This window comes from Pagrus pagrus (genome assembly GCF_965226575.1).
Source record: "Pagrus pagrus genome assembly, chromosome: 12".
Taxonomy (NCBI): domain Eukaryota; kingdom Metazoa; phylum Chordata; class Actinopteri; order Spariformes; family Sparidae; genus Pagrus; species Pagrus pagrus.
In genome coordinates, this window is record NC_140196.1 from 23,591,206 (window position 1) to 23,716,014 (window position 124,809).

Sequence of the window (124,809 nt, forward strand, 5' to 3'; positions counted from 1 at the left end):
TTTCACCTTCACACAGCCGACCAATCATGACATGAGGTGTATATATAGAAATAACTAGATGCAACCATCCAAATTAGACATCAGGAAGGTGAGTGTGTGTGTTAGAGAGAGAGAGAGAGACAGAGAGAGAGAGAGAGAGAGAGAGAGAGAGAGAGAGAGACAGAGAGAGAGAGAGAGAGAGAGTGAGAGAGAGAGAGAGAGAGAGAGAGAGAGGCTTCTAAACTCCTTAGGTGGTTTCATTTAAATACACGTTTGAGGCCAACGGAAGTAAAATTGTCCCAAAAAAGATAAGATTAGAGAAAGAAAATACAATTTTATGCAGCAGAACTCTATTCTTCTCTCTTCCCTGCCTCAATAACCATCTTACAACCCCTCAGATTTATCTTGCGACTCAGCTTAAGGGGTCTGATCAGTGTTTGCAGATTGGGATTTGGGCGGCCTGTAATCATTTTACTGCTTTTTGTACCATTCGACTGGTTTCCCCACTGAAACAATTTGGCTGTTCCCCTCAGTATATACCTATCATTGAAACTGACAACACAGACAGTTTAACAGGCTTGATACATGGTGATAGACAAAACCTAATGACAGTTCAGTTCTTTTCAACTGGGCTGAAAAACCTTATTTCATTTCATATAGTATGCCTTGTAACAGCTTTTAAAAAAGCTAATTATAAGCCAACCATCCATATAACAGAAGACCAAAGGCACATCTTGGGTTTTGTTTTCAGCCATAGAATATATATTTGCACATGTGTAGAAAAAAAAACTGGGCCACTTTGTTTTTGTATTTATTTGTTTGTATGGGACAGTGTACATAAATCAACACTGACGTGAATAACATCATGAACGTGCTTGGCTCAGCTTGACAGCTAATTTGCACCCGCAGTCCCAGACACAACTAAAAATGACAAATGATAAAAAGCATTTTCTACATAATTACATTACAATGAGGAGAAGAAAGATAATAAACTGGATGAGATGTTACAGAACACTTTGTGAGAACAGTTTCAAACTAACAACACAACCAGACAAGTATGAAATACTACAAATAAGTTCATCAATAAGAAGCAGCAGATCATTAAAATATGTATCTGAGTAAATTCAAACAATGTGACCATCAAAATGCTGAATGTTGTGCAGTTCTTTACTTTCATAGGCATTTATATTGCTGGTCTCATGGATCATAATTAACATTTTATGATAATTGAGTATATTTGAGTCAACAGACCTGGGCTACCAGGTGGAAGACAAAACTGGCAACACTGGGCTGCTGGGCCTTATCATTAAATTGGGAACCACTGGACTAAACTATCTCAAGGTTCAAGGTTCATGTAATTGTAAATCAACAGCACAGGATTGCACAAAGAAATGCAAGTTGTAGTCCTTTTATGCTACACAAGAAAATGGTGGAATGGTGGATGATGAATTGAGGGGTCTCACAGCCTGAGGGAAGAAGCTGCTTAGTAGTCCAGTGCTGTGGCATTGTTGAGTCTGAGTTCAGGAGTCTTAACCTGATGAAAGAAGCTGCTCTGTAGTCCGTTTGTGTGGCAGCAGATACTTCTGTATCTCTTGCCAGACAGCAGCAGGGTGAACAGACTGTGGCGGAGGTAGAAAAACTATTTTTTATGATGGAGTGTTAAGGATGAGTTCACAAGTCTCAACCTGATGAAAGAAGTTGTTCTGTAGTCCCTTTGTGCAGCAGCAGATACTTCTGTATATCTTGCCGGACGGCAGCAGGGTGAACAGATTGTGGCTGGGGTAGAAAATCTCGTTGTTATGATGGAGTGTTGAGGATGAGTTTAAGAGTATCACAGCCTGAGGAAAGAAGCTGCTTAGTAGTCCTGTTGTATGGCAGTGGATACTTCTGTACCTTTTGCCAGAGGGCAGCAGTGTGAACAGACTGTGGCTAGGGTGGGTGTTGTCTTTTAGTATCCTTTGGGCTCTATGTAGACAGCAAACAACAGTAAACTACTACACAATGATTTATCAGCAAAAACGTTTTTGCAGAACACAATTGACTTTTTATGCTTTACAAATATATTTTGCTGATACATCTTAGGATAAATAGGATTTTGATTGCAGGAGTTTTGCTTTCAATTGAATATTTTTACACTGCTGTCGTAGTGCATTGACCTAAATAAGGTATCTGGAAACATTTTGGTCAGAAGTGTTAAACAGTTAACGGATTGATCCATCCTAACTTGCATTTCAGAATGTACCTTCTTCTTGCATGAAATAAACTTGTCAGTGGGAGAGATGTTGACTGTATTCAACCAGATGAGGGCAGTGTATCACAGCTCTGCCACTCAGCCTCAAAGTAACTCTAGCACATTCTATCCACTGAGGAGAACCCAGCCTGCGGTGAATATTGGGGACTGATCGAAAGCCTGCTTTGAAGCATTATCTTGAGTTATTACTGACATCAGGAAGAACAGTGATACGGCGGCTGCTAACACTTTTATATCCGCTGGCTGTTACAAACTGGATGTGGTTGCCAGTGTGTTATACAATGTTATCCCTCCTCTTCTGTTGCCTCTCTCTCTCCCTCACTGCCTCCCTAAGTGTCTCTGTGATATGTGGATTGTCTCTCATCGTCTATGGGCAGATGTTGCGTTGTCTTGTGTGGTTATTGCCTGCCAAATGACTACCAAATGTCTGCTGAAGTAGGAGCACAGAACGCATTTCCAACAAATGAGTGTTTTCATTGTAAAACATTGTGCTGCCTGAACAGAAGCGCCTTTGTAAAACCCTTTCATTCCAGCATTGTTTTATGCAAGCAGATTCATGCACATACCTAGACAGACAAGTAATTGAGGGCATATTGAGCATCTCGACTCCTGTCTACGAGATGCTGCATTGATGAATAAATAATGGAGCGTCTTTTCAAGAGCTTCTTTGAACAGTGCTGAAGTTTTTAACCCGATCAAACCTGGAGACAGCTACAGTCCCCCAGACTATAAACCTCTTATTCAAGCTGTCTTGGCCCCCCGCCCTTCTCCTTCAGCGTCCCCACCCCCTCTTTCGCTGGCATGATGCCCCCCACTGGGTCTTCTTTCATCAGAGTGAAGTAACAGTGAGACGCAGACACAAAGGTCTCACACACACACATGCGCAAATATAGAAGCATACATGCATATAATGTAGCAGACGCTACACTTCTGTTGTATGGCTTTGAGGGGCCAATTTTTGGAAATGACACCCAACACAGCTGCACCCTCCACAGCCCATTCATTTATGTCTTCATGAGCACATTTGTCATATTAGGAAGTGATGTATGGGGTCAAAGGGTTAAAAATACCGAGCTAATTTTGGCTGCATCAATGAAAGACAGCTGAACTGTGTTGCATAAGCAATGACATTGACAAGTAGCAGCCATTCAGATGAGTGGATGAATCATATATCATTGTTACCTACAGCTTGAGCTTCAACCTGGCCTCCCAATTCTCCATCCCAAATCCTATCAGAGCCATGATTGGTGATCTCACAACTCCGAGCAGAAAGGCACTGAATGAAGCCGTTTGATAAATGACTCTATTCCCTCAGTGTCCTCACATCATTACAGAAATATTGCCACAAAAACACATCTATCAACAGCATCGAATCAACTTTCTGCTCTGACATAATAAAACATTACTTTTGAGGAGCCATAGTTTAAACCCTTTCAGATAATATGATTACGTATTTTCTGTCCAAAGAGAAGCAGACACAGGAAGGATCTAGATGTGTGCTTTGGTACATGAAAGTCTTTCTAATGATCTAATCCTAGATTTTTTAAAATCATTTTGAAGATTAACTGTTTTTGATCTTCCCATTCAGTCAATACATGTGTGCCTTTCTATTCATGTGGCAAAAGAATTTGAGGCCACCGTGGTCAGACTGTCATCAGTATTCCAGAGGGAAATGAAAACATCAGAATAACTCTGACCTCCATTTGGTTATCAGACTTATAGCTTTAAATGTATGCTGCTCCCTCTGCCTGGAATTTTCACAGTTGGATCTAAACTAGCAAAATGTTGCGCTTTTCAGAAAATGTGCTCCTCTGGCTGCTGATGTTTGGGGAATTTCAGAATCTTTATATGTATAACCTGACTGAGTTTCATTAAGTTTTTGACTGGGCTTTGATTTTACAGGTCTAGCCAGCTTTTCATTAAGGTGTAATTTAGATTGCCTCTAGGATGAAAATCTTGTGTATCAAATTGTATTCATTATTTTGTAATCACATCTACGATCAATTATTTTTTTTAAAGCACATTTTTATTTATTGAGTTTGAACAATTGGCAATGGCCCCTGGTAACAGGAGGGAACAAATAGCCATGCATACATACATTGGTAGGAGATCTATCAGAAGTAGGCTAGTTAATTTCTGATTTTGTTGAACATATATTGTGCCTTTTAGCAGTACCTGGTCTGTTTTGGTCAGGATATTTTTTATAGTCTCAGTCAGGATTTCCAGGATAAACATTGAAAAAACATTATTACACCCTGAACTATTCAATATTGCCTAAAAAAGTAAACCATTCTGAAATAAATTATCATATGACTGAATGTAAAATATCTTAGGAAACCAAACAATTCTGAAATACTTAAATCAAATGTAAAAATGGATTGTGAGTGTTTGTCTGTTTAAAATCTCACTTTTCATGACAGTGGAGTTGTCATCAGTGACCGCCCCCCCTTACCTTTCAGCCAATCACATGCCCTCAGTCTCCCAGTGGACTAATAAACCGCCACCGTCACTCGATCAAGTTTGGCTGCAACAATGGAGGAGACAGACTACATACATAATTCCCAGTAAGTGAGTAAATGAGGCCATGTATACATACAACACGTTTGTTTATGCTCTTCACGGAGTTGTGTCTTTCTCTGAGAACATCTTTAAAATCACGGCACTGCTAAGGTAACTCTACATTACCTAACTTTAGCTAGCTAGCTAAATGTCGCTAACACTGGCTCTTTATTGTATTGCTGAATAATATTTCGAATTAACTAGCTGACAGTCAGTTAGCTGGCTGGTTGGGTAGCTTTTTGTAGCATTTTTAAGCAATTAAGGGAGAAGTTTCTTCGCGCTGCGTTTAGGCTGTAGTTCACAAATACTTGGCAGTCAACTCCAGGAGCTAGCTTAGCAGGCTACATTTTGGTAACAATTGGCCTGTTCAGTGATTGGATGAAAGGTGAGGGGGGCGGGCACAGGGCGGGAAAATGTTTTTGAGAGGTTATGAAAACAAAACGAAAATTATAATAATAATTAAAAAAAAAATGAATTTGCAGTCATTCATTAAAATGCTTTGAAGCTAATAGGCTTTTTTTTTTTTTTTTTAAATGTTCATCATAATGTATTTAATAATTTAGGCTATTATGTATTTAATGCTAGATATTTAATGTTGAACTATTTGCTGCTTTATAGAAACATCCATTAAAAATAAGAAAATGATTGCTTAGAACTATCAAAATATCAGTGGATGGTTCAGATAGATTTACTCACCTCTACTATATGTTGTCAGTGATGGATTGGTCAGTCAGGGATTACAAGAAATCCCCTGGGGTAATACTTCTTGCAGCTGAACCCCCCTCATGTCTGATTATTTATTGATTGATTACTTTCAATCGGAGACATCTTTCTTGTAGAACTACTAAGTTACAGGATCTTCCCAAGTTTAATTGCTACCAGGGGGAATCAATGTGTGTTATTTTATTGATTTTAAATCTCAGATCCCCTTCAGCTGTTTCCAGTGATTTAAACTCACTTAAACACTGACCAGTACCACATATCCCATTGTGTTACATCCATGCTGAGCAAAACCGAATGACAAGTAAATCACGACCCCTTGTCCCTTTGCATTCGATTCGGTTTTGTATGATCTTAACATTAAAGGAGCACTGTAGTTTTGGGGAATACATTTTAAATCTGAGGAGAAAGACTGATTTTTTAATGCCTAAACTAACTAAATAAACAAACTTTCTTGTTTTTGCTCCAAACAGTGTTCTGGGGACCTCATTTTCTTCAGAGAACGGCTTATTTATGCGGTTATGGAAACGATAAATAATTCTGATTTTTTTTGTTATCACCTCATTAATATTATAAATATTAAAATTCTGAGTTTCAATTTCTTCTCCAAAACTACATAGTGCCCCTCTTAGGGACCCCTCTCTGTTTGGGGCCCCTCTGAATGTCATTCCCTGTCATTAAAACATACACTGAGATGAAAGTGGCAGATTTTTACAAAAATATATAGAATTTTAAACATAGTGATGCAAGCACAATGGCACAGCCTGTAACCCCTCCACCTCTCATAACCCCCCTCCTCTCTCTCTCTCTCTCTCTCTCTCTCTCATGTGCTTCCTTGAGTGAGCTGAAGTCCTCGCACTCCTCGGCTTTTTTTTCGCCAGTGCGCACCACGGCATCATCGCTCCACACCACACTGTGTAGGACTGTTGCTGCGTCCGGAGCACCTGCAGGTGAAAGAGAAGGGGGGTAAAAGGAAGAAGAAGGAGAAGGAGAAGAAGAAGAAGGAGAAGAAGAAGAAGCGCGCTCAGGGGACATTAGATAGCGGAGGAAGGAGAAGGGGCCGGACCGGCGGCAGGAGCGCACCATGGCCTCAAAGGAGTCCACAGCGGCGGGCTTCGCCAACGTCAGCAGAGAAATCACAGGTGAGCGCGAGTTTTTCGGGGGTGGGGGGGAGGGGAAGTGTGTTTTAACCTCTCTTTGAGAAGATGAGACTGGAAGTAGGAGCTTTCTCGGGACGCGCGGGGTTAGTTTGCCGTCGCTCGGCTGCTCTTTAAATCTTTCCCAGCGCGTTTCATCTGTAAGGAGTTATCACCGCAGGCAAAGCGCAGGAAATGTCTCCCAAGGTAAAAGCAGAGTTAATGGCTGTTGAAGCTCGTGAAGATCGTAATCCCATCGATCTCGGAGCGGGGGAGCTACGGGATTGATTTGACATAAAGATCTGCTGTGAAATTTATCGCGCACAAGAGTCCTGTAGAGTTATTTTTAAGTGTTATGCCCGTGCGTGTGTGTGCGTGTCGTCGCTTTAATGTGCGTTCGCTCGTTAGTTTTCGTCTTTTTCTTTCTCCTCTGCGTGCGCGCGCGTAGGAGTTACTGTGCGACTGCGAGCGCTTTGCGTGCAGCAGCAGCAGCAGGCAGCATGGGTTCAGCTGCACGAGGGGAGATTGGACAGTTGTACAGCGCGCGCGCACACACACATCAACACACACACCAACATGTTTGGATGATCAGGTGTTAGAGAAGGTGTGTCTTTCACTGCTAATTATCCTGACGGGGCGAGTTAAATCCCGATGTTTACCAGCTCAACCTGGTCAAAGCCCCTTCTGTCTGGCCTGGTGATCAGAGCCAGGCGGCATTAGGCCATGATCACACCTGTCAGGACAAGATGGGGAGGGGGGAGTTGGGAACGGGGGAGGTGAGTGAGGATCTGTCAAAGTGTCAAAAAGGCAAAAAGCAGAGAGAATTGAGGAGGAAAAGGTGACTGACCCTTCCTGGTTCTTTTTCTTCACCCCCCGATCTCTTTTGGGAGCAGATGCTGAGGTCACACTAACCAGCAGGCCTTTGGGAGGCGGGGGGAGACCACAGAGTGTGTTAAAAGGTTTAAGCGATTGGGTCTTACCCAGCTTAATGTCAATAACTCTCTGTTTGTCTTCGGCTGATCCTCCCTTCGATCCCCGCACACCCCACCCCTGCCCTGTCCCTGCCTCGTCCTCCTGTCTGCTGCTGCTGCTGCTCGCTCGAGTGTGAGAGCCAACTTCATGGCTGTTGCTGGATGTGCAAAGTGAGAATTATGAGTGTGCAGTAGTGAAAGAGAGAGAGAGAGACTGGGAAAGAGAGTTGGGAGATTGTGACACAGTGGAGCATCGTGACACAGCATGACGCACTGTATCTCCATCTGGTGGGCTCACATTTAGAATGGGTTGCCCCCCGTGCCCGCAATGTGAACATCGCGCAGCCTGCAGGCATATGTGCGTGTTTGCCGTACAAGTTTATAGGTTGACATTGTGTTTGTGAAGAGCAGGTCGTATTGTGAAGGGGATGTAAATGGTGGAGGCCTCTGGTGCGGTTCAGTGAGCCTCAGCAGGGTCGTGTCGTGTGGTGGAGTAGAGGCCCCTAAAGACTGCAGCTCTGGGTCTTGTGGTCGGTTCCATTGAGATGAGCCGGGCTGCTTCTTTCTTTTATTTCTTTCTTTCTCTGAGGCTAAAAATAGCCCAGTCCTCTTCAGCTAGAGGATATATGTGTGTATGCGTGTGTGTCTCCCCGGCCTCATGTTTGTGTCTTTGTAGCTGTCTACTTGTCTCTGTGACTGTTCACCCCTGTGCGTCTGTCTTTAAAGGAATAATCTAGCAGTCTATCCCAAAGCTGGAAATCAAAGACAAAACACGATGACAGCATCAGCAGCTCCAACACAGTGAATTTATCGGGAGACGGGAACACTTTCTAATACTCGGCTATATTTCAGACACTGTAGGACTAATTTGGATGGAAGATTTCAAGCAAAGGCTCACAGATAAGAGTCGCTGGTGTCCTAGTACTCTGATATGCAGCTTACTTTACTATCGTGAGCCACTGTACTAATGGCACAATGTACAGGTGGGTGAAAAAAGGAAACCCAACATGAAGTGCTTTAGCGAGGGCTTCGGCCACCATTGTCCTTCAGATCAGCATCGTTGCTTCTTGGCATAGCTTATTGAGAGCACTGCACTGATTTAACATTTCCCGCCTATAACATTGTCAGACTCATGACATACAGAAAAAAGGAATCAATGCAGCAACTCTACAGTTTTTTATTCTGTGCGTTCTTCCTCCTTGTCAAAACCTGGTGCCTACATTACACAGAATGCAATTCAACTGCCGTCTGTTCACAAAGGGGGTTCGTGCAATGTGTAATGAATGTTCTGGTGTTAATATGTTAGCGGCTAATGTAGCCTCGAGCCACTTGCCTCAAGCAGAGATAAGGAGCGTGCTGCAGAGGTCTAATAGTCTCGCTTCTTTCTGACTCCACACCCCTAAATTCTTTTATATTTTTAAACTTGTAGACTCCAACTGACACTGACTCAAATGACATCACCTGAGGGAATTCATCAGACTTCACACAGCTCCCTCTGGACCCACAAAAGGCTTTGAATAACTTTTATTTTCATGTGCCGTGGTGTCCCCCCAAGATCTGTGGACAGACTTCGGTGTCTGTTCCCCTTAAAGTGTCTGGTGGTCTAGTGGAGGGATAAACATTATTCTTGGCTGACAAAACAATCTCAGCACGAGAGCCACTTACTTTTCTTTTGACGAGGTCTGCAAGTGAAGATTATTTTCATGAATCTCTTGATTTTTTTTTCTCTCGATTTAATCGTTTGGTTTATAAATGTGAAATGGAAACTGTTTAAGATCCGGAAAAGATGCCTTTCATTTTAACTCTCAAAAATCAAAGCGTTTCAGTTGAGTTTCACGTAAGGTTAAAAAAAAATGGCAAATATTTTTTTTAATTTAAAATTTTTGGCATTTTTGCTTAAAAAGTGACTTAAATGCTTAATCAGTTTAGAGCTACAACTATTTTGACGATCGATAGAATAATTTTCGTACAAAAATATGAAACGTTTGCTTGTTTGTGGCTTGTTAAATGTGAGGATATGCTTCTTTTCTTTGTCATTTATGATGATAAAAGACAAGTCTTGATTTTTGGACTGTTTGTTGGGCAAAATTAGCAATTTGAAGATGTCAGTTTGGGCTCCGGGAAATTATGATGAGCATTTTTCACAATTTATTGACATACAAACTTAATGATTAATACAATTACAAATTATAATTATCGATAACTTGTGAAAATAATCGTAAGATTAATGTATAATGAAAATAATTTTTAGTTGCAGCCCTGAATCAATTATCTTTTTAAAAAAAAATTTTTATTAGGTAAGCGAATGGCATATTTAGATACGTTTCCAGGTACGAAAGTTCCATAAAATAATAAAATGTATAATGGCGTCTGTTTTACCTCATGTATAGCTTTCCCTTCTTTATTTCCTTTATATGTGTAAGGAGGCTGCACTGCTGAGGTGCGAGTGTGTGTACACTTTACCAAAGAGACATCGTTTTGTTGCGGTTAGCCAAGTTCTTTGTTCATTGTTGGCGTTTTGCACCTGGAATGCTTGGAGGTCGAGGTTTTAACTAGTTTAATTTCAACAAGGAAATTCCGACCTCCATCGCTCACTGGAAGAAGCTTTTTCACACATTGTGTTCATCAGCAACAGATTTTCGCTTGTTTGTCGTGAAGCACTTATGTTAAAACTTTTCATTATTTTGAGCCCTTATTAAACTTGTCGTCCGTTTTGGCTTAAATCTCGAGCTTGTCAGTTCATTCTTGACCTCGAGCAAATTTGATCTGCTAATGAAATGATGATGGTGGAAAGCACAGTCTGACTCACTCCAAAACTCTCCTATAGATGTATGTGCATAGGTTTTATGTACACATCCAGTATGATCAGTATCGGCACCAGTACTGACCTTGTTAAGCGGATCGTGTATTGGCCTGATCTGCTTTCAGATTTGCTTATTAGTCACTGCTGTTATAAAATGCAGCAATCTAACATGATCTCATTGGGTTGTCAACAGCATTTTGAGCACCACAGCATCCCCTTGTGTACAATATTGTCTTGTATATCAATATTTCCGAGGAGTTGTTATTCCCTCTCACCGCTTAAACAGCATTGTCACAGCAGGAGCGCCATTTTTTCTGTTTCGCTCCCTCCATTTGCTGTAGTGAGCTAATTTCACATAGTTAATAAGTCATGTGTAGTTATATCCTCATATTTATATCCTCAATCAGACGCTTCCAGTGAGGCACAAAGGGGTAAAAAAGGCCCTGTTATTGGAGCTCTACTCTAACATCCTGAGTTATGTTATGAGAACTGGTATTGGCAGACACAATCTGTGTATCTCTAATGTTTCTCCACTCATTTATTACGGTTTTTCCTTTCATTCATCACCCAGCTGCATTTTTGAATTTATCGATTCCCCCCCATAAAAGCTTTTCACAGTGTTTCAGAGTGCATCTCAGGGCAGCGCTTTTCACTCTGTTATGTGTTTACATTATGTAATTAGCTCTCCTCGTTTTCCCCTCTTTTCTCTCCGCTCTTCTCTGCAGAGAGCATCAGGAAGGTGCTGGACAAGCAGGCCATTAAGTTTGTGCGAGCCATCAAGCAGGACACGAGGAGCGGCAAAACGGAGGACAGGATTCTGGTGAGAGACGCCAACACCCTCACACCCACCGACACCCCCCTCCTCTGTCTGCCGTCACACCAGGTCACCTGAAGGGGTTTTTATTGTTAAAGTGAAAGCCTCTTCACATGCGAGTTACTGAATATGGAATGGAATGGCGCTTGCAGAGCAAATGGAAATCAATGGAAGTTAATTACAGCAAGTTGAAAGAGCCATAAGAAGTGGCAGATTGCATCCTGAGACACCCAACAGACGTGCTGAAAATCAGGCTTAAGACAGATGCTGCCAAAGCAGAGCAAAGTGGACACCATGCCATGGCCTACTGAGTCTATCCTCAGAGTTTATTAGATGTGGCAGGATGGCCTTAATGCCACAGGCAAGAGTTCGGCGTGTGTGTGTGTATGTGCAAGCCCGACACAGTGTACATACAGGGGCATCAGTTATTGTTTTCTCTCTGTCTGAAGAAGCTCACGTGAGTGTATGCCAGAGGGTGTGTGGGCAGCCTGTGACGTGTTGAAGGAGCTTGTGCGAAGCAAGGCCACCGCTGTTATTGTGAAATTGTCAACTAGTCGTCCACATTAGTGACTGATCAGTTACTCACACGCTTCGTCGCCACAGCATGTGAGAAAGCGAGCTCGTTTCCTCCCCTGAGGACGACAGAAAAGACAAGCTGATAAGCCAATCAAAACTATTAATCAGTACTTCTCTCGGTTTCCCGTATCTGCTATTATTTCTCCTCCTCTCCCTCGCCTTCATCTATCTCCATCATTACCACCACCCCCTTTTTTTTTGTCGTCTCCTCTCTTTGTTTCCTCTCTCCCTCCCTCCTTATCTGTCCATCTCAATTATTCTCTACCCCGTCATCACCCCCCTCCTCCCACCTTCCACCACCACCCCAGTCGCCTCTCACTTTCTCTCCGTCTCTCCCCTTTCTGCCCTTCCCTCCATCTTTACTCAAACCTGTTAAAGGGTATTGAGCTCCTCCTTCCATCAGAAGCAATTCAATTAGGTCTCTCTGCCTTATGAGAGTTTTTTTTTACTATCCAAATGGGCCTTGGCTGCTGCTACTGCCACTGCTCCAAATTCTTTCAAGGGAAAGCAGGCGAGGGGGGAGGTGGCTTGATATAAGCATTCATTCTAGCTCGTTGTCAAGGTCTCCCCCTCTAAAAGGCAATCTTTTCACTCTAATGGATAAATTTGTTTGGATGTATGAAAGGTGAACAGATGAGGGAGTTTGTAAATAGACTGTTTGTTTCAGTCTCGCTGGGTATTGTGTACAAAATGTTCACTCATGCTTGAAAATGTCATACATGGTTGTTAGAGAAAGTGGAGTAATTTAGGATTGCCTTCTAATACGGTGACGAGACTTGGTCTTGCAAACAGTTTTTCTAAGCCTGAAGGCTTAAGCGAAGCCTTCTCCTACCTTCATCTTCCCTTTCATGTTGATCCCACCTTCACGGCTGAAGTAGATTTGGCAGGACAGGATCGTAGCTTTCATCTCAATTCTTCTGTTTGTTTAGTTTTAGTTTGTGGAAAGTTTTTTTCATTATGTTATCTATTGGGTTTATACTGACTGCATCAAAGTCTTTGTTCTACATCTCGCTCTTTCTTTTTGGCCCCCTTCTCCCTCCGGAGACTGCTGGTATCCAGCTGTCTGTGTGTGTTGACTGTACCAGCCATCATGGTGCGACACACACACACACACACACACACACACACACACACACACATACAAAAACACACCCAGGGTCGACTCCCCCCCCCCCCCCCCCCCATGGCAGACAGACACATGGAGTGCTCGGCATGACATCCGAACGGCACCCAGGGCAATGCGAAGGGGAGCATCAACATTCATGTTTCCATCACGGGGCGTGCATGCACAAAAACACATACATACGCACACACACATGCACACACACACGCACACACACACTCGTGGGTACAGTTTGACATGTGCAGAAGGCATCTACGCAGACACACATGGTTCAGCGCATCAAAACTTGCCCGCATACACACACTTAGGGCCATTATTAGATCACCCTATTTGAAGATTAGACGCAAGTCAGAAAACAAAGCATCTTCAAAGGCAGAGAGAGGGAGAGACACAGGGAGGCTGGGGGGGAGGAGTGGGTGGGTGTGTTGGAGGAGGAGGGGAGGGCACCCCATATTAGGAAAAGGAATGGAGGAGGGAGACAGGGGGAAGGAGATTTCTGATGTGTTGTGATGCCCCAGTTGCCGATTTGGTTCTTCCGCCACTTATTTATCCTGATTGGTCGCTCTGTGTTATCCTCCGTTGACTCTGTGGTTCTCTCGCTCCTACCTAATAATGGGCCTATTACTAGCTGAGATTGCCACTGTTTGACAGTCCTGAGCACACTCGGGTGCTTCGGACGCTTATTTCCACTTAGGTTGTGCGGTTACGCAAAGGCCCCGCTCATGAGACTGTCGTAGGACTGAGGTTTGAGGTCTAGTCAGTGGTGCAGCATTTAAAGATTTGGTTGTGGTTACGTGTTCAGAGTCTGTCCGAGGAAGTTTACAGCAGGCCTGTTATTTAGAAAGTTGTTGGTTGTTATATAATAATGATTTATGGTCAGCAATCATTGTTAAAGATGATTTATTCTGCACAAAAATCATTACGCATTACCTAACCCTTTTATCATCCAAGCCAGTTCCCTTGGCACTTACAACCAAAATAATTTATGTTTATATATATTTACATTTATAAACTACCAAATGATAGAAATGGCCATTTGCAGTTAAAGTACACTTTCAGCAATCTGCACGAATTTTTCTACATTTAAGTAAAACAAGACATTTTTATTGATCTATTTTTATGGAGAAGCAATTTATGGACACAAGAAATGCAATGTAGTATTTTCTGTGATGGATCGTCTTTTTGTGGTTTGCTACAAACTTTAGCCGACTTTGCTGATTTTTTTTTTTTTTTTTCTGAGGGAGTGTCTCGCTCTCATGTCCACAACTGTTACTGTGAATAAATGGGGCTTTGTTGTATTAGTTTAATTGAATTGGTACCAATAATATCAGAATCACCTGTATTTACATTAAAAATATAAAAAAATGAAAAATATAAAAAATCATATTGAACACTTACTACTACAGACACTGGAATAAAAATACTTATTAAATACTAATTTAAAATAAGTTTCGTCCTCGCTCTATTATATTGTTTCAACCTATTAGTCTACCTAGTCACGTTCATGCACGTCGCATCATCCATGATTAATTACAAGCTAATCTCAAACTGTGAAGGGAAGGTAGTAAACGGAGGTAAAATGAAAGGCTCAAAAACACTACAGATGTGGCTACACATGAACTATCAGGAAGAGAAGTGCTCGGCAGGAGGAGAATACTTCAAACAGCCCTGTTTGAATAGAATTTGACGGCAGTGTTCCAAGCATCATTGCCAGTGGCTACTTTAAGCAGCACTGCTGAAGCATTCATGCCACCTGCTAATGTTAGCAGCATGATATGACTTGACGACAGTCGTCACAGTGGTACTTCAAGAGCTTAATATCTTCTGAGGTGGTACACTGGGTAAAAAGTTTGAAAAAGGTTTTAGACATTTTGGGGTATTCATTTACACAACTTTTGCACAGTAAACCCTCTGTACCTAAACTAAATACAAACAATATAACTGCTTATGAAAACTTCCCCACAAGCAGGATACATGCTGAGTGATTTCTCCTTGACGGCAGCCCCCTGAAAACATCTGAGCTGCATTCCAGATCACATACTTTTTATTTTTGCTTTTAGTATGTACTGCAGCTGCCCTGACACTGTTGCATGCAGTATGCATACAACTAGGACATACTACTTTGTCAGAACATTGTGCACTGAACTTTGACCTTCTTGCTCTAGCATCTGTTGAAATTTTGAAGTATAAAATCTGGGATTTGGAACACAGCCAATGAGCTGTCATCAGTCTGTGGCTCAATAGATGTGGCATATTTTTTGCTGCACAGATGATTGTGGGTCAGAATAGTCAAAAAAAGCATCCTGGCTTAACTGCAAAATTTGACCGGATGCAATCTGACATTAGAGTTGGGCGATATGTTAAAAATTTCCAATCGGCCACCGTCAGCCCATCAACCGGCAGTTGCTGATGTGTATATATATATAGTGGGGATGTTGCAATCATGTGATGAAAAAAAACAACCTAAAAATGATTTTGCAGAATGGGATAATTCACATGAACGCCACCTCATGTCAGGAAAACAACTTGGAAACTCGGATCTTCCTATGCCACATGAATGCAGCAAAAAAGTTTAGCGTGCTTTGCGGGTGCAGGGGACGAGGCTGCAGAAGGATGCATTCGCTCACAGCCTCTAAATGAGCAAACGGGTGGGAGATCAGGATATCAAACCTGTCCTATTATAACGATCGGGGTGCACAACTGCACATCTTTTTTTGATGTAGTTCTCAAATATGGTTTATGAATTAACGTTTCTTTCACCACCGCCATTTTGTGAATGACTCGTCGGAAATCATGTGTGAAGCTGCCAGTTCCAATACGCCCACACTTTGAATTGTGCCCTACATAGTAATTATGAACTATATGTACCATGTTGAATTCTGTGGAGGCAGACCATTAATTAAGCAAAATAAAATGACAAAAATCGCCCAAAAAAAACGCCAAAAATGAAACCAACCGTGATGGACTCGCGATTGGCGATATATTCGTACAATCGCCCAAGCCTATCTGACATCCATGTATTTTCGGAATAATGCATTTTATATACTAAATCCTTTTTCTAGCATGCTAAAGAGTATAACAGAATTGGTATTAAAAACTGTTTTTGAAAACTGCAGTGCACCCTGGGAATATTTTTGGGCATAATACGTAAAAAATCTTTTTTCTACATATAACAGGTGAAAATATCCTCTATCAGATGTTTGAGAGGATTATTCAAGGGTTAATGAACTTTCTTTACTTTTAAGAACACTTTATATTATTATTTTGTAAGTTTCTTCTGATACTCTTTCACCATATACTAATTCAATGACTGCTACCTCTATCTACCCTGCACGTTGCATTGAAGAGGTCCCTCCTATGCTTCTTTTTTTATGGGCTTCTTCGTTATCTGAGTCGATGGTCTAAACAGTTAACAGACTGTGAAGACTCTAACCCTAACCCTGAGAGAAACTTGTTTGTGTGCTAAATGCTGTAAAATCAGTTTGACTTTAAATTTATTGCAGCTGGCAGTCATTAACATTGCCAAATCTGGATCTTTGGCTAAGAGTGTTTTGGGATTAAATAAATAAGATAAAAGTAGTGAAAAGCTGGTTGTTTCAAGATCTGCCTCCAGTTTGTAGTGAATCAACATCATCAACATTTTTCTTTGAGCTTTCTCTCGTTTGCCTTTGCTCTTTAGTGTAATGTTGTTACTGTTGTTTTATTTTTTCTTCCTTTTATTGTTTCGAAGCGTCTATGTTTCTTTATACTCCTTGGGGTCTTGTAACCTCATCTGCATGAATTAGCGTTTTCAATCTCCTCGCTCTGCATCTTTTTAATTATTGAATTTTATCGCTCTTTGGAATTGTTAAATTGCTTCTGTTCCTCAGTGGTCTGTCCTGTGTAAACCACATCATTGACTTGTGCTTAACTGATTTGTCCAGACCCTGAGGTAATTCTCTGCTGCAGAATTCAAGCCTGCGTAGTTAGGAGTTCTCATATTAGACAACTGACATTAAATTATGTGTATTAATTTACACATCAAGTTCAGTTACTCATCATGAGGAGTGCAGCTCAGCCTGCCCAGCCTTGTTATTATTGTTGTCATTATTATTATAATATAGTGTCTACTGCGGCCTTGGAAGGAGCTCTCCAAAGTTAGAAAAAATACAGCTGATGATGTTGTCTTGGTTATCTTGGCCAGGAGACTACAGATTTTTAATGACAAGCTGCCTTTCAAAACAGAGACGCAGAGTTTGAAAGACATTGGCATTTACCAGGCAGAGATGGTCTAATAAAGACATACTATCGGTTGCTTTATTGGACAATGTAGGATCTAGCATTTTTGGGATCTTAACAAGTATTTGGGACTAATATGTCAAGCAAAGTCACAGTCAAATGATTTATACATGTTTCAAGTTTAGATTTGTTTCAATGTACAATTAGGGATGTATCAAATGATCAAACTGGAGGGGCACTCAGTAGAGTACATACCTCCCCTAAGGCCCAACAGTCCCCTTTAAATCAACCAAACCTAATCCAATATTGAATAAGATATATTTACAGCCACTACATCTGGATTTTTATTTGGAGCCACATGAAATTGTACTCACTCAGAGATACCAGCCCCCTAAATACGCCTGATTTTTTTATTTATTTATTTTTTTCCATCAAGATCCATGCATTATTGAAAAACTCCCTATTTCACAATGTTAAAGAAAGTGAGAAAAAAACATCCTGGATCCATCCCTTTACCCCCATCCACACCAATAGTTAGTGGGGTCTTTTCTGGGCATTCTATCCTCAGTCCAAGTTTGGTGAAATCCACTCAGTACATTTTGTGCAATTCTGCTGACAGACAAACCAACCAAAAGTACAAAAACAGGGTCTGGACACTAGATAATGCTCCCATGGACCTTTATTACCTCCACTGGTGATGGCCCCAAGTCCTTCTTCTGTCATAAAACAAGTGCAGAGACGCACCATACAAGTACACAGGACAGGTCACTGACCAACCAACCAATAAGCCGACACAGGCATGGTATTATCACAGTAACCTTGAATCTTTCCTGAAATACTCTTGTTAGAGCTAAAATGAAATTCACACCATGTTTGCCTTAGATATTATCAAATCTAACAAACTGATCAACACCACATACACTTTACACACCATTAACAAACACAGGCTGGTTGTTAGAGGTTGTTTTCATAGATGGACTGATATGTTTTGCTTTAATAGTCACAGAAACAAATAACCCTAATTTGTTCATTTTGCCTAACCTACCTACTCGTCGAAAATAAAGTGTGTACAAGAAATGGATGACGTGCAGGATTTCTTGGTTCTTTACAGTATATGATTTGACACGCCTGTCTGAGATGCAAGATTCAGCCACCAGGCATTAGCTGCTTAGCGTTTACGGCTAGAATAATTTTTTAAAGACAAAGCACACCGAATATCATAGCAATGCATCCTGGCACAGTTTGAGTTCTTACAAGCCTCTGCACACTCGGCACTTCTCCTTAAACACCACGGGCAGAGCAGAGATGTTAGCATAGCAATCCACGGCCAGAGTAGCTCAAGATAGATGAGCAGGAGCCTTATTCGTTGGCGCCTTCTGAAAACCTTGATCTCAATCATAATCAATTTGTGATAATTATGTTGTAACTGTAGTGATAGGTGTTGTAATTTACTCTGTCAGTGAACCCACTTTCCAGGATCTTGCCTCACGTTCTTCAATTACCGATTTGCTACATTTCCCAGAATCCCTTTTGACAACTCCTAGAAAATGTGACTGAACTTGCAGGTGCAGTGAGAAATGTAGCAAGGCCAAGCAACAAATATGCTCCAAGTGGCGTGGAAGATTTACGAAGCCTCTTTCCTTTTCTGACATTTATGACTTTCACACTGTACAACCAGACAGAGGCGATCTGGGGAGGGAGAATGTATTTGACTCTCATGGTCTCAGTCCGGATTCAATTTTGTACTCTACATTGTTTATACGCCTGCGGGACAGTGAATACACGATCACTGGGGCTTAACAGAGCCAGCTTCTTAGCATCTTTTCAACTACCTGTTTTGTAAGCTCAGAAAATTGTGGTTGATGGTAAACAAAGTCAAACGTATTACACGCTCACTGTATTACATTATCATCTTGTACATTTTAAATGGTGAATTTGGGCCTTGCTTTCAAGATGACACCTTGTTGCAGAGGGACTCCGACGGTGCGCTGGGCTGTGAAAGAAAGCCGAGTACAAAGCAGTAAAGCAGAGACAGCCCGTGCTCGCAGCAGAATCTTCTCTTTCTTTTCAGTCTCTCGACAACAACACTTCCATCTGTTAATGTAATATGCTTGCGTAATGTTGTGAACGTTACCACTGCATCATCCACGGCTTTCTCTTCATGGCTTTTCGCTGCAAGATGCTCAGCATGGAGTCGTTTTCTCTGTGAGCGTTCGGGATTTAGCATCTGACGGTGCGTGGCGAGCGCTCTGTGCTGTAATTAGGACTGTGCTTTCCTTTGATTATCATAACACATGTTGGTAGCCTATGGTGGAGGGGCTATGAAGTGTGACTGCTGACCTTCTCTTTTCCCCCATGAGAAGGCGAGAAAGTGTGAAGGAGTGTGTGTGTGTCTGTGTGTGTGTGTGTGTGTGTGTGTGTGTGTGTGTGTACTGAGGCAGCTCAAAGTATCTCTGCCTCTCCTTTTCTCTCTCCTTTGCTCTTTTGCTCTCATTGTCCTGATGCTCCTGTATCCTACCCCTCTTTTCTCTTTTTTCCTCCATCTGTTTGGCCTCTCCCACACTCGCTGCTCACTTACTTGTCTCCATCTCATCCCACATTCCCCCCTTTTATTTGTATTTTCCCCTACCCCTTTCTTTCCTCTGAGCCCATTCACCCAATCGTGGCAGGTCTTCAGCTCCTGTTTCTCCTCGTATGCACTCTATCCCATCTCTAGTACAACCCTGCAACCTCTTCCCATTATCTGTCTCTTACCCTATCTTTTTTCTCTTTTTTTAAGAGGTCCTTTGGGTTTCAGAGCTCTCTCTTTGCCATCTCTTTGATTTCGACGCATTGGACTTTTTTTTTTTATAAGAGAATCTGGAACAAGATGTGTTTTTGAGCTTTGCATTTCTTTCCTCTCATTTGGCTCCATCTCTCCCTCTCTCTCTCTCTTCCAACCACTCTAAAGTCCACTTATAAAGCCAGACCTGGGGCATCTGTGCTTTCAAACCCCCGTCACTAACAGACACACACACACGCACGCGTGTAAGCTGACAGATTGACTGATGGCAGGGTTGTGTTTTTGTGATGCCGAGTTCACTTGAGTGATGGGAGCTGACTGACTCTGTGTGTGTGTGTGTGTGTGTGTGTGTGTGTGTGTGTGTGTGTGTGTGTGTGTGTGTGTGTGTGTGACAGTGAGAGAGAGAGGAGGAAAGATGGGCAAGTGTAGTCCAAAGCCAGCTTAGCAAGCTATTGTGCATCATTATACGTGCATGAGAGTCAAAACGAGTGTGCGCTGTTCTAGCATGTCGGACTTATGCAAATGTTTGTATCGGAATGTTTCTGATTTCGTAGTGTGTGTGTGTGTGTGATGTGCGTGTGTTTTAAAATGCCCTTGTGGACGAGCCAGAAATACCGCAGGCGGCAAAATCTGGCACTGATCCTTAGCTTGTTCCCTCAGAGGCAGCCCTGCAACACACACACACACACGACCCAGAGACACACTTTGATTTGCACCATCTCGTTTGAAGTGCAAGACCCAGAGCCTGACAGCTTATGATTAATATAAGCCCCCGCCCTCTGCCCTCTCGGCTGCGAGTGCACGCAAACGCACACATCCAGAATGAGATACATTTGTTGTTTTTCATGCACGTACTTTACACGTGCTCTCTCTGTGTGACACACACTCCCAGCCTGCCCTCGCAGGCTGTTTCAGGGGTTGGCCGGCTCGCTGGCTCTTTGAACTGGTGCTTCTGACACTGTGCTGTCACAGCAAGGGCACCTCTGTAGCCCCCCATCCCAGCATCTTCGCCTACCGGTCCTTCTCTCTGCCACTTCCTCATCACTTCCTGAGATTGTCACCTGCTGTGTCCTTTGCTGACCACAGGTCAAAAAGTCGAACCGTCTCATCTCTGAGGATTTCTTTGGCAGGAAACGAATCTTTCTGCAGCTTTTAGGATTTTTGATTGATCCGTGGTGGAGGAGATTGCCAAAAAGCTACACAAGGGGATAAAAGTCCTGGTTATGGTTTCTGGCTCATGGGGCTTGAATTTGGCTCTGGCTATTTGTGGCAGTTAATATTCATAGCTGGATAATTTATCCTTATGGCCTGATACTTCAGAGAGAAACAATTTTATGTTACATTAGAATTACCTTCATTGTCTCGCCTGTTTCCGGCAGTTCATTTATCTGCAGAGTATGAGTCAGGCTTGTCTAGTGGGCCCGTTGATACTTTTCTAGGGGGTTACAACTCCATCTAGAAAACTGTGAAAATATACACACAGTGAGTGCTTTAAAAATGTTAAAATAGTATGAGATGAAAATAGCAGTTATTCGCAATTAGTTGGAATGATCATTTTTGCATCACAATTTTCATTTTCAATGAAAGAAAGTGTTGAAATCATAATGACGTGACATTTGTTGGGGTCTATACCAAACAAACATGTTTTCTTTCATCTGGAGAACAAGATTTGTCGGCCAGGGCGTCGCTGCAGCTGATTGATTGTGCAGCCTTAGTATTTCACTTGTAGTCAACTACAAAGTTCATCTATACCTGGAAAAGTGGACCAATTTACCATATTGTACATTTAGTGTTAACAACTGCTTGACTGTGATAGGTGAAATTACTTTTTCATTTGTGATTTCTAAATAAGTCACATCTGCCAATTAAAGTGGAAAAATTGGATATCTTCTGAACTCCTCCTACTGACAGCTCAGTCTACTCTTTAGCTGCTGAGCTAATGTTTAGCTAATACTACATTAGTTAACACTATAATTTCACAGGCTGACGGGACAAGCTGCTGCTCAGCTCTGAATCCTGTATAAGGTGATTAAATACTGATGTGATGTAAGATTGCATGATGTTGACTAATGTTGCATGATGTTGACTAATGTTAACTGTAGCTGTGCTAACATTAGCTCTCAATTAGAGCTATGCAATTGTTACAGTATCTTGCTACCACGTACGGGCTGGAAAATGGCATGCATAGCTATCACTACTAGATCATTTATCAACTGACAGACTTCTCTCTCTGTTGGTCTTCGAGAACAGCAAAAAGACTCTTGCTAACGTTTCAAATATAAAAATCATAAAAAAAAAAGGTATTTGCAGATATTTCAGTCCCTAGAAAACACTTTTGGCTGAGTGTACAGACACTGGCTTGCAATGCAGGTTTATCAGATAAAAGCCAACAGTTCATTTTCGCTAACTTTGGAAACGCATGTTGGTACTGCTGAAAAAAAATCTAACACTGTGTCTAGCCCACATAGTGAAAGCAGCAACAAGTTCAGTTCTCCGTCTGTGTCTACACATGATGCGTTCAGGCACTGTAGTAAATGTAGGCCGCCAGTGTTTTTGACAGCGCTCAGAACTCAACACTTGATTAAAATAGAAGCATAACCGTTCAGTCAGACGTGCGTGAGATGGACCACACCGACATGCACTGTGTAGATATGCTGTAAAAATGATAAGCCTGCCAACAGCATAGATCCTGTCCTCGATATTATGCGAGACAACTGGGCGCAGGGAGGTTGTAGTGAAGGGACTTTATATTAAGTATGTGGGGAGACAATGGTGTGCTCCGGTTTAAACCCTGTATCTGGTATAGATATTGAATGAATATCCTGTAGATTTTTTCCATTACCACTGCACATACCCCATCCAAGCAGGCAAAAATAACAGTCCTGAGTATTGATTGTCTCTAATGATACTTCAATGGGCTGTAAATGATATATCAAGAGAGGAGAAACCGTACGCAAGAGGCCTTGTTGAGCATCGGAGGATCAAATCGGCACCCGTCAGAGACTTTGCATTATTGATGCCTCTGTTTACACGATGAGACCTTCTGTCAGCTCACAAGGCTTCTGAAGGGAGAAGATGCTTCTGTCTTTCATTTTCCCTCTCCATAGATCTCTCTCACCTCTTTTTTTCCTTTTTTTTTGTGTGCCTCAAGGTCCCATCACGCTTCCCCCGCTCCTCTCTGGATTTATATAACAGAGTTTTCAAACTTGTCAAGAAGCTGTGATTGGACTAACAATCTTCTGAGAAGGCCCCTCCACTGGCTTAGTGTGCGAGGGATTTTTTTTTTTTTTTTTTTTCGGTGGGGCTATCATTCTGTCTCCTTCGTTTTAGTCTCTCGTTCTCATTTGTCTCCTTCTCCTCTGTCTCTTCTCTGTGGGAGTCTGTTATGGATGTCTATATAGTTAAGACACACGGCTGATCTGTGAGGCCTGCTTTGCTGGGACTGTAGTATCCGAGGACTTCATTATCATGAGGGAAATCTGGTGTCTCTGTCCTTCTCTCCCCTCCTCTATCTCTCCCTCTTCCTCACTCTCTCTTTGTATGTTTGATTTTCTTTCTTCCTCTCACCGCCACTCAGCGGGGCGCCATTAGCCATTCAGCACAGAGAGGCCTTGAGGAATTGAAAGCGACAGAGCAGAAAAAGAATAGAAAAACTGAAACGGGAAAGGAGACAGGGGAGTTGAGCGAAGGGAGGCGGTGAGGGCAGGCGGAGGGGATGGAGTGAGGTGTTAAGGCGGGAGCAATCCAGACAGGGCACTGTGGCACACAGAGAGATGGAGGGATTAGGGATTAAGGAAGAGGATGGGGGGGGAAATGAACAGATTTCCATGGAGATGAAGAGAGAAATGACAGGAATGACAGGATGCAAAGGAGAGAATTATGGACAAGACAAGAGTGGAGTTTGAGCCAGCTGAAAAAGAGCAAAAGGAAAGTGTGGCCAAGGATTGGAGAAAGAGCTGGAGAGGGCTAGAGATGCACAGTGCATGGATGGGGTATGCTAATTATAGATTTTTGAATTATGAATGAGATTAATTACATAGGCAGATGTGAATTTATTCACATTTTCCTTCTCTTTCTTTACTCCAGACACTTTTAAATGGTAATGTCTTTCTTTTGGCAAAAGCACACCTCTCTTTGTGCTTACTCCTCCTGTCTTCTTCCTCCTCTTCCTCCCTCTCATCCCACCATCAGCTTCCTCCATGACGCAGTGAAGCATCTGTTGAATATGTGCTACTTAGTTCCATCAACACAATTTAGCGCGATGAATCGGACTGTCATATGACTCTCAATCTCGCCACAATATTTCTTTCACACACGCGCTCTCACGCGCTATCATCATTAGCTTGCTAATGTCTTGAGTGCTTAGCATGACTTACGAGCCATTCGGATGAGCTGCAGAGATGATTTGCTCTCTTTATGGGGTGTTTGTGCTGTGCTATTTTTTGCTGCGATTAGCATTTTGCATTTCCTGCTCTGTGACAGAAAAATGAATGTGTTTCTCCCCTCAGGTCCTGGCAACATGGAGGCTGTATCTCTTTGCTGTCAAAGTGCCCACCAAGGTAAATGTTCCCCCGCTCTCAGTGGAATTTTATGGCTTTCACTTGCCAGCCTTGATCTCATGGTAATTCGCAAGAGATGTGACAAAAAAAGTCACAGACTTTCAGAGCAGGAGAGAAGAGATAACGATGATGACTGTGGTGATGATGTTTCAGAATGATAGGAGTCATGACAACGCTCACAATGAAGATGATAAGGTGGTAGGTGGCTGAAGTCAGTGGTTTAAAGCAATAGTTTGACATTGTGGGAAATAAGCTTATTGGCTTTCTTGCTGAGAATTGGATGAAGAGATCAATACTGCTCACATATTTTGAAATGAAGCTGCAGACAGCAATATGTTAGCTTAGCTTTTTTTGTGATTTTACACTTTTTTTTGTACGGATTAAATAATGAGGCAACATGTTAATTAGTGAGCTTAAGAGGTGCTGGTAGGTGGATTTTGTCGCCTTTGGACAGAGCCTGGCAAGCTGTTTCTCCCTGCTTACTGTATTTGTGCTAAGCTAAGCTAACCAGCTGCTGACTGTAGATTCATATTTACTGCACAGACATGAGAGCAGTATTGATTTTGTCATCCATCTCCTCGGCAAGAAATCGAATACGCACACTTACCAAACTGTTGAATGACTCCTTAAAGAATAATTCAGGTTTATTTAAACGTGGGTCTTATTTATGTAGGTTTTTGTGCCATCATTTAAATCAGTCCTGATAACACTGTACACACCAGAATAATTTCTGAGATGTGGGTCAGTGACATCACTGCAATCAAGTACAACAGGCCAAGAAACACAAGAGATAAAACGGGCCAACTGTAAATAAATCAGCAATAGAAAGTGCTTAATATTCTTTCATAGACGGGCACAAGTGGATTGCAGTTGATCTATCATGGCATGGCTGGCAGAAATGACTTTCTCTTCCAGGCTAGGCAATAGTTTCTCTGTATTTGTCAGATTTATGCAGATCTGTCAGTCTCTGGAGGCATGTGCAGCATTAACCTGGCTAGCATTAGGCTGTTGCACATCCTCATTTTCACTAATGTTTTTCCTCTACACAAGCTTTTGGTAGGAAGTAAACTGATGCACAAGTTTCGATAGATGTATCAGGTTTTCTCAAACGTAGTCTAAGATTTAACAGAGCTCTCCACCTACCCCATCATTAGCCAGACTATAAGTCATTAAGCCAAGTTTTGAAACCGAAACTGAACAGACCCAAAATGGTAATAGTCTCTTTGCACAGTTTTGTGCACATTACAGTAAGAACGGTAGGTCGGTAGGTCAACGAGCAGGGCAGTAAGAGTCATCTTCTTTAAGGTTTCAGCAAACTTCTCTGTTTGCTTATAACATGACTGTCAGACACTAACCGTTGCTAGTGAAACTGCATCTACATGGCTCAGGCACAAATACTCAGGGTTAAGTTAATATGTTCAAGTTGTATTTTCACATTATGTTTACTCACATTAGCTGTTTTCCCTCCTTGTTCTCTGACAAATAATCTGATGTTTCCCTGAAATTATAGCAAAGAGCGACAAAATGAAATGCTCCGTTACCTTGCGTAAACTTCCTGATTTCTCTGCGTTTCATAATTATTGGAGGGATTTATGATCAAGTACACAGCTCAACAAAATATATAAGAAAGGTGTAGTTGTTTTTAGATGTTTTAATGCAGGAATGTTACATACTTTACCTTTTAAGTTATGTTGCTGCGTTCCCGAATCTGAGCACTTTTGCATACAATATTATTGTGTTTACAACTTGGGTCCTATTTTCTGACATGATTAACCTATAAAGATGATGTAGACAATGAATTCTGACAACATGTCAGTGTGAATCACAGTGATGCTTTTCTGCTGTTTTCAGATGGAGGTCACCTTCAACTTCTTGGAAATCCGAGCAATGAACACCTATCCAGAGCACCAGGTGACACACTGACGTTCGATTGTTTTTCCTGCTGTTAGGATCTTCACAGCAGTATGAAGTATCATTTTCGATAAACTGCCATGTCCATGTACAGGTTGTCATCGACACAGACAAGACCACCTACTCACTGAGACTACAGACCCAGGACCAGCTGGATCACATGGTCAACCACATCAACTACGCCCTCTCCCGAGTATTCAACAACTCCATTTACGCGTAAGCATCTCCGAGCATCTCCGAGCATCCTCGCCTCCAGCAAAGAAACTAGGCTCTCTGTTGTTGTGTTGTGTGTGTGCTCTGAGGAGCGAAGACAAGTTGGCCGACGTTAACAGCACTCGACAGTGCGTTGGCAAGTTGGCAGCCTCACTTTCGTCCAGCTTTACTCTTCAGCAGCCAAACGCATTCTTGTATTGCTGTAGTTTGCATCCGACCCATTTCTGTGTCATGGTAGACTATAACACCCAGCAATCACTGGGATTAAATCAGCCAGCTGACACTGAGTAGGCTGTTACCTGAAGGCATTGTGTTGCCTCTTTTTTCTTTTTAAAGCAGCTTATTTAGTAAAAGCAGTGAGTCGCAGAACACAGAGTCACTGACGAGGCAATAAACTCGGGCTCTACGTCCCTGCACTGCCTTCTGAAGAGGGAAGCTCAGAGGACACACACTGAAGAAAAGCCTGGACAGGGTTCAGTTCAAGTGGTAAAACTTCTTGTCCCGTTGGTCATGTGAGTGTTTAAGGGTGAGCAGGCCAGCAAGGCAGAGCGCATTCCTCTTTCTCGTGGGTCTCATCTCCACTTTCTAAAAGCAGTTGGATTGACTCAGTGCTCTGACTATTGACCTGCACAAGGCTATCTCCGCACTCTATCATCTTTCCGAATGGCTCTTTTCCATTAGGGCCACGCCAGATGATTGCTTCCAGTGAGAACATTTAAAGAGAATAAAGGGAGAGGGGAGGACGGAGAGTAGGGAGGTTGTTGTGGGTTTGATTGTGCAGCCTTGTAACTGATTGGTACCGCTGCGTTGAAGTACATAATGCAGATAGCATCAAGATAACAGGCACATACACAAACACGCACACATCCAGGGGCGGATGATGATTGTGGAGATAAGGTAGGGATTAAGGTCACGGATGTGGCGAGGTGTTGTGCGTGATTTTGTTGACAAATGGGATTAAGGGTGATGTGTGTTGAATGCAACAGTATAGTGGTGTAATCCTATCAAAAAGCCAAAGCAGGTACAGCACAGCATTATGTGCAAGCAAAGTATTTACTTTGTGATCCCAGTCCTTACTCTTTTCTGCTTGCTGGATGCTTTTCCGTGAAAGAGAATGCTTAAAAGAAAACAACCAGTAAGCCGAGGAATATGTTTCTTTTTATATAACTGCAACGGTAGCCTCAAACAGCATCCCAGGGATCCAATTTGACAGTTTACGTGTGATTTATTCACTACCAAAGCAATGTCATAAGCAGTTTCGACACTGGAGACGTTCACTTTCCATCTTAACTCTGACTGGAGCAGCTATAATCAATGAAAACCAAGTCTGCTGCAAATTAGCATCTTGCCAATGCAAATAAGACGGTATTACCATTTTGAAAACATTATGCAGCTGTGTTTCGTTTAGTAGGCATAAGATAAATTTGGTTCTGAATCTTTGTAAGTCAAATACCCTTTCGTTAGTCTTATTTGCTAAGTTGTCTGAGAATTTATTACATTTAATGTCTTGTAGGAAGAGTGCCAGCAGGGAGTGGGAGGGTTATACTCAGCCTTGTACCAGTGTACTGGCTCTTGGGCAGTGAAGTGCTCTACTTATTCAGCTGGGAGTTCAGTGTCTTGCTTAAGGGCACTTCAGCAGTAGCAGCTAAGGGAGGTGAAAGCATAATAATTACCATCCATGTCCACCCCAACCTGTTGGGAGCAGAGGGTTTCTAATCATAACTTTGCCGCCGTCTAAAGTAAAAGAAATCGGCTCTCCCGAAAATATAGATAATGAAGATGATGCACTTTCAGCCCCACTTGTGGCAGTTCAGTGTGTGCCAATGTCAGACTGTAGGTTGGTGCACCACTTTGGCCCAGACTGAAATATCATCATAGTTATGTGTCGGATCACCCTGATTGCTTTTTGTACAGAAAGACAAAGTGCCCACAGGATAATTTCTGTTGACTGTGGTTGTGATCCACCGTTGTATTTAAGTCTGATGCTGTGGCCACCCCCTGAGACAAAATCCAGACACCTGTGCTGCCCAGGGTGCCTGCTGGTCCTGAGAGAGTCTTACCCCCAGATTCCATTTGGTACAACTGATTGAGACGCTGGAAGCAGACAGTATTTCCGTCAAGTTGCATACAGCAAATCAAGCCAGGCAGGTAGTCATACACAGAAACGCCATAGAGCGTCCGATCAATTTTCAGAATAACCCTGTGCAGACTTCTACAGCAATCTACAGCACAACAGAGATGGAAATAATAACAAAAACAGACAAAAAAGAATCAATTTAACTATGTAGCCTACTCACCCATGGTAGAAGCACAAAAATCAAGGAAAAATGCTGAAATAAAAACAATCTGAGCAGGATGCACAACATCAGGCAGGCATGACACTCTGCTTCTGAAATGCTCCCAGTGGGATATGAAGCTGTATGGAGGACACAATAAGACTAAGTTGCACCTGTGAGGTCACAGAGACGTGTCCAGTGAAATCAAGGCATTAAAATGTCTTGTAGTGATTAAGATGAGGATAAACATTTGGCCTTATAAGTTATGAAAAGGTCTGAAATGAATTTGAAGGGTCTTTATTGCTACAGACATTTTATCTAATTTCATTCTCTGCTCTTCTTTATGGAAATCCACATATCTGATGTTACACATACTAAAACCTACGACTGAACCCAACGCTGTCTTTTTACTTTATACTTGCACTTATGTGTTGGCTCATATGCACTCTAATAACCACATTTCTTCATAAAACCTACCTCTGCACAGGACCACGTATACTGTATACCACATACCTTTACACTCTTCAGTGCTTGAATAAGAAAAACATGATTTATCCAGAAATGTGTATGTGTCGGATCCCTGTAGAAACCTTGCTGCTGCTTTTGCAGTCGTGCTCGTTGTGTGACCTCGGTTACCTTCAGTTCATATTGTTAAACTCCTTCATTACTCTCCTATCTCCTTGGAAAAAAACTCCAATTTTGATTTGTGGCAAGGTTTCCTTCCATCATTAGCTAGCTCTCTTTTACAAAGTAAAGTTTCCAAAGTAAGCTTAGCTCGAGGTACTGTACATCATGCTTTTGATGTTTTAGTTTGGCTCCTGCAATTCAGCCTGCAATGCCCTTGCTATTAAAACTCCCATTTATTTCCTGCCTCACGTACCTTAATCATTCTATGAGCTGTGTCTCACAGCCTGTGCTGCAACTGCTGATTGTGTTTATAAGTGGTCAAACTCAGCGGGCCAGACTATAAAAACTTCCAGCCTCACGTCTCTCACCCTGTGTCCACCTTCAAATCTCCCCATGGTACACAGATTCATGTTCCCTTTAAGGTATAATGTAATCACTTGGGTAACCCCTTAGCTTTCATCTTCTACCATCATCAAGCCAACATTTAAATTTGTTCAGTGCTTTGTTTTATGATCAAATGCCTGCAAATCTACCTTTTTAGGCTATATCTGGATACACAAAATGAATCTTGGTATTTTGAAATCTCAGAAATGCTGCTACGGGGCGACAAATCAAAATCATATTTTTGACCAAATAACTTGATATCAACATTCTGACAATATCGTAGGGATGACTATTTACTTTATTGCATCCTTTAGAAACAGGAAAAGACAACAGTTATGCCATATCACGATATGATACACAAAATCCAAGGTAATATATATCATCAGCGTTAGCAATGTCAGTGTGAGCATGTTAGCATGCTGAAATTAGTATTTAGCTCACAGCACTTTAGGGAGTAACTCTTATCGTGTTTGAACCTCTTCTCCCGCTCTTTGTCTTTCAGTCCTCCTATTTGTCGAGCAGAGGGAGACCTCACTGATGAAGGTCACAAGTTTTCACCGGACTCTGAATCGTCGTTGGACCCCCAGAAAACCTGCGGTGAGCTACGCTTCTGTCTGCATCGCACCAAACACAATGCATACAGACGTACACGGTTGCTTTTCAGTCCATCCACTCGCTGACTCACTGACTCGCACCAAATCATGTCGGAGACTCATCCTTAAGTGGGTCAGAAGACCAAAGTTGCTGGATGCACTCCTCTTTTGCTGGTAATCCTATTAATCTACAAGAAGAGCTCTTTCATGGTGCAATACTTTCATCTCACCTCAATTTTTACAGCCAATCTCTCTCGCTCTCTGCTGACTATCTGTGTCGCGCTCTTCCTCACTTCCTCTTTCATCTCTGGCCTGTACTCTCTCTCCTTCTCACTCCTTCATACGTCCTCTGCCCGTCTTTATCCTGTCCTTGTCATTTCTTATCTTTTACGGTCTTTGTTGGATTGATTTGTTGTCTCTCCATCTTTCAGGAGGTTTTTCTGAGACGTATGCAGCTCTTTGTGACTACAATGGAATCGGCTGTAAAGAAGAAGTGCAGTGGGTGAGGACGCTTAACAAGCTGTACAAAAGCGCTTTCGTCTTGTTTTTAGTATACAACTGTCTTTCGTACAAATGGCAAAAAGTGGGATGTCTTTGTATGTAATCTTTCTTTCTTTTGCTCTCCCTCTCTGTTGCTGTTTGTTTACTTTTCTCTCATTATCCTTCTCTTTTGCTCTCCTTCTCTGTTCCAGGATGTTGACACCATCTACCACTCACAGGACAACAGGGAGTTCAACTTACTGGATTTCAGCCATCTTGACAGCAGGTGACACAATTAACTGGCATCTTAACCACACCCAGGCTGATTGCAGCACGCTAGCACACACTGATTGGAGGAAAACAATTAACTTGTGTCAAACTAAGACAGCAGCAGTGTACAGCACAGTCACTGTGTGTGTTTTGGCTCTGTACTTATTGTTGCGCATTGGATTTGAAACGAAGTAATGAAGATGAAGGTAAAGTGAGTTTGAGTTTGAGCATGAGTTTTAGGGTGTTAACATCTACATCAGGGGACATTTAGGTGACATAAAGTAATTGGACAAATTAACACAGCCTCATTATGTTTGATATTTGTTCTGTTGCAGTCAATGTCTGGCTGTAAACCTCAGAGGACATTTGGCATACTCGTTGATGATGCTTTGCCAGAACCGTGCTGCAGCTGTCCTTATTTTTCCTGTTTTCATCAGCCCTTTCTTTCCTCAGTCTTGTCTTCGGAAAGTTAAGACACCTTCTTTAACTGCAATGTTCAAGTGGATGGCTCAGTGTAGATATCATTTCCTAAAAAGTTTGACTGGAATTAATTTTTTCTAACATTTTTGTAAAGGTCCTTTCATTCATGCTGGAGGTTTTTCCACATCACACTTTTTTAAATTGCATATTGGACCATGAATGGCCTCGAAACTTGTCGTGATGTCACAAAATCCCGCTGGTGTATATGCATCTCCAGCTCACATTTAAGTTCTTACGCTTCACAGATGAATTTGAAAGAGCCTTTCACCCTGTCAAACTGCAAATATCAATCATTCTGCACGGTGAAGCTCAAACGTCTAATTGCGGTATCGGGTGGACAGATTTTGGAGCTGTTTATGGCCTGCCTTTTGGAGCAACAGATGTCCAATTAGTGAGTTAGGTTCTTTTTTAGAAACAGAAGTTGGCCACTGTGCTTCATCTAATATGTCCCCAGCAGTGGAAAATAAACTGTACCCTCTTGCTGCAAGGCTGGTACCAGGGAGACCTATTGTTATCCCCTACACTGCACAGACACAGGTCGTTTGAACCGAAACAGGCTGTGGACTGAGTTATTTCTTCACCCAGTCAGAGTTGGCTGAAAGTTTGTTAAGACACTTGCTATTGCTGGAGTTCAGTGCTTACTGCTACAGTTTGCTGGCGGTGGTCTCTGGGTGATGATGTACGTGACCCGTCGAGTTTGCAACATTCCCAAAACACTTCACCTTGCAAGGCTTACGTATTGCACGAGTCACACTGTATCGCACCAATTCTTCCTGGGGATTTATTAAATTTGAATATGCCCAAAGGCTTCACTACAGTGTTTAAATGCAATCATCTTTCCTGGGGCTACACTTTGCCCTCGTAGCACAGTTACAACTTTCCCAGTCCGTCAACATGGTGAGGAGAAACCATAACATTACAAATGTACAAAATACATTTTTTGCCATTTGTAAATTGATTTTAGGATTATTGGAGAGAAGAAATTAGATTTTTGTGTGAATAGATTTTCTCCCCACTCCTTGGCTTAAGGCATTGACAGGATCAGTGCACGTGGACACGAAGCAGAAGACACAAACCAAATTATCGACTGGCCTCTCTTGCCTTATTTCATAAAGCGATGTGATGGGCTTCATCCTCCACAGTTTTCTGGATGTGTTGCAAACAGATACACGAGTTGCTCTTCTGTTCTATTTCTGACAGAGTACAGTAGCTGCTTAAGGTTTGCTTGTTGCCAGTGGTCGATGCAGTCGTCATGGGACCTGTAACCAACATTTCGAATGTTGTTTCATTTCAGATCCACTGTGCTGGAGTACAGAACATACCATTGTCCTTACACTTTCTGACTACACTGTACTTTAGAAAGGCTTTTGCTTCCTTTTCATCCATCATGATGTTTTCCAAAAAAATTTTTCCTATACCATCATCTGTCAGCCCCTGTCTTATCTGACATTACAGATGCTGTTTGTCTAACAAGACCTTCCCTGGGTAAAATGTTGAGTGCATTAATCTTGGCTGTGTTTCCTCTGTTCAGATTTGTTCGAAGTTTGGTAAGATCATAGAGAGGGGTAAAAATATGCTTGTCAGAGGCAGAATACAGGGCTTGGAAACAGCTGTAAGATGCCACATGTCTTCTCTACCTCCCGACTGCTATCTTACGTCCCTAGACATATTGTGGAAGAATGCATGTGTCGCTCGAGTGCTGCCAATCATAAAAGATTTGACAGCTGACGGCACATGGAGAATTCAACCTAGCTTGCTTGTCTTCTGTTTGAAGAATACTTTGTCCTCAGAACACCCCGAGGCTTATAGAACTCTTTCTGGTTCCCATGTAGAAACAACAATCCCGACTGGAGAGGATACACTCACACTTAAAAATGCATATCTCATCATACTGTAGGAGCAAAGCCTTGCTATGCTGCTAAATCAAAAAGCCATTCATAGGAGCATGATTGCAGCAGCAACTCATGAATATATTAATGCCTTTCATATTGAGAGCCAAAATCACTGCACCGCTGTTGTTTTTGCACCTATATTTTATATAGTGTGTGATAAAAGAGAGAGGCTTCGCAGGGGGAGCTGCCTGCTTGTGCTGTTTTTTTTTTTAACATATTGTTCCCTTGAGCCCACAGTCCGACACTAAAGACTCTCCTTGCTCTTCAAGAGAGGTTGTATTAAATTGAAACTGATAGAGGAAGCAAAGATTTGACAAAAGACCACTAGGAGTCTCAAAAAATGCAAAGAAGAAATTAAAAAGGAATGCAAATGCCAAAGAAAGGATCTAAGAATCGGTCTTTCCATGACCAGAGGCTTGGAGCTATTTGTGGTGTGTTACTCCATTCTTCCCCTCCCCGTCCTTCCACACTTCCAGCCCCTCGATCTACCCCGATTGAGCCCATCTACTGTTACCGCGAGCGACAGGGCCATGCTTTTTCTGCTGACTGCTGTCCGTTCCAACATCGTCTCCGCTCATTCGTCCCGACTGAAAGCAGACACCTTCTTTCTCTGGCCCCGTTATCCACTTCCTGTGTTTTCAACCCTTTCGTTTTCCTCAGCTCTCTTGTTCCGTCTCTCTTTCTCTGAACCCCCACCAAATACACAAACACACAATCTGTCTCTGTTGGCCGCTGCAGGTTGACACCATGTTTGTGTGTGTGGGTGGAGTGATTCTGTGCTTGCATACATCTCTGTTTATGTTTGTTTTGAGTGTGTGAGAGCGAAATTGTGATGTCTAATTAATGCCTCAAGAACTTCTTTGGGCACCTCTTGGCTTGACAGTCACTCCTCTCTGTGCATACGCACGCACACACACACACACATACTCACAAATAAACAATAGTCTGGATGCACTGTCCAACTTTTCTTCAACTTTCTGTCTTATTAGTTGCGTTTGCTACGGAAGCAGGATAGCTGCTCAACAGCTCACTGCTACCATCTGCCACCCCTGTCACTGTTACCGGACCCGAGGCTGAGACTGTAGCTTTGATTTATTACAATACAGCAACAAATCCCCAAAGGATGATTCCTAGTGTCCTCTGATCTTTCACTCTAATGCCACGAATCAGGTCAGAATATCCCTACTCCATGTGTTGAAGGGTATTCTCACTTGTGCTTTAAATATTCATAGTCCCCACAGAGTGAATATTGTTTTTGATAACCCTGCTGACCTATTGTCTATCACTACAATGAGAATAATAATCCACTTGTACACAAGAAATATGAAATTCTAATGGACAGATAGCTGGAAAATTTACTGAGCATATTCATGCTCCCCAGTGGACACTTGGTGACCTTCCCTCAGCTTAACCCACAAACTGTTTAATAGTCTAATAGGCTTATTGCCATGAAATGTACTGAGATCACTCATGCTCCCGGGGAGACTTTGATTCGAATGACCCGATGACCTTTTCTCCAGCACCACCTCAGGACAAACTCCATCTCAGAGCTGGGATTTTGATATACTTAGACCTTAGCAGAGAGAGGTCTTATTTGTGCAGATTGTGGGCTGTAGAACATTTCGAAGCCTTAAGGGTTTGCTAGAAGGTCGTATTGAGAAAGCCTAAATAAAAAAAGTTACGTTTTACTGCAAAATGTTGAACAGTCAGTCAAGACCTGATATACACTCAAACGGACATGATGTGACCAGTGAATGCTTGTGCTACTTCTTTTTGTAGCGCATTGGGTGCCTGCGTGGTCATAACATTTAGGCTAAATGCAGATGTCTACATGGGCAGCTGACTAAATCTGGGCAAATAATGAACCTTACTGCTAGGCAGAAATTTCAATTTAAGAGTAAACTACTGATGCCGATGGAATGTCGGGTGAAGTTTTGTAGTGCACAAAATATTTCTGAAGCCTCAGAACAGAATTGTAGCATTCTTCTAAACAACTGAAGTGGATGGGGACTTGTTTTAAAATGTAATAAAAAAAAACATAAAATGGCTCCATATAGCTCAAATATCAAACTACTGCCGTTGCTGGGAATGATGTCATACTCAAGTTGACCAGGTTCTAATACAACAAGTCTGAAAACAAGTTCTAGTCAGGTTAGCAGTTGTAAGTAATACTAGTTGATAAGCATCCATTAAACGGTGTCTTGCACATACAAACACAGAAGTGAGACAAAAGTGCGCATAAACAGAATAACCTACAGTTTTCACAGCTGTTGTTACCCGAAGCAGCCATCTTGGATTTTGAGATTGGGGTTGATGGGGTGCGTCCAACTTTGCGAGTCGGAAATCCAACTTCAGGGATCGTTCCAGTTGAAGTTTTTGACTGGGAAGTTGGAATTTCTGAGTTGAAATGGAACACACCACGAGCACCCTCCTACTCATCCTCCCCTTCCTTCCTTCATAACCTGCGGTGGCTGTGAAAGATGCGCACGCTGTGTGTGTGTGTGCTGTGGGCTACTGTAGAAACATCCCGCTGCAACAAGGCGGACTGTGTGTAAGAAGACTCTGTAGATGCAGTGTAAGAGGCTCATTCTGATGCAAAAAAACACAACTGATCTTACTTTCAGGTGATCATACACTAATGAGAACACCATTTTTAATATTATATTCCATTTCTACCAATAGATTCTACACACTGGAAAATCAGAATTTAGAAAATATTTGACACTTTGGATATAAGTGTAGTAAATACACTTTCTTGCCAAGAGTTGGATGGGAACTCATTTATCTGTATGCTAAATATGACGCTACAGCCAGCAGCCAATTAGCCTAGCTTAAAGCATAAACACTGGAAACAGGCAGAACGCTGGACAATCACTCCCTGGAGTCATGTCGTCACCGAAACCTAAATTGAACTGAGTGTAGAAGAAAACAGCGACAGATTGACCTGCTGTGCCAACAAGTCGTCGTGTACAAGTACAAGACGACCCATCAACACCGACACGCTGCATGACTGAGTGACGCATCATAGAGGTCAATTACATGTCCTGCTGTCAAAACATGAATCAACAGCCAGCGTTGATGATGAATCGTGACATGTGCATCATCTGCTCGCACACACTCACAGACTCAGCTGTGGTAGTGAGAATGGACTGGTCTGATGGCTGGCACGGTAATGAAAAAGGAACACAGCCTGTAGCCATTTTACTCCTGTGAGATATACTGTAATGTCCTGGCTACTGCAGTTACTGGCAACAGGACCCTCCCTGGCTAGATTACACTCTTTCTTCCTCTCCCCGCTCTGTATTTTCCCTTCTGTCTCACTCTCCTCCTTTCTTCCTCTCTCTGGGCTTATTCTCTTTCCCTGTGCCTCCCTGCTCTCCGTGTTGCTGCCTGTTTGTCAGATGATGTATAGCAGGTGTAGCAGCAGCATGGCTTTAGTTGGACCTTGGAGGATTCTAAAACCCTCTCTCTCCTCCCTGTTTCTGTCTCCGTCACAAACCCACAAAGGCTGGTCTGTGGGCTCCGGGTCTGTTTGTGTAGCAGTGGATGTAGCAGTGTTTGAGGTCTGTAGCTAGGATCAAACTGTGGCTTTATTGAATAATCCACTGACCCTGCCATCGATCTTTACATCACTCTCTCTTTTTTTTTTTCCTGTTTCCCAGCCTCTCCTCAGCGGGGCTGCAGTATCAGTCATCTTTTAGAAAGCAGCCCTGCCCACCGTGTTCTCCTTGTCACAATGATAAACTGCTTTTTACCAAACGGGGAGCAAAGAAAAAGTTTGGCCCAAGATAATGTGGATTTATGGATCAATGACATCAAATGGTTCTGAGCAGATGGAGTTTGCTAATTTAAAGTTTTTTTGAATTTTGTCTCTAATATGTGTGTCTCTCTCCATCCCAGGGACTTGGCAGTGATCGTGGCATCCATTGCGTACAACACCTGGTTCACCAAGCTGTACTGCAAAGACATGCGCATAGTAACTATCTTTTTATTAATCTTCCTCACTTATAAACCTTCTTGCCAGATGTAGACTACTAATCAGTTCTCTTTTATAGTTTTCTTCCCTCATGTTTCCTCTGCTCGCCTTTGTGTTTGATCAGATTACATCCTTTTTATTGAATCAGCTGTTATATCTGCTCATTTGGCCGACTGCTGTCCAAATGCATAAAAAAGCCTCTGTCAAATGATGGTTCTGGGATTGGTTGGCATTTTCTAAATCAACTTGAATCAATTTGCGGGTGATTTGGACCAATGCATCATGTACATAAAACCTTACTGGACTGTCATTTAATATGTTGAGATAAAACATTAAATGGAAATCAAGTTAGGGAAGCGAGACAGGACACTGAGTCAAGTTACCCTCAGCATAGTTTTATGTATCAATGTCAATCTTTATTAAATATTCATATTATGCATTAGAGTAAGTGCTATCCATCTGAGGTGAACCACATGAAAATCGTCTGTTGAAAAAATTAAACAAATAAATATTTGAAAGGTATTGAATTGAATGTATTAATATGTAAAGCCCCTCAAAACTTGGCTTTTGAATTTTTAAAGGTGCCCTGTGGAAGATTTTGTAAACAAACAAAAGTTGTTTTGACAGTCAGTGTTTTTTAACCAAAACACACCGTGTGCATCCCCGAGGGCAAACTAACTTGTCGGATGCATTTTGTCCTTCATGAAACATTTGCAGAGCTGAAGAATACTTTAAGTCCTGAATTGTTTTCATCCGTGTTTACTTGCAGGCAGTCTTCTTGATATTTTTAAGAGTTTAGCTCTCAAAAAACCTCAACAACTGAGGTCTGATTTTTTTTCTTCAGAGAAAACACAGGAACACTGAGAAAAAAGAATTTGGTTATTCCATAAGGCAATTTCTGGTAGAAAATGTCATGTTATATAGGGATACATTGTAGGCTGTGTCTCTTATTTTGATCTCTAACTTGAATACTACTTGCTACTGACCTTTAAATATAATATATGTTACATTTCTGCATTAAATGTATAAAAACAAATAGACCTTTGACCTTTTGATTTATATTTTTTCAACAATGTTCAAACCCAAAGAAAACCATAATTTTACTCAAGGTTACGGTGTGTTTCATTTAGTCGCCCGTCCTACAACTTCTGAGCAGAGAGTGAGGAAGGAAGCAGGGTAAGGGGGAATGTCCACCAAAATCGGCATATGACGATGTCAACAGTTGCATTGTGATTGACAATATCATTGTTATTGGTTACTATGTGTTTCTGAATTTTAGGAAGTGTTGTTGGAAGAGTTGTCGTAAGGCAGGCATAGCTCATTAGCACACAACTATACTCACTGCTGTCACTATTTCCCGATACACTGATCTCACCCATCAGAAAATTGTCGCCCGTCACCACCGACATACATCCCAGTGCTGGACTTTAAATGGCTTTTCGTCTCTGCACTACATGTTTCCTTAGTGTAGCTGTGTTCAGCCCCACAAGCTTGAAACAAAGTTAGCCGGCTAGCTATACTGAGGAAGCTAAGATAACGCAATAACAATGTTTTTTTGTTTTGTTTTGATTGAGAGACACCCAGTGGCAAAAATTACATACTCATTCAGAATCCACCAATCAAACATAATCTGATTACTATTGCTTCAGATCTTTGCCTGCTTTTCACTTCCCCTGCCTAGATTTCTGCTCCATTTTAGATGATTGTTGTGTTTGTCTCCAGGGGTCGGAGGTGGTGGACCAGGTCCTGCACACAGTCAGCAAGTCCAACAGTCTGGAGGAGCTCACTCTGGAGAATGCAGGACTCAAATCGTAAGTTCCCTCTGCCCCGCCATCATCCTCAGCCCTGCCTGTCACCTCTCCTTGTTTAATCTAATTTCCTCTGCCTTTTCTTCTCCTCACACCTTCACTTCTCCTCTTTTGTGCTTTCCACTCGCTCCAGTCTTTTCTCTCCTTTCCTCTTTCGCTTGTGTCCTCTCATCTCACTTCCATTTCTTCCGTCTCACCCCTTCACCTCACCTCAGCTCATCTCACCTCTCCACTCCTCCCCACCTTCCCTTTCCCCCGCTGTCTTGACCTTTCCAATTCTGCCTCTCCTCCCTTTCCTCTCCTTCTCACCTCTCTTAACCTCTGCTCATTCATCCAATCATACTCCAATAAAACTGCCTCCTGTTTGCCTCTGGCAGAGTGTATTATTTCTCCACTGAAACATTAGTCAAATTTTGGGCTTCACCTGGCAAGACGTTTCACCTTCTATGCATGGATAGCGTCATTTAGCAAAGCAGTTTCCTTATTAGGATTAATTGTGATGAATTGGCTGCCTCGGGGCGCGATGATTTACTGCAGCATAATGATGAAGTTACCAAGTTTTTATACTTCCCCCGTGTTAAATCACTTCCAATCGAGAGAGACGTTTTTTATTGGAGGCTCTCCGCAAGCACTGCACCAAAAGCTGGCAGTGACGTGAAAATAATACCCAAAGACTTTATAATAAGTGAGTAAGTAAGATACTCAAAGAGCATGGTGTACGTCTGACCCCCACAGAAATACAATTTCTGATGTGTCTGATTTGAAAAATGTGGTTTTAAAAGAAAATGACTGTGCCGGCACAAATATATTAATACAGCACAGAAAGAAGAAATGTGAGTCTGGAGTTTAAAAGCCTTACTGCTTGGAGGAGATTTTTCTGGAATAAATCTGTGAATTGTTTTAATATGAGTTGGCTGGCTCACTTAAAGCAGCATTAATTGATTCTTTTGTCTTGTCCACTTTGAAAAGAATAAACATAACAATGATGTATTATAATCTCATAACGTTGTTGTGGCTAACATGCAATCAATCACCCAGTGCACATCCAGCAGACACACGGCCACAACAGCATTGTGTTTCTATCCACCTAATAATGTAAACCTAATATTCCCGCTCCTTTTAGCTGTTTCAGGTCTCCACTTACTCCTGAGGGAAATATCTTGCTCAATAGCTGCTAAATGCTCTGCTGTGTTTACCAGCTAGTCACTTACTTTGTCTTTCTGCCATTTAGTGCTGTGTAGGTAATGGTCAGTCGGTGTGTCAGAGGTTTTACACTGAAAACAGCTGCCTGCTGTAGCTGGAACAAGGTTGATGGGAGCTGTGAGAGAAAATGGTGTATTTACAGACCACAAGACCAAAACAATGCACTGAAAGATGCTAAAAAGCCCCATAGAGCTGAGACCCAATTCTATCCCTCTACTGCCATCAGAGATCACAAATAATTGAGAGGCAAATTTAATGTAACCTCCATTGAAAGGCTGTGTATCTTGTTTTGATACTGGTGCCAATACCATACTTGAGTTTTATACCAGTATGCAGTAAAACCTCACATGAATTAGTATGCAAGAACTTTCTGCCTATAAAGAGTTACAAAGCAAAGCTAAAGACCGTCTTGTGATGGGATCACGCCACACACGTTCCAAACCACTGGGTATTCAGTAATAATTACTACATTAGTACATGACTGCTCAGTACTCATGGGTCATGGGGTCAGACGTCATCCATCTTTGAACTCGGCCTATATTTTAATCTCCACTACACACCCGTGAAGTTTCATGACTGCATCTTGCACGCTCGTGGTGCTATTGTGTTTACAAAATCTGTCTGCAGACAGACAGACACACAGATGCATCGTCTAGAGATGGATGCTAGGTTATGATAAGTGTCCATCTGTCTATCCACAGGTGTCTATACGCCTGGAGACACCGATTTATATATCGGTGTGGGCCAGGTGACTGTATCCTGCACATGATGCTGTCGTGTTGACAAAATCTGTCAAAATCACATCTGCAGTAGTTCCAGCTCCACATGTTGTTGATGAGACACACATACACAGACTCTCAAACTGAAAACGTTACCAGCCGACGCTGTCACAGCTGGTAATTAGCAACTTAGCAAAGTTATTATTTAAATCAGGAAATTGGTTGTCATAGATAAAATATACATGATTTAGAATATCACCAATCTTTTAATACTTTCGTTAATTTTTTAGCACGTTTTTAATTTCCGTTGCTTAAAATTCATTCAGTACCCAAAAAGTTTACATCTCAGCTCTATTCCATCTTCCATTCCCCCGTCATACAGAGACTGACATTATTGTGCATTTTAATAGTTGAGTCAACTTTTACTGTATGCATGTACGTACATTTTAAATCAACTTCCTTTATATTCTACCATAACAGAACAAATTAAGTCCAAAAGTACTTAAATTCCATTAACATATCTGCAAAGGGACGGTACTGCAGCTGGTGTCCGATGTCATTGTCAAGAGGTGTAATGGTGAAACTTTATCAGTTTCATTCAATTGAATTAGAGAAATCTCTTTTAAGACCAGTATTGAATCAGCAATTTCTACAGAGAAGTTAATTTTGCTTTTTAACGTTCTGTCTCCAGGGATTTTCCACAGAAGATGGCGTCGGCGCTGTCAGAGAACCCCGCCTCTGTGATTCACTCTCTCAACCTGGCTCATAACACGCTAGACAACCAAGGTAGCGTCCTGGAATCTGTGAACTCTTTCTCCCTCCCACTGCCGTCTCTCTCAGGACACCACTGATTGTTCTTCTGCTCTGGCTTTTGTTTGCGCTCAAAGAATTCAAAATCAATCCCTGTCCTCACCGAACCCTCATTCTTCTGTTTCGCTTTGTATTTCTCTTTTTCTTTCTCTCTTTCCCTTCTCATCTATCTTTCATACTGTGTGTCTACGAGCGCTCCTTCTCTTTGGAGCCTTTATTCTCAGTCTCGCCCACAGTTCACCACACAAACTCTCGCCTTTCTCTATACATGAACGCACATAAAGAAGCGTGCATTTGAATTGGGTTTGCATCGCCTCTGTAATATAACAAATACTATTAACCTTCCTGCTCTGTTGTATGTGTGTGAAGGAGGCGGAGGGGATGTGTGTGTATACCAGTAGCACTCATTAGCTAATTTTTGTCCTCCTGTCTCGCACTTGTCACTTCCACTCGCTTCAGTAAGTTCTTCGTGCTCAAACTAACTGCCCCCTCTGTGTGTGTGTGTGTGTGTGTGTGTGTGCGCCAGCCACAAATGTGTTGCATCCTTCCACCAACCACCATCACCATAATGCACATAAACCCATGACCTTCCTCGTGTGCCTGTTTGAAAAGGCATAAAATACACTTTGTAACAGCAAAGTACGAGTTGTGCACATTCAGTACACATTAATACAAGCTGAGACAGCCAGGAAAATAGGGGAACCAGGAGACGAGGTTTGGCACGTCAGTGAATTCCATTTTTAATAAAGCAGAGCGTTTCATATTATCATCATCAGGGCTGTTATGTGTTTAATCAAATCGCCGAGCTGAAACTAGTTGCTATGTAATTCAGCTTGGCATATTGTGTTCATATGAGTTTGTCTCTGCACAGAGTGTGTGGGAGAAAGTGAGATTGTAAAGTATGTTGGTGTGATGGTTTTTTTTTTAGCTGTAGTATACTTGTGTGTATGTATGTGTATGTTTTGGAGGGGGTGTAGTGAGAGAGGCTGCATTTTAGCCTGATGTTATGTGGCAAAGCTCTGCGTGGGTTGCTAACTCTTGAAGAGTGGACAAGTGTAGGGCTGTAAGTATGGTCGTTATCCATTAATCTGTCAGTTATTATAAGTGTTTGGGCTGCTTGGAAACCCAGCAAATGTTCACATTCAACAGGTTGGAAGCAGTGAAGTTTTTGTCATTTTTTATTATATAAAAAGACTTGAGCAATTAATCGGCAATCAGAAGAGTTGGGACTCTTTTATTGCCAATCAACTAATCAGTTGTTTTGCTTCTAGATGGGTGAATATGTTCTTGTGATTTATGAACTCTCTTCGTCTCCTCGCCTTATTTCAGGAGTCTCCAACCTGATTCAACAAGTGTGTCGCCTCAACAAGGGACTGCGCCTCCTCAATCTCTCCAAGACCTCCCTCTCCTCCAAGGGTAAGAGTGCTCCTCTGAGATACAGCAGCCTCTAGTGGCTGACCCTGCGCACAAACACACATTTTTACCGTCTTTAAAAGTAAATTAATGTCCTCTCAATTTTAGGGCTGCGGCTGGCTCGAACACACTTTAGCCGATAGGAAGCTTTCCATTAAATCTGGGTTTGAATACGGTTTCTACTGTTCATGCAACAGTTTCTCAGAACACAAGGCTGCCCTGCTGCCGCACACGCAGATAAAAAGAGAGCTGTACAGTATGATCCATCAACCAAATGATAATCAGGCCAGAATCATAAGTAGTTGATCTGTTTTTTTCCCCCCCTAAAATCCCACAGAGGAATTAGTGTGCTGTCCCAGTTCTGTTGCTTTTATCCCACACAATACAACCCTCCACTAGTATTACAGCAGATCCAACAGGATCATATTGATACAGATGTGACTCTATAAATTAATAGCCTGGTCTTGATAGCATTTAGCTCAGAATAGCTTACAGTATTTTCTTGCATTTTTCATCTTTTATCGCATTATGGGTAATAATGTTTATCTGATTGAGCTTATACAATGACTTCTTACCGAGTTACAAAACAGTATTATGCTGCCCTACATAGGCAGACACAGTAACTACATTTTTGATCATAAGTGTGTCTGACTTTTTAATATTTGTTTTTCCATATAAACAATGGTTTTATATGATGAAACAGAGAGGTGGGGTTAGCAGAGGTAAGCCTGCCTCAGGCGAGATTTCTGCCTCCACCATGTAAGAGATTATCTCTTCACCTCTAGTGTTGTGCACGAATTCTGGAAAGAGATGTTAAGTTTACCAAACAAAAAAAAACCAAGCTGCCTGCTGCAGAGAGACAGTTAGCTAAAGAGGTAAAGAAAGAACTATGTCAAGAGAAACCTGGCGGGTATGATAGCTATGGCTAGCCTATGCTGAAGCTAAAACAACTTTACATGATTCATTTTCCCTAGCTGTTATATGTAATTGAAATATCCTTTCTGATAAACTGTCATCTGGTTTTGTTAACCAACATATTTAGATGAGAGTGTGCAGCTGAAACCACTCTTTTTGGACAAAGAAAGCGGCTAAACTCCAGCCAAAGCTAACTAGCGTAGCAGAGTATGACACAACCTGGTCTGACTCATTGAATGTATAACTGGGTATAAGTCTGCCATTGGCTGACGATTTCAGTAGGCATTCTCCTCCTTCCTCTGTCTGCATGTTAGCGTTTTCCAAATCCCAATCTTTAAGGACTCCAAGCTAGCAACCGACATGTTACCCAAAGCTAGCAACACTTACCTTTTCTTCTGCCGGGGTTTAGCCATTTTAATGCCAGAGTTTGCCTCCCCACATGCAAAATAAGTTCCCCCTGACACTAGAGGGCACCGTTGCTGCATCCAGGGCTTTTTGCTACCAAAGTAGATTGTGATTGATTTAAAGGAATACAACCAAGGCAGAGTGTCTTTTCTCGCCTTCGCCAGAATCATAATGGGTTCAGCCAGACCTTTCTCCAGAGCTGACACAGCACCGTGGAGATAGGTCTGCCTAGGCGAGACTAAAAAAGACATAAAATGGAGGCATTACAACCTTTTTGTCTGTTACGCAGTTTGATGGCCAGCTTGAAAATTACATTCTTTTATCTGACTTCTCTGCCTCTGTAGTTACTGCTGCCTGCCTTTGTAGGGCAGTATAGCAGAGGTGGTGTTGAATGTAATTATAAAGCTGAAAGCTGAGTGTTATCTATAGACGCCACAAACAACAACCTCGATACGCTGTTAGTGTACATTATGAATGGGGAGCCCACAATAGGTGCGATTTGAAACGGCATTGTGTTGACACAGTGATTCAAGGGAATGCAGTGATGATGCTGACCTTGAGTGGTGGGTGGTGGTATGACTTTGCAGGGGCTGAGTATTTTTTGTTGAATATTTATAGATCTCTCTCCGTCTCCCCTCCTTCTGTCTGTCTCTAAAACACCTACACATATGCCGACACAAGCATGCGCACACACGCTTGGTCTTCACACACACGCTTGCATAGATTTGATCAGACATGCAAATAGGCAGATATATCGCGGCCGCGCTCACACCCGTGCTCCCACACACACACTTGACATTGTCACACGGAGCGGATGGTTTCTAAAAGTCTCCACCTCGAGCAGAATCAAGCAGCTGATAGATGGATGGATGGATGGAGGGGGGGATTAGACACCATGTCCCCTCTTCCCCTCATTTCCCTCCTAATCGCTACAAATTAGGGATGAAGAGCTTAGCGCCTTTCCAGTTTCAGAGCGGCACATGTAGTAGCTGTCTTCCTCCACACAAACTCCCCAATGCTGTAGAACAGGAGAAAAACACTTCCTCTAACTGCTGGCTATACTCTGACACATCATATAGTGAGTGACACACAAAGTAACTATGTTTGTCAACTTTTTTATTTGTTGCTGCTCTTAGATATTCCTCCTGTGTTGTTGTTGTGTCTATATTTAATCCTCAACTTGCCGTGTCGTGCTGTGCTGTGCTTTGCTTGAGTTTTGCAGGGTGAGGATTTTAATGAGGGGTTCCATCGGGCCTGTGGGTGTAATTGTGTAGTGATCTGATTTGAGAGAATGATCGTCTTTTGTTTTGGCTTTCAGGGTACACTTGGATACTGGGATAGGGAAAAAAAAATATGGCTGGCTTCCTCCAAAAGCTCCTTTCATAACTCGCCTGCCATACGAGTCCGTGCTCAATTATTTCTTTTGCCACCGAGATTGCTCACCCTCTTCCATTATGTAGTTTTGTATTCATTAGTTGCTAATAAGTCACGTCCAGAGCATTAAATTGGCTCATTTGAAAAAAAGGGGATCATTATAAGATGATTAAGTTGTTTATCCTTACTCCCTATCCCTTCTCCCCTATTTCTTCCCCTCTATCCCATCTCCTCTCCCCCCTTTAGGTGTGGTTTCTCTGTCGCAGGCGTTGTGTTCAAGTGACGACTACTCCAATTCTCTGCTGCATCTTGATCTCAGCAAAAACCCCGGGGTTCTGTCTGGAGAGGACGCCACAGTGAGGAACACACACATACAGACACATATACAGTGCTTATAAAACGTTTTCAACCCTCTGTGAATTTTTATTTGGTGACACTAAGTGCATTTCCATCCACCTGTTTTTATGCACACCTTTTGATTTGCATATAACAGAACCTGAGAGAATTGTACCAAGTTTGAAACAAAAGGAAAAGAAAGTTGAATCGCCCAAAAAAAAGTTTTTTGTTGCCTTGTAAAACCAAATTGCAACAAAATCCTAGTTTTCTGCGTGAAGACAGTTTTTATCCAGTGCTGGATTGCCGCTACCAATGAAAACTAAATTTATAAAATGTGTATATATATATTGGAATGGCTATTTTTGGAGAATGCAGACCATAAATATTACAAAACACGGGGTTTCATTTCATTAAAAATTCAAGGACTAGAACTGTTGAAACTCCTTGACCAGAAACATCATACTATACTATATTGTATGTTCAGTATATACATAAAACACTATGAAGGGCCATTCTGAATGAGTGCTCTCACTTTTCCTACTTCGAGTACAGTTGGACGATAATGCTTTTACTTTCTCTGAAGGTTGAAGGTTTTCTTCATATTATTGTATCACTGCTTCTGCTGAACACTTCCACTGCACAGAAATGCAACAAAGTAAAATGGAAACCGACTGAGCAAATCTATAATGACGTGCATTGAGACTGATTTTAAACCTGAAGAGAAAAATGACAGCAGTCAAAAACATCACATCTGTGTTTTCCATTGCGTTTTCTACATGGTTTGAGGTTCGACTGGCATTTCCTTAAATATGTTAAAATGTTGCGCTGTCTTCCTCTGCAGTGGTTTAACAGCACCTGACTGGAAACTGTTCACCACCAGCTGTTAATCTTAATGAATGAATTCCTAATATTTGCATAATGGTAGTGTTCATTTGCATTTTCCTATTGCAGATTTTCTAGAACTTTGACTAGAATTTAATGAAGTATATAAAGGGGAAAGAGCCTTGAATGTCAATGTGAAAACGGATTGCTACAAAGTGATCTAAATTCACTTCAAAAAGCTCGCTCTATAAGTATTGACCCCATTCCTCTGCACAACTGCTCAAGCTCAGTCAGGCTATATGAGGATTGTGAGTGAGCAGCATTTTCAAATCCTGCCACAAGTTCTGGATCGAATTGAGATGTGGACTCTCTCCAGGAAGACCTGAGCGTTGTTGCTTTTAGTTGTTTAGCTTTGGCTTTATGCCTGGGCTCATTGTTTTCCTAGAAAACAAATATTGTCCTAAGTTGCAGCGTTTCTTTTTGCAGACTTCATCAGGTTTTCATCCAGGATATCTCTCTATTTCTCTGCCTTCATTTTTACTAAGGGTAAAATGAATGCAGCCGTCTAGGAAATATTGCAGAAAAGTGTCCTCACAGCATGTTGCTGCCACCATCATGCTTCACACCAGGGAGGCTACAGTATGTTCATGATGATATGATGAGTAAAAATCTCAATTTTCTCACCAGTCTCACCAGATCAAAGAACCTTCTGAGTTCAGACTTTCACACGCGTCTTTTGGCAATAATGTAGCCGAGATGTCATGTGAGGGTTTTTTTCTGAGTGACTTTCTCTTGGCTACTCTTCCTGCCTGCAACAGGCAAAGCACCTGGCCAACTTTTTTGTCGTCTGAGCCTCTGAAACTTGGATCTCCTTCAGGCTTGGCAGAGATCTCCTGGTGGCCTCCTTCATGCTCACTCACTCAGTTTTTGAGGACAGCCTATTCTCAGCAGATTTATAGCTGTGCCATTTTCTTTCCATTACTCAATGATTGACGCAATTGAACTTTATCCAATTGATCTTTTGGCAGTTTGAAATCTTCCCTGACCTGTGTTTCTTTGTCTGCTATGGAGGGATCTTTTTGTTTTGACCAGCACAGAAAAAAATCAACTTTGTTTTAATGTGGTAAAACAAGAAAACATGAAAACTTTCAAAAGAGGATGGGTATAAGGATGCATTTTTATAAGCACTGTATATGTTTGTATATATTGTATGCATGTATATTTTTTACAGTCCCTTCCAAAACTATTGGAACAGCACAGCCACTTCCTTTATTTTGGCTGTATGCTGAAAACTTTTGGGTTTGACACCAAAATATGGATATGAGACAAGAGATCAGTATGTCAGCTACCATTTCCAGGTATTTACATCTAGATCTGTTAACAAACTTAGAATATAGCACCTTTTGTTTGAACCCAACCATTTTTCAAGTGAGCAAAATTATTGGAACATATGACTGACAGGTGTTTTTTGCTACCCAGTTGTGTCCCATTACATTGATTATTCAAACAAAAAAATGTGCTGAATGTCTTCTCTCAGTTTCAGCTTTGGGTTTTGCCTTTGCAGACTGCATTTATACTTAAAAGGGTGTAACCAACATGAAGACCAGAGAGCTGTCTATAGGAGAAAAGCAAGCAACTTTGAAGCTAAGGGAGATGATGGAAAATCAATCAGAGAACATTGGCTGTAGCCAGTACCACCATTTGGAATGTCCTGAAGAAGAAACCACTGGTGTACTCGGCAACAGCTGTCGGACTCGATGACAGCATTTGATGACAGAAACATTGTGAGAGCTGTAAAGAAAAATTCTAAAACAACTGTCAGTGACATCACAAACGACCTTCAGAGGGCAGGAGCGAAGGTATCACAATCCACCGTTCACAGAAGACTTCAGGAACAGAAGTACAGAGGCTACACCAGGAGATGCAAACCACTCATAGCAATAAGAATAGGAAGGCCAGATTGGAATTTGCCAACAGGTACAGAGACGAGGCTCATTAGTTCTGGGACAACGTTTTATGGACTGATTAGACAAAGATTAACCTTCACCAAAGTGATGGAAAGGCTAATGTGTGGAGAAAGAAAGGATCTGTTCATGATCCCAAACACACAAGCTCATCTGTGAAACAAGGTGGAGTTGATATCATGGCTTGGGCTTGCATGGCTTCTTTTGGGATGGGCTCATTGATCTTCAAGACAACGACCCAGAACACACTACCAAAACAACCAAGGAGTTCATCAGGGGAAAGAAGTGGAAGGTTTAAGACTGGCCAAGTCAATCTACAGACTTGAACCCTATTGAGCATATTACCTGCTAAAGAGGAGACTGAAGGGAGAAACCCCCCAAAACAAACAACTGAAAGAGGCTGCGGCAAAAGCCTGGAAAAGCATCTCAAAAGAAGAATGCAAAGGTTTGGTGATGTCAGTGGGTCGCAGGCTTGATGCAGTTATTGCCAGCAAAGGATTTGCAACTAAATATTAAGTATTATTCACTCTTATCTATTTTAAGTCTACCTGCTCCTATACTTTTGCTCACCTAAAAATGTGGTGTTCCGTTACAAATGATGCTATCGTCTAAGTTTTTTAACAGATCTAGCTATAAATACCTGGAAATGAAAGCTGAAATGCTGATCTATTGTCTCATATTCATCTTTTGATGTCAAACCCAAATGTTTTCAGTGTACAGCCAAAAAAATGGAATTGGCCTCGCTGTTCCAATAGTTTTGGAGGGGACTGTATCTTCATCTTCTAAAAGACACATTCTTTCTTCCTGTGCAGAACCTGTACTTGTTCCTGGCCCAGCCTAACTGCCTGGTCCACTTGGACCTGTCTGGAACAGACTGCACCGTGGACTCGGTTTGTACTCACCATCTCTTGTACACCTACTATCCACCCATCACTTTCTGATCTCATCACTGTGATGGGATTCTGGCCAAGAAAACGGGAAGAGGTAGCGCCCTGAATACGAATCAACCACCACACAAAAACAATGTTGGATCAGTTGACTCACAGGCCTTCTTCGAGCTCCTCTGTGCATAATGCTCTGAGTGTTGGTAAAAGCTCTTAGAAAGGCACCACAATAGAAAACGTATACCGCTTATGAATTATCCAACGGATACATTGTGTGAATAGCATACAGTAGCCCCTTGTGCGTTTCATGCGTTTGTTCACATCCTTGTCACTTCAGAGAGATGACTTTGTCTGTGTTGTTACTGTGTCTAAATTTAGCACATCTGCCAGTGTGACAAAACGCTGTCTTGCCGCATTAGCAGATACGCTAAAAGCTGAAAGGATGACGGAGCTCTCTCTCTCTCTCTCTGAAAGTGTTCAGTCACCACGCTTGAATGTGTCTGCCCCTGCTGGTTACTGCTGAGATGGCAGTTCGACCTGGCTGGCTGTGAATTGACAAGACTGTAACAACTGTACTCAGGATGTTTTAAGTGTGTGTCTCCCACTGGAAGATGTAGAGGTTTGTGAAAAGCGCTGGCTGAACGGAAGATCACATCTATTGTTTATGTGCAGTTGCTGCCGCTTTGTCAGTGCTGAATTACTGCTGACAGGATAATGTGCGGCAGGGACGTGCAAGGCTGGGTAGAACAGTCATAAATGCTATGCTGCCGGGAGGTCAGAGTGCACTAGAGATCTACTCTGCGCTCTACTCTTGCTCAGCGACACCTCAGCAGGGTTGCTGACATGGAGGGTGGTGTCTATACTCCCTGTATTGCCACGATGCTTCGTCGTATTATAGATCAAGCATATTAGCTACACTCAAGGTCTTAGTCCAACACGTTTATCGACTTGATTTAATGTCATTTTTCAGTAATGTGTTCCTCCCAGTGGTGGAATGTAACTTATGAGCATTTACTGTGTGAAACAAGAAGTTATGAGGAAGTACTGCACTCAAGTTCAGTTTAAAGGAACTCTGACTTTACTTCAGACTTTACTAAACTTTATTTACTTGTACTTTACACATTTTTTGCGCTTTTTACTTTACATTTTTGGAACAGTTGTTAGTTACTGATTACTTTGCATGTTTTAGAAACCTTTTCCATAGAAAACCTATAAACCGCTTCTAAAACATGATCATTCAGTCAATTTGTTCTGGAATTGAACCCTTTTTTATAGTTTCAGTTGTTCAGTTTGCATTGGCAGTAGTTGAATCAGGCTCTGATTCAGCTGTGGCAGAGTGAAAAGTAAAACAGGAAGGCTGATATCAATGACATCAAAGTTTAAATGGTAATGCAGGATTGGATACATTCACACTTTCCTGTGTGAAGGTCATTTTAATCCAGTGCGGGAATGGCAGACCCTGCCACTGAGAATTAAAAACTACCATATAAGGAGGAAATCATAAAATGTTCATGTATTGAATGGCTATTTTTGGAGAATGCAGACCATAAATAGCCATTCAAAAACATAAAAACAAGGATTAGTACTTTAAACTGCCCAATACTTAATAAAGTAATTTAAAACTGCTCCGACTCGACCAAAAACTGTGATAATTATACTATGATGTATGTACAGTAAACTGTATACAGTATATATAAGACTATGACTTGTAATGAAGTTCACCCCTTCTGCTTAAAATACTGAGCACTTCCAGCCCTGGTGTTTCGTCACCACAGTCGCTGCACTTTACTGTGCCCGTGTTTGCTTTCCTTCCTTGCTGCACTTCACTTGAGCGGTTTTAAACGCCTACGAGCAGGCAGCATGCCGAGCAGGTATCTGTTTCAGGAAGGAATAGTCCACCCCGTGAAACTAATCTTCCTCCCGCCCTGTAAATGTGGGCCATGAATTTTGTATTAAATTATGTGCATGAATGGAAGTCATTGCATCTATTCTGCTTTATTTGCAAGTTCTCAAACTTTGTCTGCCCCCTATTTCTCTTTAAAACTCCCCTTGAGACTAAAAGAGAGCTCTCTGTGATAGCTGCTTCATGTCCTGTCCCGTTTGGCTAATTGTCATTTATCCTTTAAGAGAGAAACCGTCTGAGAGAGAATTTGTCTTTTTTAGTGTTGGCTTGTTGGATTGAATTATTAATAAGTTCCTGTTTTAATCTGCGTTGATGTACCGACAACGGTCGATTAGTCAGTTTGCGTGATGGATGACACTGCCAGGGAAAAAATAGATTTGTCCAATAGTTTAACCTCTCACAAGCAATGAGATGCTACTTAAAGTCTTACGAGAAATTGGGTTTTGATGGCGATCATATTTGCCTAGAGCTCTCTCCTGTCTAACAAACACACATATATCATCTTTATTTCTAGATTAATTGGCTCACAGATTCCTGAACATTCATTTAGGTACTTTCAGAGCCCCGTAGTTTGAATGTGAGCCATATCTTCTCAAGATGAGAGCTTGATTGGATATGCCCTTTGATGGATGGCAGATGAATGGCTGCATAGCTGCATGATTTTACATTGATCATTAAAGCAGGTGACGCAGCAGACTTAATTTCCCCACACAAGTTTTGAGTGACTTTTTTCCATATTTAATGTGAAACTTGACGTTTGACGGATGTTCAATATAACAAATTGAAGAATGTAAGTAATTATTTTCTGGTATGGTTTCAGCTTGACTTTGACTCAGTGTAATACAATTACACTTCTTATTGCCCATTTGGTCCAGCGATCGGGAATTAGTGGACTTTCCGTGACGGATGAGCACTTTCCGTACACGCTTTGAAAGATTGGTGGAAACACAGCCTCTGCTGTATTTCACTCGGCCGCTGGAGCTCGAGCATTAACCCTGAAGTGGGCAACAACTTGCAGTCACTGTTCTCTTCAAAATATTAGTGCCTAAATAACATTTTTCCCTTTGGAAAATATATAGTTTTTATTTTCATGATTGCCCATTCGGGATATATACTTTAAAAGATAATGACAACAACAACTTTGAATACTGAAATGCATTTCAACCAATGCTAGTGGCACAGCTCCATAGATGACAATCTCAGTGTGTCTGTTTTTACCTTTAGTTGCATCTTTGAGGTTGACATTTGTGGTTTTCAGTGAATAGTCTCAACAACTTGAGTGGATGTATTGCCATGAAAATTGGGTTGACACATCAATACTCGTCTCAGGATGAAATGTTTCCACTTGGGTGATCTTTGTTCCTCTGACTTTTTCTGTAGCCCCATCATCAGGTCAGTATGATCTAAGCCTGCAAAACTAATGAAATTCCCATTAACCTCAGCTGTACTTTGTTTTAAATTTTGTTATGCTAATATGCTAAACTAAGATTGTGTCCACAGTAAACCTCATAGCTGCTTAACATCAGCACATTAACTTAGGCATTGCTGTGCCTCGGTGTGGCCTTGTAGAGCTGCCAGCAAGGTTTTTGAAATAACACCATGTTTTAGTACTTATCTAAGTAGAACAGTTTAAAATTGTTGTAACTAACAATACTGTGTGGCCATTAAATCGTAGAAAGCCTCATTAAAGTCGTTGGCAGTGGAAAGTATGCAAAGCAGTTAGAGCTTTTCGTCTCTTGACAATGTGAAGCCTAACTTTGCTGGATTTTGATGGAGGTCAGGTCATAGAAGTTCCCCCCGCATTGACCTTTCTCTGGATTTCACTGATATTCTGTAAGGACTCACAGGTCATCAATGTTGAACTGCTGGTTTAATCTTTAACAATTCATTGTATTTTATATGCTTTAGATATTTTGTTTTATGTTAAATATGAATCTGAAAAGTAACCAGTAGCTAAATCTGTCAGATAAATGTAGTGGAGTAAAGTGTACAGCATAAAGGAACATAAAATGGAAGTACAGTGCATTACACTAAATGCTACTGTCCACCACTGTAAAAGGTGAAATTAGTCATTGTTTCCCACTGAAACTGAGACAGTTTAGAGTCATTTTAGGGTTTAGTGCCTTGCTCAAGTGCGTACAGTCATAATGTAGCATCTTACCTAGAACTCTAAGCAAAATCTGAACAAGTATTCAGAACAGATATCATTGTTTTCACCTGTTGAAAGTGCCATTTCCCAGAATATGTCATTCACCTCAGATGATTCCATGTCCCTCGGCAGGCACATACTATAAATGCTCAGTACACTTGCGTGTGGATGTATGAAAGTAATGACAAATGTTGCATTATCTTTTACAAACTCTAACCATATGGTCCTGAAAAGGATCAAATAAATTGCAAAGACTGTTGTGATTGTCCTCATTTGACCAGCAGTAACATCTCATTTAGTTCTGGTCCATTTTCACACACCAATCTGCAGACTCAGGCCACTTCTATGAAATTCAGTTTTTTTTTAATGCCCTCCATAATGAAATTCTATTTTTAATACCATCTGTGATGCTATCATGATCCGTTTGTGGACATTTCTATAGATGACGTTTCAGCCAAGATAGGGATACAGTAGCCTCATTTTTTTAGTGCTTTCACATTGTATTTGTGTCGGCTTTAATCTGTACTGTAACTATTGTGCAGTGTTCAAGAGCCAAAATAACTGTTATACAACTCAATCACATCGCTGTAGTGAACCTAACACAACCCTATCCGTCTCTCTGTTTCCCTGCCAGTTGTTTGGGGCCTTGCTGCGAGGCTGCTGCGCTGACCTCTCCTACCTGAATCTATCCAAGAACTCCTTCTCTCACAGGTGGGTGTTCACCTCGAATGTAAATTCCTGTTGAGGCTATTTTTTGTTTTCTTCCTCTGACTCAGCCGAATAGCTCTGGAGGAATTCCAGTCATGAGGCGCTGAGCGAAGCGAGCATCATCCTTTATTTTCTGCTGTAGATTAGTGTTTAGCCTTGGACCTCGCTGACGGAATTAACGCGCACGCTCGGCTCACCCCGCTCATTTGTTCTGGCTCGCTGCGTGTGTGTGTGTGTGTGTGTGTGTGCAGAATGCCTGTCTTACTTTAATGTACACATGTCTCTGTTTGCTAACAAGTTCCCCATCTGTCAAGCGCTTGTTTGCCCACAAGTCTTTTTTTTTTTTTCCTCGGGTAACAATACGTGTGTGTGCGTGTGTGTGTGTGTGTTTGTGGGGGTGTATGCGTCTGCTGTGTTTACCTAGCTAGCAGGCAGAAGCAGCTCCGGCTCTCATCATGTCGTGTCCCTCAGGAGCCCAGGAGCTTCCCTGCTCAGCATATTACATTACAGAATTACAGAGAGAGAAGTTTGTGAAAAATGAGACTAATTTTAGACAGGAATTATTGTTCCAATCCCCAGGCTCCCATGCCTGCATGTTTTTTCCCCCTCTCTCTCGCTCTGTATGCTTCTTTCTATCTACTGTATCTCTCAATCCATCTTCTACTTTTCGCTGGCTGCACCCCTTCACCTTTCCTCTTTCATTCTTAATGATAGGAACTTTTTGCTCTTGCTGGAGTTCTTGAATGCACAACTCTCTAATTTCTAACACTCCATCTATCTTCTCTGTCTGGTTTTTATCTTTTACTTTCCACAGCCGTTTTCTCCTCTCTTATCCCTCTCGTCTTGCTTACTGTCTCCGTCGCTCTGTCACCACCTTTGCTTCCTCTCCTCTTTCATTCCTCCCTGCTTATATTCCCTTCCCCTCTCTCCTCCTCCCTTCATCCCCTTACCAGCACTCTTTCTCCTCGTATCTTCCTCCTCTCCCCGTCTCCATCCCTATGTTCGGCCCACGTCCTGCCGGTCATGGGTCTTGTGGTATTAAATGCACTCTGGCTCAGTGCTGCCGGTCAGACGGCTGCGGTGTTGTGGTGACAACACGGATCCACAGAGCTGAACCTAGCTGATAAGAACCGCCCGGCTGCCGCTCATGAATATGGAATGGACTGCCTCAGACACCTCCTTTACCCATCACACACGCGCACCAGAGTTACACACACACACACACACAAATATGGCACTTTCCAGAAACAATGAGCGGCCCGTGTAGATGGAGTTGCATGCATACGCACGTGTGGTAACGAGTTGCTGATACAGCTCTCCGGAGAGTGTTTTGTGAGACAGACAGTGACACAGTATCTGCTTATGCGACAGAAGCCATTCTGTATCGCCGCAGTCCTGACAGGCTGTATGCTAATCATTACAAATGGGTCAAAGAAGAGCTGGTGTTCCACACACTGGGAGGTTATCAAAATAGCAATGACAGGGGCTTGTAATGCAGCTGCCTGGTTTTCCCTCACTTCTGCTCTTCCGTCTTCATCTTGGTCTTTTTTTTCTCTCTCTTTCTGCCTTCCGCCATCACTCACTCCTGTATGACCTTTCCCATTTTTTTACCCCTTGTAACTTAATTTCCTCCGACTTTTTTCCTGTCCTCTCACGTTGTGCCTTTATTCATTTCCTCTCGCTACATGCAGTTTTATCTTTAAGCCAATTCAACATGGTTTTATCCTTGTGGGGTGAATGTCAGTCAAGCATACATTTGCTAATCGCTAAAATGTACATACTGAAGTTCATGGAATAAAAGGATTTTTTGCCCGGTGTGCGAGTACGCAAGGCTAGATTTGAACACCAGCCAAATGGAGGTGGGTATTATTGTTACAAGCCAACTGTGCGAGTCTTAAATCAAATTGTGATGGTCTTATTATAACAGTGCAATCATAACAATCAGCGTTAAGCACCGGGTCATGTGCACAAGGACAATAAGGGCTTATACTGACAGTGCAATATGCACAAAGGAATTTGGCGAAGCAGAATAGAAATTGGAGGACTGGAGTGATCATTCATTATATTCTCAGCCAGTCACATTACTGCTCTCATACCTATTAAACAGCTGTGCCAAACACATGGGCACATGCCAATGCTGGCTCAGTAATCACAGAGCAGAGCAGCTTTTCAGTTATGATGTCCTAGAGGTTCAGAGATGCCACCAATATGGCGCTAAAGGCAGATGATATCTAGTTTTGGGTTGAATTTGCATCAGTGGAGATTTGGGCAGTCATGATATTAGATATTCACCACACGATTATTGTGGCCTAAAGAATTCACATTAATGATATTATTGCAATATCTATAGAAATATTAAAAAACAATCCTCAGTAAAATCAAGCTTTTATTGTGTGTCATGCCTCTTTGACTCGATTGACACTCAAAATGCAACTTGGCAGGTGGAAAGACAGTCTGTAGCAACCACCCTTCAGGTGCATAACGCGACCTACAATGACAAAACAATTATGTATTGTTTACACGATATTATCATAAGTTTATTACTAACACAGTGTCAGTATTTCATTTTTAGATATTGACAGCCGTAGTGGAGATATTTTCCTAATGTATAACAATGTGGAGTTTTATTTTGAAAGGAAATATGATGCAACCTCATCTGAAATGAACTATTTCTGTAGCAAATAAATTGGTGAAATAATAATGTTTACACATAGGACAACTACAAAAGGCAACAAATAAAATAAAAAAAATACAATTGCGGCCAAAAGTTTACAGAGTTTACAAAAGTTTGCTTCAAATCTGAATTTATTTTGGGTCTTCTGAAAAAGGGGCCAAATCTGCTGGCTCAAAAATATACATACAGCTACTTGAACAATCAATTCAGGTGATTAAAGAAAGTTGTGTGAATCAGATTTTCTTTGTAGCATGGCCTCTTAACTTCTTCTGAGTGATTCTGATTGAGAGCAGCTGTTGACTTTTCTGGGCCCATTTTAATAGAGCTTGTTTGATGCACCCACTAGACTCAGCCACAAACACTACGATGGGAAAGTCTAAAGAGCTCAGCATTGATCTGAAAGAACACATTATTGATTTGAACAAGTCAGGAAAGGCCCTTTCTGAAATCATCAGCAGATGATTGGCTCTTGGGTGCACTTGGGTGTTCCAATGGGACAATGATCCTACAAGTGATAGATGAATGGCTAAATCAGGCTAAAATTGAGATTTTGGGAAGGGCCTTCCCAAGTCCTGATTTGAACCCCATCAAGAACATGTGGACTGTGCTGAAGAAACAAGTCTGTGCCAGGAAGCCAACAAATTTTGTTGAACTTTAGTTGACAATTTAGCCAGAGGACTACCTGAAGCTTGTGGATGGCTATCAAAAGCACCTACTGTAACTGGGGTGAAAATTGCCAAGAGACATTTAACCAAATATTACATATTACTGTATGTATATTTTTGAGCCAGCAGATTTGGTCACATTTTCAGAAGACCCATTGAAGCAAACTTCATGAATATGTTTTGTGACAAAGTAGTTTGTGTTCCACTAATTCCATCACAGAAAAATGAGAGCTGTGGATATCACTGGTTAGTGAAGACTGCCATGATATAGATTTTCTTTACAAGTGTATGTAAAGTTCTAACTGTGACTGTATGTCTGCTCAAAGCTGAGAATTTCCGGATGAAACATTTAGATATCTGGTCATGTTGAGTCTTTGTAGCCTTTAAAAAGTCTTTGTATGGGAGTAAGTTGAATGATAAAGTTATAAGAGTTGAAGTGACAGTTAAAGTTAAACACTCTAAGTGTCAGCAGCTGCTGAACTGTAAGCATGAAAAGGAGTTGATGTATTGTAGTGTTTGTGAAACGGCTGAATTCAGTTAAAGTGTAAGTGCTTAAAGCCATTGAGGAGTCACGAGCTGAAGCATCAGTTGAAGAGAGAGAATTAAGATTATCAGAAGCATGTATTTATATATATGCTATATTTTTCTTTTTCTTTCAGTGCACAATTCACCAATTTTGTGACTCAGCAATCATGCAGTAGTCAACACTGAGATACAGTTAATAGTTTAGAGAGTATTCCACGTGTCAGCAGGATTTAAAATAGTAAAGTTCACCATCCTAATAATGTAACATACTGTCCAAACCCATCCTCATGCTATGAGAAATAATCCCCAACTCAATCTAAAACACATAGAGAAAGATAAAAACTAAGATGTTTCAAACGAGTGCAATCAATAAATACATCAGACTTTAATTTGATTTACAGGGCGGAGAATTTCAGTTAGACCAATATTTAACCCAAATGAAACATTCAATAATCAGACCAACTGACCTTGAACTTACCATTGGAACTGTAAGAAAGATTGGCTGTATAGAGCAAAGAGATTTCTATCCATTGTGAGAGGAAAAGAGGAGACAGAAATTCGTCGTCCAAAATACAAAGATGACATCTTGTTCACATTCAACAAGAAAATCCCAGTGTCTTACTCTCCTAACAGACTGATTTAAACCCTTTTGGTAGAAGACGTTTTTACAGAAGAACTGGCAGGAGAATATAGTACTGCTTGTCACAAAGCAAGACATATTTCAACATAAGAATCTTATTCTTTCTTTTGTTTCCTTTAATTATTCATTATTTTCTACTCTTTATATGTGACATTCTGCTCTGGCAACATGTTTGATTCAGAACGTCATGCCAGTAAAGCCAATTGAACTGATGTTCACACAGGCTGTTGTTCTACAACTTTGGTCCAGACTTAAATTCATTTGGCATGGGATTTTGTGCAGACGGTCATAATGCCAAGAGGATGAAGACAAATGGATTTGGTGATACCATGACTCCAAGAGGTTCACAACTTTTCAGTTTTAATCACTTTTTATTACAAATGACCCACAAAATGAACAACATTCCACCCAACTGTCGTGCTAATTAGCAACAGCTAGTTAAGCTTACAGCACAGTTGTTCCTAAGCATCGCCTCACAAAGCTGCAAGTATGGCTGTAGACTCTTGTTTTTCTCTATTACTCTACTATGTGATGTGAAAATGACCAACCATACCTTGACTGTGTAGTGAAAGAAAATAAGTCCAGCCAAAGTATAAGATAGAAAACATGTCATAGCAGAAAGCACATGGCAGTATTTAGTAACACTGATGACTGCAATCCGTTTATAGAGCTGAGCACCCATCAACAAAATGAGTTACACCTGTGTTTTTCCTGCTATGATGAGTCTAAATGTCTGCCATCAAAAAGGTTTACATGAAATGCTAACGTCATAGCATAATTACCTGAAAATGTCAGATTTCTCTCTTTTACCCCGTTAATAGAGTAACTGATATACTGACTTTGTAGTCTATGAAGAACTCAAATGCTGAATGTCATCGTTGTATAACTATGACATTCAAAGTGGCTCATCTCAGAAACAATAGTAGTTATTTATCAGGATGAGGGTGAAAAAATAGAGCAGCGAAAAACAGCTTCTGTGCTGCTCAAGTAAACAACATATCAGCCGCCTGAAGAGAGGTAGCAGGTAATCTTTTCCTGGAAAAACAAGCCTCGTGTTTCTGGAAGATGAATTCATTCTCCCTGTCTCACCCTCGCTCTCTGTCTCTCTGTGCTCCCCTGCCTCTCATCACTTTCTCCTGCTGTCTCCAGACCCCCTCCTCATCCTCCCCTGTGGTGAATTATTTGTGCAGTGGGGGTTGAAATGGCAGATTGGCTGCTTTGACAAGTTCTAAACACAGATCTGCACCAGTGTAGTACATCCATCCTGTGAAGGCAGAGGATAGTCCCCTTATGTGTCATGTCTCGGATGGATGTCGTACGTACACGCAGACATATTCTCTGTCCTTCCTCTGATGACAGGCTAATCTACTGTATATGCCAAACAGATGGTTGGATAATTGGTCAGTGTTACCTTTTTAACTTCTGGCAGTAATTAATGCCAACTCCACCTTATCACAGTCCCTGCTTGATATAATACTGACCTAAATGTCACAGCCGCCATCTGTCTGCTTTCGCCTTCTTTCTCTCTCGCTCATGTCGTTCCATTCGTCTCTTGTCACTCTCCATCAGCATATCAAGTCCTCCCATCTTCCTCTGTCTCCGTCTCTTATCTGCTATCGTCTTTCTCTCACCTCCTTTCATTTTTTGCCTGTCTTGCCGCCTGATTTGTATCCATCTTTATTGCTCGCCCTCCCGTTCCTGCACACTTTAAAATCTGTCTTTTCTTGTCTTCGCTGCTCTTTTCCAGGAAAGCGAGAGACTCTCTGCCGACTTTCCGCCAGTTCTTCAGCTCTGCATTCAGCCTGACCCATGTCAGCCTGGCCTCGATGAAAGTCCCTCCTGATTCACTGAGGTGAGTCACTGTCACGGGCGAGGATTCAAAGGGACCTCTGAGACTCTGAACTTTCTCAAGCATGTGTAAGATGCAAATAAATTCTGACCTGCAAACAGATGAAGAAGGAGCAGCTGTTCATCCTACAGTAACCTCATTCAGTTTGACCCCCTTTGCATGTTCCATTATTTATATGAATAAGTGAGGCTGATCAGATTATACAGCAAAAAAAGAATGAAATTAATATGTAAATGTACCTGAGCTGTAATAATGATGTGATCCCCAAAAGACCTTGGAAGGCTGTAACAGGTGCATATGGTCATGCCACTTCAAAATCAATCACTGTAATCAAGATATAAATAAGTAAGTGGAAAATAAACAAATCAATCCAAGAAGCACATTAAGGCGGAGAATAGACAACTTTTCAACTTTCCCTCCACTGAGGACGTTTCCCTGTTGGCGCAATGTTAGCAACACAGCTAACATTAGCAGCCCGGCTACTGTGCAAAGCAAAAAACAGCCGCAAGAATCTAAATTTGAACCAGTGCGATGAAGAGTGCAAATGAGCAATAGCCGGTTTCTAGATCGTTCTCCATCTTTGCCTCCTCCGTTTTCCAGTTGTTCAACCATAATCTTGGGATAGCGACCTGGTACAACAGCGGCTTGTCCTTTTTTGGTTGCACAATGGCAGACTTGCTCTTTTTGTGCATTAATTCAGCCTTGGTTTTTCCAGAAAAAAATCGAGCCTGGTGGCAGAACGAGCTGCTTACTAAAAGTGAGGTTTATGGGGAACAAATCTGTACGCAGATGGTGTCATTTCTCTACAGCCATTACACTGTGCAATCAGTATTTAGTTAGTCCAGGTTAATTCCACATATAAAGAGGATCAAAGGACATATTCAAGTTTAAATTCAGCACAAACAGGGACCTACGTATAGTATGTCATCAGGATTGCTTAGGTTTTCACTGAGATTGATTGAGAGGGCAATACATTACATATTTAGGTGCAGGTTACTGAGGTTTTAAATGCGTGAGATTAACAGATTTAATATTTGTGAAAATGGATCACATGAATGAAATTGGTACTATTGACTGTGTAAAATGTGGGCGGACTTTATTCTTTCTAATGGACAGCAGGGGGCAACTCCACTAATGGCAGAAAGAAGTCCCATTATGTGTAAGCTTATGAGGAAATGACCCTAGTTCTCATGTTATTTGTTTCCTCAGCAAATAGTTTTCTAATGAGTTTATGGTTTCAGTTGCTAGTTTCAAGTCTTCTTTAACACAGCATGATGTTATAAGTTATGGTCCCATTTGAAGTAAAAGAGACGATAAAGCGGGGTATGCTTTATGGTGTGGCTACCTTGTGGCCACTTCTGGCTCCAAAGCAATAGGTGAGGCCATGACGGTTCATACACTACAGAATTAACAAATACCCTAAAGTAAAGAGGGAGTTGGTATTGGTAGACAAAAAGCTGAATCAGTACATCTCTTACGACAATGCCAAGCTACTAAATTTAGTCAGTGGATGGTCCCTGTAGCACTCACTCATCTTCTATTTTTGTTTGTATTTGCTGCCACATTACTTGTGACTCGCTGTGGTTATGTGATGGATATCCCACTGACAGTGATCAGCCTTGACTAGTGTGTCACCACCTGTGACGGCCAACTGGCAAACAATCACTTCCTCTTTATTTGGAGCACCTCTGGACAGGGTGAGCGCTCTGAGCTGGCAAAATAAACTGCATTAAAAGCCAAGAGGGTGCGATAATATACACAATAATCTGTCCTGTAATATCCTACCGATATTATGTGAGAAAGATGCCATAAACTCACTGCTGAGGAGCAAAAACAGAAAGTATGTTATGACATATGTTAATATAAGTCAGTATAGATGCATATTTTACTATGATTAGTCCTAATTGGAATGGGGACTATTATACAGGGCTTGAAATCATCATTAAACAAGTGAATTAAAGAAATCCTTTAATTGTTACAATGCGTCCTCCAGCATTTTGTAATGAATTTCACACAGAGTAGGAGTAAGTGAAATCCATAAAATAATCCAATTAATAACTGAAACAAGCCAATTCGGAGGTGAAAAGTAGGAGGCATGACTCTGTGTAATGCTGGAGCCAGTGTTTAGCTGTATGCTCTTATAAATGTGAGTCTGGCGGTGAACGGGGGAGATCTGAAATATTTTTGTGATAGCAGTAGCTTATCTGACATGACTCATGTTTCTATCTCCCCACCTCTTTGAGTGTTTGCAGCAGTTTTTTAACTGCTGCCGCCTCTCTGAGTCAACAACCATTTGTGCTGCTGACAATGTTTAGTCAGACATGGAGTGTAAGTGTTAAAGTGTGAGATGAATTCCCACTGGGGCCACTCGTACTAAAAATGTGTCCACTCACGATGCTGTAAGGTGCTTTAGTTTGAAACACTGTTTAAATGACACACAAGGCCTTTTGCATTTTGTATTCAACCTTTTGGCAAACAGCTAAAGATGAGACTCTTAGAATATGAGAATTCACATGCATTATTCCAGCTTTACTCAGCCTGTGCTCCTTAATGCAAAGCTGATGCACGGTGGCCTTGAGAGGACAGCGCTTTATTCCACCCTCAGTAGAAGCAGAGCCTCTCAGCACACAGGGATGTTACATTTTCAGTTGTTATTTGTTTCAGGCTTCAATACTAAAATAGCTTGTACCATACGGAGCGCAGTTCGCATCCAAGCCATCAGTGAGATTTAATCGTCGAGGCCCGCATCAGGTTTCAAACGCTGTTCCTCGACAGCGGAGACATTTTCTGTGATGTAAGTAGACTGGCCTTCAATCAGACGACATAGATAGATTGAAGCCCCCCGTGATGGCCGGCGTCCACTGTGCTGACGTGTGTTTGTGCAGCACTCTGTTTCCCTACCAGCTTCAGGAGATCTGTCGCTAAACCGGCTCAGAGAGCGGCCGTGCAAAAAAGCATGTTTCCCTCCGGGGCTGAATGGGATATTGCTATACTAGTGTTTCTCTGTTAGGTGTGTAGCCTGCTGTTAGCTTCTCACAGCCAAAGAAACACAATCAATAGTCGAGTAAACAAAGCAAACTGCCAACAATTGAGATGATTGTGTGCTGCATGATGGATCTCGGCCAAAATGGACAGAGCGGGCTCCCCACTTAGCACTTCTCCTCATTACCTTCTCATGGTGCATAACTTTTAAATGTGTGTTCAGTGCACACGAACAACCTCCAGCAGAGCCTTGATGTGCAAATGCAGTTTTCCTCTCTGCATCCAGCTGTGCGTGTGTGTGTGCGCGCGTGTGCGCGTGTGTGCGCATCAGCAACAATTGGCCACTTCTCCTGAATGAAGGTTTTTAAGGTGATTTCTGCTGCGGTGTTTCTGAGCTATGAATCTTCTTTTTAAGCTACTTTTCTCTAAATCCTTTAAGATGACTCTAAAACTTTTAGGTGTGCAGAGGAGAACGCGGGGCTGGAAGGGAGGGGTCGGATCATCTGTTCAGGTTGTTAGTGGGAGGAAAAGAAGCAATTGGATTTATGTGGGATTGATCTTTCTTTTTTCTCTTTTTTCACCTTTTCATTTTCGCCTCTACTTTGCCCATTAATTGCCCTTTGTTTCGCTCCCGATTCTTCTTATCTACCCATCATTCTGTTCACTTCTCTTTCCTTGTTTGATTTTCCACTAATCTCTCCTTCCCTCTCCCTTTCCTCTTCTATCTCTCTCTTCCCATCCAACCCTGCCTGTGTTTCCCTTCAGGGCTCTGTTCCTAGGTCTCTCCAATAACCCTCATATCACTGATTTACACCTGGACATCAGCAGCTGTGAGGTACGCTCTGTCGGTCTGTGCTGCTCTGGGTATATTCACTCATCTTCTTCATAGATTAACGCTCCGGGCTACCCCATCATGCCCCGCTCCTCTCTGTCTTCCTCCCACAGTTGAGGTCAGCAGGTGCCGGGGTGATTCAGGAGCTGTTTCCTCGAGTTTCATGCGTGGGGACTCTAGACATCTCTGATAATGGTAAGAGACGACGCCTGCACACTCACCCACAGGGGACAGGCTGAGATAGTTTGTAGTTGTGTATTTTAGATTAGGACACATTTAAATTTAACTGATGCAGACGATGTGAAATCATGTCAGCCCTGGTCATCACAGTCTGCAAATGTCATGTTAATTTGAAATGCATCATTTTATTTGATTTCTGCCCTTATTCCTAGTAAGCCGTTTACACGGCTGTGCATACTTAACATGCCCCAACATGTCGTTTATCACGTCAAAATATTGAAAAGTGGAACGGCTGGATTTGCTTGTGCCAGTCAAAATAAGACTTTTTTCCGGCTGTGACAGACATGTTCAACCATCCGAGCACAAGCTCCCTTTCACACTCCCTCAACCGCCTTCATGAGAAAACTTAAATCTGGCGTAACAACCCGCTTTTTCCAAGAGGTCCACTCCACAGATTTTACACATAAAGTTCAGTTTACTCCTCATGTGAAGGACTACTCGACTTAAAGGAATAGTTCACTCTAGAACGAAATTCAGTCATTATCGACTCACCCTCATGCTGATGAGAAGTATGGTGTAGTTTCTTATTCCTCAAAGTGCAGCTGGAGACCCGCGGGGGTACCCTCCGGCAACAATAATCCATATAACACAGCCATTTGCACTACAGAAGCCGCGCCGGACAAGATCAACGAGACTCGCGATAGATACACACCGGTATTTACATGCTGCCCTGAGTTTCACTACTAGTAGTTGTGTTTGTGTGTCGCTCTGGGTCGCTCACAGCTGGATGTAAATACTGGTGTGTATCTATCGTGAGTTCTGTTGATCTTGTCTGGCGCGGCTTCCGTAGTGCGAGCGGCAGTGAGGGAGACTCACGCACTCGCGAAACATTCCAGGCAAATATAGCATAGTGACTGTTTAAAAATTAGTATCAGGAAGCCTGTGTTACCCCTCGATTCCACTGGGCACATCTGTGTTACCTGCATTGTCCGACGCTGTTTTGTCTTGTCCTCCACACAGCTTCATATCCCACTGGGAGCATTCAGAAGCGGGGCGTCATGCCTGCCTGATGTTGTTGTCTTGCGCAGATTGTGTTTATTTCATATTTTTTCTTTGATTTCGACGTGTATTCTCCGCGGAGCAGAGCGGAGGGCCGCATCTGGGACGCTGCTGGAACCTGCTGTGTCTCAGCCATTGGAAATACAAGCATTGTCTAAAAATGGCTGCGATCTGCCCCGGGGACCGTGACAGTCCCGGTAGAATCTGGGGGTTACAAACTGGAGGTGTGGGGTTTGAAAAAGGTGGGCGTTTAGGAGGCAGTGGGGGTCTAATGGCGATCTTGAACTGAATTAAATATTTGGAATTGTCCGATTCCAGCATTTTAGAGCTTGACCCACACTAGAGATTACCATGTCAGGACATCTCAGCCTCTGCTGCTTGACACATTTTCCTAAATTTCTTGAATTGAAGTGTAATACTGATTTGTTGGAGTATCCCTTTAAAGGATAGCCTTTAATAGAGATGCACCGATTGCAGTTTTCTTGTCCAATTCCAGTTTTAATAATAATTGACAGCATACGCAAACAATTAAATAACTGTTTCATTTTCTCCTAAACTGCACAAGGTTGCAGGACCGTTTCTCACTCTCACTGAAGGAAATCTCAAGTGCTCTGCTACTGGACAGAGCATTTTTTTGTACAAAGAGCATCCAACTAAAAATTTATTGCAGTATATTCCACTTTATCTAACATGCTGTAGGTAACACAGCACCCACGGTGAAACACAGACAGGCAGCAGAGAAAAGGAGAAATAACCGAGGTGCACATTAATCAGGTGAAATAAACAATCTTTCAGTTCAGGCTCGCAGTCCCGTTGGGGGGCAGGTGACGTGTGTGTATATTTTCAGCACAGAATCAAAATGATCTGAGGCTGATCGGCCGGTCACTGGACATGGCTCATCATGCTCAAAATGCCTGTCGCCTGTCACTGGTCACTGGTCAATCGATCTGTGCATCTCTACCTTTAAAGGAGTGGGACTGCATAACAGTCACATGAGAAACAAATGTCTTTAAAGGTCTTCTAACTCTATTAATTCATCTGTGAAATGTTTTTACTAACACCACCTCAAAAAACAGTCAGAGACACTGAAGTAAGTCAAGGATTTGATCATGTATAGCAAATGCTTATACAGCTAGATCTGTGAGAGAGGGCTCTGCTCTTTGAGGAATCTCAGATGAATCCAAGCAGCAATAAGGATTCTGTTGGGAGTGCTAAATCCCCTCAGTAAACATACATGAACATTAAAGCTTAGTTTAATCAACAATACCAATTAAACTAATCACATGAGGAGCAGCGGGGGTGGATGACGGAGCTACATCTGGAACCATGTTAACATTAATGTATCAGCAGAGGAATAGTGAGAACTGTCAGAGCTGTTCAAAAACATGAATACGGTTGGATGTTACTAGTCAGCTGGCTTGCAGGCAGCCAGTGAACGAGACGGTTATCACTTGGGATGCATGATATGTTCTCTTTCAACTGATACTGATAATTACCTGGCCCCGGTCAATACTACCTTCCTCTACTTCTGCTTCGCCTTCTTTTTCTCTGTGTTTATTGGCAGATTGCAAACCAACTTTAAAGACTACCACCCACTTTATCAGAGCTGTTAGATCCCGTGCTTGTTAAGGCAATGAAAGCGATTTCTTCTTCTGCTTCTGCTGCTGATTCTTCTGCTGCTGCTTCTCCTCCATCTTCTGCTTCTTCTCCCTCTCCTGTTTCTTCTGTGTTTATTGGCGAATCGCAAACCAACTTTAACTGTATCAGAGTGTATAGATGCTGCGCTTGTTAGTCAGTGGGAGCAATTTGGCTCCACATTAGCTATGCCCTAAAGCACAACCACTGTTCCCTGGGTCTACACAAACTATATACTCTGTAATGAAATGATTAATAGCAATAAACAGAGCCAATTATACAAATAATACAGATAAATATCCAATAATATACATTTTCTAATACATTATCGGCCTGTTATATTGTGCGTCCCCAGTTATCCCCTCATGCAAGTGTAAGTGGAGCGTGTGCTGTCTCCATGATAAATCTGAATAAGCAGTTTTATTTGAAAGTTACAAAATTGATGACGGATTTTCAACTAAAGTTCTATCAGAGTTCTCTTCACATGAACTAACATTGCTGCTTGCTAGCATTCATTGGAGCCTCAATCACTGAACTTCACCAAATGCACATCTTGGCATATATTCCAGACAGAGTCCTTTTTCTACCATTTATACTTCCAACCACCTCCCACTCACTAAAATGAGCCACCAGATGACCACTGCCTCACTTCCTAAACAGCCATTAAGCATTTTATTAGTTTAATAAAATCTAGTAGTATTAGAGGAAACATTAATGTGCCTCTCCTCCTCTGTCGTGGCATAATTTCCTGTCATTGCCATAAGAATAAGGTCACTTCTCATTAGAGGCATGAAGCTTATTCACTCAGAGATATTTTCAGTCTCTGAATGAGCTGTTTCGGTCTTTGTGGCTGGGATATCTTGCCATGGTAACTACATCCTTTTAGTAGAATCCTCCATCCTTGAGCTTTTGTAAATGTGAGTGGGCGTGAGTGGGGGATGGGTGGGGGGGGGTTAATTGGGAGTATTTTGGAATCTCAGTGGGCAGTGAGATTTTGTTCCAAAAGAGACCATGAGACAAAATTGAGCTTTTGAAGCCAGAAATGTTCGCACCTGGCACAGTAAATAGTGAGTCACTGGTATGACAACCCAGATATTCTCATTTCTCTGTAGTTAAAAATGTGACTGCTTCAGTTCAATATTTCAGTAAATATCTCGCCTTTTTGTATGAAAGATTAACTCGACGTTTCATGCCTGTTGTCTCGTGTGATTGCTGACAAGCTTGTAATTAAACATCTACCTAGAAGTGAGATTTCACAAAAGGCTCAATGGAGTGTATTATTGCTGGCGTTGCACTTTGTACTCCCCTGGTGTGTGTGTGTGTGTGTGTGTGTGTGTGTGTGTGTGTGTGTGTGTGTGTGTGTGTGTGTGTGTGTGTGTGTGTGTGTGTGTGTGTGTGTGTGTGTGTGTGTGTGTGTGTGTGTGTGTGTGTGTGTGTGTGTGTGTGTGTGTCGTGTGCAGGTTTGGATGCTGACTTGCTGGCTGTCATCCCAGCATTCTCCAGGCACCCCTCCCTCAAACACCTGATGCTGGGGAAGAACTTCAACATCAAGGGCAGGTACGAAGCACGCGGGTAACCAGCTATACAGATGGTGGCGAAGATGATACTGATGATGAATGTTTTCCTCTTCTCGCTGCCTCCTCAGGGTGCTGGATGAGATTCTGCAGAAACTGGTTCATTTGGTGCAAGAGGAAGAGTGTGTGAGTTGGATTATGTAACATATTGCGCTCACAAACACACACACACACACACACACACTAAAATCCTCTGTGACATTCTGCACCGATGCACGCCTACACACGCCTCACAGATTTGTAGCCACACACACATCCTGCGCACGCGCAAACACACACTTGTCACCGTTTAAGTTCTAGTGTCTTTCATTCATGTGCATTTAAGATGAGTGTCCCACTTGCCACACACATAAGGTGCAAACATGCACACAAGCCATGTTTGCACCTTGTTGTTGCTTGACGGATGATTCATTTGGTCTTAGTTTATTTGCGAGGCTCCCGGGGCTCTCTCCGCTCTCCGCTCTCCGCTCTGCAAATGCAGCATGACAAGTAGCTTACTCAATTATTTACCACTGTTGATGGTGATAGCTCACAACTATGCTCTCGCAGTGAGAACGGTCTGATGCATTTGCGCAAGCCCACTAACAGGAGCACAGACGGGTGTAAATATGCAAGTTCAAAGGAAGTACACCAAGTTTGTCAGAGATTTGGCCTGTTAGTCAACTCGCCCAGCAAGCCATAACAGCACAAACATCAGAATCATCTGTGTGTGTACCCTGCACAGCTTTGGTCCAGTGCCCCATGCTAACACTTCAGAATGTGAGTCACAGAAGGCTGCGAGGATTAAAATTGAGAAAATAAAAAGAAAACGAACAAGGAGGCGCTTAACTTTCTGTAGTTTAGTAAAAAGACTGGAAGCAGGGGAAAACTGCTATTCTGGCTCTGTTCAAAGTAGGGGTGGGAATCAGAGTAACTTGAAGATGAGTTGTCCATGATAACAATAGTATCGTGATATAGCCATTCATACACTGCTAGATATTCATCCAATGATACATCACAATATCTGAAGAAGTCTAACTGCTTTTTTTGAGTTATTTTGCATTCTTCAGAGTGCAGGAATTATGGATTTATTCACTTTGTGGTGTCAGTTTCACAGAATTCGTAAGAAACTGAGATGAAACGTTGTATAAAAAAGTGCATAGAGTCTCATCTTTGTGCCTCTTTATCACAAACTGACTGCATCTTGTCCATGTGTGTCGTCATCCCTATGTACAATAGCCACAAACTGGCAAAAAGGCTGAACTGCCAGAAAGTACAACAGTTCTTAAATTGTTCAAATGTTTAAAGGAAGGATACATCTATGCCTCGCTCAACTCTTTTCAGTCTGTGTTTACACCACAAAGAGTTATGCAGTAGTGACGATAGGTCAACTTATCAGGGGAATCTGTTTTGAGAAGCGTTTTTAAGGAAAATTTCAATATTCCACCAAGATATTTAGTCCCACTTATTCCAAAGATAACAAATTCCACCAGCCAACAACTCTGAACATTTAGTTTCCAGTAGCCCCTGGTAGACCGGCTAGCTGCACGGCTAACTGAGCGGTTAGTAGATACTCTGGTGATATGCTGCCTCCGTTTGTAGGGAGTATGAATTCAAGGTTGCCAATTCTTACGTAATGCACCTTTAAGCTGCGCAAAAGACAAGTTGCAGTTTCCCCTTGTTTCCGGTCTTTATGCTAACCTAAGCTGTTAGCTCCAGCTTCAAATTTAGCTTATTGACATGAGCGCTGTATGGTGTCTAACTCCTGCCTAGAAAGTGAACAAGAGTAGCAAACTGTTTTAAACCCACCAGGGACTTCAATTTCTGTTTCCATAACAACTTAACATAAATGGTTATGGGAGGCTGTGTACGCCTAAAAATGACTTGCCAGTAGAATATGTTGAACTCATCTAAAATGCTTTTAGAGATTGAAAAATGTGATTACACTGTAGTCTAACCTTGTTTTCCACTGAGACGTTGTTTTTTTTGTTATTCTCTGGTTGGTTAAGTCCTACCCTTCCACCAAAATGATTTCCCTTTGTTCTCATCAGTTGTAATGTTTCGCTGCAAGATGACACTGTTCAAAGTTTATAGTAGATGAGGCCCTAGCACAAAAGGCACTGCTCAGAAAGTTCTTCTGATAAAAGAACGTGGAGAAAAAATGAAAAGTGCAAATAAGCAGGGCATTATTATGCACTAGGCATCTCTGAGTGAAAAAACAATAAATGATTCAGTTGCAGAAGGTTTGAGCTGAAAATGTTTATTTAAAATCAGATTTTCATCAAGCTTCTTGCTATGATATTTTATTGATTTGCTTAAAAATTTACATTTGATACGTTTTGTAAAAATGATCAAAACACAGATAAATGTCCAGATAATTTGAAAGTAAAAGTTTAATTCAACAAGCCGTGCTTAGTTTAATCTACCTGGAATACATGTATAATTTTGTTGCCTCTGCTCCTCACCTAATGACAAGTCCATGTCTCGTAAAAACCTCTATCCCTCTAACATAGACATGACCACGCACATTTATTTCACCTATGACAGTTCTCGTTTTCAAAACATCTTCCATCTTTTCTCCTCCTGCCTCCTCCAGGTCCTGCAGTCCCTCTCCCTGTCTGACTCGAGGCTTCGCCAGCGAGGCACGGTGCTCGTCAACGCTCTGGGCTCCAACGCCTGCCTGCGGAAGGTGGACTTGAGCGGGAACCTCCTGGAGGACTCCGGGGCCAAGATGCTCAGCAAAGCCCTGCAGATCAACACAACACTCAGGTGTGTGAGTGATTAAAGGAGGGTTCTCCTTGCAGATCAGAGGGCTCTGTTATAGAGGTGTTAGAGGACAGATGAAAGAATGGGGTCAGAGAGAAAATTAATATGTTTGGTATGGTTTGAAGAGCGGATATACTGAGATTGCTGAGAGGCAGAACAGTGAGTTCAACGCAGCGCTTCAAAGTGAACCTTGTAGGAGATAAGAAGGTAAGACTCAGAGGTTGGAGGGATAGCGAGGAGAATCGGTGGAAAAAGGGGAAAGAGGGATACTGGCCTTCAGGCATACAATGTTAGAAAAGAGAAGAGACTGAATGAACGTGTGTGTGTGCGTCTTTTTGAAGGTGTGTTGCAGGTGGAAGGGATAGAAAGAGTAGATAGAGATGCTCAAAAAGAGTGGGGTAAAAAAGGACCCACGTGAAACAGGAGGTAGGATCCAAGTGTTAGGATGGATGTGGGCAAGAGAGGAAGCAAGTTGCAAAGGAATGGGAGAGGGAGACCACCTAAGGAGTGAGATTTGGGCTTAGCTGATTGAATTTCTAGGGCAGAGAGAGTCGGGGGTGGGGGAAGGAAGAGAGGGAGGGGAGGGAGCGGAGGGGGATGGATGAAAGGGAAGAAGGGCTGAAAATGACTGATACATTAAAAACGGGAGTTAGACAGCGTGGAGTGTAGGTGGAGAACTAGCGCTGTGAAATAACAGAAGCTCATTAGTTGCAAGGCAGTTGTTCAGGCATCGCTAATGTTGTGATACGAACTGGTTTTATGCATGTAGCAATACAAAAAAGGGGGATAAAAGTCCTGACAAATGTCTTGTTAATCCATCTGTGATGTGTCTGTGCAGCTGCATGGTCAGATAAGTGCTGTAACGATGATACTATGCCTCGTGTGTGTGTGTATGTGTGTGTTGGGAGCTTCAGAAAGCGACTGATCTTCTTCCTCTTCCTCTCCGTGCCTGTCCTCCCCGATTTCCTGCCGGTTTGATCCCTCTCAGGAGTGTGACGTGGGATCGCAACAACACCACAGCGACGGGCCTCCAAGATGTGGCGAGAGCGCTGGAGCAGTAAGTCGAGCACGACGCGCGCACACATCCCAAAAAAAAAAAAACCGTTTGAAGATGGGAATACACACATAGGAAGGATGAGTCACACACAGACCCATATGAAAGGCTGATACCCATCTCTGTACAGTGTTTACTATTACACAGTGTTTCATCAGTCGTCTGACGTGCATGCCAGTCAAACCCTTTTTTTATGTGTGTGCGTGGGTGTAAAGTTTGTGTGTGTGTCTGTGTGTGTGTATGTGTGTGGGATTTGTGTATTTGCGTATTAGGGAATTGGAGACAACTGTTCTAAGTGCTCTGGGTGTTTCCTGTTTGTTCCTGTTAACATCACAGTTCTTCCACCTTCTTATTGTGAGGGTAATCTTTCTTTCCTCCCTCTTTCTCTCCCTTCTCCCTCCACTTAACAGCAACTTCACCCTTCAGTACATGCCCCTCCCCCTCAGTGATGTCACTCAGGCGTACCGCAGCGCCCCGGAGAAGACGGACCAGGCCCTGACCAAGGTGAGAGGAGCTTTGTTCCCTTCGCTCTGTGACGTCTGAATTTGCTGTGTCATGTTTCTGAAAATTGCAGGTGGTGAATAATGGCATTACCTGACAATTAGGCTCAGAGTGAATAATGGCTTTGATGAATGACTTTAATTTGCCTGAGTGTGAGAGAGGTGATGATAAAATGTGAACGTTTCTCCCAGGTTATTATATTGCTGTTGTGGAGAACCTGCACCTGGAATGCCAATTTTATCAATTACTTGTCACAGAGTTGCTAATGCCTTCTGAATATTCGATTTTCTGTATCTAACCAGTACAACAGGAGAGATTACAAATGCCTTTATATAAACTGAAGCACTTGATACCTGCCTTAGAAGTTCAGTTTATCATGTTCACATGGCAGGTAAATATCTCAGTCTCTCTCAATTAAGGAATGAGGAAGAGCTACTTTAAATTCAAACTCCTTGGAAAAAAGGCCAATTATTAAAGCCAGGGTTGGTTAGACAACCGAAAAAATCCCACCCTGTCTCTCCAGGTCTCTCTACAGAGCCACTTCTCAGAAACGCCTGCATGGACAATCTACCCCGTGGCTCTCGCTGGCCACCTGGGAGATGGTTGTAACGGCTAGTTTGCTACGTTCAACATGGTCTCTTAGCTTGTCTAATACAGTTACTTGTTACTGCTGTAGGCTGGAGCTTTGTGCTTTTGGCAGGAAAATCCTTCTCTTAGGTTTTGTGCATTGTTTTGAGTTGACAATCCAGGTTGCCCTTCTTGGCCAGCACAACGCAAGCTTTGCATTTCAGGCACACGCATTTTCACTTTGACATGATGAAGAAAAAATTCCTATTCCGAGTGAAAGAGGTCCTCTGTTTCTTATCTGTTCCAGTGTCCATGTTTCGTTTTTCTGCAGCCTACTTAAAAAAACAGGAATGCTAACACCGCAGCTTAGCAAGCACAGCTGGGCTCTGTACGTCTATTCTCGGCTCACAGCACAGCATGGGTTGTCAGACTGTGTTCTGTTTTTCAGGTTACCGCGGTACTTTGCATGTTCAGAACTAGCCAACCAGTAGGGGGTAGTACGTGACAACTAATAAACATTCACGGACTGACTGTTTGGATGCAGATATGACACTTACAAAGCGCTGTGTCAGGGATTCTTGATGAGCTACAGAAAAAGATTTTGATTTGTTGGGCGCCACTGATTTATGCACCATGCTTGAAGCTAAAACGATGAGTAGACTGACAAAACATTAATCTGCAACCACTCTGATAACTCGCTAATCATTTAGGTAATTTTTCAGGAAAATACGCTGAATATTTCCTAAATCAGTCTTTTAAATGTGAGTATTCATTGCCATGTCATAATAAATTGGATATCTGTGGATTTTGGACTGTTGGAAACAGTTGTAAACGGATATTGTTGTTAGAAAGAAATTTAATTAATCATCAGCAGACAAATTGTTATTTAAAAATAAAAAAAAATTAAAACCTGCTTGTCTAAAAGACTTGACAGCAGGTTGCTGCAGGTTTAGCTTAAAGTGGAGGTCAGCTTCATTTTGGGAACTTGGGTTAATCACACAGTAGGTCCCATTTTAAAACAGGGGTGTTAAGACTTTGTCAAGCCTGGGTCTGTTTATGCTTTTATTGTTAGCAGCTGTATGCTAGTCAGTGGACAGCAACATGCAACAAGTGTGTGCCTTTCTATCAGTTTGATGTGTCACTGTTTGTCATATGGCATGTTATCAAGATTGTCTAGAAGTTTGTCAGTCAATGCATCTGTGATTCAGATGTCGGCCTGTTGCCAGCTCACACTGGACAGTTTTGTATCTCTCTTACGGCTAACTTGCTGTTTTTAGCTCCTGATTTGTAAGATTGCTTCAACATTTCTGATGTGCTTGTGTTGGGGCGAAGGTGGTGACCCTGTCTTTTCATATACGTGTCCACATGCTGTTATCTAGCTAAGTAATTGGAAATTGATTTTTCATACAGACACTGAAAACCTTAACTTTCAAGGCACATCCACCTAAAGCAGTAACCTTCTCTCTGACTGATATTTACTGACAGCCTATGATGAATACACAAAAGAGACAAAGACTGTGTGCAAACAATGAATGTTATCTTTTTGGGCGTATTGTCTCTTTTTGCCTCGACACGTATCTTATCTTGCACCTTGGCTTGTTCAAAACAAATATTCATAATGGAAAAATGGGCAGAGTAGACAAGAGTGGTGGCTGTGACTAAATAAGAGAAACTGTCATCTTAGATACTGAGTGGTGCGGTCATTTTTCTTTAGTACCATCGCTAGCCAGATGCTGTTTGTCACATGGCTTGTAGACTGCAGTTAACAGAGCAAGTCTGTTTACATTGCGTGTCATACGCTGTTGCCCTGGCGGCTCGGCTGTCAGTCAATCATGCTTAACATCCCCGGAGGCCTGGATAGTGAAGGAGCATTTCTGATCCGTCTCCAGAAACACTATCTGTGCATTGGTTTAACATGATATTTTCTATCTGCTGTGGAACTAGCCTAATAGATCATTTTCTGGTTCTCGTCTAAGAGTGAGTATGTAGCGTACAAGGCTGTCACTGAGGTTGGGGTCCTTATTTGTCTGCGCATTGTCAGCGAAGATCCTAAGTCCTTGAGCCAACCCTTGATTCCACCTTTCTTTGCATAAGATGAATAAGCAGTGAACACTCCCACCTGCTGAGTAAAGAAAATAAATCAATGGCATCCCGTTTATTTCTCGGGATCAAAACTCTCTCTCCAGCCTCCTTATTACCATGCAAATGGACTCGTCTCCTGTCTCCTGCACACTGCGCTTTGTAAACACCTGTCATCTCCACTGCTCTCTCTCTCTCCTTGTTTGTTTTCAATGTGTGTGTGTGTGTGCGTGTGTGTGTTTGTGTGTGACAGATCCAACGTGCTCTGCTTAGGAACAACCAGACTCAGCGTTTCTCCCAGAAACAGGCTCTCAGGCTGCACCAGGGCCTTGTCACCAGCACTGCTGAACAGGTGTGTGTCGGTGTTTATGCACATGATGGTGAACAAGTCAAGATGTTTTGCTTGAATGTTATTTGACTGACATTTCTGCATATGATGACGTGCGTTCACGTGTTTGTTTTGTTTCATGTGTGTGTGTAGGTGATGGAGCGGCTGTGTGTGCGGGTGCAGCAGCAGGTGTGCGTCCTGAAAGGCTGCGAGGAAGGAGAGGATGTGCAGACGGCCAGACAGATCCTCAAAGAAGCCAGAGACTCAAGAGCTGTGAGGAGACTACCGCTTTATTTTATGTGTATGTGGTCATGTGTATGTATTTGCAGGTGTACTTGCTTCATTGCGAGGACTGGAACCGTTTTTTGACAGTGTGTACACTCACTAGAGCTGGCCACTATCGATATTGGGGAGTAAACAGTTCCTATATTGATTTACTGGCCAATTAGCACTCAGTTTTACAATGATCCCTCAAATGTGGTAATGAAACACTTGATATGTTAAGGAGGCAGGACATTTTACAGTTCAACAATAAACTATTATCTAACATGACAGTAGTGCACTGAAACAGTAAACCTCACCTCACATCGTTCATCATAATCTCTACAAAAAGTTGTATTATAATGTGTGGTACAGGCATCACAAGAAAGTGTGCATTATCTCTAGTCAGCTGTCCATTTTATGCTTCTTTACATATTGCAGCCAATGGTAGATGATAAGTAGACTACAGGCAGTGTATTTAAAGGGCCGACACTACTGTATATGTTTTGAGATTCAGAATAAATGACATGACTCTTTGTGGAAGGAGTCAACTCGGAATGAATGCAAACGTTTTGTGGGACGTGTAAATAAGCAAGTTCACCATATCAGCTTCTTAAGTGATGATATGTGAATGACACCAAGTGGCCAAAAAATCTATTTGTATTTTTTTGTTTCAGTGCAGTTTTGAGGTTCTTGTACTTGTACTTGTACGTTGTAGTTTTATTGGGGAATATTGTAAAGCCCATTCCATTCCATTCATTACACTAATATACATAGGTATTTTAGTTATCTTGCAGCTGAAGAATTTTTACACTTTAATGAGGCACCCTTTATAAATGGTTTAAAGAGCTACAACTACTGACTTTATTATAGTTAATTAATAACTTATACTTTATAGATCAGTTGTTTGGAAAGAATGAGGAAAGAACGACTTTTAGGTTGACATCTGTCTGTCATGAATAAATTCAATAATAGAGAAAATAAGCCCTCAGGTCGGCAGTATATACAGTATATGTACTGTAGGAATACACGTGACTTACTGCGAGCATTGCAATGCATTTGAAGTTACAGAAAATATCAAACGACAAAATGAAAATCACAAATTGTTATGAGCGTCTGGGTTGTTATGGCAACACTGGTACAGTAACAAAGGAATTTCACATCCATATACATATTATGTTATACATATTATTACCTATTAAACCACACATTCAAGATTATGAATTACCTGTAGCTTTAAGTCATAATAATAATGCTCACAGGTCTCTCTCTTTCTAATAAGCAAAAGTTAGTAGAGCTCGAGAATTTTCCCAACCTGGCATCTGTTCTTTTTAATGTATTTTTAAATCATAATTATTCATGAATAAATTAATGAAATAGAAAATGGTACCAATTTAGTACACAAAACAATGCAGCTTCTAAAATATGATGATTTTGTTTTATTGATTAAACACATTTTTACTGTTATTAAACCAGTCAACAGTTTAATATAGCCAAAGGTAAATCCATCTGGCTACTACATCAAAATACTTCTTACACATTAATGACAACAATAATGGTATATTTATAGTGTAGGAAGTTTCAGAAAAGGATCATTCTGCTTTGCTTTTTCCTTTTTGGTTACGACCCTTTTCTCTGTGTGTTTGTATCAGCTGTATCCCTCTCTGTGCGAGCTGGCCCATGTGTTGTCAGTAGATGGCCCCGTCAAACAGCGACTGGACACTCTGGCTGGAGAACTGGCCAAAGCTGCAGACAAAGAGCTGCAGGTAGGTGGGAGGTGAAGCCGAGGCTCTAATTGCAGAAACGGCCGTTCCCCGATGGATCTGTATTTTAAACAGTAGCTGAGTTCTGGACTAGTTGCATTTAAATTGCCCATTAATAGCGTGCGGCTGTGTGTGTGCGGCACAGGTATGCTGACTTCAAAAGAAATGTAGCATTTAAATTCACAGGGAAGGAACGATTTAATATGTTTTTAGTTCCATTCTATTCCCTTTGGGGTTCAGTAGCACCGTGGAGTCGAGTGATAAAGAAACGGCACACCCCGACGACAAATCTGAATAGTTTGTATTGAAATTGCAGCACAATTGAGCACAAATTACATTTCAATTTACAATTTATTTTTTATGCACCAGGCTACATTTCTAATTTGGAGGTCAAGATAAATACAACTGCAATAATATCATCTGGGGAATTTTGACTGATGTATTCATGCACAAATATTCAACTTGGGTGTGAACAGATAAAGTTAAAGCTCTGGAATAAGGTGTGAATGGATCATACTAGTTCATACATGGATGAATGGATTGCAGCAATGCACATGAATAAAAGATGAGACCAAGTAGCAGTTAAAAAAACACTGCATAAATAATTCAATGCTTTGGGAAAAAATATCTAAAAATATAAGAAATATATGTGTTTTGGATCAATTGTGTCCAGGTGGTCGTGGACTCTATGGTGTCTCTGTGCCGCGAGTTGTGTCCCATGTCCTGCTCGGCCGCCGAGAGACTCAGCCCGCCTCTCTCGTCCATCTCTGAGCAAGTTTCCATCCCTCGCTCGGCCATCCGCAGCGCCCTCATGGAGAGAGCGGCCGAGGATATTAACAGAGCCCTGGAGTAAGAACGAGAGTCGGTCAAACAGTTCAGGTCAAGCGGAGAACCTGAGCTAACACACTGGTCTAATTGGTATTCCCTCTTCTCTTGTCCTGTGCTCTCCTCTTTTCAGGGAGGTGAAGTTGTCCGTGGTCTCCTATCTGACCAACACAATCGTGGATCAGATTCTACAAGAGCTGTATACCACTCATAAAACCCTGGTACTGGTAATATCGCTTTACTGCATGACTTCTTTGTAGTGATGTAGAAAAACAATGTTTCATTGTTTAAAGCTGAAATCTTTAGGGGTGCACCTCTCAATTCAATTCTGATTCAGAGGGCTAAGATGCAATTATAACCTGATTTTCGATGCATTTACATGCATAAGAATGTTTGATTTCTATACACAATTTATTTTTCCTTCATGTGTCACTCCTTGCCACTTTAAAACATACTTGTAATGACCCATAATTAAAGTAAACAGATTAATTTATTTCCATTATCTCTGCTCAGTCTACTCACCAAAACTCAGGAAGTAGCTTCAAACGCTAATGTGATGCACATTTACGTCTTTTCTGTTACGTAATGCCACCAATTTACCACATTAAAGTGTGTTTACAGGTCTTGGGGAGTACTACTGCATATATGAAAATGCTGCTCCAAAGGATGTTGCAATTAATGTGATAAAATGCCTCCAGTGATCGCTCGATGGATAAGTTGCATCGTGGGTAATGTAGGAGCAAGGTTTTGGAAAGCAATCACTGGTCTAGTATTGCACTCCTATAACACTGTTGGACTCGTTATAGACAATTTGAAAACAAATGATCCATGTCGCCTTTTTTATTTCACACATTCCTCTTCCTTTTCAAAACCTGCCGACTACATCACCCATACTCTAAGTTGGCCAATGATCACTGAAGGCAATTTATCAGATTACATGCAGCTTCATCTGGAGCCACAAAAGACTTTACACTAGTTTTTCACACGCAGTAGTCCTCCCCGAGACCTGTAAAAATGTTTTAATGTGTAATATTGGTGGAGGTACCCTTAAAGGAACCTAGAGGGGATCGTAATGATGAGATTGGGTTTTAAATTGACTTTTCTGCATCAAGACAGTCTTTCAAAAGAGACGAAGCAGAACAATAACAAAGATTTTTTTCCCTCACCTCTAGACTGAGGTTCACAAAGTTGTTTCACCTTGATTTTGATTTATTTATCACTGAAGGACATGATGAAATTTCACAGCAAAGTTTGGAGAGTGGTGCAATCCACAGAAGAATCCCCCCTTTTGATAAATGTTAACTAAGAGGTGGGCATTATATTCATCTCAAGACAGATTTCAGCTTTAATTTCATATTTTTTAAATTGTGTTTTTTTGGGAACTAGCCTTATCTGCCTTCTTGCAGAGAGTTACATGTAGGTTGAGAAAATTGATAAGGCTCTTATGTCTGTCTGCTTGATCTGTATCTGGAGCCAGGAGATGGTGGCCTAGCATACAGACAGGAAGCAGAGAGAAGAAGCCTTTTCTTGCACTTTCCACTTACCTACTTCTACCTATCTGCAGCTGCAACGCTGACTAATTAACAACACCTACTTTTAAAAATGATAAGTGGGAAACAACAACTTCCTGGAGACTTTGCCGGTTACCTGGCAACGTCACAGCGATGACAAGACTCCATCTAACTCTCAGCAAAAAGCGACTCCTTTAGGTTTATACCCGCAATCTCAAAGTCATTTTTGGAGTAAAGCATTCAATCTGCAGAAATTGAAACCTGCTCAATGAATGAAGCTCTTACATTGATCAGAGGTACGTGCTTTGAAAAGGGCCATAGTCTTATATCTTTTCTTGCTGCTCACCAAAACAACAATTTATTTTAATTGCTTCTCTATATAATCTATGAGTAACCCTCTGCAGTTGAATCACTGCTGTGTACGCTCACTCATTTGGGCTGCAGGTCAATATTTTTCTACAGTACGATGAGTCATGGATTCGTGTGAGCGGTCTCACAATAACTATGGAATATGTCAGTGTGTCACGCACATTAGTTATTAAATGTTGCGAAATCAGTAAACTCTGCCTCCTGGCACATCAATGTACAGCACATGTCAGAAGCATCAAAAGTCAACACTTGGCTTACTAAATCAAAACTTAAAGTAAAAGTTATAATTTGATAAGGAACACTAGTGAGCTAATTTGATTTAAGAGCAGAAGCTCTTTATGACTCTCTGGTCTCGTATGAAAGACTTCCTGTAGCGCAGAGGAGCCATAAAATTCTGATTATGTGTTAAAATTTGTGATAGAAACCTCCTGTGCTGCCAATAAGGTTGTGTGTTTAATATGAAGTGTCTTTAAGTGATTGAGTAGGCACCACGTCTGAGCTGCTGTGTCATTACCATATCAGGATGAAGGGTTACAAGTATAGAGCAGCTTTTTTAAGGAGAATATTACGCTTTGAAACAACATAACAATTCGATTTGAGTCCATTGAGGCTATGATTAGACCCTGCAGGTTCTCCTCTCAATAAAACAGAATTGTTTAAAATGAAGCCAGTGGAAAAGGAGGCAAAAAATAGACTTTTGGCAATAACACCGCCTGCCCCGCTCTGCTTTACATTCCATTCACTGCCGCTACTGTTACATCTCATTTTCCTGCCTCTGTTTTACCGCAGTGCCAGTTTGTCCTCTATCATGCCTCCCTCCACTTTGATAATCAAGATATTGTATTTTATTCATATTCTTCTTGGGCTCTGCAAACTGCAGCAAAGTACCCTTTGTTTTGTTTGTGAAATTCTGCAGTACGAGGGCAGACACACTTCTCCTCTGAGATTGTGCTGAAGGAGGTCATTTCAGGTGTCATCTGTGCTTTGTGTGTGTGTGTGTGTGTGTGTGTGTGTTCATGCGTGTGTTTGATGTGTGTGTTGCATCAGCTGCGGCAGGTGTCGCAGGCAAAACGCTGGGATGACGTCGGGACGGGCAGGCGCACCATCAGACAGTCGAGATTAATAGAGTCTCTGGATTTTCCTGATGAGGACTTGGGCGTCAACCTGGGAATTGTAAGTGTCTGAGGACATGCTGATAATGTCTGTGTGTGTGCTTGGAAGGTGAAAATAAATGTAGAATTATTCATCATGAATAAATTACCAATATATTTAATTCAATTGGTTGATTTGCATCAAATGAATAACAATTTTGCCAATCAGCTGATAGTTTAAATCATTTCTCGAATGAAAAATATTCACCAGTTTCAGCTTCTGAATGTGAGACGATGCTGTTTTCCCTCTGTAGTAAATCCTGTAATTAAATACTGTTGGATTTGGGCTGTTGAAATTTGAGAAAGTGCCCTCGTCCTCTCACACGTCTGACATTTTCACTATTTAAGATTAATGTTGGAATCAGTCAAATCAAAACAAAGACTGATACATTGATTGCAATTATCATTTGTTACAGACCAAATTTAGTATGTTATTGTAGTGTGCTTATACATGTACTTCCGTACAATACATGTAATTGCTGCTGTATTTCTAGTGTGAGTTTTTCTCAAAATCAGGCAACATTTCCCATAATCCCTGTGGATTCCCACTGCAAAGAAGCTGCTGATTCCCTCCTCTTCACTCTTGTACATTGTATGTGTTCTTTTCTTCACTGAGAAGGACAAACTTGTTGAAAGTAATTCCCTCATCAGCTTTTCACTCCCTCCGCTCTTCTCCCAAATGTCTGAAACCTTTTTCTCCACTCTACTGTTATGTGCTGTAAAGCAACCAAGCTAAATTCCTGTGAAATAAAGGCAAAGTGCTTTTCATTGTTTGTTGTTGAAAACATTTACGCTAATACTTCGAAATGCACTGTCGGTACAAGTCACCGCTCATTAAACATTTTCTGCTTTAACAAAAGGACACGATGGCTATTAAGAAGCGGAGCTCCAGAACTAGAAGGATTCGTCCCGTCTCCACCAGACTGAGTGAGTTTGTGTGCCCCGATGCGCAGCTAATTTCCCTGAAGTGCTCATATAGCATGATGTATTTACAGTGATAGCAGGGTCAGGGTCAATTGACTCTCTATTTGTAGTAAAATGAGGAGGAGAAGTACTGTATTTCTTCAGCCATATAAGTGGTGTGCACCTTGCCATGATGAAATTACTCTGGTCTTTCAATATTTAATCTGCCTTTAACTTTTCTCACCCCGTGGTCATACTTATGCTAATGCTAATAGCAACTGTGTTATTTCCAGCATGTAATATCTTAGAATGAATGGATTAACCCTATTTAACAATAACACAGCCTTTTCTCTGATACTGCCCTCAGGCCAAACTTGACATTTTTTGCCCCATTAGTGGTAATGGTCCAGGAATAACAGAGAGGCCCCTCTCCATTTTCATCCATTTTCTGCCTCAGAGGGCAGCTAGTGTGGCTACCAGCTTCTTTTAAAATGCAAAATCATTTTAAAAGCAACTTTGTCTGTGTAATCAAAATCAAAGAGTTCAAAATGTGGGCTGATATGAAAATAATTGTGTGCTTATTTGTAGGTCTAGGTGACGAGGCCAGTCCCTCTCCGACGCCCTCTGCTCCACCGCACTCAACCCCGCTCACCCACTCAGCATCATGGGAGTGTCTGTCAACCCTCCCCACCAACGGCTCGCCCTTGCGTCACGTGACCCACGTAAGGCCTCGCCCACCACGGAGACACAGAGCAGGGCACCTTCCCCCAGAATCTGTAAGTTGCTGGCAAACCTTTAACCTCATTATGAGCTTCAGTAGGCAGCTTCACCTTTCCCTCGAGCTTCTGCTGATGAAGATAAATCTGCAGTGCAGTTTCTCCAACGTGAACAAATGTATTGGATCTGTATGCTCACCAGATTCTAACAGCTAGCACTTTTAAAATGGTGTCTGGTCTTTTTTATGGCACCTAGAAGGTAAAGGAGTTTTTATTGTGCCAGTTTAAGTGCCCCATTTTTTACCTCATCCGCGTCCATGTTTCCACAAAAGAGTGGGTGCAGAGGTGAAAAAGTAAACCCGACATGTATAGGTTTTAGGTTGTTGTTTTATCTTGTGACTGCTCTGTGTGAACTGTTGTTATTTATCTTGTTTTCCATGCCAGTGGCACTTTCTAAAAATAAGTTCCTTTTAAAGTAGGAAGCTGTCGCATGTGTCTCTGTGACTCAAATGTTAATCATGAACAAGCATCTCCCAAGGGCCCCGGGGCAGCCTCTAACTTAGCAGCTTGTTTGTTTTGAGACTTTGTAAAAAGCTTTTTCTAAATCGGTACAAACTCAGTTAGCGCAGCATGATGAGGAGTTGTTTTACAAACACACTTCTTTTGGCAGTCGATTGGATTTTGCCAGCCAGCCAGCCATTTGAAATGATAATACCTTTTGTCAGCCTTTCAGCTTTCTGACGACATGGTGGATTGATCATTGTTATCCTGTTATTCTATCCGTTTCCTGTGTGTTTGTGTGTAGCATTGCTCAGAGAACGGAGGAGTCAATATGCTGGAGGATGGATTGCCTGATTTCTACAGCAAGAGAGTTCTACCAGACAGGTAGCTCACAGATTCAGTTTTATTTTTGTGCAGTCGTTTAAAAATGCAGTAGCTGTATCATTACTCCAGTGGCCCCTGAGGATGACACACACACAAGAGTGAAAGCACAAACATTAAGGGCGCTGCGCTCCAAATCCAGTGGATCAGTAAAACCTGATATTTTATTCTTTTGCATCTAGGCAGACATGTAAGAACTTAATCTTGTTATTATGTGAGAGAATTCTCATTAGTGTTACACTGGTGACTGTGACTTGGGGCTGGTAGATTACTAGAGAAACCTTAAAGCAGCTAGAATCAATATTTCTATATGAACAGTGGATCAAGAGACTACTTGGTGTTGAATGAAGTCATTGCAATGGTGAACCCAAAGTGAATTATCGAAAAACATGGAAGTTCCCCTCAGCTCTATGGAGCATTTTAGTGTCTTTCATGTCATTGTTTTGGTTTTACAAGCCACAGCCATCAGCACAGCTAACTATCTTGGTTCACTCTCATCCATGTCGGTTGTTCCAGACTGATCTTAGGAAGTCTGGACAGCAGAAAAACACGTGATTTTCGCCGATCAGATCCAACCCACATTTGGAGGTGGCTTGAAATGTGGTTTAAAATCAGATTTCTACAGATGCATCTCAGTCCAGACGCTCTGGGCTCTCATATTTCAAAACGTCTTTGACGATGTTAAATCCAGAGAGACTGGAGTGCATCAGAGCTGCTACTGCCAACAAAGTGAAACGGGAGACAACACAGAGAACAGTAGTCTGTGGAAAGTTACACTGGTATAAATTGTTTACTCCGCGACTTGGAAGCGAGATTGTTTGGAGAGGGAGATGATGGATCTTCATTTCTCATGCTTCAATGTAGTTGCTGATGCCTGTGTTATTACCACAGCAACCCATGCAGATAGGTTTGTGGTGTCTGGACACAGAAATCCAATCTGATTACTTGCAGGGGATAGTGCAGACAGTCTATCTTAAAGAAGTGATCTCAGAAACTAATGTAATTCAGTTCAGTCTGAACACGGCGTATGCTGTTTGATATTGTGCACATGCACGAGGACACATGCACACATGAGTGATGCATCACATTCCAGCCAATGGTTTCACACTATCCCAGTCAGCAGTGACACTACTAGAAATGAGACAAAGTGGCGGAAGAGACGAGGAGGAAGCCAGCGAGCTAGCAAAACAATTTAGATTTAAATTTTTTTTAGAAAAATTGGCCTTAAAAATGAAGGAAATGCGTTCAACTTTTTTTTAAACAACTAAAGAATACAGGCAATACATTTCAAGTCCACAGAACACCTTTAATGGCAAAAATGCAAAGTTAACAACTAGCTGATGGACACAGTGGAGCATTAAGAAGCTAAAAAGAGCTAAAAGGAGAGTGAAAGTCAGACTGAAAAGTCACCAGATGGCAACAAACATGACAAACATGAACAAATGCCAATGTTGCTCGGTATCTGCTAGATGTGTGAATACTCTAAGCAAGGTTGCCATGTCAAGCTGCCCCCTTTGCGGGCACAAAATCACCTAACACAGGTCTGAGTAAATCTTAAAGGGTTCTTCACATTAACAAGTCCAATAACTACTGTAATGATTCCGAGGCAGTGTTGACATGCAATATGAATATCTCCATGAGGAATAGTCAGTGACTCAGTGTCTTCCTAAGCCTCTAACCAAGCAGGATATATTACTGTATGTCTCACAGTCCATCTTCTCAATGGTGACTGGTCTTCTGCTTTATCCAAAATATGGGATAGTTCGCTCATCATTATCACATTAAGATTTCCTAATTATGAAAATGAGTCCTCATAATTACACGATGCAAACTTGTAATCATGAGATACTGAGTCATAATTATGAGAGATTTATACTGACGCTAGAAGGCCTCCGAGGTTTTTTTTTCCCTTTCGTGAATGTGATGTGCCTCAGTACTATATCAGTATAATTAGAATGGAAATGTTATCAGAGTCCATCGTGTTGTATTGAATTGAACAGAATCATTTCATACATTTCATCCAGATAGGGTTGAAGAAAGTGATGTAGATACTGCGGTTGCTTAACACGCATCTAGATCCATCAAATTAATTGTGTAAGAAAAGCGTGAATCAAATTGGTTCTAGTGGGTGAGATGCACGGACTGACTATAGGGTACATCTACTAGACACAAAATAAAAGTACATCTATGAACCTGCTGCACCAAGAATAGCAATATCTTAATATGAACCCACGTAGGGCAAGGACATACTGCACGCATTAAAACCAGGACTATAAGATGTCCTTCTCTGTAATGCTTTTGTATTGGTATAATGAGTGAACCGCATGCTCTTAAAGCAGCTGAATACAGATGTAGTGAAGAGGTTCCATTTGCGCTAAATAGAAGCCTAATTTGTAGCCCGATTTTTAACTAACTACAACATTTTCCTTTATATAAAATAAATGCTTGTTTACAGATACGGTCCAGCCCTCCTCTTCAACAAATTTTCTTTTCTTTGAAACTGTACAGTGGCCCACACAAAATTGTTCCTTTGCTTTTTCTGTGTTAGAGACAGCACTGAATGTCTCCATATACCAATCTGTGTTAGTGTTTATATACTGAGGAAAAACAACTACTTGCTCTCATTAAAATAATCATTAAATCCTGCAACAACAGCCAACAACAGCCACCACAGCCAACAACAACTCCCCCAACAGCAACCAACAACACCCCCCCAACACAACCAACAGCAACAACATCCCCCCCCGACAACATCCAACAGCAATAACATCCCCCCAACAACAACCAACAATAACAACCCCCCAACACAACCAACAATAACAACCACCTAACACAACCAACAGCAACAACATCCCCCCCAACAACAACCAACAGCAACGACCAACAATAACAACCCCCCCAACACAACCAACAGCAACAACATCCCCCCAACAACAACCAACAGCAACAACACACCTCCCCCTAACAACAACCAACAACCATTACCAAGCATCAGTAGTCTAAACAGGTGAGTTTTTAGTTTTGACTTAAAAGAAGCAACAGATGTGCACTGACACAAATACTGAGGGAGAGCATTCCAGATGTTGGGACAAGCCACACTGAAGGCTCTGTCACCAATAGTGCAAACTCTATGGGCGGAGTGGAGAGAAGATGGGCATCAGATAATTGTAGGGAGTAGGGATGTAAAAGGCTGGATAGGGAGGGTGGAACAGAGGGTGGAATAAAAAATGACACCCCGAATTTTGACTGCCATGGGAGAGGGGCAGTATACTTACTCATAGAAACAAACTGTTGTCTATCTGTGAGGTAGGATTTGATCCAGGATAGCAGAGTACTGGTGACAAGTAGTGATGCTGACCGGTTTAGTAGAAAACTATAACAGACCGTATCAAACACTGCAGTAAAATCTAGGAGGATACTTATGTTAAAGTAACCAGAGTCAGCATCTAAAAGCAGGTCATGCAAGACAGCCTATACTATGTTTATTTTCCCCCCCTGAACCTGAGTTAAACTCTTCCCATAATTTGTTACTAGACATATGAGCCTGGAGCTGACTGCCAACAGTTTGCTCAAGAAGTTTTTGCAAGAAATGGGATATTGGTCTGAAGTTATTATAGACCTTCAGGTCAGTTCCAGGACGGTGGTAATACCAGACATTTCTTCAAACTGTAGGGAACAAAGCCAGACAAGAGAGATGCATTAATGGTTTTCGTCAGCATGGGGCAGAGCACAGGCAGACTTAAATTAATCAGAGGAGTGGGCATGGTCTCAAGAGTACATGGTGGTCCTGGATTTCATGACTAGTTTTGTAAGAAACTGCTCATCAGCAAGGGAGAAAGCAGAGAGACGGCTAACCATTACAATCATAATCAATACACTTCACTCAGTCATCATTTAGTGCAGTGCAGATATGATTGTATGCTTTTGGGTCAGTTTAAGGTAGCTATAATCAATATTTCTTTATATACACTTATTGTACACACTTGAAAAGGCAGAGTAAAGTGATGAGCCCACAGATAGAGTGCATCTTTAATGTAATTGTTTGGGTTTTCAGGCCCTCAGCAGGTGGCTAGTTTCACTGACTAAGCTAGAAAAACACACTTTACACTCCACACTTGGCACCAAAAGGCAGACAAAGTTGGCTTTTATCTGTGAACATAGTGGAACATTTAGCAGCTAAAAGGTCAGATATTTCCCTCAGGAGTTTGTGGAAATACAGCTAAAAGGAGGATGAATTTGGACGGTCATTTTTCAGGAGGACAGATACAGAGCTCCAAATGAATGCGAATGCTAATATTATGCTAATGTATCCAGTAGACAGGGTGTATAAAAAGTCAACTGACTGCTAACAAGTTTTCCATGTCAACATGATATGTTAATGTTAACATTTACAGCTTGTTGTCGCTGCCCTCAAGTGACCACTTCATCTGAGTCTCGGTGTATTTTATTTTTAGTATGTGACCAAAAAGAGATCCATGCTTAAAGAAATGTGATAGAAATTGGTAAATGAAATGCTCAAGCTACCGTGAAAATAAAACCGACCACAGAGGTTTTGCCAACAACAAAAAACTCCACCGCCTAGGGGCAAATGCTGCTCTCGCTTATTTTCAAACTACCAACTACATTTGGAAAATCTACTGTATTGTATGAGTTGGTGATTCTTCAATGGGGTTATATTACAAGTAGTTTGGGTTAATGAAGATTTTGACACATTAAAGCACTGTTTTTAAGCTTGTCATTGACTTTATTTGTGTTCATCATAGCCTAAAAACACTGACTGAAATCGCAAGAAAATCATACATGGCTCAGATCTGAAACAGAACGACTAAACAACTGAAATGGAAATAGTTTTTCACAAACACTGTTATCTAAGGCTAGATGACAGTGTGTGCTTAATGTGCACCAGCAGTGCATGAAAAAGATTCAGCGAGGGAGCATAAACTATGCCTCCTGTCAAATATATTAAACTATGTGCACAGGCTCAGCAAGAATGAACTCTGTTATTGTCAAATGGTTCATTAGCATAACAAGAATGGACCAGAGTTACACTGCTAAAGCTGCTTTCATGGAAGTGTTGTGCATATGACAAATAAAAAACCTAAACATAAGTAACACATATATTGTAGTCGGCTGTAAACAATGAACTCTGCTAGCCAACAACGATTTATATAGGATGTATATATCCACTTCTTCTGTTACTCTGTTGTTACCACCAATAACTTCTCTCATTTCTCCTCCTCTTCTCCCCTTCAGTCAGTTGTCATCCCTCCATCAGGGCCAGTCACTGAGGAGAAAGAAAAGACGCAGCGTCTTGTCCATTTTCTCCGGCTTCCGCAAGAACCGCAACTCCACCATCTCTAATCAGGACTCAGAGTAAGTCTGCAGCAACAGGGGCTGAGTGGAAGGAGGAGAAGAAAGTAACATTTAAGTGCACGGACGCAGAGAATGAGATGGCTGTTAAATTAATCCAGCGCAGGGCATTAACGTCACTTCCCAGCTTCATAAATATTTTAATGGGAGAAAATATTTCGCCGTCTCCAACTGTTTTCTTTCGCTCCAAAATTATGGCATTACATACATTTAATCTGCTGTTACATAACAAGGCCTATAGTTAAAAAGTGTCGCAAAGAGGTATAAAGTAGACGGCGGCAAACTTATTGTTAAAATTGAATTACAAAGATGAGTAGCTGAGAGAACAACACTCTGAAGGCACTCTTTGGAAACTTCCCCATTAAAAGGAGTTACACAAAATGGAGGCGAAAAAGGCATTAAGTGGGAGTGACGGCGTGTGTTTCAGCTGACGGAGGCCCTAACAAGTTCAACTTAAAGGAACTGTGGCAAGGCTAAAAAGGGGTGACGCCATCGCGTCTGCTGGATTGCAGGAGTTCAGCTCCTCCACGGACACAAAGTTTTACAGCAGCCTACAGCTGTCTGGTGGGGAGGCATAAAAGAGCAGATGACTCATCTTAAAGCCAGCTATAGATAGAAACGGCTTTTTAAAGACAGTTTAGCATGTTTTGTAGTGTTTCACCCGCAGATTGTTGCTAAGCAATCAAAGAGATTGTCAGAACATACACTTGGCTGCCCTCTGCATCCGTCTCTTTTGTCTTTCTACAACAGCACAGTGTGTGTGGGAAGTGTAACAGCATCTGGACCAAAGATGTGTTCATTAACTACAACATTTTCAAATGGATGACAGATGAAGTTTGTGCCACAGTACATTTTTACAATTTTACCCACCTCCGCCTCACAGCTCAGGGGGCGGGACTAGATAAGCATCTGCTTCTTCCGCTTTCCCTTTCGGCCATGTGTACTACCTTGTTTTAACTAAGATGATGTGTGATGATGACTGTCTAATAACATGCCGAAATAAATAAAATAAATAAATAAACCTGAACCCCATCACTGTGAGTAAATATGACTCGGTCATCAAAATTTCTTACATTTTTTCTGTCTGTTCCAGCAGCGCCTTAGAGAACGTCTACTCGATGATTCAGCACCCTAAGGACGCTGGGAGGCCAGACAGCGCTGTTCCCGGGGCAAACGGGACCATGTCTTCACCTCGGCCGACACAGGGCGTACCTGTGCATGCACTGAGGGCTGCCAGCCCCCCCTGCCTCATCCAAAGACAGGTGCAGAGAGTGCAGAGAGAAATCCAAACTCTTATGAAAAGCAAACAGCTACAGACAGTGAATCTCAACCAGGTCTGAGGGGACTGTGCTCTAGCCAACTGTGACCTTTGACCTTTGCCAGCATACAGATCAATATCAACACACATCTCGGACAAATTTATTTAAGCCTTGAAGAAAAATGTACTGGATGTAATCAAACTTTCAATGTCATGTATTGAAGCAGGCGTGGATTGCCGGTCTCTTCGTGCCACACAAAACACTCACTGTTAAAGTGCTTCTCTGGTAAATGTAATATGTATGAACCTTACGCAGAAATATGCGTTTCAGTGAGCTTAATGTCACATAAGGTTGCTGACATAACCAGAATATTTGGGAGGGTAGGTGAAGAAAGGGACAACAAGACAGTTTATGTTAAGCTTGTTTACATCCAGGCTGAAATAAATGTCTCCAAGATGTGATATTTCAGAATTTGTGTATCAAACTGTAATGTTCGATCAGGTAGCTGTATTTTTTAACATTTTGTATGATTCCCTACTTTTATACAACTTGCAACCTGGAACACAACATTTGAGCTTCCCACCCTGCAGAGGAAAATGGCCCTGTGAATGTGGTCTATGGTGACTCTCCCTAAGTGTGTCTTAAACTTTCAAATAGCCGAAACATTGTGGCTCACACTGTATTATTATTCCTTTTTGTGGAGTAATGCACCAGGCTGGTGCAACAAACAGTTTGAATGCAGATGTGTAAAAAACTATTTTCATATAATATCTTTTGCCCGTTTCCAATCCAACTCATAAATCAAAATGTTAGAGTCCTGCTCCCAGTTTCTATGGTTCAACATGGAACTACACAGTGCATGCTGCCCACCACCGGCTATTTCCAGCCTTTTTTATCTGTTGTACTTGTGTAGCTTGTCAGAGGTGTGGAGGACTTTATGGCCTATTTTAAATCTCTGCCAAAACGTGCACACACACGCACACACTTGGAGTCATCCAAATCCTTTGGTTCTCAAAGTGGAGTCCAGGGATCCTCACCGATCCATGAGGGGATTTGAGGACATCAACAGTAAAATGAGTGATAATTGAATTCTGGTATAATTGAATTTGCTTGAAATGCAAATTTGAATCATCACCTTCACTGTCTACTGTCAGCACCAGACCGTACAGTTAAATGATTCAGTACGTAATCAGTAGCAGGGAATCCTAGTCAGTTTATTGTATAATGAAGAGGTGTGTGAACAATGTGCTGAATATTTGACTCATTTATTGATCTATTTTTATCTGTCTGCAGTCCACAGACCTGGTCAGCATGGTGTACAGCTGCATCGGAGCAGAAATCGAGGACTCAGATGGGAGCAGCACCTGTGACATCAAAGTGACAGACGACACTGACGGATCGACCACCATCTCAGATGCCCCCGCGGATAGTCGGAGTAACGGCCACGTGCCGTCTTCCAAACAGCAGACGGACAGACAGATGGAGACAGGCCGGCAGGAGAGGATCGTACCCCTGACAGACTCACGGACTGAGACGGAGGAGGACAGACAGAGCGGCAGTGGAAGCGTGGCCCCCTCTGGGACGAGGCCGGAGCCTCCTCCACAGTGCACCAAGCCCAGCCTGGCTGCCATGAGGCAGAGACATCTGCAGGAGAGTTTAGGTACTGCAACTTAGACAGCAAGTGAAGGTGCATCACAGTATTTTGTGATTGATATGGCTCAGTTTGATCAATAGAGATTACAAATCACATGTTCAATCCTCAGAATACAGACAATTAGTTTCAGCTTTTATTTTGAAGGGTACAGATCACTGCTGCACTAGTGTAAATTGTGGTTTAATTTTCTATGCTTTGCAGCATTACAGTGTTATTATAGTCTACTTTATTTTACGGTGATGATGAAACTTTCCTTAGGTTTGAAAAGTAAATTGATGCAGTGACAAACAATCACACGCATTATCTCTTGAATTCATTATCTATAATTATCTTATTACAGCAAATTTAATACATAAAGTCAAAGTTTCCCGAGGTCATCCTCACCACGCCGTTTCAAACACTGACTTCGCAAAATTGTGCCGTTTCTTCCTCAGTGCTAATTGTATAATCTTGAGGAAATGACTGTTGCAGATTCTGTATTGATGAGACTAAAGCTCCACTCACACAGAACTAGTATTACTTCGGGATTTGTAGTAATCAGAAATAATTGCTGAGCACTTCTGCGATCTTAATCCCGTGCAAATCTGCCATGTCTGTAACTCCCAAAGTATTCCACCACAAATGACCTACCATACTTTGTTAAACATGGAGGTCATGTGACAATATTAACTGGTTTTATTTAGCTTCTGTTTTCAGCTGTCACAATTCAGAAATGTGACTGCAGCTCATAATATGTTGAGCAGTAAACAGCTGAGCTATGAGATGGGGTACATAGATGATTAAACTGAGGGATGACAGAGAAGGTTAGGAGCAGGATCATATTCAAGTCCAGCCACAAAGCATCAGATCTGAACGAGCTGCAGATGCTATGTCTCAGTGGGAGAAACAACTCTAAACTATTTTATTAATGTGGCTGCTGAAAAACTGATGCTTCACCTCTGATAACATGTTCTGCTGATGCCTCGACATCATATTCGAGGCATGATGTCCGTAAAATATAGAATTAGCTTATTCCATGCGAATGCGCGAAACACTGATGTAGGGATGCAATTTTCTAAATCACAAGGTCCCCTTGTAATTCTAGTCCAGTGTAAACAGGGCTAACAGTACTATTGTTGACATTATTTGATAAACACCACTTTATTATAAAACAATCATTTAATTTAGAGCAAATCAACATTATGATAAACAGAATATTTTGATGCTCTGATAAGTGACCAGTATAATGTGGCATTTAAAAATGTTGCATATTTAAACTTTGTTTGGAAAGTTGAGCCAATAGAAGTTGCTGTATACTGTCATGGTTGTGTGTGTGTGTCATTCAGAATCAGCCAGATATTTGTGGTGCAGCGCCATGGTATAATTACTGTAAACAAATGAGGAAGAAAGCTGGCTGCCTCTGTGTAATTACACACTTTATCCAAACTGCTTTAGCTGATGTTAAAATGCAGCATATGGCACCTGCTTTTATCATGCTGGGGCCTTCAATTACAAATAAATGCAGGCGAAAATGTTACTTTAATGATGCGTTATCAAATCTACATATACAAAGAAATATAAAGATGTCAGCTGATACATTTTTGTGGCACTGTTCTGTTGAAAAAAGCTCAGAAGAAGCCATATAAAAAGTAAGAGAACAAACTTCTGTAAAAAAAAAAAATACATCAACATCATTAAAAGAAGGTTTGTTCAAAACAAATCTGTCAAAGTGAGTTCAATCAGAGACATGGTAGTGGACAGATAGGTCTTTGGCTTTGTCTGAAAAGGTACGCTGCTCCGAACTATAGAGGCCTTTAAAGAGAGAGGGCCATTGTTAAAGTCTTTTTATCAGTTTCAAGTCTAGACTTTTTAATGAGCCAAACCATCTCAGTTACAAAAGTAGCCATCGACTGCACTCTGGCTCAAAGGGAATCAAAAGGTCAGTACAATAGCTCGAGGCCAGAACGGGTCAGACCATAAAAATCAATGTGAAAATATGCAGAATGACATTAAGAATAGAGGTAGAATACAAAAAAGTGCACTTTCATCCTCTGATTGAAAATCTTGCTGATAGATGTGGACAGCACAAAGGTTATTAATAAGAGCTGCTGCGGTTTCTTTTACTCGCCAATTAGCAAACTATATATCAATGCTTCTCTCTTGAAGTTGTAGCAAGCACTTAACACACAGATGTAGCAGCAACCTGGTCCATTACACTGTCGGTTGTTTACTTTATATTTGTTTTGTTCTTTGCTGTATATGTTTGGCAATGATTCAGTCCCAGCCTAGCTTAGGCTTACATTCCAATTACTGAATACGTGTGAAAGGTGTGTTTTTACTTTTAGTTCTCAAACAAAGCTTTAAAGCATCCTTGTAATATCATCATCATTGTTCACTGTGTTTCCAGAAGAGGCAGGAAGGCTGATGGGAGAAGAAGACCTGAGTGAGAGAAGGCATGAAGAGAAGCAGAGAGCGCGAGGGCCAGAGGGACAGCGTCCTCTTATACCCACTAAGGTGTGTGTGAACAGCATGTAAAACATGAAGAAAGAAGAAAAAGAAGACACATTTTGTAGTAACTCTCTGATACATAACATGTACAAATTCTGTGTTCTTCCTTTAGCCCAGTCTCGACCTCTCAAGAGACAAAACCTCTCCGGAAAAGGCTGTGACCTCTCCCAAAAGCTCACCCCTCAGTCCAGTTGGAGAAGCAACCAACGAGCAGAGGAGCTTGCCTTCTGCTCAGCCAATCATTGAAGAAGAGGGACCTGAGAGGAAAAGCCCACCACCAGCATCTGCCAGGCCGGGGACAGACGCAGCAGATCCTGCCAGTCCAGGTACTGTGTCTTTAATTATGAGTGATCTACCACTTTACAACGTCTGACAGTGTGCTTGGTTCAGGGCCCTGTTCAGACCTTGTATTAACATCCTACCTCCTTAGTGTGTCAGTTCACTTGAGTTTCGCACCTCAAGTGACCTCTTGTGATCAGATCACATTTCCCTCTCTATATGTAAATAAACACGTACATCCCTGAGACAAGCGGACACGATGTTGTTTACACACAGAAAGAAATATCTCCATGTATAACATTTGCCGAATTTACAAGAATGCCCAAAATGTGGGCATTTGTCAGAGACAACCTTTCACAACGTTAATAAAGTTTCACCAAACTCAACAAGTCACAAAATTGTGCAATTTTATAAGGGAGTCTGGACTTTACCCATGGGCAACAAAGAAGGTGTATATATTGGTTACTGTTAACTTTATTTGTAAAATCTGACATGTTGTCTTGTCCAAACTGCATGTTCAAACAGCTGTTGGGAGATTCAACGCATTTTATTGACACTGAGTAGCAGACAGGCTGGTACAGCAATGCTGTGGCAACCCGACGCTTTTCACAAGGGATGCAACTTAATCTTATGCATTTAATGCAGAGTTTACAAGAAGGCGTGAATAATTTAGAATTTGCCGTAGCTGTTTAGCAGACTTTTTTTTATGTTTCTCCTCACTTAAAAACTCTCAAAACTGAGCAATTTATCAGGGAGTCTGGGGATATTATGGTTTCTAGTTCAATGGTTTCATCGGTTGAAACAGTGAGATCACAAATATCTGCTGCTAACACTGCCAGATTAAAAGAGCCCAACCACATAATTTACATTACATTTACAACTACATGGAAGTCAGACAGGGTGTAGTCCATTCTGCCTGTTGTTGTGGCTCCTTGCTTCTTGTTCTCCAATGTGGCCCAGGACAAGTGTACACACTGCTAACAGAACGTGGTCACATGTGGCCCAGAACACTTCTGAATGTGGTCTGACTGATCAGATCTCAAGTGCATCTTGGAGGCTTTCACACCTGTACTTACAGCTGTCAGATCGCTCAGGACGGATGTCAATACCCGGTCTGAAAAGGGCCTGATATGAGTTTTCTTTCCTTGGATTTTCTGTTGAAATTCAGTAGCTGCTAATGCTGATTTCCAAGTCTGCTCGGTAGAACAAACTGCATGTAGAAGATGGAATACTGTATGTTATTGATGTAAGTAGGAGCCAGAGTAAGTGCAGACGATAATGAAGATGATGATGGTTATGATTGTTCCACCAACCAGATGATGAAGGTCGTAATGGATTTCCAGCAACATCACAGCACACCAGGAAGTCCAACTCATTTGACATAGGTACCGTCTGCCTGACACTCCCCTGCTGTTGTGCACACACGACACGCACAATATGCATGCTGTTCAGCTCCAAACACGCGGCTGTCTGAGTCAAGTGCACATCTTGCTGCTTTTGTTCATAATTCATAACAATGGTGCAATACCTTTGTTATTTTTTTATCAAATGGAAGCAGCAGGCGGTCCATTATTTGATGTGCTCCCAAGCCCGTAGAGTTTGCCGGCTGTGTACTGTGTTACGCTTTATCCTGCAACCTCCCTTTTTTCAGTTCCCACACCCCTCTCTGTGTGTCTGTCTCGTGCCGTTTCCCTTCAGGCATGGAACCGGACAGCCCCTACGATCTGGAGAGGTCTTCAGATCGCAGATTCCCTCTGAAAAAGCCCTGTTTCCCCCAGTACAGAAACAGATCTCTGGACTGCCCTGCTGGGACCAGGTGTATGTATCTGTTTCTCCTCCTGCAAATATGTGTGGGGTGACAGCCATGTGGCCGTCTGCACCATGGAGAATTATTGCAATAATGATTTAGGTCTAAATTTTACTACAAGAAATTCAGTTAATCTTTACGAAGTCAATTAAAAGCAAAGAGAAAGTTGTGCTAACATAAACGTTTCCTGGCCGTGCACATGGATGAGTCATACCATACATATTGAAAGCATGCTTGTTCTGGTATTTTATAAATGGCTGACCGAAAAAAAAAGAGATCATAAAACATCATTTAAAGATCTAATTTGGCTGTTTTCCAAAACGTCTCATCGCAGCTGGCAGCCGGATGTGACACTGCCTGGATGAGCGCGCTATAAGCCGAGAACTTTAGCATTTTTGAAATAAGGACCTTGTATCCTTCCTGCTTTAATTGGAGCTGATTCTTTTTTAAAACAACTCGGCCCCATTATTGAGATAATTGGCAGCCATGTACTGCTGATTAATCAGCCATTTCTACATGGAGCCGTTTGGCATTGAAGATGAAAACCCTGAAGTGCTGGAATTCAAGGGGCCGCTAATGACACGGCAAAACTACTGCCAATAAGCTCTGTAATACTGAACTGTGTGTGTGCAACCTGCTGCAGGGGACTCAATTAGCAGCACTGCGAGAATGATAAAAGGGTCCACATGTCACAAATGACGGCATAAAAGGCAGTTATATAGCGAGTGTGAAAGCTGAGTGCTCCTCTGTGTCCTGTCTGGGTACGTTTTAGGTAAGCTGATGCATCTAGCAGGGACATGGACAGGCACATGTGCTTCCTGTAACCGCTGGTTGTGTAACGTCTGTGTTGGAGAGATTCATTCTGTTTGTGGCGAAATCAATTTGCTCTTAATTCCCAGTTCGAACAACTTAACGCTGCGTCAATTGATTTCTCCGTGGCCACTTGAAAGCACATCTGACGAACAGTGTTATCATCTTATAAGATGTAAAACTGATCTGGCAAATGTGTTGGCAAACATCAGCACACACAGAGCAACATCAGCATTTGGAGTTGTGTTTTCTTCCACACGAGTGTGAATCTGATTTTATTTCTCCTTTTTCCCTTTAGCAGCCTCTCAGCTAACTTTGTCTATCCAGTGTTTATTTCTGAGCAGGCAGAGTACAGTTGGTTTATTTATTATTATTTTATTTTTTTTCATTGCTTGGAAACATTTGTCTGCTGTAGTTGAAAAGAAGATTGTTGGGAGCTGCATTTCATGCCAGAAATCCAGAAACCATGATCCAAACTAGATTTAAGGCTGTGCAGAGCTCAGGGTAACTGCAGAGTCTGAAGGTTATTCTCTGTTTGCCCCATGGGACCTTATTTCAGAAAAACCTTGTATGGTGAATGGAGAGAGACAAATATTTTTTTGTCCCTTTTGAATTGTGTCATGAACTACACATATGATGTTTGTCAATTTAAAACCTTCACCTTAGCCTTTCATATAACTGCAGTTGTCAGTATGACCAGATTTATTCTGATTTTCTTCTTTCTTAGTACCTTTTCTGATCCGAGGTGGCCATGTTGGTGTTGGTGACGTGTGTTTAGCAAGACGATGTAGTTCGCTGAGCGGTTTAACGCGAAACTAGATGGTATTTTACTTTGATTATGACAAACTGAAACTTTATTGACTTTTAAAATGATCTTTTAAATTGACAAACATCATGTGTGTACTTCATGGCACAATTTAAGCGGGATCAGGAATGTATTTGTCTTTCTTCATTCATTACCATGCAAAGGATTTCCACCAGAAGGGGCGTGACTTCGGGACTCTGTGGGTGAGTCCTTTCGCTTTAGGGCCCTCACACACCAGACGGACAGGCTGATCAGCCATTGGTCAATCAGTGTGTGCGTCTGTGGTCCTAGTTGTTGCCGTGTGTCCCATTCCGTTGGCACTAGTCAGCCCTTGTCGGCAGCTTTTCGGCAGCCTGAGCATGTTGAATCTGCGGTGGAGCCCAGTGGTGAAAGAAATGACTGATTGGCTGTTCAGCTAAACACAATTACAGAGACTTAAAAAAAAAGGGACACCCTTTGAGCCTGTTTGGAGCGGGTTCTTATTCTTCACCAAGGCCATTTGCAACTTTTTATCAGACATTTTCTTGATTAGAAGCTATGTTGGTGAGAATGGTGTGAAAACTCAGCGGTTTGTATATCTGCAGTCCTGAGTCCTCCAGTTTCCCTTTTAAAAGATGAATGTAGACCACAGCTACCTGGTCGATATGGAGAATTTTTTCCTCTCAGGCTGGTGGGTTATCTACGAAAGTCTAGTCGTCTTGTTTGATGACTGTTTGATGACTGTCTGTGCCCTTATTCATACAGTAGTTATTGATCCATTCTTAATATATAATATTGAGTAGTGCAGCTTTAAACCTGCAACAAGTGATGTTTTTGGCAACTTGGGGTTATCAGATAAAACTTTTTAAAAGTCAATATGTTGATCTTTGCTGACTGTATTCTTCTTCTAGCCCTGTGTTCGTCTCCACCACCTCCTGAGCAGCTTAATGCTCCACCATGTTCACTAGCTAGCCACTAACTCTGTCTGGTGCTGAGCAGGTAGTGTACAGCTGGTTATTGGCACGTTGCTGCGACCAGAGACCTTGTTAATGAAAGTGGAATTTGTTGACTTTTAAACCAAAACAACGCTAAAATGCTCCGTAGAACCAGAGAACTGCAGATTTGGGTGAAGACGCACTGTAGACTTGTCACTCCTATCACACATAATCACTTGTGAGTGTATCATTGTGATGAGTGCAGCTTTAAAGCCGTGTGTTGACATTGTATTTGCTTCTACAGGTTATGACAGTCCCCAGCTCGGAAACAGAGACGCGCTATGACATTACCAGCAGAGCAGAAGAGGTGTGCTGGGAAGGGAAGACTGGAACGCGGAGGACTGGAGAGAGACGAGCTTTTAAAACTTTGTGGACTCACCTGACAAAAATCCAACCGCAGCTGTTTTTTCCTTTTTAATCCATATAGACATTCGTCGCTGCAAATGCATGTACTGTATGCTTTCTGTTTTTAACTGGTTGCACTTGCTATGGTTTTTTCTCTCAGGCATAAGGGAAGCTCTGACCTGCAGTACATAAAGTACCCTTCACACAAGCACACACAGTAGTTCAATGTCTCTCCAGTATGCTCATCATGAACCGTTGTTTTATGCATTTGTGCAGAGTCATTTAATAATGAAAATACTCCGTCTCCTCACCCCCTCCCTGTCTTTTACTGACAATCTGTGACGACTAAGAGTGAGTTTGTACTGTATTTATTCTGATGGAGGTGTAAATACTGAATATAAAACTGCACTAACCATTGTGGTACTCTACCAGTTAACAATCATGTTTTTATTTGTGATGATATACCATTTGATAACTGTGTTTGTAAGTATGCTTTTGGTGTATGCTGACGTTTGATGATTGAGAAATGTGTTTTCATGCACTTAGCACTCCATCTCTCCAAGAGTATTTAAGTCAGTCAGTGGATCACTTACAGGTTGAATCTGATTTTGCAGGCCTGGAAATGAGTATATTTTCTAAAAATGCTTCTATGAATCAGAATAAATAAAATTGACTTTACACAACGAATCATTGCATCATTGAAAGTTATGTTTAGTATGCGTTTTCCTGCATATACGATGAAATGTTATAATATGAGAGTAACATGCATTACCCAACAGGGAATTCCACCTATTGTACACACATAAAGGTCAGGTTAAGGCTGGTGGGGTTTGTTTAAAGTCTTGTGTGGTTGCAGAGAAGCTTTGTCGGGTCAGAATAATTCCAGATCGAGTTAATCAGATCATCAGGGTTCGTTTGGCTTGGGCTTGGTAATTACACATTTTAAAGGAACAGTTAGAGATTTTAAGGATTGCACTTTTCTCAGAGTGTGATACAACTTTCATGGGGTCTTAAAATGTCTAATTTTTTTTTTTTAAGTAAATTCAAAGTCATGAAAGTCATTACATAGTGATACATGCTACAAACTTGATTTGATTTAATTTATTCATCTTTTAAGTTCTTTTTGTCAAAATGAGTCGAGCTCTTCCAAATTTCAGATGTCGCTAAACTTTAACTCTACCACTGAACTAATACTGTCTCTTTACTTGCACTGACGTGTTGGCAAAATGTAGATTATTTTGAAAAAGCTTTAAAAACATTAAATGTCAGTGTCTCATACCTGTAGACACCCTGATATGTAGATCTGTTAAGTATGGCACTGGAGCCATGAGGTGGTTATCTTGTAGTTGTTTAATATAGTATATAAAATAATACACTAAAGATCCTACCCTTCCCTTCACAGTAAGATACAAACAGGAAGTTTAGATAAAAATCACAATAAGGTAAAAAAATAATAATAAATAATATCCAAAATTAGTTTTAAAAAAAATACACTTATTACACTTCATTCATTCATTTGTCTTCATGATGTGGAGGTGCAGAGTTTGAAAGATGCAGGCGTTTACCATGCAGGGAGGGCTCCTTCACAGCAGGAGAGGCACAGGTGTGACCAATAACGTTAACAATGGCTCCGTTCTATTACATGCCTCTAATGGGAAGGAAGTGCAGTATCCATCATGTCTGGTGGTTATATAAACCAGGAGATCTCAGGACTTCTCAGCCCTTTGTTGATTCAACTTTTACTATTCTGTTATCTCTCTTGTGCGTCCCTCAGCTTTATGGAAATGCAGTAATAAACTGGTATAGAATAGATATACTTTATTGATCCCAAGCTGGGAAATTAAGGTGTAGCAGCAGCATTTCACGCAGATGAATGACAGCACAGTGAAATAGAAAGAACAACCTAGACATATTAACATAGCAATATAAAATGTAATATAAAAAATGTATATATATAAAAAATATGTATAAAAATGGATAAATGGGCAGTGTTGATGTATACACAAGCAGTATTGTAGTCCAAAATAAAATATAAGGTGCAGAACAGTGTAAAAACATTTACAACATGTACAGTGTGATGGCATGTGGCAGGAAAGATTTCCTGTATCTGTCCCTTCGACAGCGGAGCTGAAGCAGCTGAAGTGGAACATTCCTTTAAATGAGAAACACTTCACACAACAATCATAAAGACCTAGCGGGCCTTTCATTTGGCACTTGCTGTTATTTATTTTAGCTGAAAGTCCAAATCCCTCTGGATTGATGGGAGTAGATTCAGATCAGCTGTTGAGCAGGATGTGAAGACTGACTCCTAATTAATGATTGGCAGTAGCTGGGGGCTTTTCCCTCACAGCCAATCAGGGTGTGAGGAGGCATTTGGTTCTTTCCTTCACATGCTGCAGAACTCAACGTGACAGATCGTCTTCGTTCTTTCTTTTTGAGGGACATTTTAAGCATGCTGCAACCCGGTTGAGTGTCACTAAAAAGAACCACCATCCATCCAGCTTACCTGGATCAGGGCTGTAGTTTTTAAGCTTTGGACCGAGGCGACACAAGTTTTGCTTGCCTTACAACAGACCCTTTTCACAGCAGACATTTTGACCTGTCAAAGTAGGAAAAGCACGTGTGTGACTAACAACATTAACAACTGCTCCGTTCTATTAGGTGTCTCAGTAAATACCAGAGCCCTGGAACGAGCTCACCTAAATTGAATGCAGCCATCATTAATGTTAGAAATTCCACCTGACAATCAAAATGTCTGCCATGGAAAGGGTCTATAGTTCAGTGACCTCAGGTTTCTTCTGACAACAATATATTTAATGTTCTTATCAGACAGGTCATGTGAGAAATATTCTTAAAAAATCCAAATAGACTTGATTGAAAGATGTGTCTAAAAGCAGAACTCATTAGGCGCAGACAATGAGTGAACAGTCTGATGGTGACAGATTATTTCTCGGTGCTGTGATGACCTCAGATCCACCTTTTGACAGACTGTTACAGTTTCCAAGCAGCAGATGGCAGCAGATGGCAGCAGAGACTGCGCTCGCCTCCATCCTGCTCACTGATCCGATGACATGTCATGATGCGCTGACATCACCGTGAACATGGCTCTCGGCAGCAGTCGCTGTCGCTGCACTGATGAAGGCGGAATATGCATGATGCTGCAGCTGTTGTGGTGTTGTGCAGATGAGATCATCGGATCGTCTGGAGGAGGCTTCCTAATGAGCAGCATCAGAACTTAACTGTCAGACTAAACATGCAAAGTAATTACCCCCACCTCTGTCATACAGACAGCAGATTATACCAGTACGCACACATATCTCCAGCTCGCAGGTGAGCTCAGGCTTTCCCCAAACAATGATGAGCCTGTTTGTCTCGTGAAAATGAGAAGCCTTTAATTCCCTCCATCCAGGTCACCTGATCCCCCACACAGCCAGGACCACATCACAGCCAGGGGTGTTGCATTCACATTCACTGGGTCACCGGATAAGCTCGCTTAATTCCCGCTCAGGCTTTTCCATCTGCACACAGTCCCACACAACATATGCTCTGCTGAATGTTTCATCACAGTATATGTAAACCTACACGCTTCACACATGCATAAACACAACGCTCCAAAACTATGTGCACACATTATTTATTATCCAGCTCATTCGTCTTGATGCGTGTCAGATGATGTGAGCTGTGCTTTGGAGGGAAAGTTTGTGTTACCCTGAAGAAGTGTGTGTGTGTGTGTGTGTGTGTGTTGGTGTGAGTCGCATGTGTTCAGCACCAGCAGATGGGTCAGCAGCGAGCCATTTGACTCGCTGTGTCAACAGTGGAGGGCTGGTAATGAGTTTATTATGAGCCAGTGAGCTCCACCGTGCAGCCTACTGTGCAGCACAGAACCAGGTGACACATCCTGACACGTGAAGGCTTACGCTGTGTGCACGGTGAGCTTCTGTGGGCAATAACAGCAGGAAAAAGAAGGGATTTCAGTTCAGTGTCAGTGTGATTCCAAACACCTACAGTGCATCCTAGTTTACCTGCACACGAGCAGTGTTTATTAAAATCCCTCCAGTCAGAGCTCTAAAGGCTTATGACCGACAATTTGGACATTATTCGCTCTGAAAGACCCTGATCACACATTATAGGAGCGGACTTGTACCCTCTAGGTGCTCTGATCACTGTAATGCATCCTATGTGCCAAGCATTCAAAGTGAGGCTGATGTATAAGGATGCAAATACAGGCTGACAGCAGAACCTTGTAACACTCTGTGCAAACTGAATAAACACAAGTCAGAGTCTCAAAGAAAAGAGACGAATGTCACTGCGTATAGACTTCCTGGAACAAAGAAACCAGACCTGATCGGCCCGACTTCTACTACTTAATGCAATAATCTAAACATAACTATCAAATGTATGATAGAAATGACATTTAAAGAAAAAAAAATACAAAATTATAAAATATATAATGAAAGTAATCACCCCCTGGAGCCGGTCACTGGTGTTACCATGAGACAAAAGTCTATTATTTTGAAATAAAATTGCACTGATGACATCACTTTAATTCCTTTGACCTATTTCCTGAAGATGTGTGAAGAAAGGACACAGTTAAGTCCACTGTCTCTTTCCAGTTCTAAGAAATGTTCACATTTATCTCAAGACTTCATATGAAGCTTTGAGTTGACGTCATTGGTGTGACCTACTTTATTAGTAGGGAACTGTAAAAGAGTAGAATACAGATGGGTTGAATGACAGGATGTTATGTGTATTCATAGAGTCAATGAGTAATGGAATAATGTGGTCGAAGTTTAAGAAAAGGAAGTCAATTTTCAGACATTTTGATCTTCCATAAGTTTTTCTGTAGAATCAAATATCCAAATATTTTTTTTAATTTCTTCCCTAAGACTACAATGTCCCTTTAAAGCAGCAACATGTAAGACTTTATTTGAAAACATTGAAAAATTATCAAAATTCATCAACAGACTGTGAATAACAGTTTTGACGTTATGACGTCTGTGTATTGTGTTGCATACTAACCAGCTAGTCCCACCCTAGTCCAAAGCTACTGTGCTGGCTGCCTAAACACTGACACATCCCTGGTTTTCTGAACTTTTAGTCCGGACCACTAGCTGTACAGCTAACCGAGCTAACTAGCCTACAGCAGCTGCAGCTAGCAGCAGTTAGCAGTTTTCTATATGCTTGCCCACTTTTTGTTGTGAGTATGAGTTGGACAGGCGGTCAGTTCTGACATATTGCAACAACATGAAGTTGATGGTAAACACATGAGACAAGTTTGTCACAGATTATCAGGAAGACAAGATGATCCTACTATAATACCCCAACAACATCATGACCATTATCTGAAATCTGTTACAAAGCATGAAATACAGTAAAACTACAGAGTGAATGAATGATACAGATCAACAGTTCACCTTCACATCCTTCATGACTAACACTTTATTATTATGGTCCGTGTGGTAGTTAGTGTTTTTGTTTGGGTTGATCGTGCAGTTCTTCTTTTTTAATCTAATCGTAGCTCTTTGTGCTGTGGACAGACAAAAGCTTGAGGTCCAGAAAAATAGTCTCCAGCTTGATTAAGGTTTGGTGAAGTGGACAATAAGACAGATGAATGCAGCAGTGGAGCTGTTTGTCGCACAAAAGCAAACCTAGAGGTGAGGGCTTGAGTCATTTATTGCACGACTTCAGACTTTAAGATTCGAAATAAAAAACAAAGAAATCTGTATTTTAAAATCTTGGTTTCAGCCACCTAAAACACTGCTTATGTGTAAAGAAGAAGCCGAAACACAAGTGGAGTATTTACATGTGAGCACAATGAGCACAAATGCTGTTGCAGACTAATGGAAATGCTAGCTGGTAACATTTGTCAATGATGGAAATATGGCGGTACTTCCATGCGTTGGCTAAATGGTAGTAAAGAGTATAGTCTGACTGCCTTCATGTAGACTGTGAGTATGAGCCTGTATAGACCAAATTCACGTGGCGGCCATTTTCCTCTGATGTGACGCTCAGGGTGGGAGGCTCAAAAACTGGGATAATGTTCAGCTGCTATGTTTCAGGTCACAAGTCATGAAGGCAAAATTACCAATCATCATCATTTTACCACTTCCCGATTGATCAGCAACTAAAAGTATGATGAATAGTGAAAATCTGTAGGGACATCAGGCTTTATTTCATGGTACCAGTTAGCTAACGTTAGCATTCACCCACTTTGTTTGATTACATCCAGTGTGTTTCACTTCCAGGCTCAAATAAATGTGTCCAAGATGTGTGTTTATATTTTAGAATTAATTTAAGCCTTCCCCAACATATCGTGTAACACTATCAAACAGCAATGTTAGCTACGAAGCCGTTGGATGCTAATGTTAGCTGTTGTCCAATGGAACGGCTTATCAAATGTTGTTTTACACTGAGATATGACCTGATGTCCCGCTGCATTTTCACTATCAATTGTCTTTTCAGTTGCTGATCACTCAGGAAGCAGTGTAATGATAATCATTTGTCAGGTTCACTACTTTTACATGGAAAATGGCCGTCATGGAAATATGGGGGACGGCCTTCCATTCCAAAACACAGCTGTTCCGAATCCGACTTTCAAGTTCCAATTACTTCCCAATATGGTTAGGGTCAGGGGTACCACAATAGCCTTTTCGGAATAGCGGGGTCTTTAGAAAAAATGGGAAACCACGCCATTACGAAGAATGGAAGTCTATTTTCGGAACAGCGGGGTTTCGGAAAGGCGGGGTGTAACCGGGAATATGGTCTATTGGCCGACTGTTTCAGATGGCCCTCTCCTCCCTTCTGCCGTCTGCGTGTTAACCTCAGAGTTAGCAACCCACTGCCTGAAAATGGTGCAAGTTGCTCTAACCCTAACATGGTCGCTGAGGGTACGAATCTAAACAAGCTAATAACTCTTATATTTTGTTTTGAGGTGATGTCGTTGTTTCAACGGCAGGTCTCGCCTCACCGTGTGCAAAATAAGTTCCCCTTGGTGTTATTTGTCAGGCGCACCATTGCTGCTCTCTGCACCTGTGACAATTTTAAACCAATCTGATAACTGTGATTGGTTAAAAAAAAATACAAACAAGCCAGAGTGATTTTTTCCCCTGTACCTGAATGACACTGCAGCCAGGCAGACAGACTATAAACAGAAGGAAACATCAGATTACATAGCAAAAACAAAGACAATAAACACAGTCAAACTGAGTGTAGGTTTGAACCCCGCTGTGCCGTAAATCCTACAAGATGCAACAACCGGAGCTTCAAGTGAACCAGTAAACCCATAAACTTTACTGCTTTCATTTTCCTGCCGCAGCTCAGGTTAGCACCTTCATCCCTCCATTAAAAGAATGAACAGAGCGCCACACACTTGGATTCCTTTGACTCCATGCTGAAGTCAGACATCTCCCACCGACGCAGCTGTCGCTGTGTTTTTCCTCTCAGGTTTATAAAAGACTGCTATTCACTTTGCATCCGTCTTTACGATCTGAGGAGGCGTGTTTGACACTTTCCACGCAGGCCTCGGTGGAAGCAGTCATCGCCCTCCCTCCGTCCTTCTCATCTCTGCATCTGCCTTGTTCTTAAGGCTCTCTCGCCCTGTTCACCCCCCTGCTCTCTCTCTCTCATTTATACCTGTTTGTTTTCCCTGCAAACAAATGAGTCTGATAATAACCACTGCCAGCAATTAGTGGAGATTAAAGCTGTGTGCGGATGTCTAGGTGTTTCTGCACTTGTGTAGGTGTTGTGTTTGTGTGCTCCTTTGTTGAGGTGTGTGTGTGTGTCAGTTTGTGTGAGTGAAAAAGAAAGTGATAGCGAGGTCTGTGTTGGAGGAGCTGAGGCAGTGTCAGGTTTAGTGGGAGTGAGATATTTTGTGGACAACAAATACCTGGAGGCACAGAGGCCGACTGAGGTAACAAAGCCACGGAGGAGAGGTGAGGCTTCACACTTGAGACAGCATAGTTGTGTACTCAAGACACACTACATGGACAAAACTAATTGGAAACCCTACAGAAGACACCATTTGTGAGTTTGGCTGTGCTGGTGGTGTCGCTCTAAGGATTTGATTTCAGTCTGGTCGATCCTAACTATTGGGTTGTACACACATTCATGTTCCTCAGAGGATGAATCTCAGTGATCTTGGTGATCTAATGTCTAAAAGCAGGACAGAGTTGTCACTTATCCAGTCAAACATCTTGGCATCTAACAGATGAATTGGCCCTTTTCTTTTAAAGACATTCATGTCCCAGCTAGGATGAATTGTATAAATAATGGTGATCACCAGGCTTTTTCTAGCGCCATCATTAGGTCTTTACTTCGTGTCAGCTGCTAATTAGCAAATATTAGCATGCTAACATGCTAAACTAAGATCATGAATGCTGTAATTCTAACATGCTAAATACCAGCATGTTGACATTGTCGTGAATGCCAATGTTTGCGTTTAGCTCAAACAGCTACTGTGCCTATGTACAGCCTCACAGAGCTGCTACAATCGCTATAGACAATAAAGGTGAAATAAAACTTTCTAAGTCTGCAAGTGCGGAAGGGTCTGCCAGGGTGCGGACGTCCACAGACCTCCAATTTTTCTTGACATTAGCAAAGTCCAAGCCATCTTGGCTACGACGCTACAACAAGCTACAGAATACAGCTACTTGTGCGTAAATCACACACTCCAAGCGAACTCCAGGAGGTAGTTTAAGCTAGAGCATGACCGGTGTTGATTGGTCCCAAAAATCAAGTATCTGCCAGGCTCTATTGTAAGCAGAACGACTATGCGTCCAGATGTCCGCAGCTGTCCATGTACGTATCCGCTTGGGAGTATGTTCAGGCCCTTAGTCATGTTGAATCCAGCCTCTGGTGCAGCCACCAGAGCATTGGTGAAGTCGGGCACTGATATCATTTAAGACGTGCCTCTCAGTCGACATTCCAGTTCATCCCAAATGTGTTCATTATGGTTGACAGGGCAGGACAGGCCAGTCAAGTTCATCCATACCAATCCCTGAAAACCATGTCTTTATGCATTTATGCAGATTCTTTTTGTCATGTTGGAACAAGAGAGGGCCCTCCCTCCCTCCCAACTGCTGGTTATAACCTTAAGACTTCTCTTAAATGGAAATAAGCCCAAACCATGCTAAAAGTACATGAAGCATGTGTCCATCTTTGGCCCTATAGTCTATAAAGGTGTTACAGAATTTGACACAGACGGTAGAAAAAAGGTTTCCCACCAGTGCGATGCCAAAAATGCATTGCAGCAATATGGAAAATCTGCAGACAACTTTTCCTCATGACAACTATACACACCGTGTTCCATTTTCATCTCCGTCCCCAACCGCCGCGTTTGTGGAAACATTCATAGGTACACAATGATCAGATTTGGTTCCCCGTGGACCCCAAAGCCCCTTCCCATAATGTAATCAGGTGAATATCAGCTTCTTTACCATCTTCATTGGGCAATCTCAAGCCATGTATTGTCCTTGACGTGGTTGTTGAGGTAGTTGTTTGTAGTGTTTGTCATACAGAACTGAAGACTAAACTGATAAGGTTTTCTCCCATTTTGACCTGAACATCAGCTGAAACAATGGATTGAATTGTTCAAATGTATATTTCTGCAGGCCGGTCTTCTGGGAATAGCGGAGCTTTAAGCTTGATCTTTCTGGAGCGCTCCAGTAGCTCAGCTGGAGTGTGGACAAAGGCTGTGTTCCAGGGTTTGAATCCAACCTGTGGTCCTTTGCTGCATGTCGTCCCCTCTCTCTTCCCTCTTCCCTGTCAGTTCTTTAGCCCTCCAATCAAAAAAGGCATAAATGGCTACCCGGAAAACAGTAATTATAACAGAAAAAGCTTCATTCTTCTCTAGCTGGGGGGCAAATCCACTGGTTGCACTGGTTTTATTTATGACCTCAGTGAACAGTTTCCTAGTTATTTTATTGGCTCAATCACTAACTTCAAATCTTGTTCAATACTGCACGATGTTCATTTAGCACATTATGAACCCTCCTGACCAAATATGGTCACTGTGGCTCCAAAAACCAAAGACAGAGAAAAAAGCACAGCCTCCCTCCTTGTCACATCACATACTGCATAAATACACTACACTGTATGTGTGTATGTGTGTTAGTGTGTGCATACTGGGCAGCATGGGGAGGAGGAGGGCATACAGGGAGGACCTCAGGTGTGTGTCCTCTCTTCTCCTCTTCATTCAGCACATCAGCTGATGGTGAGCGGAGGGCTTCTCCCCTGAGCAGTAAGTGAGCCACATACATTTAACCTCTTTATATTTCCCTGTGGCTCTGTGCACATTTCAGACCTCTGCATTTGCTTTAAAGTTCTACTTTTAGTCCACACCTGGGCCAGAGTTGCTGCACAACATTCTTTGCTTCTGATTTAACCCACTTTAGGTTTGATGACTTGATGAAATTTGTATTTTATTTATATTTTGGGTGGATATTCCTGAGACCTACTGAGTGAATGATGTGTTACAAATCTGTGAGTTAACCTTGTGGAAGTGTGTCATTTAAATCTTCTTTTTTCAATGCACTTTTTAGCCTTTTCAGGGCTTTACTGTTACAACAGTAACAGGAAATGGGATGAGAGAGAGAGAGAGAGAGAGAGAGAAAGAGGGGTGATGACATGCAGCAAAACATCAGACTGGAACTCTGGGCCGCTGCAGAGGACAGGGCTTCTGTACACAGGACGCCTGCTCCACCAACTGAGCTACTGGGCACCCTAACATTTAAATCTTGATCAGGATGTCCTGGCACATATGAATGTGATTAAGTGATTATGATGTGACTGGACAGCCTGTTATGTAATTTCCCTGTTGTGGGTCTACAGTACGTGCAGAGGAGGACTTAGTGCTGGGTTGAAAAGTTGCCAGTAAATCTGATATGATGTGCAGCTATTCTCTTGTATTTTATTGATCATTACAAAGATCATCACAATCTGTAGACTATGTCACCTGACATTTGGACACATCTGCCCTCCACAGGAGTCAGTGGGAACGACTGGTGTTATCACCTGCATGCAAAATGGGACTTTGGCTAGATTTGTGTTATGTGTATGCAGATAATTGAGACTTGGCTGGCTGAGCTGGAACAGCTTCCTGGTCATAGATTCAACAAATCTCGAGAACTCTAATGGAGGAATCAGAGCCACTCTGCCAAAACATATCCCCTTATTTGGTGTTTTGATGACTGATGGTAATCCAGAGTGCTGTGTTGCACTGTGCTCCAAAATCTGTATATATGTGTTCATTTGAGTTTAGATGTGGTGACTCTGAAGGCCAGAGAAAATGATTCACCCATGTGTATTTCTAAATATTTTTTTAGTTTCCTTCTCTTTCCTCTGTAAACAACCTGGATTGATTGATTTTCATGCTGCAGACGGATGTTAATCCATACTGTGTCAGAGGAGTGAAAGTGTTGGGACTAAAAATAGCCCTGAGCCCATCACAACTTCTAAACCAGTAAATCAGTTCACATGAAGGTCAGTGTGACTAAAATGAAACACAATTAGTTTAGCCTTGTGTTGCTCAATTCGTGTCGGTGCACTTCCTATCACAGCGTTCTCGGCTGTCTCTCCTCATCCGTCACGTTACAGCTCTCCCTTTTAGCTCTTTTCCACTTCTTCTGCTCTCCACCGCTCGTTCAGTTTCTGTAACTGGTGCTGCACTAAACCACAGTGACAAGAGAAAATGTAAATGCTATGTAGCTCTGTCGTCAGCTTCTGTGTTATGATGTGTGATGTCAAATATAGTAAAGGCTGGAGGCAGGTTGTTAATTTGTTATTTCCCCTCGAAGAAATGATTTAATCGTGTTCTTATAAGGCCTTTATTCAACATAGACAGTCAGTAAATGATGAATCCTTGTTCAAAGCACCAACTGAGCTGCCTCTCTGACCTGTAAAGCCCACAATATCACCCACCCCCAAAGATGAAATTTGGACAGGCATGTTAGGCCTGAGTGAGATGCAGCATGAAAGGGACAGATGGATGAAAATGAATGAACAAACGTTTGTTCATTTGCTTGTCCATCTGTCCCTCACACAGTCTCCGGGACACAGTTGATCAGGTTTTGACAGAAGTGGGAGTAATGATGCATCCCACCGCCACACACTGGCATTTTCAAATTATATTGATGATGTCACATTGAACACAACTAATGGTTGAAGAGCTTATCTATGGAGCAAAGTTCAAATGCCAGATGGTTTCCATCAAAAACTAGCGGGTTGACAACTTTGCTAACGCAGTCCATCGAGCAAAACGCAACAGCAGCAACAGCTCAGTGTCTGTCTGCAGCCTTTTAGTTAGCCAAGCTGTCACCAATGACTACAAACCAGTGACTTAGCTCTGTCTTTCTCTCTCTTTACCTCTGTCACGATGTCCGTAGAAGCTTCTGAGCCCGGTTCCATTACGCGCTCACCTGGTTCTGGTTCCCATTCTGGCCCCGCACCTGAAAAAGTCCTCCTGTCAGTGTTCCAAAGCTGATGTGATGGTTGTGTACATGTAATCTCCAATGCTGGCCGGCAGTGCTCTGAGCAGAGTTAGCTAACAGAGTGAAGAGCAGCTAGAAGAGTTAGCTCACGATCCAGTTCACCAAAATCAGACATTGTTGGTGCTGTGTGTGATGTAACAATATCAACGTTAGAACATACTGAAAATAATAAAACGCTGACGGGGCCATTCTGCATAATGAGTTACAAGTAGTTATCAAAATGTATACTATGGTATTGCTGTTAGTGCCTACAACACTAAGTGATGATTTGTAACTTTGAGCACCTCTTTCAAAATTTAAGATTAATGAATTCCTTAAAGTCATTTCGATATCATTTATTATTGTTTATCTCTTAATCTATTATCAGCCTTTTCCTGCTATTCAATTAGTTTACATTATGTAATTATGTCTCCATGTAGGAGATTTTAATAGTAACGGTGAAGTCTGCAGGTAAAGCCCCTCTGGATTTGGATTATCTACCTGAACCTGAGCAGATTTACAGAAAATGAAGCATGCATGTAATCCAGTGCAATTCTATCTCATTGATACTGGTTACCGGTCACTCTCTTTACACCAGGTTACATCCTGCTGCCACTGCTTCACATTTTAAGTGTTCAACTGGCAAACACTGCGTGGCTGTCTAAGCTTATATAGTATTCATGAGGTTTAACAAAATGTGTCAAAGTTGGATATTGTATGGGATTCAAGACGTTTTAATGCCGACGTGTCTCAGGAGACGTCTCCCTGGGTGTTTTAAAGAGCCTTTGGTTTAATCCGTCTTCAAAGTGTTGTGGTTTGTTTGGTGGAGGATGTTCCTCTGGGACGCTCATAGCGACGAGCTGAATCGATCAGCGGAGCCGCCGTGACACTGCTGAAACTTAGTGGTATTCTCCTGTTTGTGCATTTGAGGTTGAAGGATTAAGGCAAATGTTGGACACTCTGCTCAGGCATTGATGTAAAATCAATCATTCAGAAATCCTTCGTTAATGTCAGAGCATAGGATGCCAAGTCACCTAATGAATAGCGTGTTTACTTTATGGGGATAAATGGTTGGTTTACTTGCAGGGCTTCACTCTGGTCAACTGTCTGTGTGTTGTTTGTCAAGCTCCCGTCTTCTGTCCGTGCCGTGTGCAAGGTGAGTTTCTGACACGACGCAGTCGACTCGCTGATGTCATCAAGTGTTTGTTGCTAAATCCTCCTGAGAGTGAAGAGGGGGACTCGTCAGGCCTGTCGGTGGCAGGAGGAGCCTGGTGAGCTCTGAATTACAGGTGATTTGGGGCCCGCGGAGCGACGACTATTATAAACATGAATAATACATGGAGACGGCTCATTATTTAAATGAGTTTTCAAAACTATAATCATTCTGCATTCACTCTATATTTCTGATTTCGTCTACCTCGCTGTCACACTTGTTGGCAATTCTCACCTCTAAATATTCTCTACTGCTCGTTCTCTTTCTCATCAGCGCTGTGCTGCTGCTGTCTCATCTCATTTGCAGTTTCTCACATTGTTTTTTTCTCTCCTCTCGACCCCCGTGTCACCTTCAGTGCTTCATTCCCTTCATCTGGCGTTTCCCTCCTCAGCCGCAATCCTATTTTGTAGAATTGCTCCAATTTGTTTTTTTGAAGCACCATTTTCTCTTTCTTTAAATCTGCCCTCATCCCCGTGATATTGTGTCTCACCCACAGCCTCGCCTGCACCATGCCTGCCATAGTCAACCTCCTCTTCAACATGGTGTCCACCAACACCATCATCGCCTTCACCGTGGTCCTCCCCTTGGTCAGCCTGATCTCTCTCGTGGTCGGGGTCGGAGGTCACCTCCTGCTGTGGCTGGTGCTGGTGAGGAACCCTCGCAGTCGCTCCAAGCCGAGCTCCCTCCTGCTCCTCAACCTCAGCCTGGCGGACCTGGGCGCCCTGCTCACGCTGCCCTGCGTCCTTCTGAGTGCCAGCTTCCAGGACTGGCAGCTTGGCGGCGGGACCTGCGTCCTCCTGGGCTTCATGACTTCAGTGACGGTGGGAGCGGAGATCTTCAGCCTGGCGGCGCTGTCGGTGCTGAGGTATCGCATCGTTGCACCGCGGACGAGACCGCCAGCTAGCATGATACAAGTGTGAGTATTACTTTGCATGTGCCAGGCTATTATAGGAAATTAACAGCCCTTTTTTAAAGGATTAGCCTCAGTTTTGTGGCATGTTTGAAATGTTTTATGTCTCCAGTAGGAACATTAGTAAAAAAACACATCCATGTCACCTCCCGGGCTCCGTACATTGGGCTTGGGGCTGACAACTTTGTACTTTAAAAGAGTACTCCACTGATTCAACTGTGCCCTCCCAGGACTCATGATGTATAATCTTTTTTGAAAAAGGATTAATATTGATGAAGCAGAATCAGAGATAATGTCTTTTTTAGTCCATGATTATTCTTCCCTGTCAAACTGACGCCTGCCTCGACCATGACCCAACTCACCAGCAGCAGCTTGATTGAAATTCAGGTGTGTGTGTGTTATGTTGGTAACTGAGGCTGTAGCCTTGAGCCGCAGCCTCAGGCACAGATGAGGGGCTCACTTTTCACTTTTAACACTCCCAGATTTTTTTTCTCTTTTGAACTTAATCGTGAACCGTTGACATTAAGTCTTGTCAGGTTAAATGTCAGATTTCCTGCAGCTCCAACTGTTTTCAGTGGGGAGTACGATGGCAAGACCTTTATGTGTGAAACTGTTCTTTAAAACTATTCAGTATTTTAACTGATGAAATGACTGAAAGGCTCATATTGATGAATGCAATGAGCATACTGATTTAGATCCATTTAGCTCTGATAAACCCAACAGAACCCAGCCAATGAACCTGGAGCATTTTAGCAGCTAAAGAACCAAACAAATGCTGATGTTTGTCTACGCGGTCGTGCAAAAAGGCAACTTCAGGATGAAAAATATATCACATTTCACTGCAGCCACTTTGAAATCTTATAAATTAGGTTTGTAAAATATAAATTGATCAGACACTCAAAAACATTTTTAAAGCAATAGTTCAACATCTTGGGAAAATACGCTAAGAGTTTGATAATTAGATCGGTACCACTCTCATATCTGTCACATATGTACATATGAAGCTACATCTCCTGGAAAAGACTGGAACCAGAGGGACACAGCAAAGCCTGACACTGTCTGAAGGTAACAAAAGTGGACAGAATGTGCGCTGGTGCCCCCCCATACATGTGGTGCCCTTTTTATTTTCTTCGCCCCTGCCCAACAAACAACCTGAGTCCACCACTGACATTCACCATGAACTTTATAAGTTGATAATATGTGATTGTTGTGGCCTAAAAACTAATAAATATGGGTTTTAAATATACATCATGTATAATTTTTCTGTGATTACAGTATCTTTCACATTTTTTCCTGATTCCTTGTGTTTGAAGAAAAATGTGGCAGGCATTACTGTCTGTCAGTGTCGTCTGATACTAATGCAGAGGGGCAACAAATTAGCACATTTTCAAATTCTACACACAATGGCTTCATAAATATGACTGTGAGACACAATAAACAAGACATCAATCTCTTGAAGTTGCTTCAGCGATCCTTTAATCTAATCTATTGTCAGAACTTAATGTGAATTGAAATCAGTTACTTAAATACAGCCCAGAGGCAGTGAAGATTAAACAAATCATTCAAACATAAAGCAGCTCACACAGCAGAAAACCCCAAGAAACCATGAGCATTCTTATATGTCACTGGACAATGCAGACATCATAGATTAACGTTGGAGTTGTCAGGTAATACCATAAAATCAAACTGTTTTTCTTTCCCATCAGACCCATGTGTGACACCTATTTTTTGATCCTCCTGCACCACAAACAAACCAGTGCCCTGTCTTCCTCTTCCACAGGTTATGCACGGTTGTGGCCATTTGGCTGGTCTCCGTAACCATGGCGTTACCCAAGGTCACCTACATCGACTTCGATGGGGGTTGCACGTGGTCAGTGGGCCGAGACGAGTGGCTGTTCTTCCTTGTTCCTGCGTTCCTGCTCTACTACGTGGCCCCTCTCCTCTGTATCGCCGTCAACTGTGGCCTCATCATCTCTCACCTCCACAGCTGCAGGGGCACTCTGGCCGCCGACAGGCGCAACAAGAAGGCTACCGCTCTGCTGATTGGTTCAACGCTGGTGTTTGCAATTAGCTGGCTGCCGTATTATGCACTTGAGTTTGTCAATGTTATGTCCCCTCATGTTAGCTCAGCAGCTTCTCCCATAAACAGAATTGGGCATGAGCTGTCTTCTACTTTGTCTCCACCGTATGTGACAGCCACCTCGCCTGGGCCCAGTGTGGGCACCGAGACGATGGTGTCCCTGCTGTGGGAGGTGGCGTCCCTGACGGCCATTTTGTTGGTGTGTCTGGCTCCATGCTGGAACCCTCCTTTGTACTTCCTGTTGTCACGTCCAGCTGTGCGCCAGCTCCGAGCTCTGCTGCCTTCCTTTTTTCAAAAGCACCTGGGCAGAAAAGCAGTGCAGCCCTGGCGTATCGCCCCTGCTCCCCCCTCACACCTGCCTCACCCACACCTGCCTCACCCACAGCCTCCTGTACAGTCACCCACTCACCAAACCCTGACACGCACACTGACTCAGTAAAGTTTAACACACACAACATATCCCCATGACATATTATTTATATTTGCTATCACACAGAGCACTGTACATCTAAACATATGAGTCACAGGTACTTGTTTCACTACCTATGCAGTCATTGCCACATGAGCTTTGCTTTTGCACAAAGCAGTAAATGTATAAAAAGGCTCCAGGCAACAGTGTGTGAGCCTCTCAGACAGATGACTGTATCATAAACAGAACGTATTATGTGCCATAAAAAACACAAGGTTTATAACCCTCATCACAATTCCTAAATCACTCAGCAACTCACCGGCCCTGCAGAGGAGGAGCGCCTCCAATCCAAAACCATTTAGGAGAAGATTTTAGGGCAGAACAAAAGAGTTTTTCTTAATATCAAAGAGCACATTATCTTTCAAATCCAGGTCACTGAACCTAAAGAGACGTCTTTAGAGCTCCCACGTGGGACCGTGGACAAATCTTAACAGCCTTTTTCAGGGAGTGAGGGACGTCTGCTGAGCCCTTGAAACATTCAAGCATGCAAACACCAAATCCCCAATGGAGCTTTTAAACAACCGTCCCTGAGCTGCACTAAAGAGAGGGTCTGATAAGTATGACATATAGCATGTGTACAGTATGAAAAAAGCCTCCATACAGTAGGATGTCATTACATCCCAGAAAGAAATACAACCTTGTAACTCTATTACTAAGCCGTCTGACACAGAGCGCCATGCCAGTCTCCCTGTAAAGCTCTTGGTGCGACATTATCTAAATTCAATGTCATCTTAATAACCCTGGTGAAATAAGACCTCTTTGACTTATGAGAAGCATTAATAAAAGCTGATTTGTTTTGTTCTGAGCTTGAATGCGGAGAAGTGCTTATTAAATAGGGATTTGACACAAAGGATCACATCAGGAGACGACTGCATGCGAAAATTACTTCTTAACAAGTGGAGCCCATCTGCATCCGGAGAGGTTTAATATGACACATGTTGAGGGTATGTCATGTAGCCTACTTCCAGGGGACGGGGGCTTTGTTTGACAAATTGGCTGCGGGTGAGTAATTGGATTTTTTTGTTGTCGGGCTATTTAATACTGAGATGTAAAGCAGTGATTCAAATTTATTGGGAAGTTTGAATCACTCAAGGCGCCCTGAAATGTTATATAATGAGTTTGTTTTGCAACTAAACTGGAAGAAACTCAAACACAAAAGCATTTTTAAAGCAATAGTTCAACATCTTGGGAAAATATTATATATATTATATTTTCTTGCTAAAAGATGATTCAGACCGCTCGCATATCAGTTACTTATCTGAAATGAAGCTACAGCCAGCAGCCTGTTAGCTTAGCTTAGCACCAAGACAGGAATGAGGGGGGTAACAGCTAGCCTGACACTGTCCGAAGGCAACTAAATCTGCCTACAAGTACCATTTTTCGCTAAAAGGGGCTCTGTACAACTTCTGTGTTGCGAGAAGTCGGTGGTAAATTTATAGTCCCAGACTCATTTCTAAATGTTAGCTATTGTAGCTTCCTGCTAGCTTCCATTAGACAATGGCTAATGTTAGCATTCAACCACATTCTAGCTAACATTACTGTTTGATACGATACTGTTGATACTTGATTGTGATTAGGAAAGGCATAAACTAATTGAGGAATATCAACACACGTCTTGGAGACATCTTTCTAAACCTAGAAGTGAAACACACCAGATGTAATCAAACTGTAATGTTAGCTAGGAAATTGTTGAATGCTAACATCAGCTAGCGAGTTATCAAATGTGTTGTTTTACCTTGAAATATGGCCGAATGTGCCTCCAGATTTGTGCTATCCATCATCTTTTCAGTTGCTGATTTATTGAGAAGCTATAAAATGACAACAATTTGTCAGACTACCTATATGTTTATATGACTTTCAACCTGGAACACAGCAGCATTATATTATCCAAGCTTTCAAGTTTCCCACCCTGAGCGTCAGATTGGAAGAAAATGGCCACCGTGTGAATAAGGGGGACGGCCTTCCATTCCGAAACACCTCCATTGCGAAACCCCGCTGTTCCGAATCCGACTTTTAAGTTCCAATTACTTCCCAATAGGGTTAGGGTTAGGGTCAGGGGTGCCCCAATAGCCTTTTCGGAATAGTGGGGTCTTTAGAAAAAATGGGAAACCACGCCATTATGAAGAATGAAAGTCTATTTTCGGGGTTTCGGAAAGCCGGGGTGTAACCGTGTATAAGGTCTATTGGAGAGAGGAATACTTTCCTCTGTTTCCTGCCTTTACGCTATGCTAAACTAAGCTAAGCTAAGCTAGCCCGCTGCTGGCTGTAGCTTCACTTTTAGCGAACAGATAAGTTTGTCTAAGCTAAGAAGAAACACCTATGTATGTAATAGTTGTCAAAAGGTTTCACATGCTCGTAGCACTGATACTTCATTTACAACTGTTTAATTTTATCGGATGGCAAAAAGTAATTCACCTTCAGTTGTGTCAATATGATGATTTGTTGATGACAGGCATGGCACTACAATAAATACATAAAGAAGTCTTTGACCTTGCAGATGTCATCTCCCATAAATCGTACCTCGGTTACCTCTCGACCTTGTGACATCTCCCACATTGCACCGCTGCACGTTCTAATGACACACTGGAGTGTTCCCATTAACAAGGAGCATGCAGCTCTAGTCGATACCGTCTTGGTGGCTAATGAGAGCACTTATCTCTGTCATCTGTCTGCGCCATGATCCTCTCACACAGTGCGAGGCACTAGCATGATATGATGTCCTGATGAGACTTAATTAAGTCTGCAGATTAGTGACAGCTTAAAATATCTTAAAAGTCATGCTCAGCGGGCCCATTGAAAGGATCCTTCCCATTTCCATTCAGTGTGTTTACCGAGGCCCTGACATGTGTGGAGGCCTGTTGTAGTTATTGAAATCACAGTGAGATCAGCTGGAACGGCAGAGAGCAGAATGAGCAAAGTGAGGCTGAGAGGAGATTAACATTCAAGGGATTCGGGAGACGGTTATTATATTGGAAGGGACTTCTCATCATTGAGATGAGCATTTGGGAGAGGTATTGATTCTTTGAGTGTGACGGCAGGAACGAACACCTACCACTTAATAGACTTAAAAGGATGTCAGGTCATTCACTGTCATGGAAGACTATTTCAGCCCCCCGGGGAGGATCTGTGTAATAAAAAGCTATAGACAAGTAATGATTCACAAATAAGCCTTCAGGCAGGTCGGCATGTTCAAACAGCACGACTACTTCCTCTCAGTAGTAGGCCGACTACTGTATGTGTACAATTGAAATAAGCAGGATGCACACAGTGTCTTTCATATGCAACCATTTATAATAATCAGAAGATACCTACTCTGCATGAATGCATCTTTCATCCGACACCAGTGTTTGTCTGTTTGTAGATGCAGATTGACTGTACTTCATGAGAAAACAATAATTCTCAATGTATTTTTTTCTTTTAAAGGGGCTCTGTGGGACTTCTGTGTTGTGCTGGAAGTCAGTTGTTTGTTTATGTTAGCAGACTCTATTCCTAAAGGAATGTTAGCTACTATTTTTGTCTGTTAGTGAAGCGGAGAGAAGCACTTAATTGCTAGAACTTGTTACATAGAGCCTCTTTAAACTACTAACCCCAACAACTGATTAAAGATAATTTCATGTTTCCCCTCTTCGAGACGTTTAACTTCTGAATAGTGAATGGTGGAAAATGAAATGGCAGTCCGAGCTAAACTTAGCAACTGTGGACTGATGGGTGAGTTAATACATACAAATAATTCAACACACATGCTTGGATACGAGTCAAAGAGGTCATTTTGTTTTTCTGTAGTTGGCTTAAAGGTATTGGTCGTTGTTGATGTGTTTTGTCGAAATGCTAATGTTATTTAGCTAACTAATGTTAAATTAGACAAGAAGACATTCAGATAGTTTGTTTGAGTTGAGTTGTAGGTTAACTTTAACAATAAACTATAATTTCAGGGTAAATATGGCGTTACGGCTAACATTGTTGATGTTAGCTGTTAAACAGCCTACTACCAATGACCAGTTAATGTATTCATTCAAAAAGAACACATTCTTTTTCTTTGAATAGCATCAGAGCTAAAAGTTGAAGGATGGTGATGTTGAAGATTGAATTTAACAACATAAACTTCCGGTATTATAATTTCCTTGGAGCTTTGGCATGCTAACTGGCTAATTACTGCTCTTGATCTCCAGCACAACAAGCATGGATTTTATCAGAGAAAAATTAGCTTTTATGTTAAGTGTTGTGTCTGTCCAACTAATGAACGTAAGTCCAATATTTAGCTACCCCTGCTTTGTTTTGGTCTTTAGCTTCTGAAAGCTCCACTAAGATCTCACGCTAGCTGATAACAGTGTCAATATACCATTTTGTGCTAGAAGTAAGCTAGCTTACAGCAGGTGTAATGAGCTTTGTTTGATTGATTGTTAATGTAGAATCATTGGTAAATCTAGCTTTAAAACCTTTAAGGTTTAGTAGTTGAGGATGTAATGAGTCTATCAATTGTTTGTAGCCTAGCTAGTTGAGAAATAGCTAACAGAGCTAAATAGCCTTAAACTGAAGGAACTGGAGTGTTGGTAATGCTGCTACTTAAACATCATAGAACATATTTATTATATTTAACAGTGGTAAAGTGTGTAGTCCTTCTTTAAAATACATGTGTCTGCTTTACATATTAAAAGGTTTATTACTACTAAAGGCTGTTTGTGTTAAGCTATACCACAGTAGTTATCTCGGGTCAGGTAGGTTCTGGTAGTGCTGAATTGATCAATTGATTAAGTTATTGATTTACTTATTGATTCAGGGTACTGGCTATAAAACACATCGCCCTACAAAGACATTAAGTATTAACACTGCAACTCATCGAAAGTCATCCTAAATAACAGAAGTCTGAGCCAGAGGAATAGGCTGCTTAACATTACCGGCAAGTAGCTTTTCACAGCTACGTTCTCTTCCTTTTCTGTAAGGGGGAATAAGTGGATCACTCTTATTCATGCTGGATTCATTTCAGATTAAAGACGGTAAGTATGATCTTGATGAACATCTGACAGGTCAGCTTCCAGGTGGTACTGGGATTGGACACCAATGACTATTCTGAAAAGACGATATTCTTACTAAACAGTTTACATGGCTGATGAATATGAATACAACACTAATATTCCTGTTGACATGCAGCTGTGCATACTTCAACTAACATACACAGCGTCACTCTTTCATTTGTAAAACCACCTCTTGGAAAAGGTTGGTGGAGGGATACTTGTGGGTATAAAAATCTGTTCATATCCAAGTCTTTCATAATGCTTGAAAGACGGTGTGTTTGTCCTTCCCCAATTGAGACTCATACTCTGAATGTGTTGTATACTCCTATAACCAGAACTATATTGGCATATATTTTGCAAGGCAAAGGTCCTTTTCATGGGGAGTTTGGAGGAATGACATAAGAAAGGAGACAAGACAAAAACGATGTGTTGCAGAAGGCAACAGAAAACAAATAAAAAAAATTGTGATGTTTATCAGTAGACAGGCATAAATTCATGCAACATCATTAAAACCGTACATCCATCGATGACGAGGACGTCACTAAAAGCTTCAGCAGCAAACATCCGTTATTGATATGGAAGCTTTTGTATTCAGCATCAGAGAACATTTTGCTTATGAATGTGCGAATCAGTCTACAATATACAGAATAACTTAACATTTCTCTCAAGTTTCCAAGAGTCCAGTCACTGGCAGCAGTAACTGTGACCAAATAAGGTTTGAAGTCTGAAACAGTGTGTGACAGACGGACTTGATGCGTTATGGGAGGCTGATTTTATTTCTCACATATTTGGCAGATGTAATCTCGGTCTGAGATGTTGTCAGTCCGAGAGGGGTTTTGTAAATAAATTGGACCAATGAATTTTCCAATGTGAGTGCCAGTTAGCTAATGCACACAGTCACAGAGAGGTGTTATGCTGGCAGCACTGGGATGGACTTGACAGCTGAGTGTTGCAAAACATGAGGTCTCTCAGAAACACCCTTACCTGCAAACTGCCTTCACAGGTGCAGTGTAGATCCAGTCAGGAGTAATGGGGAGAGACAGATGGATATGAGATGGGACAAAGGTCCCAGACCAAAATAAAACTGAGGACACTTTGGTCTTATATCATGTATTTTTATCAACATAACTATAAACTGATGACAGTATCAGGGTTATTGTTTCAGACTTTAAACTATCAAGAGCCACAGAAGGCATTATATTACAGATTACACCGGTCAGTAAAATGACTGTATAGAATTCAGGTATGAATGCAGCTTATTACAGCTTATAATATCCTTATTTACGTTTCTTGTTAGGCCGCAACCTCCATCAGCTGAAGTAATTATTAGGGCAGCAAAGAAGGAAGTCAGGTGAAGAAGTATAATGAGTGAAAAGGGAGCAGAAAGGGTGGATGATCAGACTAAACGAACACAGGACTTTCATTCGGGAGGCTGCTGCTGGTGTCCAGTGTGAAACCAGAAGTCAACCAAGAGTTCTCTTATCTTATGAACATAGTTAAGCAATGTCACGTACATAGGAAGGCACGTAGGTATGTTTGTAAATGAAGTTACAGGACTTATTTTAACCCAAACCAAAATATTTTCCCAAACCGAA

At 41.8% G+C, this 124,809-nt stretch overlaps 2 protein-coding genes across 9 annotated transcripts; both read left to right on the forward strand.

Moving 5' to 3' along the window:
• Nucleotides 1-4,708: 4,708 nt before the first annotated feature.
• Nucleotides 4,709-101,753, forward strand: carmil3 (capping protein regulator and myosin 1 linker 3). 8 transcript variants are annotated; one of them, XM_084369071.1, is made up of 41 exons: nt 4,709-4,794; nt 6,350-6,651; nt 11,145-11,239; nt 24,441-24,491; nt 26,343-26,402; nt 26,497-26,618; nt 30,405-30,499; nt 30,927-30,997; nt 31,188-31,261; nt 37,518-37,593; nt 39,316-39,404; nt 42,015-42,109; nt 43,463-43,549; nt 46,487-46,596; nt 50,175-50,252; nt 54,933-55,009; nt 61,258-61,362; nt 65,107-65,176; nt 65,287-65,368; nt 69,508-69,604; nt 69,693-69,747; nt 72,197-72,369; nt 73,355-73,423; nt 73,831-73,924; nt 76,821-76,919; nt 77,049-77,168; nt 78,809-78,922; nt 79,593-79,768; nt 79,878-79,965; nt 82,672-82,797; nt 83,636-83,702; nt 84,267-84,454; nt 85,200-85,279; nt 90,530-90,649; nt 91,740-91,908; nt 93,199-93,565; nt 95,946-96,052; nt 96,159-96,372; nt 97,642-97,710; nt 98,024-98,143; nt 100,966-101,753. In XM_084369071.1, exons 2-41 carry the CDS (start codon nt 6,594-6,596, stop codon nt 101,004-101,006), a joined length of 4,248 nt encoding a protein of 1,415 aa, XP_084225197.1. In that variant the 5' UTR covers nt 4,709-4,794; nt 6,350-6,593; the 3' UTR covers nt 101,007-101,753. The 8 variants fall into 8 exon arrangements, with proteins under 8 accessions (XP_084225197.1, XP_084225200.1, XP_084225201.1 ...); XM_084369074.1 differs by having other exon boundaries at nt 91,743-91,908; XM_084369075.1 differs by having other exon boundaries at nt 84,267-84,400.
• Nucleotides 101,754-115,252: 13,499 nt separating this feature from the next.
• LOC311266087 (somatostatin receptor type 5) lies at nt 115,253-118,172 on the forward strand (the record flags this gene model as incomplete). Its single annotated transcript, XM_084368271.1, has 2 exons — nt 115,253-115,659; nt 117,434-118,172. 2 exons carry the CDS (start codon nt 115,253-115,255, stop codon nt 118,170-118,172), a joined length of 1,146 nt encoding a protein of 381 aa, XP_084224397.1.
• Between the last annotated feature and the right edge of the window lie 6,637 nt (nt 118,173-124,809).

Coding starts and splice junctions, on each gene's coding strand:
- carmil3 (XM_084369071.1), top strand. CDS start 6,594: ATGGCCTCAAAGGAGTCCACAGCGGCGGGCTTCGCCAACGTCAGCAGA. Junction 61,363..65,106: donor GTCCCTCCTGATTCACTGAG/GTGAGTCACTGT, acceptor GTTTCCCTTCAG/GGCTCTGTTCCTAGGTCTCT. Junction 84,455..85,199: donor GGCACCTTCCCCCAGAATCT/GTAAGTTGCTGG, acceptor GTTTGTGTGTAG/CATTGCTCAGAGAACGGAGG.